Genomic DNA, 140,472 nt, shown 5'->3' with positions numbered 1-140,472 from the left:
TACATCATATCACTAGGAGTGACCCTTTTCATACAACTGCCAACCTTTATGATGTCATTTTGGTCTGTGAAGAATAGGCCCTTGCGGAGGCTTTTTTGTTTTTTTTTTTGGTGGTACAACAAGCACTGATTAAAAAAACACTGCACTGTCATACAAGCCACCATCACTTTGACAAGAAGGCTGAGGTGACGGTGGATACACAGACACAGGGGAGAGACCCATTATGGCAAGACTCTCATCATAAGAAGTCCTCATTGTACCACTGAAAACACTGATACGATAAGACTCAGCATGCACAAAGGCTCAATGAAAACATTTTCAAGCAACAAAAGCAGCCTGAACTCAACAAAAAATATGCCTCTAACTGTTTATATTTAGATATTAATATATTCAATCACTGATTGCTTGAAATTGAATTAAACCTCTACAGTTGTGGGGTGTATTTTAATATGGAATGATATGTTTGACTGAGGGCAGCACTGTGGCGCAGCAGGTGGTGTCACAGTCACACAGCTCCAGGGACCTGGAGGTTGTGGGTTTGATTCCTGCTCTCGGTGACTGTCTGTGAGGAGTGTGGTGTGTTCTCCTCGTGTCCGCGTGGGTTTCCTTCCACAGTCCAAAAACACACGTTGGTAGGTAGATTGGCGACTCAAAAGTGTCCGTAGGTGTGAATGTGTGACTGTGTGTGTGTTGCCCTGTGAAAGACTGGCGCCCCCTCCAGGGTGTATTCCCGCTTTGCGCCCAATGATTCCAGGTAGGCTCTGGACCCACCTCGACCTTGAACTGGATAAGCAGTTACAGATAATGAATGAATGTTTGCATGATTTATTATTTTTTTATTATGTGGCTGAATTTTAACTTGTAAATTTTTATTCACTGTTTGAATGACCACTGAATCTCGTTTGTAACTCGAGTTCTTAAGTTTTGTAGCACATTCAGTAATGCAGTCGTCTCCCGTGTTTGGAGACATTTCCACCTTAAGTGATCTGAAACAGCAAAGATAAGTCAATATTACTAACTTATGGAGCAGGAATCGAGCAATCCTCATTTCCATTCATGATTTTCAACATTTGGGGTTCTCTCTATTGTCTAAAAAAAAAGAGAGGGAGATAAAGTCTAGCATACTGGATGAGACCATTTGTGTGTTTTTTACTCATTTACAGACATGGGCTTCTTAAACATGCTAGAGCAGTTTCAAGTATGCAAACAGACTGGAGAGCTAGCAAATGGAAACATTTTCTGAATTTTATAAACCATTTTTAACTCCAATCGTTAACTTTGCCTTTAAGTAGTTGTCATTTTATAAGAAAATTATTTACCTTGAAAATCATTAAAACTTCTCTGAATCTCTTCTTCCTCTAAAACTGGAGAAGAATGTAGAGTGAAGCTCACCAAAAATTCCACCTGGGGTACCTGCTTGTGCTAAAGTTAGCGTGTACAAGACTTTCACAAATCTGTTGTTGAATATTATTGTTTAAACAACATCATCATGAGGAAGAATGACTGCCGATTCACTGTTTAACTACAGATAACCAAGCTGTGTAAGGTTCCATTTTGGAAAATCTACCTATTGTCTATGAAGGCAGTGGGGAGAAATACAGCTCATATACTGAGGCAATGGCAACATCTTCAATCATGTCTTAAGTTTCTGCCTTCTTTTTACATTCTGCTATATTTAAGTACACTTTTTTCACACTGAACCTTTAAAGCACTTTCTTGTTTTCACACATAATAAGCTGAACTTATTGTTGGACCAAGATTTAACAAATTTATCAAGTGTGCTCAGAGATGTTTTATGTTAGTTTAAACACAGTAAATGTGTTATCGACTTGAGTTACTGAACACACAAATGTGTTATTATTGCACAATACATGTTGATTGTGTGTAAACTAGGTACTGATTTAAAAAACACCCCCCCCCCCCCCCCCCCCCCCCCAAAAAAAAAAAAAATAATAAATAAATAAATAAACAAATAAAACAGGAAAAAATATATAAAATAAACAGCTATCTATTTATCAGAGAAACAATAGTTTTACAACATAAGACATGCAGTTCTACTCAAATGCACCTTTCATTTGTGAAAGTATAATGCCTATTAAAAGCAGCTATAATAATTAAATGGCATAAAAACATGTTGAACATTTAATTATTTAAAAACGTAACTTTATAGGGGAACAAAAATTATATTTCTTAACATTTAATTTCACTTAAAGGGGAACTCCACAAATTTATTTATTATTTTTTGTTTTAAAGTCTCCAAAGAATTGTTCTAATCACTATTTTACCATTATAACATAAAATCAAAAACTCCAAAGACATGTGGAGGTTCACCAGTGGTTTTGATTATTATCTGTGTTGTAGATATTGAGAACCCAGGGTCCATGCTGAATAAATATGTTCATATTTACAGGAGAGAATTATATTTAATTATATTTAAAAAATGGTAATGTTATTTAAGTTGCTGAAAAAAATTATCAAAAATAGCACATTCATAAAACCACAGTAGCACATAGATATAGAAAACCTTGTGGTTTTATTTCTTTTAACTTCTGAACCTATACAATCTTTTATCTTGTGGTGTTGGCATTACTAAACCTTGACAGTTTATCAAGGGATCAAACATCTACAGCATCATTTATATGGTTAATGTCATAGATGTTTGTTTACTTCACTTCATATACATAAACATGCTCAAAGTACTAGACTGAAATAATCTTTCAGATCAATTCAAATAATCAATTCAAATCACCAAATAACTTAGCAGTGAGTCACTGAATTTTGCAAACTATGTAGTTTTTTTTTCAAAATCTTTTTACCATGTCACATTTCTTGTTACCTCCATATGTGTGAGGCATATCCAAAATAGTGCAAATACCTTTGGAGGTTTCCAGTCCTGGTGAGGGAATGCTTGGCTATTGATCTGCACCGGGTGAATGTTTTCTGGACTGCAGACTTGATTTAGGATATGTTATCTCCAGGTGGTCTAAGTCTTTTCATCAAGTTCATCCACGCAGGTTTTCCCGTACCAATGTCCCATTACTGGTAGAATTTGGTCCATCACTGCTTTAATCACACATCCTGTAATGTCACTGACAATGCTCTAGATGCCAGCAGATGATGTCTCATTTCCACACAATATATAAATTTAAATTGAAAAATCAAATGTGAAATGCCCTAGTTGACTGAACACTTTTGACACAGAGAACAAATACTGTGTTAAATCTTTTATTACATTGTTTTCTTACAGCAGTGAAGTCTAAAATTTAACACAAGTTAAAAAGAAAATAAAAATAAATCTTAAATAGTGACCAAGAAAATATTACAGAATCTTAAATCTTTTTTATTAACGTTTTAACATTTTGTCTGTTTTTTTTTTTATTCTATGAAATTCTATTGCTAGAATTTTAATTAAAATAATAATAATTCAGATGTTCCAGGCTGTCCCTTATGTAAGCTTGTCTCTGCCACATAAAATAATTTTAAAAAAGGCACCCAATTCCACCGACGGGTGGAGTTGGAAACCACTGTTTTTACTGCCGGAGTACTTGCCTGAATGTGGTAGAGTGTTGCCTTTATCGATAATCACATTTATACAAAAATAGCTGAATCTTAAAATTAGGAACCGAATACATACCAAATACCCCAAAACTCCCACATCCGGCAGAGCTTCAACTGCATCCCGGGGGAGGCTGGTGACATTGAGTCCGAGTGGGCCATGTTCTGGACCTCCATTGTTGAGGCGGCTGAATGGAGCTGTGGCTGCAAGGTTGTCGGTGCCTGTCGGGGTGGCAATCCCCGCACTCTGTGGTGGACACCCCGGCTGAAGAAAGAGTCCTATCAAGCCTGGTGGGCTCAGATGACTCCGGAGGCAGCCGACAGGTACCGAGGAGTCAAGCGGCTCGTGGCTTCGGCTGTCGCTGAGGCAAAAACTCGGGTGTGGGAGGAGTTTGGTGAGAACATGGAAAATGACTTTCGGTCGGGTCCGAGAAGTTTCTGGCAAACCATCAGGCGACTCAGGAGGAGGAAGCAGTTTTCCACCAACACTGTATATGGTGGAGGTGGGGAACTGTTGACCTCGACTGGGGATGTCATCAGGCGGTGGAAGGCATACTTTGAGGATCTTCTCAATCCCACCAGCATGTCTTCGGCAGAGGAAGCAGAGCTTGGGGACCCCGGGGGGGGGGGGGGGGGGACTCCTTGGCAGTAGGGCCCCGGGGGTGGATGAGGTTCACCCCGGGTTCCTCAAGGCTCTGGATTTTGTGGGGCTGTCCTGGCTCACACGTCTTTGCAACATCGCCTGGACATCGGGGGCAGTGCCTCTGGACTGGCAGACTGGGGTGGTGGTTCCTCTTTTTAAAAAGGGGGATCGGAGGGTGTGTTCCAACTATAGGGGGATCACACTCCTCAGCCTCCCCGGTAAGGTCTATGCAGGGGTACTGGAGAAGAGAGTCCGACTGATACCTCGAATCCAGGAGGAACAATGCGGATTCCGCCCCGGGCGTGGAACACAGGACCAGCTCTTTACCCTCGCTAGGATCCTGGAGGGTGCATGGGAGTTTGCTCAACCAGTCTACATGTGTTTTGTGGATCTGGAGAAGGCATTCAACCGTGTCCCTCGGGGTATTCTGTGGGGGGTGCTCAGGGAGTATGGGGTACTGGGCTCTTGTACTGGGCTCTGGACCGTTGTGGTGAAGAGAGAGCTGAGCAGAAAAGCAAAGCTCTCAATTTTCCCTTCAATCTATGTCCCAACCCTCACATATGGTCACGAACTTTGGGTAGTGACCAAAAGAACGAGATCGCGGGTACAAGAGGCTGAAATGAGTTTTCTCTGCAGGGTGTCTGGACTCTCCCTTAGAGACTTAGGGGTTTAGGGGTCTCCCTTAGGTTTAGGTGCTCAGGCATCCGGGAGAGACCCTAATATACCCTAATATACCCAAATATTGGGAGCCAGTCCTATTGTTAAAAAATCAGTTCTCAGCGCCCTCTCTTTGGCCACACTCTGTATAATGTGACCTGTATCTGAACAGATCATGCTCCTGAACTGATCCGCATGCGCAAAGGACGAGGCTTGAGGTGCTGACCAGAAGAAAATGTTTCACACAAAGCACTTTCATTTTTTAAATGAAGGAATGGGACCGGACTGTGCAACGCTGTATCACAAAACCTCCCTTTTCTTTGTGAGCTCTATGTTAAAGACAGAGTATTAATTAAAGACTGTAAAGGATATTAAAATGTGCACGGATATAATATTTTAAAAACTTTGAGAGTGAATAATTTATATTTCAGGTTAACATTGCCCATTTTTATAAAACATAAGCAGGTTTTGTTAAATAAAATGTATAAAAATATCTAAATTTATTTTCTAAATGAGTGACACAAAAATATGTAGTGTAATCTAGTATTTATATGACACATTCAGGTGTTTGAAACAAATAATACTTCAATTACTATTAAATACTGTTTTGTGCTTGGAGCTTTAGAAGTTAAACACTCATTTTTGCACCCTAAATTATACATTAAAACATTGAAATCAGAAGGTCTAACTAAAAGCAGGGACACTTCTGCTTACAGTTATATACGGCATGTGCAGACATTTATGGAAAACAGTAGGGACCAGTAAGACATTTCCTGTCTTGTACTCTCTTGGGATGGCTTTAGAGTAGAATTCTCTCTCTCTCTCTCTCTCTCTCTCTCTCTCTCTCTCTCTCTCTTTCTCTCTCTCTCTCTCTCTCTCTCTCTCTCTCTCTCTCTCTCTCTCTTCAATTTTTCAATTCAAGGTGCTTTATTGACATGATACATTATTTACATTTGTATTGTCAAAGCCTGGGTTACAGCCTGTGTGTGTGTTTGTGTGTTTGACAGGGTCACTCACTGTCCCTTTTGCATTGGCAGGCGAGGACGTATCGGGCTGCGAGAGTGCAGCTCTCTCTCTGTTCTCCCAGCAGATACGGGAGTCTGTGGGGGTCAGGGCCGTGAAGGACGGGTGTGTTTTACTAAATTTAATGTAGAACTCAACAGTGGTCTGCACACTGGGCCTCTGTCTCCTCAGCAGGTGGAGATGAACCCGGCCCTTCCTATACAGGACATCTGTGTTGCTAGACAAGTCCAGTTGGTTACTGAGGTGAAGACCCAGATAGTTATATTCCCTCGCTATTTCAACAATCCCTGTATAATCACGCTGTTCTGAGGCATGATTTTTCAGAAAGGTCACCTTTCATACACAAAGGCAATTAAAAGGGTTTAACAGGGACAGTACAGGGAGATGCTCACGTACAGTTGGAGAAGATGTGAGGCACAGAGTCAAGGCCAGAAATCTGGCACAATTTGTCTGAATAATACATATCCTCTAAGGTGGATTACAGATGCCATCACAACACAAAACCAAGAAAGAGTCTTGAAGGCTCTGGAAGACGGACGAATAACACAAACTGCCCTGCAAAAATGGCTGTAACTCTGCAACGCCCGAAAGCACGTTATGGAAGACAGTGTCGGTGGGTAGCCCCATGTTAACCCAAAACTCATTCTAGTGTTGTAAATCATATACTTCTGGACATGTATTCTTTGTAAAAGTGATATATTTATATGTTTTTAAACCTTTCTCTATATAGAAGCACAGATCCTCACATGCCAATCTTGCCAACAATAGTGCACATTACCAATGAGCACAATCATAACATCCATGTAGGAGATGCCTTGAGGTACAAGGATGTTGGTGATGAAACTATACAAAAGCTGAGGAAGCTTTTTGAAGCTGGTCATTCACCTTCTACAGCTCTGGATGTTTTAAAATATGACCTCCAGATTGAACATGGAGATAAATTTCCAAATGCATCAGCTGATCGATCCATCTGTCCTTATCTTCAATTCTGCTACAGGTGAATATTGAACAGTTCTCATTTTATATTGACTGTAGTTTAGCTAATATAATATAAACTAATTACTTGCTTTGTAAGCAGTTAATTCCTCACACACTAGCCAGCATAAAAATACACCCCTTATGTTCTACATGGTTGCAGTTTAGTCTTGAACATGGTCTTTAGTCATTTAAAAGGGAATTTCAAGGAGTACTATCAAATAATGCCTCCTTTAGCAAGAGTGTAACAATACAAACATTTACAGGTTTAATTCAAAGTTCAGTTCTAACACCAACAGAGCAGATTTTATACGACAAACATACTTAAGATTGTTTACTATCTACTGTACAAGAAACTAGTGAAATGCTTTTCTAATGTATTAGCAGTTTTATATTCAACCCCAGTCCAGAAAATTTCATATAGTCCAAAATGTAAAGAAAATCAGAATGCAATGATGTGCGAATAGTTTACATCTCATAATTAAAGGGCTAATATGTCACTCTGTAAAATGAGTGCATTATGAGAGGAAGTTGTGGCCAAATTTGGTAAACATACATCATTTTATACAAGAACCCTGCTTATTGAGAAGATAATAACATACATTTAAGTGACTTGCACAGGATTATACATAGTACATTTTTCAAGGATGGCAGCAAATCAGTTTTATCAGTGTTTTGGACATTCTTTTGTCGTCATTTGTTTTATGCAAATCCCAAACATAGTTGCTTAAGGTATCCTAATAAGTTGGAATTGTGGAGTATCCGAAATATGCAGTGCAATATAAAATACATAACTTCCTCTTTTTTGGCAGGATGTACCTTCAAGTTTCTAAACAGGAGCTTTCAGTGTGTGAGGGGTCAGAGATGGCTGAAGCTTTAGAAAGGCAGATTGCCATGTTCAGCAATGTTCAACAGTGCATCGACCAATGCACCAAGCTGGCCACTGTGTCAGTCAGCCCGCCTTCCACACTTCCTCCTGACCCAGACCCTATAGACACCTCCATGCCAGAGGAAGACAATTCTACACAGACCTGTGTGATGGAGCAAGAAGTGACCAAGTCAGCAGAAGGTCAGCATTCTAGAAAAATTTTATGCTAAGGATAAAGTGTAAAGAAATATATGAAAAATATTTTTTCCTTGCATAAATTATACTTACAGAGGAAAGAAAAAAGTAATAGTGATGCAAGTAACCAGTTAATATTAAGAAATATCTTAGTAAATTGCAAACACAGTGGTCAGCACAGCAAACACAGTTCCTTATTCACATTAGAGAATAATACATTAATTTACCAGATAAAATGACTAAACCCTTGGTAAACAAATATCAGTGATGGACACATGCATTGCCCAGCTGTACATGAGAACAAAAGACACATTAAAAGAAAAATGTTATGTTTAAATATTAAATTGAAGGAAGCAAGTTCTGGGCCCTCACAAAAAAAAAAAAAAAAAATAGAAACCAAAATGTAAAAAACAAATTTTACAAAGTTCACTTTTTAATTTCAGGTGCAGAGGCTGCCAACCCTGTGGACAAGTTGAAGTCATGCTTATCTGGTTTGTGTGTCCTCATAGAGAAAGACTCAAGTTTATGGCCTGCAGCACATGACTTAATCAGAGGAATTGAAAAGGTCCAACACAGCCCATCGAAGCTAGCATGAGCAATGCACGCCTTTGGCTGCTATAGCTGTATGACACTAATGACAAAAAGAGTTAAACCCTTAAGGAAGCGTTCATAGACCTCTCAGTTGCTCAAAAGCCCAAAGTTGGGAGACGTTGACTGGCCACAGCAACACCAGACAAGACATCAGTGCCTGACCTTGAGAACAGTCAGCCAGAAGACAGACAGTGATGTTCAGTCCCCCTAGCTTTGCATAGTCACAATGTAAAACTAGTGCTAATTTTCAGTGTGTCTGTTGCAGCCCCTAAACCCTCTGCCCATGTGGATGTGTGGACACACATTCTCACACCAAGGCTTCAATGCCACTTTGTGTATATGTATATAGTTGTTTTTACAACTTTATCTCAAGTGACCAGGTGTTACAGTCTATAGTACTTTTTACGAACCTGTTCAAAACAACTCGATATTAGTATCAAGTTATTTTTCCATCCTCTGGCCCAAGCACATAATGCAGAAACCCTTATTTGTTGTAGGATTTTTATTATTTTTTCCTGATGCTGGGTTGCAGAAGCTATGTAAAACATTCAAGAGGGGAAGTTATCATAGTTTGTCTTGTAGTGTTAATACAATGGCACATTTTATTTCGGTCAATATCTCTTGAACTGTATAGTTCATTGCATACAATGAAATGGATAACAAAAATATTTATTGATTCACAAAGATGTCTATCATCCAAAAAAGATATCCTTTAGAAAGTATATTGACAGTAAATGCAAATTAATGACTGTTTTATTTTTCAAGTGAGAAGTAATGTGGGTAGTTTTTGGACTCATCTAATTCACTGTTGAAAGGCTGAGTACAGTGTGGGTTAAATACTTGTATCTGTTAATGCACTCAGAATAAGTGTTGCCAAATTCGTAAGCTTCATGGTTATATTTCCCATGATCAGGAAAAAAATATCAATTTTTAAAATCTGAAGATCATGTGAGAATTGCCTGTTTTTCAATTGGTCATATTTATTTCAGCTTGATTCTCTTTAAATAAGTTCACTGTGTTGGGGAACAGGACTTAGCTTGAAGATGATATAGATATCTTTGGAATAAATCAACGGTCTCATTGGGTCAGACACATGTAATGACCTATGTGACCCCTTGGAAGAAATATAGAAAAATAAATCTGTTCCACACCAGAGCAACACTAACTCAAACGGAACATGTCAGAGTGTTCTCAGGAACCTGTAGAGTTGGGTTTAATTGTGAAGTAGTGCTGCCCCCAATACTTTCTGATTATTAGTTTCAAACAATTCTACAATATTTGCATGGACTTCCTCAGTTGCTACTGGGAACAGATTCCTATATATCGTTACTTAATAGGAAGATTTACAGTTAGTCTTGGTTCATTTGAATTTTGCTTTAATGTTTTGTAAAATCAGGTGCACTTAGTCAAATAGTTTTTATGATGATCAACACTTACTCGACCAAATGAAGATGAATATTGTCGTTGTCCAAAGAAAAACGTATCTTCAAAATAGTACATTTACAGAAGGAAATAAAAACCTTCACTTTCAATGGATTTCAAGGTGAAATAAAGATTTTGGAGCATTTCTATTAGTCCATTCACCCATGAGGTTTTCACACAGTGTGAAGGACATCCATTGTGTTCAAATGGTGAAGTAAATATCAACAAAAAAGGAGATGCATGTTATTCTTTGGGCTACAATGATATATAAAGGCATTGTGTCTCACGTATAGCAGCATAATAAAGTAGAACTTTATTAGTTGTACTAATAGTTCTACTTTATAGTTTGCTGTGGTATATTTATGACCTCCAATGGTGTAGGATGTAACAGGAATATTTTAAATTGTACCATTTTAAATGTAGTTAAAAGTTATGTTTGTAGCAACCGTTCTTTTCTGCATGATGTCTTAACATCACTGGTAATAAACTCACTTCCCCCATACTTATCTGATTCTCTTGTAAACAGACCATATCATAGACAACAATTATTTTCTTTGCTCTAGTCCCAAGTGAAAGAGTTTGATGTAGTATGTAAACGATGTCCACATAAAATGCGGGGAATACACCCTGGAGGGGGCGCCAGTCCTTCACAGGGAAACACACATTCACACCTACGGACACTTTTGGAGTCACCAATCCACCTACCAATGTGTGTTTTTGGACTGTGGGAGGAAACCCATGCGGACACGAGGAGAACACACCAACTCCTCACAGACAGTCATCCGGAGTGGGAATCGAACCCACAACCTCCAGGTCCCTGGAGGTGTGTGACACTACCTGCTGCGCCACCGTGCCACCCCCCATCCAAATTACCAAAAAAAATCATTATTCAACACTTCTCTCTAAGGCATTAGCAACCATTCAATAAAAACAATTTTTTTATAAGTACCTTATGTAGAATTTCCAACCAGCAACACATTCATTTTCTGGAAGTTATACTGTGTCCTGAGCCTGCTTGCCAAGCAGTTTTTTGCTGTTGTGGGGAGACGGAGAACACGCCACACTCCTCACAGTGAGTTACCTTGCAGGCAGGGATTGAACCTACAATCCCAGAACTCTGGTGTGACCACCATTCATCCATTGTCTGTAACCACATACCCAGTTCAGGAGTCTGCACCAGACACTCATAATGGACATTCCCTGCAAAACACATGATATTCTAAAACACAACCAGTCTCTTTTGGAATCTTATCTTTATTCGTTCTGCTTTGTGTAAGTGGACTGTTTCTGCTCCAGCTGATTAAAGCCCTCCCATTCCTCATTCTGAAACAGTTCAAATGCCTGTCCAGGTGCCAGATCAGGATACGTCAAGAGCTGTTCACTGATCAGGGTAGAAGTCTCCAGCATCTCTCATTCCCTCACTAAGCTGAGCCTTTGGGGCAGTCATGGGCCTCACAGGGGCCTTTGCTTCCTCCTTCTGCCAAACAGGCACAGGTGAAGGTGCACATTTGTCTGCTGGACCTGCATGACCCTGTGCTACACTTCTCTGCCTAACTGCAGCCTTGTTCGTTGCACTGCTGACAGCTGCGGACTCCACACGAGCCTCCTCTGCCTTCCTCTGCCTAAAATGGCTTTTCAATGTGGGCACCTTGCTCCCTGTCCTTATTGAAACATCATTTGTTATTTTAGTCAGTTCACTTTCACTGTTGTTGTATATTAAAATCATGAACACAGATTTCTGATATTAGTTGCCATACCATTTGTTATTGAATATAATTTCATAGCCTTTAGGGATAAAGTTCTGCAGTACTGGAACATACCTGGTGTCACATAGGTCAAGTATTGTCTACCCAGCTTGGCAGACGCAGGTGGAGGGACAAATGCATGGGAAATGTATAGCTCCAGAGACTTGGCCAACTGCATCTCCTCCTGATTTAGTGGATACAGGAGAAACAGAGCAAGCCTTAATATGTAGCTCATTCACTGATATTTGTTTTAGAACATGAGTTCTACTTGCCCATGTATCAGGAAATGTTCTTATTTAGACCTCATTTACAGGGCTCTTGTCAATACAGAAGCTGTTGTACAGCGCATGTATGAAGTGTGTGTCTCACCTCCATGATGGTTCTCTGGCAGTCGTGATGTAGCTTGGCCAGCAGGAATTTTGCTTTACGCTCTGCCCCGTCATACACCAGTTTCAAGCGCTTTAACTTTCTCTTCCTGTTTAAAAAACAGACATTAAAAAGGGATGAATGTGTAGAAAGTGACCTAAATACTACATCATTGTCTCGTTACAAACTCTGTTCTTTCTGCTAGGATTTGTTTTAAGGCAAAAAAACTAAATACCTTTCCTCTTCCTGCTTCCTGATGAACTCAGACACTTTCTTCCTCTGTGTAGAGAAGCCTTCCCATTTTGGGATCTTGCTTCCTATAATTAGTTGTAAAATATACATGTCATTTTCTATTCTAAAGATTAGTTGTGATAGCATTAGCTGTTGGAAGATGTCTTTATATTCTGTAAGTTACATAAGTAATGGTTAAGTTCAGGTTTGTGTCTATTTTAACTTCTAATAGATTAGAAATCTATTAATTAGCAATGAGCAGTTTACTGGAATGCTACAAAACCACTGTTGACTTCATTTCTGCTCTGTAGTGATCTAGGACTCATTTTTCCAATGCTGATACTTACCTGGTTCATAGTAGACCTTTTTCTGTCGCATGTGGCAGACGAGGTTTACTGGTGTAGGCGGCCTGGGTGGGACATGCCTACTGAAGCTCATGGGCTTTACGTTCTGAGCTGCTATTTCAGCCTGCACATGCTGGCCCTGCCGCTCTGGGGAATGATACCTCAGTAAAGGTGCATCAACATCCAGATCAAAGAAATTAGACATGCTGCTGCATATCTTCCTCTGTGTGCTGAGGCGTATGGAGGGTATCTGCGACCCAAAGGGGGAGCTCTCCTGCACAACAGCCACATTTGAGATTCGAACCCTGCAATGAGACGTCAGCTTTTGTCGACGTGGTTCCAGTGGTGGGGAAGGCTTCAACATGAGTCGACGGCGAATGGGATCCACAACACCCATTTGATCCGTCTCGCTGAACCTTCCAAGGAGTCTCCTGTTGGACTGCTGATCCAGTGCTTGTGCTGAATTCTGGATTGAGCTCTGGATCCGTTTTAGGATGGACTCCTGGATCTGCTCCATTCTATCTAGGTTGTTAAAGATGGAGTCCTAGTGTTGAAACAGAGAAAAAAATATATTCCACACATCATTCTAAACACCAGGATCTACACAGGCTTTATTTAATTTGGCTTGTCAAAGCCAAATGACTGTTTTTTTTTTTCTTATTATTAAGTTGGCTAGGAAGTGCCAACTTGTTGTTGTTCATATCTTTTTATTATTACTCTTCTTACGGTTTTTGGATTGCTCCTCCTCCTAGACAGGAGTAGAGCCTAGAGAAGGCAGAGCCACAAATCTTCACAGGATCATAGACCTACAGTCAATTACATTGCTTATGCTTTGTTGGTTTCTGAATACGAGCTTCCAAATTGGGAATTTTTGCCATAGGAATACATTGAACAAAATTTCAAACTGCTGTACTGTGGTTTCTACCTATGAGATTTCATGAGACCTGGGCACACCAGAACCCATCACGTGAAGTCTGAAATCAATCACACTCATCCATTTCATTTCATCCCTCGTTCAATATCTATTTCTTCTAAAATCTTTATACTTTCACCTAGACACTTAATTTAAATTTTAAATGGCAGGAGTTTTAAAATAATGTAAAATAATGTACAATTATATGTACAACAAAATGTGTCTTCAGCATTTAAACCGTCTGTGGCAGCAAAGACACACACACACTAGTGAACTAGGGGCTGTGAACACACACCCAGAGCAGTGGGCAGCCATCCCCAGTGCCCAGGGAACAGTTGTGGGTTTGGTGCCTTGCTCAAGGGGAACTCAGTCATGGATTGAGGGACGAGGACAGTGCTGTTCCTTCACTCCCACAGCCCCCAATTTTACTGCCAGTCGTGGGAATTGAACCAATAATCTTGCAGCCCTAACTCCTCTTCTCTAACCATTAGGCCACGGCTGCCTATATTTTGAGGACTGAGTGATCAAGAAACACTAGTAACGTCACATAGGAAAAGTAAAGTAACATTTGCCACCCCATGAAAATTGTCTGGCTTCGCCACTAATTACACACAGACTCATACATATAGAGCCTAATACACAGCTATATCAGCATAAGGGACTGACTTAGGGGGACTTAGGGAACCCCCAGATAAATCTGGCAGGATTTTTAAGGTGTAATGTGAAGTTACAGCAGCAGTTTTTTGAACATGGCAGTCTTAATATAAAGGTGGTAATGTTTTTTAAAGTGTCCGTTTATTTGATGTGGTTGTTTACTTAAACTGGAAGTCTAAATAAAGTGACAGTTTTAAAATGTGGAATTGTTTTTAATGTAGAGGTCAAAATATCTTTGCAGTTTTTTTGAGTTTAAGGGTTATTTGAAATGGTAATTTTTTAAGGGCACGTTTAAAATGTATTGTCTTTTTAAGCTGTTGGTATTTAAATGGCAGTATTGGATTGTGGCTATCAAGCAGGATAAGCTAATGTTGCAACAGTGTTAGCAATATTTGACAAGCCAAATTCTAATTCTTCCACGAACCTTTCCCCTCTAATTTATTAGATACAAAGAACAAATTAGGAATTTCATTTTCTGTTGTCTTTATATATAAAATCTTTTTTGTTTCAGTGCATTGGATCCAGTGCTGAAAGATTAACAGCAAAATCTGCAGGTTTTAATACATCTGACCTCAACAAGTTTTAAATAAATTGTTATTACTTTTATGTTAATGTTTTTATTGATCTTTTCTTCAATTCCATTTAAAGTGTATTTTCAACTGTTAAATCAATTAATGTTAACACTTTCTTGGAAAAGAATGAAACATAATTAATAAAATAAAGTTCTTTTTCTTACCTGTTTTCTCCTGCTGTTCTCTTTTAGTGAACGCTCTCTACTCATCTCTGCAAGCAGTTGGTGATGATTCCTTCAAATAATGAAAATGCTGTAAGATGGGCCCTATATATACACCTGTGGGTGTGGCTTCATTATGACATCATATCACTAGGAGTGACCCTTTTCATACAACTGCCAACCTTTATGATGTCATTTTGGTCTGTGAAGAATAGGCCCTTGCGGAGGCTTTTTTGTTTTTTTTTGGTGGTACAACAAGCACTGATTAAAAAAACACTGCACTGTCATACAAGCCACCATCACTTTGACAAGAAGGCTGAGGTGACGGTGGATACACAGACACAGGGAGAGACCCATTATGGCAAGACTCTCATCATAAGAAGTCCTCATTGTACCACTGAAAACACTGATACGATAAGACTCAGCATGCACAAAGGCTCAATGAAAACATTTTCAAGCAACAAAAGCAGCCTGAACTCAACAAAAAATATGCCTCTAACTGTTTATATTTAGATATTAATATATTCAATCACTGATTGCTTGAAATTGAATTAAACCTCTACAGTTGTGGGGTGTATTTTAATATGGAATGATATGTTTGACTGAGGGCAGCACTGTGGCGCAGCAGGTGGTGTCACAGTCACACAGCTCCAGGGACCTGGAGGTTGTGGGTTTGATTCCTGCTCTCGGTGACTGTCTGTGAGGAGTGTGGTGTGTTCTCCTCGTGTCCGCGTGGGTTTCCTTCCACAGTCCAAAAACACACGTTGGTAGGTAGATTGGCGACTCAAAAGTGTCCGTAGGTGTGAGTTTGTGACTGTGTGTGTGTTGCCCTGTGAAAGACTGGCGCCCCCTCCAGGGTGTATTCCCGCTTTGCGCCCAATGATTCCAGGTAGGCTCTGGACCCACCTCGACCTTGAACTGGATAAGCAGTTACAGATAATGAATGAATGTTTGCATGATTTATTATTTTTTTATTATGTGGCTGAATTTTAACTTGTAAATTTTTATTCACTGTTTGAATGACCACTGAATCTCGTTTGTAACTCGAGTTCTTAAGTTTTGTAGCACATTCAGTAATGCAGTCGTCTCCCGTGTTTGGAGACATTTCCACCTTAAGTGATCTGAAACAGCAAAGATAAGTCAATATTACTAACTTATGGAGCAGGAATCGAGCAATCCTCATTTCCATTCATGATTTTCAACATTTGGGGTTCTCTCTATTGTCTAAAAAAAAAGAGAGGGAGATAAAGCCTAGCATACTGGATGAGACCATTTGTGTGTTTTTTACTCATTTACAGACATGGGCTTCATAAACATGCTAGAGCAGTTTCAAGTATGCAAACAGACTGGAGAGCTAGCAAATGGAAACATTTTCTGAATTTTATAAACCATTTTTAACTCCAATCGTTAACTTTGCCTTTAAGTAGTTGTCATTTTATAAGAAAATTATTTACCTTGAAAATCATTAAAACTTCTCTGAATCTCTTCTTCCTCTAAAACTGGAGAAGAATGTAGAGTGAAGCTCACCAAAAATTCCACCTGGGGTACCTGCTTGTGCTAAAGTTAGCGTGTACAAGACTTTCACAAATCTGTTGTTGAATATTATTGTTTAAACAACATCATCATGAGGAAGAATGACTGCCGATTCACTGTTTAACTACAGATAACCAAGCTGTGTAAGGTTCCATTTTGGAAAATCTACCTATTGTCTATGAAGGCAGTGGGGAGAAATACAGCTCATATACTGAGGCAATGGCAACATCTTCAATCATGTCTTAAGTTTCTGCCTTCTTTTTACATTCTGCTATATTTAAGTACACTTTTTTCACACTGAACCTTTAAAGCACTTTCTTGTTTTCACACATAATAAGCTGAACTTATTGTTGGACCAAGATTTAACAAATTTATCAAGTGTGCTCAGAGACGTTTTATGTTAGTTTAAACACAGTAAATGTGTTATCGACTTGAGTTACTGAACACACAAATGTGTTATTATTGCACAATACATGTTGATTGTGTGTAAACTAGGTACTGATTTAAAAACACCCCCCCCCCCCCAAAAAAAAATAATAATAAATAAATAAATAAACAAATAAAACAGGAAAAAATATATAAAATAAACAGCTATCTATTTATCAGAGAAACAATAGTTTTACAACATAAGACATGCAGTTCTACTCAAATGCACCTTTCATTTGTGAAAGTGTAATGCCTATTAAAAGCAGCTATAATAATTAAATGGCATAAAAACCTGTTGAACATTTAATTATTTAAAAACGTAACTTTATAGGGGAACAAAAATTATATTTCTTAACATTTAATTTCACTTAAAGGGGAACTCCACAAATTTATTTATTATTTTTTGTTTTAAAGTCTCCAAAGAATTGTTCTAATCACTATTTTACCATTATAACATAAAATCAAAAACTCCAAAGACATGTGGAGGTTCACCAGTGGTTTTGATTATTATCTGTGTTGTAGATATTGAGAACCCAGGGTCCATGCTGAATAAATATGTTCATATTTACAGGAGAGAATTATATTTAATTATATTTAAAAAATGGTAATGTCATTTAAGTTGCTGAAAAAAATTATCAAAAATAGCACATTCATAAAACCACAGTAGCACATAGATATAGAAAACCTTGTGGTTTTATTTCTTTTAACTTCTGAACCTATACAATCTTTTATCTTGTGGTGTTGGCATTACTAAACCTTGACAGTTTATCAAGGGATCAAACATCTACAGCATCATTTATATGGTTAATGTCATAGATGTTTGTTTACTTCACTTCATATACATAAACATGCTCAAAGTACTAGACTGAAATAATCTTTCAGATCAATTCAAATAATCAATTCAAATCACCAAATAACTTAGCAGTGAGTCACTGAATTTTGCAAACTATGTAGTTTTTTTTTCAAAATCTTTTTACCATGTCACATTTCTTGTTACCTCCATATGTGTGAGGCATATCCAAAATAGTGCAAATATCCTAGGAGGTTTCCAGTCCTGGTGAGGGAATGCTTGGCTATTGATCTGCACCGGGTGAATGTTTTCTGGACTGCAGACTTGATTTAGGATATGTTATCTCCAGGTGGTCTAAGTATTTTCATGAAGTTCATCCACGCAGGTTTTCCCGTACCAATGTCCCATTACTGGTAGAATTTGGTCCATCACTGCTTTAATCACACACCCTGTAATGTCACTGACAATGCTCTAGATGCCAGCAGATGATGTCTCATTTCCACACAATATATAAATTTAAATTGAAAAATCAAATGTGAAATGCCCTAGTTGAGTGAACACTTTTGACACAGAGAACAAATACTGTGTTAAATTTTTTATTACATTGTTTTCTTACATCAGTAAAGTCTAAAATTTAACAAAATTTAAAATTTAAGTTGAAAATAAAAATAAATCTTAAATAGTGACCAAGAAAATGTTACAGAATCTTAAATCTTTTTAATTAACATTTTAACATTTTGTCTGTTTTAGTTTTATTCTATGAAATTCTATTGCTAGAATTTTAATTAAAAATAATAATTCAAGGTGTTCTGGGCTGTCCCTTATGTAAGCTCGTCTCTGCCACATAAAATAATTTAAAACAAAGGCACCCATTTTTTTTCATTAATATGCAAGTTGCTATCTCAATATTTCGAGATACTATCTCATTATTTTGAGATACTAACTCAAGATTGAGTTTTAGGCTTCAATTGCAGAAAGACTTTTATTTTGATGAGCCTGAATACGGGTGGAGTCGGAAACCACTGTTTTTACTGCCGGAGTACTTGCCTGAATGTGGTAGAGTGTTGCCTTTATCGATAATCACATTTATACAAAAATAGCCGAATCTTAAAATTAGGAACCGAATACTCAAATATTGGGAGCCAGTCCTATTGTTAAAAAATCAGTTCTCAGCGCCCTCTCTTTGGCCACTCTCTGTATAATGTGACCTGTATCTGAACAGATCATGCTCCTGAACTGATCCGCATGCGCAAAGGACGAGGCTTGAGGTGCTGAGCAGAAGAAAATGTTTCACACAAAGCACTTTCGTTTTTTAAATGAAGGAATGGGACCGGACTGTGCAACGCTGTATCACAAAACCTCCCTTTTCTTTGTGAGCTCTATGTTAAAGACAGAGTATTAATTAAAGACTGTAAAGGATATTAAAATGTGAACGGATATAATATTTTAAAAACTTTGAGAGTGAATAATTTATATTTCAGGGTAACATTGCCCATTTTTATAAAACATAAGCAGGTTTTGTTAAATAAAATGTATAAAAATATCTACATTTATTTTCTAAAAGAGTGACACAAAAATATGTAGTGTAATCTAGTATTTATATGACACATTCAGGTGTTTGAAACAAATAATACTTGAATTACTATTAAATACTGTTTTGTGCTTGGAGCTTTAGAAATTAAACACTCATTTTTGCACCCTAAATTATACATTAAAACATTGAAATCAGAAGGTCTAACTAAAAGCAGGGACACTTCTGCTTACAGTTATACACGGCATGTGCAGACATTTATGGAAAACAGTAGGGACCAGTAAGACATTTCCTGTCTTGTACTCTATTGGGATGGCTTTAGAGTAGAATTCTCTCTCTCTCTCTCTCTCTCTCTCTCTCTCTCTCTCTCTCTCTCTAGTTCCAGGTGCTTTATTGACATGACAAATTATTTACATTTGTATTGTCAAAGCCTGGGTTACAATTTTTAAAAGTTAAAAAGAACATAAATAAATACAGGGTGTAACTTATTAGAAATGTGGAAACAGTAACATTTACCACTAACACTGGGCTGGAATCGGGGAAAAGGTAATATATGGGGTCAGTGTGTGTGTGTTTGTGTGTTTGACAGGGTCACTCACTGTCCCTTTTGCGATGGCAGGCAGGTATGTATGAGGCTGCGAGTGTGCAGCTCTCTCTCTTCTCCCAGCAGATACGGGAGTCTGTCTGTGAGGGTCAGGGCCGTGAAGGATGGGTGTTTTTTTACTAAATTTAATGTATAACTCGTTGCAGATCTCAGTGTACTTTGGGCATTCTGTGAGGAACTGAAGCTCTGTCTCAGGTCGACTGAAGCTGCACTGCTGGCAGAGTCTCTGTTCCTGAGGTAGTCAGGTCTGTGTCTGCCCGTCTCTATGGCCAGAATGTGCTGACTGAGACTGTAACTGGTCAAGGTGGTCCTCAGGTCTCGGTCAGTCACTGTGTTGAGGTACTGCTCTACAGTGTACTGCTACGTTAGGGCCAGATAAAATTGCATTTTACTCTGTAATTTAGTTTGAGTTTTTTTTAATTCGTGCAGTAATTTGGTCGGGTCTGATCACATCTGCTGTGTTCTGGTACTGAGCTGGCTGAGGGTTAGAGTGTGTTAGGTGGGCTGTGTTAGAGTGTGTTAGGGAGGGTGGTGAACCGTAGCTCAAGACCAACTGAGTGAGGGCATTGTGTTCTTTGCTCAACTCTTGGTGCTGCAGGGCTTTGTAATGGTAAGATTGGGGGTCGCTGTGTTTGAGGTGTGTCCAGAATTTGATCGCCCTTGTTTGTATCTTTAAAATTAATGGATATTGGCCTATCTCTCTCTCTCTCTCCCTCTCTTTCTCTATGGCGGGTGTGGACTCTAACCTATTTGTACTACCTAGGATACACATTCTCTGAGCACAAAGCACATTTGAGAGTCGCTTTAGATAAGATTGTCTGCTAAATGCTGTAAATGGAAATGGGTGTAGGTTAATTCCTCTTTAAAACCTCAATCTGTAGAAGCCAATGTAAAATTTAGGCTCAGATCTGGAATGACTGACAGTGAGCGGGGACGAATAAAAACTGAGCCCTTATATTTAAACCAATGACACAAAAGTAGCGCTGACGACGTAGCAGCCGCTGTGAGACAACGCGGAGGAATGTGGTCTCAGACTTTAAAAATGTCTGACATCTCAGGAATTTAGTCAAGTAAAACATTAAAAGTTCCTCACACTCTGTTAAATGTTTATTAAAAAGAAAGGAACAAACAAACAAACAAATACATATATGGCGAATTAACGCCGTGTATCTGTGATAGTGGGGAGTGAGAGAGATGTAGCCTATTTATGATCAGTAATCGAGCAGATTGTCCAAAAATGTAAACAATAGCGAGCATGCTAACAGAATGTGGCGGCTTTAACAGTAATAACGCTTAAAGCATGATATTGTGCTCCTCTTGCTTATGCGTGTCAACATGAAATAAAATAATCAACAAATCAATCCTCACGATTTCATATTTAGCTGTAGCTCCATGACATTCGTCGCTGAATCATAATACTAGGTTCAATTCCAAAATGAATCGATTCTCTTAAATGATTCCCTACTGTGAGACGTACCCCATGTGTGTCAGACCAAATCCACAAAGGGCCAGTGTGGGTGCAGGTTATTCATTTAACCAGGCCCCACACTACTGAAAGCCAAGATCTAATTATTAGATCCACTGATTAAAAACAGGTGGAATGAGGTGTCGCTTCTGCTTGGTTGGAAAGAAAACCTTCACACACACCAGCCCTCAGTGGATTTAGTTTGACACCTCTGTTCTACTCACTGTCAAATCTGGGAAATATTTTCTCTACTCACACTTTATTTTTTGTCATTTTTCAGCTCCACTCATAGTATAAGTGAAAACTTATGAAATTATAGACAGTATTCCATCTATTGCTCTTCATACTTTTGCCCTGTTTTTCAGGTCTGATAACCATCATAGGGCATGTATTGAGTGGTGGATCATTCTCTGTATTGCAGTGACACTGACTTGGTGCTGGTATGTTAGAATGTGAGCGGCACAGGAATGAATGGATTATACACAGCAGTGCTGCTCGAGTTTTTAATCCCCTCTGTGTAATGGAGGGGGAATAAGAATAAACAAAAAAAATCCACCTAAAATCCTCTGATCACTGATGAAGGTCTTGAGAATGATGAGGGCATGTATGATGAAGAAAACTAATAAAATGGAAATGTGTATAGATGTTACAGTGTGTTTTTGTCAGGAAATGTATACCTTGAACTAGCAAACAAACCATTTTGACAACTTTATATTTGCACTGTAAAAGTTGTCTTCAGTGAACAAAACAAAAGAAACTTTAATTAATTTTTTGTCTGTAACCGCTTATCCAGTTCAGGGCTGCGGTGGGTCCAGAGCCTACCCGAAATCGCTGGGAGCAAGGCAGGAACACACCCTGGAGGGGCCGCCCGTCTTTCACAGGGCAACACGCACACCTGTGAACACTTTTAATTCACCAATCCACATACCAACGTATGTTTTAGGACCGTGGGAGGAAACCGGAGCACCCGGAGGAAACCCACGCAGACACGAGGAGAACTCACCAAACTCCTCACAGGCAGTCACCCAGAGCAATACTTGAATCCACAACCTCCAGGTCCTTGCTGCACCACCATGTCGCCCAAAAGGAAAATGGTCATTCGCAATTACTTTCATGATACTTTTAATGAAATTTTAATTTTAAATTGCATTTCATTAGCATGTAACAAATAGCTTGCTATCTTTGCTGAGACACATATGTATATGGATGTATTTTTGGAGCAAAACACCTGAACACTTATTCAGGTTATTGAAAACAGTCATGTGTATCAGTGAATTCGTAGATAACCTCATTTTCAAAACACAGTGCATATGGTGCATAAACAAAGACATTTAGCATTAACAAAGGGTATGTTTTAGTACTTATAAAAAGTATCTTTGTAAAGAAATGTGGAAATGTAACAACATTTTATGATTCTTCACTGTCAACTTCTGTGTAGATGTATGGAGCTACTAAACACCTGGGACAGTGTAATTTGAAGTTGTAGAAAATAGTCACATGTGTATCACAAAATTTGTCCCAGAAAAACATTTTATATGTCTGTTACTGCCAATTTTTTTCATTAATATGTAAGCTGCTATCTTAGTATTTTAATATTAAGGTCTCGTTATTTCGAGGTACTAAATTAATATATTGAGGTAGCATTCACACACGTATCAAAAAATATGAAGTCATGGACAATATTTGCACATTTGCAAAACAGTATGTGAAGTGTGAGGTTGGACTCAAATCTTGGAATCAGAGTCGACTCCAAAATATCCTGAATCGAGCAGCTCCGTTGTATGAAAAATTTGAATCAGCGGCTTTATCTAGTGTGATTGAGTTATAGTTGATGATCGAAAGTGTTACAGCCTATCACAGAACAGTCTACTGTTTGCGAACCAATCAGATCTATTTGAAATGTGGCCCGGCTTCTTTTTATTAACCAATCACATCTCTTTATAGCGGTTTGCCCCACCTCTCAGCATTGTAGTGCGACGTGTAGGTATTTGGGTTCCTTCAGCTCAGATTTCTGGATTATTTCAGCAGCTGTTATTATTTTCTGAATTAATAGAAATTCGGTCGCTGCCTGTTTAGATAAATAAAGCCCATCTATTTATTGACGAAGAGCCTTTAAAAAGAATGAGTCAAATAATTATGTGATTCCAGCTTTTTGTGTCTGGCATTTTCAAGTAAGTGGCTACACCTCAACTCCCCGATTAACTGCTAAACTAGACTCGGGAAATTTGGCATGGAGTGAATTTGTTTCCTCTCATGAATATGACCTCTAATTAAGATTATTATTGCGGGTGTTGATGTACAAATTCAATGGCGTAGCACAGTTAATATATTCATTTAATATTTTAGCCGAGCTAACGTTGTTGTTAGCAGTCTCACTAGCTGAACCTAGAGAGAAGGCTAATGCCAGTGTTAGTCATTAGTTAAACTGTAACGTAACCCTGTTAACAACATTCGTACCTGCCGTTTTACACTTAATCAAGTGTCGATTTCCTGAGGTAAAACACGTTCACGTTTTATGCATCGAGAATGATATGCTTGCTCAGTTAATGATACAGGTACATTTTAATAATGGTAAATGGGGAAATAGGTGAACTTGGACTCTCCCACGCTTTCACTACGTTGGACAGCAGACTCATGTCCTGTGTGCCAATTTTGTCTTTATCTAGTTAGTGTTTTATTCCCAGGTGAAGTTTGTTCAGCCAATGTGATTGACTGAGAAATAAGCAGTGTTTTGTAGAAAAAGCTGAGACTGATCAGTAAAATAGGCAATCATTTGCCTTGTAAACATATTGGTTCTAATCTCCTGTTTAAATGTATGCTTTAAAATGTACTAGAGAAGCCTGCATTAGCAGACTGGGTTGTCCACAGCTGCTGTGCTGCATCAGGTTGCACATTGTGTTGCCTGGGTGTCTGGCCTCTCATCTGTGGTCTCTCACACTCTGGTATTTTCTCACTTACTCTCAGGGTATTCTGCAGATGCCATTGGGAGGCACAGGACGACACACCCTTCACAGGCTCAATGAGTAATGAACCCATTTTGGAGCATGTCGACAAACGCTGGCCGTAAGGTAAGATCGGGCATTATAATCTGATCCGTGGTCCAATTTGTAGCTGTACCAGGGACACTAGGGTTTTTTGAGATGAGCTCAACCTCATCTTTGTTGTCAGTGAGAATAGCCAGAAGCAATTTTTGAAGAGAAATGTCAAATCAGTTTTATAAGCAACACCCTGTAAGGTTCTGCAACTATTGCAGGGGCCAGTTATCAGATAATATAATGTGTTTTGAAGAGTATTAATGTAGCATAATTTTCATTCATTGATTTATTTATTCATTGTCTCGAACCACACGTCCAGTTCAGGGTCACAGTGGGTCCTACACAGAATCACTGGGCCCAAGGTGGGAACACACCCTGGACAGGGCACAAGTCCATCACATGACACCACACTCACACACACTCACATCAATGGATACTGTTGAGTAGCCAGTCCACCTACCAATGTGTGTTTTTGGACTCTGGGTCGAAGGACACTCACATGGACATGGGGTGAAGTCACCAGACTTCTCAAAAACAGTCACCCTGTAGCACTGCTGTGTCTGACCCGCTCTTACCAGAGCAGCACACACTAAAACACCACCACCATGTCAGTGTCACTGCATCACTGGGAATTATCTAATAGCCAAATCATACCTGCTCTGTGGTGGTCAGTGAGGGCCCTGACCATTGAAGAGCAGGGTTAAATGGGGATAAAAAGTTTGCAGCGTAACAGGTGAAGTTGATCAGAGGAGCTGATAAAGTGGACAATAAGTGTAGATGCAAGGTAGGTATTCCTAATCCAGTGATTGTTCAGTGTAAATTCAGCTGGCTTACCCAGTATAAAGAGAAGTGGCTCATATTCTGTGCAGTACTTGCATAAGTTAAACAACACGGGTACTTTAACACCTCAGCATTCAGGTGTAATTCTTAAAGGCCACAGGATATAAATCATGACAAAATGGTGTCTGTGTACAATCACAATTTCTGACAGCTTAAATCCTTGACATTGGACATTTTTAATAATTTGCTGCATGGTAAGTCACATGGCCTTAAGGGTGCAAAGGCTGTATGGTTCTATACTGCTGTGCACATATAACTTGGTTAACAAGTTACTTCACACTGAAGTTGTTGGTGAAGCAAGTTATTTTTCACAGGGTAACTTCTAATTTTGGTAGTTCTATGCTATATAGATTTAATTAAATAAAAAAATGCACACTAACACTGCTTAAGACACTGTGGGGATTGAGCTTGTTACAGAAGATTTGTCACTTGTGAAAGCTAAAAAAATATATATCGGTTTTCAAATTGGTCCTTGAATCAAATTCTAATGTTAAATGGCAGGACCTGACACTTGTAATGGGGTGCTAATATGTTGCAAATGTTTGGATGCTTCACTGCGTAAAGCCTCATGTGTTGTTAAATTTATAATCAGTAGTTTTTAAAATGAACTACAACAGTTTAGGGAATTAAAGCACTCTCCTTTTGATCTATTTAAAAATAATTTTCCTTAGATATTTCTGCCTTGTTTGTTTGTTCTTGTGCCATGGTTTTAAGTTGGCTTACTATAAGAAGGGAGGGTTCTGTCATCTTGTGATCATTATTTTAAAACTGTGATATGGTCTGGTTCACACAGCAGCAGTTTGTCTTGCAGTAATCTTTGAAGTTGCTCTGTAATGCTCAGAGACTTGCTGACTAATGGCTGCTGCTTCACACCTAGCCTCTGTTGCTGCTTAATGAAGATCACACTGACTGACTATTACCAAAGCTACTGAAAGGTGTACATGTTCCACATTTAATGTCTCTAGCATTGTCTGTCTGGTTCCATCAAATGCATGGTTACACCTTTCCTAGCTGTTACTATGGCTGAATGTGTATTAGTCCTGGGAGCTGGCCCCTGGTTTTCAATTACGCCTCAGGGCTCTTCATGTCCTAATTCTTTAAAGCTAGTCTGACTGTGGCACAGCTGTCGTCACTTTGTTTCGGCACAAAAGCGCCTTGTTGATGCCAGGTAATGAATTATAACTGACCCAAGAAACAAATGGTTTGTCATTTTATCGACTTTGTGTAAAGCTACAAGAAACATCTTAGCTTATCACAATTTGCAGTTTGACAATGCTTTAAAAATGCCACAATGATTTCTGACATTCATTGACTGAGATATTGAGCTGATCAGTTACTGTCAGTATACAGCTGTGAATATTTTTTAACCAGTTGCTCTAAAGTGACGTTGTTTCTCACATCAGTTCAGAAAGCTGTGTATGTAATGAAATGTATAACTTTAGGGGAAATGAACAGTGCTTATGTAGATTTTTAAGACTACTCTCTAAAAAAAAAATCCTTTTAAATGTGTTGTACTTGAGTTTGCTGCTGTAGAGCAAAAGGGGAAATCAAGGTTGGATCAGAGTGTCCTGCCTGATGGTCAATAACTTGCCCACTGAGCGGTTCTAATTTGGTGACAGTTATTATTTTGTTATTCCAGTTAAAATATCTTATTTTCTCCATGTATATCTATGGCAACCAGAGTTTCTTATAAAACACATTTTTAGCTTAATGTACAGCCTAGCAAATGCTACATGGTTGATTTTCGTTTGAAGGATTTTCACAAGTTTATCTGTTGGCCCATGTTTAAATACTCAAGCTTTAAATGAGACATATCATATGTCATTTCCTCAGGTTAACAGCATGTTTCCCCCATCAGTGGTACTTTTATTTATAAGCAGATCAACCATGCTGTGGGCACTGATGCACCCCATGCATCATACATGCAGCTTGTTGGTAACAATCTTGATAGATGTTTATCTTTGGCATGTAGTATCTTTTTAAAACTCCCCACTCCACTCAAAAACAAGCTAAAATGTGGACTCATTCTGCCCACACATCTCGCATGACTTCAGGCCCTTGCTGGCATTCCTGTGCCAAGTTAATATACAACAAGTTAATATACCTCTATACAGCTTCATGTTTAATTTCTTGATGCAGCAGTCCACTGTGTTAAGTGACAATTGATTATTGAGCAGATAAACTTGGCTTTTAGTTTGTAATCACCTGCCCAGGGACTGAAAATTAGCCAACTCTGGCACATTTACATGGATGTGGAAACTGAAATGTTGATTAACGTGTATTGTGCCTGGTAGGTAGATAAATTAATAAAACCAATAAAGATTTGGCAAAGTACTTCCAACCATGTGGCTTAGTCTAGGTTAGCTTAACGTTTCTCCAACAGTACCAGCTGAGGGCCGTGACGGTCACACATATTCAGTGGTTTTTGACCTTGCCCTTTCTTGCACCAATATTTTTCATGATATTAACTGAATATGGTGAGAGACCTAGGCTAAATTCTTTGCACTTTACCAATAAAAAGTTTATGACGGAATATGATGTTCATTTGCATCCCTAAAAGTTCTATGTGAGATTTATTTTATTTTTTGTTTGTCTGTTTAGCGATCTGACAGTGAGGAGCAAGGTAGTTCTGGTGAACAGAAAGCCAGCCCAGCTCGTCCTTCTTTTGGGAAGAAGCAGCTGCCTTCCATCCCTAAGAATGCAGTCCCTATCACTAAACCATCATCACCAGCTACTGTCACTCAGGCCACTAATGGCACACATGCCTCCTATGGACCATTTTACCTAGAATATTCCCTGCTGGCGGAGTTGTATGTATTTTTCAATGTTTGTAATACTGTAATTGTTACGATGAAAATGTTTTCACAGTTGATACTGACATGACTTTGGTCTGTTTTGTAGTACGTTGGTGATAAAGCAGAGACTACCAGGCATATATGTTCAGCCTTCTTACAGATCAGCCTTGAGTAAGAGTACACATAACACACACAGTTCTCTTACAGGCGTATTGGTTATTTTAGTGTATTCTGTTAATGAGTCCCCTAGCTTGGGAGTAACAGTTAATGCCATTCAAACTGCTTTGCTGACATTATATTTATACTAAGAAAAAAAAAAAAATTGCAATGTTTGTCCATTCTGAACTAATACTTCTATCAATATTTCTATCCATTTTTTGTGTTTCTTCAGTGTGGTTTGGTGTGATTTTCATTCGCCACGGATTGTATCAGGATGGTGTTTTTAAATTCACAGTGTACATTCCCGATAATTACCCTGATGGAGAATGTCCTGTGAGTACAATGTGTTTAAACTCTAGTTACATTGAGGTTACTACTTTTGCCTTAACAGCAGTGTCACTTCTTCTTTTGCATGGATTTAAACATTCAAAAAGATGAGAGTTTTAAAGTTTAGCCCATTTTTACATTATTATTTAGCATAACACACAGCATTGATTTAGACTTCATGCTTTTATGTCAAAAACTTGTCCCGCGTTTTTGAGAATTTGAGGCAACTCTTGAAGGAAATTTTAAATATGAATGAAACTATAGCTTTCTACCCAGGGTCTTACTTATAAAATTAGTGTTTGTGTCTTTATCTGTGCCTGGCAGAGAGTGGTCTTTGATATCCCAGTGTTTCATCCACTGGTGGACCCTGTTTCTGGAGAGCTGGATGTGAGAAGAGCATTCACAAAGTGGAGGTCAGTAAAATCTTTAATAACAGTTGTATTAAGTCTTCTGTAAATGAATAATTTTTGCTTAATGATAGAATCAATCATGCTTTAATCTAGCTTCAAATTTCTGACCCAAGTACCAAAAAAAATGTAATGCACTGAGAATTGCTAAAAATATTTCTGGCTTGGACTTTTGACTTGTCTGTCATTTGCAAACTTTGGCTAATTGGGTTTTGTAATTTTGCTGTAAATGTAAAGCTTGTGTCTGCTGTTCACTTTTGCATCTGTAGGAGGAACCATAACCATATCTGGCAAGTGTTAATGTATGCACGCACAGTCTTCTACAAGATCAACACCATGGAACCATTCAACCCAGAGGCTGCTGTGCTGTAAGTGTGTGTTGACACCAATCTTAGATATAACATTATAGATATATAGATATAACAGTAGACTAACACAGTGGTTCTCAAACTGTGGTACGTGAAGCAGCAAGCAGTGGTACACAAAATGACCTCTAAGTTTACTATTTAATTAAGGAATTTATTCATGACTGAAAAGCTAAAGCTTTTATATGTAAATTACATAATGTTTCACAGTTTTCATAATTATGTCCCAATGAAGATATTTTGTATTGTAGAAAAATACAGTAGTTGATTACGTCCACTTACTTTCCAACGATGGAACGCGATCCTCCAGTTTTTTTGGAGAAATCAGTGTAAAGAGCCCAGTTTCAGTTGCTTACTGGACGTAAGATAAAGCTAGAGTCAGACGTGAGCAATTTGGATTTTATTATAAAAAGGGCAAAGCTAAAACGAGAAAAACAAGCCAAGACCAAGCCCGAGAAATACTCTGGAGCCCAGAAGGACTAAATCCAGTGTCAAAAATAGGGAAAAACTAATTGAAACTTTTGTACATGTGAAGACAAAATAGAGGAAAACACTTGGCTGAAAACTTGGTTTGATAATGGGTGATACTTGGTCTAAAAGTTTTGAGAACCACTGCACTAACACATTAGATGAATATGAAAACTAAAAGGTGTGAATATGAAAAGGTGATTTGGGTGAATATGAAAAGCAAGAGTGGCCAAGACGTATGGCAAAAAACAAATATATATATTTATTTATTATATTATTTTTTTTAAATATACCAGTCGAATAATGCCAAGTTTAATATTTGTAGCTGAACCTTACAATGGAAAAATCGAAGGTATTTTGGCTATGCCAGACTCCAGACTGACACAAGCGGTAAGACTATTGCATAATTATTCTGCCTGAACAGTTGTATTCTGTTTTTACAGATATGACAAGGACATTCAGCTCTTCAAAAGTAAAGTGGTTGACAGTGTGAAACTATGCAACAGCCATCTTTTTGACCAACCCAAGATAGATGACCCTTATGCAATAAGGCAAGTAGGCCTAATGAAATTCTCATGTTTTTTTAAGTCCATAAGTATTTTGCTGAGTCATTCCAAAAAAAGCATGGCAAATATATAATTTTAAAACTTAATTACAAATAGACCTTAAGTGACTCCCTATGCAAGTATTTATTTGCTTCCATTCCCTACATATATTACAAACTAGAAACAGAAAAAAAGTGATGCACCTTGAAATAATATTTAACATTGTGTGGGGTCCACTAATTTTAGAAATACAAAGCATTGAATGTCGTGAGCACTTTTTTTACAGAAATACCAATATGTGTCTTTCTCTGTAAATATTCATGAGGAAATGAATGGCAATTTCATTGACAGTTTGCCTCATCCTAAAGTCCAGGAAGATTGTTAAAATTATTGCTTCTTTGTGACACTGGAATCAAACGCAATTGTATTTTATTTGTTATATTATTCATTTATTCATTCATCATCTGTAACTGCTTATCCAGTTCAGGGTCACGGTGGGTCCAGAGCCTACCTGGAATCATTGGGCGCAAGGCGGGAATAAACCCTGGAGGGGGTGCCAGTCCTTCACAGGGCAACACAGACACACACACATTCACTCACACGCTCACACCTACGGACAATTTTGAGTTGCCAATCCACCTACCAATGTGTGTTTTTGGACTGTGGGAGGAAACCGAAGCACCCGGAGGAAACCCACGCGGACACGGAGAGAACACATCAACTCCTCAGAGACAGACAGAGTGGGAATCAAACCCACAACCTCCAGGCCCCTGGAGCTGTGTGACTGCGACACTACCTGCTGCGCCACCGTGCCGCCCTTATTATATTATATTATATATAATATTAAAGATATTTGCTACAATTATGGGGGGAAAAATCATGAAGCATGTGGTCCTCACTACTGAAAATCATTATTTTGCATCAAGTAATAACAGGCATGTTAATGGTGTTAGTTTGATTGTTTTTTTGTTTTTTTTTTTGTTTTTTTTGTGAGAGAGAATGTGTGGTGGATCAGTTTGTACATGTTTCAAACGTAAAGATGGGGAGGTGTGCAAAAGTTCATCATTCTACATGAGCAAATAAATGAACAATCCAAGAATCGTGTTTCGAAAATGATTCTACAGTATATAATATCATAAAAAGATTAAGAGAATCCAGGGAAATCTCTATATGATGGGGACAAGGCTCAAAACCATTATTGGCTGGCTGTGGTCTTTAGACCCTCAGATGGCATTCTTTAAACAGACAAGATTATATAGTGGAAATCCCTGCAGGGGCTCAAAGTCTTCTGAAGCCCTATGCCTGTCAATACTGTTCATTGATGCCCCCAAAAATGACGCCATATATAAACAGGATCCAGAAAGGATGCTGCCTTTGGGCACAAAGTAGGTGAGCAACTGAAATCTTGTGTCAAGAAAGAATAGGAAACAATTTCACTTTCAAGACTATAGCTGTTGATCCCCTCAGTTCCCAAATGCTTACAGTGTGTTGTGAAAATAAGAGGTGATTTAACACAGTGGTAAATGCCTCGTCCCAACTTTTTTTTTTTTTTTTTTTTTTTTTTTTTTTTTTTTTTAAACGTTGCTGGCATTAAAATAAAAACTAATTAATAAATAAATAAACAGACACTTTCAGTTTCAAAATTTGGAATGTTTTCTTTATGTGGTAAATTAAATACATGGTTTAAATAATTTGAACATCATGGCTTTTTTTTTTTTTTTTTTTACATTTTGAACAGCTTCACAACTTTTCTAGAAATGGGGTTTGTAGGTCATGAAAGCTATTATTAGCCTTTTTCAATCCTTGAGCTGTTTATAATCATGTCCTGCACGTTTTGTGTGCTTTGCATTTAAAGTTTTCCCATTTAATACACTAATTTGAAATGATCATCTAAGTTGATTTGGATTTTTTAGAGTAGGGAAAATTTCTGAACTACTCGGGGCGGTCATACTGAAGGACCAAGACTGAGCACATATTTACCTGCTGATTTTACAGTTTGCTGTATTTTAGTGGCATTGTGTTGGAGGGTTGAGTACTGGTTTAAAATCAAAGACTAGTAAATATAGGTCAGGCTGAAGCAATATTATTACTTTTTTTTTTCTTATTTGTCCTTCCCAGCTTTTCTCCCTGGAACCCAGCTGTGCATGAGGAGGCAAAAGAGAAGATGTTCACACACAAAGTGAGTGCTTGACGCACCTGTGCACCTCCAAAGACCAAGTAAAAACTGGCTTTTTCCTGACATTAACTGATTCATGCATGTTTTGGGTTTTCTTTTCCTGTCCCTTTGTAAATGTTGTACATACCCCCACTTTTGATCTATAATTGCTTTAGGTGTAGCAGGACCATTCTGCTTCTTGCTACTAATAGGAAATTAAGGATGACAAGTTGGTACATGAGCCGTTCTTATCCTTGACCATGTTTCCATATTTTGTTGTCACAGAGACGGCCTGAGGATCACCCAAAGGGGCTGCAGGTGTCAGGACTTTCTTGGGTGAAACCTGGATCCACCCAGCCGTTCAGTAAAGAGGAATACCCTCTACAGACTTGAGCTGGCACTACCACTTACTGACCACTGTAGGGGCTGCTGAGCTGTGTTCATGCTACTCCTGTGGCTTACCCATTGTCTCTAAGACTATAATCTTGAAGCAGTTCTATGGACTTCTCATTTGCAAACTACACATCCACAGCTTTAAAAGAATATATTCTAGACCTCTGCTGCAACAGCTTTAGATCTTTGAAACAAGCTTTGTGCTTCTCTGGTATTAACCTGAGTGGATGCCATAGTCACTCTGCTAAGGCAGAAATGCAATCAAATTGCATAGAGCTTGTTTTCCTTAGACAGCAACATGACTTGCACATAAACTTATTTGCTTTTTCTTTTATATATTCTTAAATTGCAACAGACCACCTCACAATATTGTGAAAGGGTATTTTGTTTGTTTTAAAATAGTTCTTTGCAGTAAAATTCATAAAGAATGTTTAGGAGCGTCTAAGATGAACGTATTACTTCAATGAGAAGTTTTAACTGTTAGTGTTGAAGATCCAATCTTTGTCTTCTACCAGTTAGAGATTCTGATGTTAATTTAAATCAGAATTTGAATCCACTATCACTCAGACTCCATACTCGGGCTGAATCAAATATACAAACCAATATAGATAATGACATCATTAGGGCTTCTCTTCATGGTATCTGATCTGAAGGCAAAACCTTGATCAGTGAGGACATAGTGCTATAATTTGGGGAATAGAGAAATCTCCCCAGGACAGTTTTAGGGGTTGAATGTTTAATTTTCACTTTTTTTTAATATATATACACACACATTTGCATACGGTTAAGTGGTTATTTTCAGTTTGATGTAGAATTTTTGAACTGGGAAACTAACACTACAGTTTTTTTTTTTGTTTTTTTTTTTTGTGCTTTGGGAATTATCTTGCTTTTTTCTATTTGGGTGGATTGTTTTTATTTGTCCTACTTTATGTAATAAAATGTACTGTGTATTAAATAGTTTTAATATATATTGCAGATTAAGGGGAATACCATTTTTATTTGCGAAAATATACATAATTTGTCTTTCCATTATTTGTATTCAGTGTCTTAACGAATGGTTGAAGGTGTTTGATTTGTAAATAGTGATACTTTTTTTTGTGGAAAAGGAAGGCCTCTTGTGCAGAGGCTTACTGAAACCACTGGTTTATTTATATTCAAATACAAAATAGCAAAATCTTCAAATTAATTTTCTTCCCCCCACACTGTCACAAGTCGTGAGATTTAAATTTTTGTTTCTTCCCCTTTCTCAGTGATATTAAGGTTGAACTGTGTTAACAGTGAAACAATGAGGTTTTACAATGCTGTTATCTTAAAGCCAATAAATTTGAAATGACAATAGGTTTTGGAGTTTAAATCTGTATCATGCACACGTTACTGACAGTTTTAGTTCTAGTCGTCCCTCTACAACTTTGTCAGAAAAGTGCAGAACATTTAGAAATTTTACTGCTAGGGCACTACAATAAGATGGCAGTGTATTTAATAATTCATATATGAAATCATTTTAAAGTGAAATCCCACACCATTTCCAGTGAGGAGTTCTACACAAATAGTAAAGAAAGTAAAAAGGGTTTTCTTGTGTTCAAGAGAGACCTACACTTAAAATTGTTCACATTGTTGGTGATAGGACCCAGACAACTGAAAAATGCTCATTGCCGTTATTACATTAAATAGTTATAGAGTATCTTGTAAACATGTCTGTAGTGTTAATATTCTGGAAGACACAGTTTTCTTGAAATATGCAGGACATATTTGAAATATGCAGGGCATTCTGACTTTAAAACTTCACTGCTCCAAAGACTGTCTAACATTCAAAAATTCAAACAGGTTTTTTTGCATAATAAGCCTAGGAGATATATATATATATATATAGATCTCACTCAACATTTTTTTGTGGAGGATGTGTGCTTTTAGTTTAGAAAATTAACAAATGTTATGTTGAGGGTTTACACATATTACTTAGGTCGTTATTATTAATTACAACACTTGCAATGACTTTTTTTTTTCCTCATCATTTGCCCTCAGCATCGCGTGTATGATGATCAGAGGTTTTGTAGTAGTTCTATAAACACTCCCCAGTGAAACCTGAGGAAATAAATGTAAGTTGTTGTTGTATGTAAATGTTGAACGTCCAGTAGAGGTCCTCACTCCCCCGCGGCTGTGACGGACACTCATTACCATCTGAGCACTTCACACGCAAGCCGCTTCTCATTGGCCGTTTCTCGACGCGGCCATGTCGTTAGACCTTTCCACAACTCCGCGTTTGTATTCTAATCTCAATGAAATCCCGGCGAGGAATGTGTTCGGAGTGAGCCAGACAGAGAAGGAGCGTATGAGGGAGATTATGAAATTATGAAATCGCCTTTGGGAGATTCAAAGTGAAAGAACTCTGAGCCGACCAATCAGAGCGCTCGGCCCGCGCATGCAAATGAGATGTGCTATCATCATCACGTCAGCACTGGTGGAACCGCTGAGGTCGCCAACAGCGATATAAACTACAAAACAATTCGCTATTTCACTGCGCCGTGAAACTGCCGCCCTGCCGTTGGAGGTTTTCCCTCACTTTGGTGAGTGTTTCCTTTTCTTCTTGCGGGAGAAACAACGCCGTAGAAAGTGGCGAATGTGAAAACACTGCTGAAACTCAGGTGGCCGGCTGGCTGTCAGTCAGTGAGAGAGAGACGGAGAGAGAGAGAAAAGAGAGACAACGGATGTGTTCCGAATAGAGTTCTGTTCCCTAAGTAGTTCACGAGGTAGCTCATGAAATAACGGTTGCTACATCCAAATATTGCATTATCTCTGTACGGACACAGCATTTATATTTGTAAATAAATCGTACCACACGTCGTCTAGTATTTTAGTACACTTTCTGTGTGTAGAAACCGTAGTTTTACGACCTGTGTAGTGCACTACTTGGCGAGTGAGGAACCATTTGTGACTCACCCACCGTGACGTGCAGCTGGTCTGTAGGGAATCCCTGGTACAAAAGTGGAAAAATATCGAATATACACGATAGTGCTTATTTATTTGTCCCACTTTAAGCGTTATATTTCTTTCTGAGACGAGTATCCTGCGAGTTAAAACAGGATAAACTAACAGCGACTTTGTTGAGAGGGGTCGCTTAAACTCTCCGTGGCTGCGTGTAACGGTGAATGTGGTGAAAACGCTGGTCTGACTCGAGAATTTGGGGTCTTTTTCTTACAAATAAACACCCTTTTTATTAAGATATAAGCCCCTATTCCTTAACAAGAAATCGAACATATTCCTCTCCCTAGATTCATTCACGCTGGTAAAACACAAACTGGTTTATACTGGACCCTTGTCCTGTTTTATAATAAAAAAAATATAAATATAAAACAAAAACACTTTTATAAAGGGGTTAGGAACATATTTTACGAGTGATTAAAAAGTCGACCATAAATAGCTTAAAAATGAACAAGTTACACATGATAAACAGGCTAATATTAAAGGTGAACAGTGACCTGTATGAATGTGTGATATCTCAGTAAACCTGAAGCTGATGGCTTCTACACAGAACACATCTCTGCACATGTTGACCTCCAGTTATGAACAAAATAAGCAGTGAGTACCATGGCTGCATTTCTGATAAATTCAGTTTTCCAAGGACAATTTAAAAATGGGAAAGTTTGGACGGTTTTTGAGGTCACAAACCTAAGGAACCTATCATGTCAAGTCATGGGGTGAATGAAAGCCTCTTTTAAGGCATTAGGTTTTATTTTTCACGGAAGTAACTTTCAAATATGTTACAGCGATGACTGGAAAGATGTTTAAAATCAAAATTATTATTTTTAGTGGATTATTTTTATTTGCGACTTGTATTATTTATTTATTTATTTGCAATATGTTAAATTCAACCAATATGCAGTAATTGTATCCTAAAATAGACAGACAATTTCGTGTTTACTTTTGTCAATTGGAGAAATTGTGAACTTTCTTTCATTCAGAAAATCAACAGAACCTGTAGCATGACCATACATCTCTCAGCCTTTGCACACAGCAGCAATGCTGACTGATTGAGAAGACAATGTTAAGCTTCATCTGAGGATAAACTGTTAAGATGAATGTGGATCTTATGAAAAGCACTGGATCATCACTCCAAAGAACACTAAGTCAATGTTTTACTGCCCAATACAGGGAGCTCTATAGCTGTCCCACTGTCACTTGGCACTGGACATGTGCGGCTGCTTTTCTATGGAAATTATTAAAGATGTGCCTACACAACTGAACTCCTGTGACTACAGTGGCTGCACTTTAAAGTAGCTGTGTTCCTAACTATCAGGAGTGTCTACAACTGTTGGACATTCACTTTTCCACGATAAATAGCATCATACTGGTAGAAATAACCAATAATGAAGTATTTTGCCTGGCTTACAGAAGAGAATAGCTTCTTTACCTTGGGCTTGGCACAGCTCCAATATTGTAACATATGTTGTAGATGTTTAAACATCTATGAATTTACCATCTAGAACATTTTGATGGTTCTCCGCCCTGGTTCATCAACATGAATATGAAGCAGTTATTGTGTTAAAATAGGGACACAGTCCACGCACAATACCAAGAGAGTTGGCAGGCTCAAAGCATTAAGTTCTGTTTGAGCAGATATATGATTAGCTGTCTAAGGATGAGTGATAAGGACCCTATAGCCCTCTGACCAAACTTAGAGTGCTGGAGGGCTGTTAAACTTGAGCCTGTTCATGGTAAACTCCACCTATTGCTGGATGTGGGTTGTTATTATTCACTGGTCATTCTCTCGCTCCTATTTTCGCTTTAAAACCACAGGCTTTAATGTAAAGTGGTCTGTGAAAGGGAGATGCTAGGTGGCAAGGGTTAGAGAGATTATCATAGGCTTTATTATTTCCTGTAGTTCCTTGAGTCAAGGTGAAAATCACCATAATCCCACAAAACGTGGAGCGTGTCAGTGAGTTGCTGATCTGTAAATTGGCACAAAGCTCTGGTGGTAGTTCTGTTTGGAGACATAGGATCTGGATGCTAAACAACCCTCCAAATAAATCTAAAGAATGTTACAGTAATTACTTTGTTATATGCCTTTTACCTGTTGATGACAGCTGCTAATTCTTAGAGTCATTTAAATTAGGAAATTCATTATTTTAACAATTGCTTTCTGTTACTTTAAGGTACACATATTTTAAATGTTGAATGAGTGGATGTCTATGCAGTATGATGTATGTAATGTATGCGTCAGTGACTTCAGTGAGGTGTGAAAAAAGGTGACAGTCACTAATACTTGAAAAAGTTTATCACGATACACAAAAAGCAGAAATAATATCTGATGCTTGGAATTGTCCGCCATGAACACATTGTCAAACCAGGTCAATCTATGCTAACTCTAAAAGTAGTAGATTGGGCATGATTTTGAATTGAGAATTGTCATTAATGATGAGAATTGTCATTAATGATGTTCACTCTTTAATGAAACATGCAGCTATTATTTTTCTGCACAGAAAAGCATGTTGTGATGGAAAGGATGTCCTCATAACCTTACTCTCATGTAATCAAGTAATACAAATATTACAAAGAGACTCCAGCCTGCTACATTAACTGTTTCTACAGGAATCACATCTTCGAGTAGTAGTAAATGATGAAAAGAACCCCTTTTCCTGCAATGACTTGTCCTTTTGTCCCACTATACATTAGTGTCTTTGAAAATGCTGTTGCCAGCTTGCCACCTGTTCCTCTGGTTTAAGAATGCACGTACCATGGGAGAATGAGCGGTGGTTTCAGATCAGCTTTGCCTAAACCCCCATTGTACACTCGAATATGATTTAATGAAAATCTGGTCTCAGTTGTTACCAGTGACAAAGTGCCATCTCTTTAGGTTTCGGGATGAGTCAGAATTGTAAATGAATTAGTGGTTTTGCTTCAATAGGTTTTTACACCAGATATTTGTGAACTAGTGCTAAAACATTAATGCAAATAATGTTCTAAAATGGGCATTCATAGTAGTTGTAGAAACTAGATTTATGTAGGTCTTTGAACACTACACATTTATTGAAATTATTTGAGGAGTATTTGGATTTATGCAGACCCACTGGCAAAAGTAGTTTTGAGTTTGAATTGGTTGATATTGCCTAAAAATATAATCTAAAATTAAATATTTATATATTGAAAGTCTGGGCAAATGAGCTGAAGAGATACACAGAACACATTGGCAAAAACAAAAATATAAAATAAATATTTGTATTTAACCATGTATGCTTATGCTACATTACCACTTATGCACAGCAATGGATGTGTGGATGAACTTCCCCTCTTTAGCTGGTCAACTGTGGGCTGCTAAGTCCATTATGAATGATACGTTTCACACATTCATTGTGGACACATCTCTCAGACACCACTTGTCTTCTGATTGGATATACGCATCATGTTGGCCAGATTAATTTGCATAAATTTAGTTCCGACTCAATTTCTTGCTGCACCACATCCCTGGACTTGGCCCACTGGATCCATCATGAACTTCACAGCAATGTCTGATGGATCCAACACATCCCATTGAAATTGAATGGTCTACTTTGCTGTATGTTGATGAGACAAAGCAGTATATACGCAGTGTTACAATATTGTGCCTACAATATTGTTTGTAGGAAATACACTGTCTGATTTTGTCAGATTGTATGGTATTATAACGTAGAGGGACATTGTAAACTATTGTATTGTATCATTGTATTGTGGCTAACATGATTGTAATAGCTCGGGCCTCATGCAGCACTAATTGTATAAGGCATTACTCTACTGCACTCTTCTAAAGTTTCAAATGTTATGTAGTTGTAAAAATGTCAGTTGTCCAAAAAAAACAAAAAACAAAAAACAAAAGAGGTTTCAGGAAAACCCTGGTAACTGAATTGGTGTATATTACAACTATTTCCAAAAGCTACAATCTCAAATTGAGTTTTTTTTTTACGACGTTGATCCGTACCTACGTTGCGTCGTAAACCGATTTTCGGTGTAAGTCGGAACATACATACATACTGTACGTAAATAACATACTGTAAGCACTTATCCTATCCTAACACCTATCCTCCTCAGTCCCGAGCCACGTAACCGTGTATTCTTCCGACAGGCACACCAAACACGAAGTTCACTTTACGACATTTACAACGCAAAACCACTTAAGTCGAAGCAAGGCTTTATACAGTAAATGGGAAATGTGTCATAACCACGAAACATCGTAACTCGGGACTGATGTAACCTGAGGACCTCCTGTACTTGAAATATTGTGATGTATTACAAAAGAAGTATATCCCACCGAATCGGTGAATGTATCTTGCTTCTCTTAACTCCGTCAGAATACCACAGAACTGTTCTGTATCAGTAATGCAGTGAATTCCCTATAATGCAAAAACAGGCTGGCATGTGACTGAACATACAAAGTTGAATGTAGTTTAATGCTTTTTAATTCACGTAGTGTAACAATGATTATGTGAATATGAATGGTTGCAGGTCCCTCATCATTTTGCTTCTTGGATATGAGTCTACTGTGTTGCCAAGGAATTTCCCCTATGTGCTGGAGGCTTTGTCTTGACTAAAATCATTGTCATTTTTGATGAAGAGGAATATTTTCAGTCTAACACATAGTGAGGCATAAAAGCTTTCATTTTGTGATTACAGATCAGTGTAAATGTTATGTACTTATTTTGTTGCTGTCCAATGAGTCTCCGTTCTTGAGGGTTTTTAGTTTACTACATCATTTGAACACAGCAGCTATCTTTGACATTGTGGTAAAATGTCATGATGAATGAACCAATAGAAATGCTCCAAAATTACTTGGAATAAAATCTTTTTACAACAACTTCCTTTGAAAGTTAAGAAGCCCTTTTCCTTATCCTTTAAATAAATCCTTTCATATGGTGATATATACATTTCTTAATTTTGGTCGATACGATATAATAACTACCAGCAGGTAGTGTCGCAGTCACACAGCTCCAGGGACCTGGAGGTTGTGGGTTCGATTCCTGCTCCGGGTGACTGTGAGGAGTTTGGTGTCCTCCGGGTGCTCCGGTTTCCTCCCACAGTACAAAAAACACACATTGGTAGGTGGATTGGTGACTCAAAAGTGTTCATAGGTGTGAATGTGTGAGTGTGTGTGTGTTGCCCTGAGAAGGACTGGTGCCCCCTCCAGGGTGTATTCCCGCCTTGCGCCCAATGATTCCAGGTAGGCTCTGGACCCACCGCGACCCTGAACTGGATAAGCGCTTACAGATAATGAATGAATGAATATGAACAGTATAAACTTCCTAGAACAAACACAAACATGGCATCGCCATCAAACAAAAACATATTGTCTTTGTAAATATTAATATTTTTACACTAAATTTTAAATTGAGTGCGCTAAACTGATGACTGTGCCCTGTAATGAAGTCAGTGACAGGTGCTGTAGAAAATGTGTGCAAGGCAATGAATAAAGATAGAATCTGTTGTTTCTCTATACTTACATCAGTGCAGATTTGTTGGTATACATGGGGTGTTCCTAAGTTTTCAGTATCGAAATAATCTTCTAATTCTGCAGTAATATAAAGGTTGTAAATAGTGACATTTTCTGAGGGTATACAAAATAAAACACCAGCTTCTTTTGATAATTAGTGATGTTGCAATCACCACGAAAAACAAACCCTCATGAGTATCTCAAGTATGTTGATGAAGACTGATCATTGTGCTTTGCCTGACGGATAATTCCAAGACCGTAGTCCTGCACCCTACAGACCGGACTTAGTCCAGAGCAATTTGTACCTGTTCCCACAATTTGAAGAAAGATCTCTGTGTAAAGCGATTTTCAGATGACTTCACATGAAGATTAAAAGTATTTATTTTTTCATGGAATTGCAAATTGATTGCTAGATCTTACAAATGTATAGAAGTTATGGATTATTACACATAAAAAAGCATTAAAAATCGAATCAATTTAATGTGCTTTACCTCATAGCTGTAAGGGGAACTCATTGAAAGCCCCTTGTATATTAGTTTATATTGATTCAATGTTTGACAGTGTAGAAGTTCCCCATGCTTATATAATTTATTGACAGAACTTTGATGAGCGAAGACAATAAAACATTTTCAATTTGTAAAACTGAGTGATACAGTGCTGTGCTACAGGATAATGCAGTAACAATTGACATATTAAGCATATTTAAATAACGTTTTAACATTTCACCATCTTGGAATCATACAACTTGATTTTCAGTTCCAAGCACGTCCCATTACCCAGTCACATGGACAAAATTCTCAGTTAAAAAAAGCTACACTTAAAATGATACAAAGAATGTGTAGTTCTATGATGCTAAATTCTATTCGCAAGAATACAGTTTCAGTAATTGGTTCATTGTAAATACATAAATAAATTAAATGGTAAAGAAACCATTTTAGATACAGAATCACTGTTAAGTCAACGCCTCAGTTTAGAGGGGACCAGTCTAGTATTTTCAAGCTTAAATAGTTCTAAAGGAACTTGCTCATTTGACTCTGCATGTAAAAGCTTCACATAGGCTACGACTTTCCAATAGCTTCACTTATTCTAATGTTTAACCTGCTCTCAGATAATCTTTGGTGTTGACATGTTTCCTGGTTTAGACAGGTGCAGAGATCTTAGAAAACAAAAGTTACTGGCTTGTTTCCCATTCTGTTGACACACGGGCAAAAGGGGGCTTCTTGTGTGATTTCCAGAGGTCATGACGGGTTAAGCTTCCCACCTGCATTTAGAAGAAGAGTCCTTTAGCAGAATGGGCTGTTAACTGTTTGTCACTCTTGTGACTTTTGTTCTCAGAACTGACTGAGGATCACCACCCACAGAATTACTTCATGACCCTGTTTTTTAAATGCAGCAACATTTTGTTTGTGTGAGAGGCACAGGGAGAGGCACATAACTTAACATCATGAGACGGTCCAAACGTTCTTCTGAGTAAACCAGGAGTCTCCTGGTTTATTTCCAAATTTTCTTTTTTGTTTGTTTTTTCACAGTAACAAATTCTTAACAGTTGCATTTCACAACACATAGTATTCCGTTTTTTTTATATTTGAATGATGGTTGATGCCTCATCTTTTTGTTGATTATGTGGTAGTGATAGTATTAGTCATGAAAAAAGTCTTGCAAAGCTGTTAGCTGTCCCCTTTAAGTACATTTACACTGAACAATCCCTGGATTAGGAACACTTTTTATCTAAACTCACTGTCCATTTTATTAGCTCCCCTGACCACACAGAAGCACTTTGTAAACAATTTCAGAATGTAGTCCACCAGTTTCTCTGCATACCCTTTTATCCCCATTTTACCCTGCTCTTCAATAGTCAGGACCCCCATTGTACCCATACAGAGCAGATTTGATTTGGGTGGTAGATCGTCATCAAACAGAGTGGACAGTAAGTGATATTTAAAAACCCTAGAAGCACTGCTGTGTCTGATCAGCCTGTACCAGTGCAACACGTGGGGACACACCATCGCCATGTCAATGTCAGTGCAGTGCTGAGAATGATCTCCAAATGTTACCTGCTGTATGATGGTCCTTAGGGGGTCCTGACTGCTGAAAAGCAGGGTGAAATGGGGATAAGAAAATATGCAGAGACACAGGTGGACTACAGTTTGTTATTGTAGAAGTACAGAGAGCTTCTGTATGGTCAGTGGAGCTCACAAAATGAACAGTGAATATAGAAACAAGGTAAGTGTTCCTAATCCAGTAATTGTTCAGTGTCTAAATTCAATTCACATTGCTAGGTTTTTGGTCGTTTTAAAAATAATCTATACATTGCATGAATAACAATTTACTGTTAGCTAGTAGTAAATAGTAATAAGGCAGTAAATAAAGCAGTCTCTGTTTTCTCTAAGTGCTAACAGTGAACTTGATGTTGGACAGTGTATTTGTTCATGTGTGGTGAGTCAGCAGGTTGTGACTGACCTCCTTCTCAACCAGTGTTGGTCAGGACAGCCTGTCTGTCTATGTGGCTGCTTTTGTGTTATTTGTGTGTGTGTGTGTATGTGCGTGTGTTTGTTTGTGTGTCAGAGTGAGTGTGAGAAAGAAAGAAATGGCATCTGCTGGTGGCACTTCTCAAAAGAGCATCACAAATCCTAGTATTGCTTGTGTTAATGAAATAAAGGGCTTTCATGTATTAATTGGATATCTGTAATAGACCTTTACATAATCTGTTACGTGATGTATTGTATTAAACTTAAAAATATCCTTTTTACATTTAAGCCATGAAACTATATGGTCTTTATCCTATATACTGTTTAATAATTATATTTGAATTGTCCTTTTAGTTTTTAATTTGTATTATGATTAACATGTATCTCTAAAATTTACAGTATATATATCTGCAATTTTTAAGGATAGAAATATAACATAAGTAATTCTAACCTGGGGCGGCGCGGGTGTGCAGTAGGTAGCGTTGCAGTCACACAGCTTCAGGGACCTGGAGGTTGTGGGATCAAGTCCCACTCCGGGTGACTGTCTGTGAGGAGTTTGGTGTGTTCTCCCTGTTTCCGCATGGGTTTCCTCCGGGTGCGCCGGTTTCCTCCCACGGTCCAAAAACACATATTGGTAGGTGGATTGGCGACTCAAAAGTGTCCATAGTGTGTGTGTATGTGTGTGTGTTGCACTGGTGCCCCTCCAGGGTGTGTTCCTGCTTTGCGCCCAGTGATTCCGGGTCGACCCCACCGCAACCCTGAACTGTATAAGCAGTTTCAGACAATGAATGAATGAATAATTCTAACCTTTATGTTATATTTATAAAAAATGAATGGAAGAACCTACTGGTTAGGGATCATGTAGTTATTAACAGAATTGAAACGTGTTACAAGCTTTTGAAATCATGAATCAAGCTGTGAATCACTGCTTTGTCAAGATTAATACATTCTGAGCTACACACAGTTACTTAAATTGATTGATCTGGTTGGTCAATCTACTGTTAAGTCATAACAGGGGATTTAATGAACGTTTTAATGACTCAGGAATTGCTTTCCCAGCCACTCATGTATAAGTCAGTAATGACTCAATCATTACCTCACATATAACATCTCAGAAATAATTGAAACCATGTTGTTGGCTAGTTATATTATAGTTTATCAGCACCATGTTAATATACATATATCTTATATTTATTTGATTGATTTACCTATATACCAATTTTCACTGATGATATTACATATATTTGAACTCTATAACACTAACCCAGCCTAGCTTGGGCTGCTTAAAGTGGTCTTTGAAAAAATTCCCCATCTCCTCCTCCAATACTAATGTTTGTCCTTCTTATATTCTTACTTACGTACTTTCATTTTTAAATATATAAATTTTAGTAGCAAAATACAGTAATCCCTTGCTACTTCTTGGTTCATCTATCGCGGATTCGCTACTTTGCGGGTTTTTTCAAGGGGGCTTATGGCCGCTATATCACGGATATTGAGGGAAAATCTAGGAAAACAGTGAAAGATGAATTGCCAAAATATTTCATTAAATCCATTAAAATTTCATAAAGTTCTTGCTATTACTATTATTAGCCCATTGTCAGCAAAGAAGAGTGCACAAATCTTTATGATTTTGTTTTCAAGTCCTTTTCCTCTTCTTTTTAGTTCATTTATTATTCTATATGTTATTAATTTGAATAATGTAGTAGACCCTGTGCATCCTCTTGGTAGCAGACAACATGCATTATACTGCACAGTAACTTCTTGCTGTCATATCAATATATCATTTACAAGTATTTCTTATGTACAGTACATGTATTGTTCATGTCCACATCCAAGTGAAATTTACTGACGCTAAATCACAGCTTAGGAATCACTCTATTAAAGAAACTGGTAGGATATCACATGTAGTTCCAGCTGAAAAACATTATAGAATGACTGTTTAATGCAAAGGTGGGTTGTTAACAGTACAGGGAGGGTTTTAAAAGTCCAAATACTTGTTAAATACATAAAAAAATATCTTTCCTCTACTTCGTGGAAATTCGTTTTTTGCGGGTGGTCTTGGAACGCATCCCCCGCGAAAAACGAAGGATTACTGTATAGTTCAGTGATATAGAATATACTATTTTGGCCACCACAAGACAATTGGGCAATTTTATAGCCTCTTTCAAAATTGATTAATACTCTTTGTTTGTTTGTTTGTTTGTTTGTATGCAGAACCTCTGTAATGGACCCATGTTGGCTAACCAATCACTGAAAATCATTCCTCTGGGCTGTCCTTTCTCTACAGTCTACTAAAGAAGACAAGCCTCTATGCAGTGAACTTGTGACTGATCCTACAATGGACTTTTTTGGTGACTCAAATCTTTTTGATGGCTTGCCACAGGATTGCTTCAGCTCTGGGTCAGTATCTTTGGTGGATGAGTTGGATCTAGGCTCAGGATTTGAGCCTTCTCTTATAAATGCAGTGGGCACTGAGAAGCACCCAGGAATGATTGCAAATTCTTTGCCCTCTGGCACCCAACCTGGAGTACACTATAGTCAATCGATGAGGCAGTTTGATGAAATTAAGGTCCAGACCTCCATGGCACAGTCTTTTCCTGGATCTGGAGGAAATAACAATGTTGGAGGACCTTTCATTAGTCAACAGTCCCATTTTTCAGAGCCATCTATGACTCAAGGACCTCAGACCAATGGAATATATACCAATAATAGCCCTGTATGGGGGGAGCAGAGAGTACATCCATACCATCATCATCAGCAGCAGCAGCAACATCATCAACAGCTTCAACAGCGACACCTTAAACAGCAACTGCACCAGCAGCAGCAATTTCAACACAGGCTTCAGCATTGTCAAGGCCAACAGCAGCATCAACATCAGTACAATCAACAACATACACAGCTCCAGCAGGGTCAGCAAATCCTAAGTCAGCATCAGCTACCTGCCCAGCACCAGGTGCCTCATCAATCCATTAATAATCAGAATTTGCACCAGCATACCAAGACATATCAAGAACATCCTAACTTCTACTATCTCAACAATGTCACATCCCATCAAAGCCATCATAGCTCTGTAAACTCAGAGGGGAGTCCATTTCATCCAGGGACTGATCCTGCTACAATTTCTCGATCCAAGCCTTACCATGATGTACCAATCCTTCCTGCAACCTCTCAGCAGCAAAATAGATTCCAGCTGGCCCAAGAATTACAAGGATTCTCTGGGATCCCACAAGTGGATGACAGTAACCTAGGGTTCCAGATGCAGTCTTCCCCTGAAGGATATGTCCTTCCTTCCTGCTCAGCTAGCCTGTCTTCTTCATATTCCTCCTCTCTTTACTCTTTCCCTGGACAACCTCCTCCTGGAGTCAATGCATCTCAGTCACTCTCTGCTGTTCCGGGCACGCTGACAACCACGCGAGCAGCCATCCCGTCTGCTTCCAATATTGGTGGTCAGGAGTCCCGCTGCCCTTTTTTATCAGAGTCTTTAATGGAACAACAACAACAGAAATCTCAAATCCAGGTCACTGGGAGCCAGGCACAAGAGTGCCTTTTTAATTCCAAGGCAGCACAGGATGCCTATGGTTCTCAGATGTTCTCTGAAGGTCTAGACTCTTTCTCTACCACTAACGGCCACTTCTCACAACCTGAACATAACTGCACCACCAGCCAGAATGCAAGCAGTAGTGGATTTCAGGGCCTTGATGAGACCTTGTTGGATCATCAGCATGGAGGGATCGAGGAGATTGTTGAGGGGCACAATCTTTTGGGTGATGAATTGTTGCCCCATCTGGAAGCTTTTGTTCAGGAGGAGACTTTCAGCAGATCCTGGACCAACACAAGACACGATGAAAAATTACAAGTGGAAGCAGTGGAACATGAGGAAGGCATACCTTTGGAGCATTCCTTGCCACAGGTAAGATATGTAAAATGTGGATGTATGGTGTAGGGATTGGCATTTGACAGTTTTGTTTTCATCCACAAAATTTCATCCACAGAATGACAGATTACAGAAGAATATTTTAGTCTTCAAAACCAGATGAGGGGAAAAAAATTAGGTTTCACTTTGATTCTGTAGGACAATGGGAGCAATCCTGAGCTATCAAGGTTAATACTGCTAAGTAATTTTCTTCCTACAGGTGGTCTTTTGCCCTCAATGGCATTATACTAGTTTATAATAGAAGTGTATCTAATATTTTTTTGGCATAGGTAGTATTTAGCCCATTTAGCACCAAAGCTACAGTGTCTCTGCCTTAAGTTTAAAGTCCTTGGAAATGCACCCATGCTTAGGCTCATTTTTGTGGAAGCAAAGTATAAATATAATGTGTGAAATTTATCTTACTGAATGATTGACCTGTATATGTATATGAAATGTCATACACCATTGTTTAGTAATTTCAACATTTGAACAACAGCATAGGACCAAGCATTTGAACACTTGATTTTTGACCTCTGTGATATATAGGAAAACAATAGAATAGAATAGAAATGCTATCTGCCCAAAATTGTTCCCCATTCAGTATATAGTGCAATTTTGGGGTTCCACCATTTTGTAATGTCTGAAATCATAGTGGACATTATAGCATACAACACGGGTACGCTAGTTGACAACAGTAGATAGTGGATACGCATAATGCACTGTGCTGCCCAACCTGAATCCTAACCCTCCTGAATTTTAGTTCATTAAAATTGTGGACTATGTAGTGAGAAATATAGGGAATAGTAGGGATTCATTTCCGACACAAGGATGGTGTCAGGGCTGACATCTTGTCATAAATAAAGGCAGATAGGCCCCAAACTCTTGTGTAATATTTAACTTCCCTGAAGAGAGCAGCGAGTTAACTGAAATAGGGAGCTAGTTCATCTTAAATAGGGAGCTAGATGAAGCCAGCCATACAGGTCTACAGACAGATGGGTATGAATACAGACAGGAAAAGTCCAAGACAGAGGAAAAGGGGAAAGGGTTGGTTCAGTCATAATGATTGTCTTTCCTCATGAGTTGAAGGGCTGCAGGCAGGTAGTAACTGATTAGGAGTGGCAGCAGTGTGCTCAGGACTTACTGAGGCTAAGCATACTTAAGGCTATAACAAGATGTGGGTCAGGCCAGCCAAGGAATACCACAACATGTACTCTGACTGGCTGGAGTGTGGGGGTGGAAGCATGGTGTGTTTGTGCTTTTTAAGCTGAATGTTTGTTCGTGTTTGTGGGTGGGTGGGTGCTCGTGGGAGGGAGTGAAGAGAATGAAGAGTCAGTGGGGACAAGGGAGGGAGATGAATGAAGTGGAAATAGAAAGGGGGAAACACTGTTAGCCACCTCTGCTGGAGGCAATGATTGCTTCTGGTGAAAGAAGAAGTCTGTGCCTGTCTTTCTTTCTCTCTCTCTCTCTCTGTTGCTCTTTCTCTCTCTATCTCTCTTTCTGTCTCTCTGACGCAACAGCTCAGCCTTTCCACACAGCTCAGTGCTGCTGACACAGGAGGCCTAGGCTCAGAGTGCCTCACACACAGTGGCTGCCAGTTCTGACACAAACGCACACACACACACACACACACACACACAAGTACGCACACACTGTGCAGTCTGTCTGCCAGTAGACACACAAGCTGGCACGCTCTGTCACACACACACACACACACACACACACCTAATGCTAACCTGCCAGATGCACACACACCCACGAGTTGGTAGGCATACACCCGCCTACCTAGTGTTTGCTTTGTGTTTGACTTCCATTTTTTGTCAACAATGTTATATCCTTGCTGGTTTATTGAAAACTTTCAGTTGTATTTGGGCACCAGTTTTTCAAAAAGAGGTAAAACAATTATAAGGCTTCCATTGTGCTCATCTATAACAATTTTTTATATTTTCACATCCATATTTTAGAGTGCAAAGGTTAATTTAATTTTACAAATTATTTAATTTTAAGGTAAAAAGCAATCACAGATACTGCAAAACTGGAGTTAAACCTTAAATGATATATAAATCTGTGATCTTTTTTTTTATCTTTGAAATACAGGAGACTATCAAGCTTCACTCTTGATTTAGATATTAATTTGTACAGATGATACATTTTTCTGTCCACTGAGAAGCCTGCTCAAGAGTGAGTACACTGTATACTGAAAAAACAAAACAAAACAATAAAATAAATGTAACAAGCACAAAATTACAATTAAAATTAATTTGATTACCCAGGGTTAGTATAATACATACATTTGTTGATTTTGAAATAGAAAAAGCTATTTTGACTGTAAATAAAATCATTAAAATATGTTCTCTTTACACACAAACAATAATATTGCAGAGGTATGTGTGGTATTTGTAGTACTGTTTTACAGCAATCTGTAACACTTGCTTAATACCTTTTAGTACAATATATATCCTTTCCAAATTTACAATAAGATGCTTATAGGAACACATCTGAATGTTCACAAATCAGTAGATAGACAGCAGTCCAAAAGTCAGCCAGCAGGCTTCCTGAGCTGATTTGTCTATCCTCACAGATCCTTAATTAAAGCTTAGGCAGAATGTCATCGATGTACGGATTGTGTGACTTCCTGCAAACAGGGAGGGAGAGAGAGACAGTGAGTGTGTCTGAAGGTTAGACAGGACCATTCATGTGCAGTGGGCTGTAGAAAGCCAACAGATGCACAGTGTGAGGCAGTTGTACTCAGACTAGCAGAGAGAGAGAGAAAGGAAAGAGAGATGGGCCTACTCAACCTCTCTCCCTGGCGCATTAGTTACTAATGAACGCTCTGGGGGCCGTTCCTTGAGGCTGCACTTTACTGTGGTAGTTTTCAGCTCAAGCCATCAGATCAAAGCTGAATGGTTCTTGAGCTGACTACGTCCATATTTGTGATTTTTAAACTAAGTTAGAACACCATTTATTATTTTTTTTAATAAAAGAGCTGTACTATGTAGCTGATTTTCCCTCTAAATCATTCTGTAATGTTTAGATTTAATGTATTTCTTTAGTATTTTTTTCATTATAGTTTATTTTATATCCGTTGAGATTAATTTTGTATTTATTTATTGTTTAATAATGATAATTTTCTACATGGAAGTGTTCGTTTGATGAAGTATAAATATTATTAAAGTTTAAAACTTAATAGTAGTTACTTAGCTTATATGGTCCAAATATGAAAATGAATGGTTTTTGTTAAAATGCTAATTGCAATATCACAAAACAATTAAGCCCTGTGAACCACAGTGTACCTAGCGGATAAAGTGAGTTTGGAAAATGATGATGTTTTTAATACATAAGCCTACCAAAACCTCATTGGGCCAAAAATGAAATAAGTTAAAATATGTTGGATAAAGATCATTTTAAGCCTTTATAACAAAATATCAGCCACAAAAATTTACACTACCTAATGGTATATGGAGTTATATTAGGGTCAAAAGTTTTGTTCATTTGGAAAAAAAAAAATCTGAAACTGAAAGTTCAAATCTTAAGATTGAACTTTGAAAAATACAACAATGTATTCAAAATTAAAATAGTTTTCAGTTTAAATAGAAATTTGATTCAATTATTTATTTTTTAAAATTAATATTTTTTTTTCATTTTTCACTTTCTTATACATTTTGATATTTGAAGTCTTATATTTTTCAGTTGCAGATTTTAATTTTTCACATTTCATATCCTTTTTTCGGTTGCAGACCTTATTTTCACTTTCGGATCCTTTTTTTCACTTTTGGATCCTTGTTTTTCAGTTTCAGACTTCTGACCCTTTTCTTGCGTGGGAGGCGGGATATCAGCGGAGAGGGGCATGGTATAATGACTGACAGCATAGCAATGAAGGCAGAGGAGCTTCCTCACTGTTGACAATGAGAAATATCACTGAACACTCACATTATATGGAATATTTAGTGTAGAACATTTATTGACAAAGTTCTTTATAGTGAGCTCAGTTTGATAACATTCGGCACCAATCACAGTAAAAGAGCTATAAACTCTGTTAGACTGTGTGGTTCCACAGCCACATTTTAGTTTCCCAGCACTTTGTTGGTAATGGTGTCTGCTCCATCAGTCCAAGCTGCAGATAGCTGGTAACGAATCTGAATAAACTCCTTATTCCCCATGTTCTTAGTCTGATGTTCCGTTCCACCTTAAATTGTGCTTTAATTTAAGCTGGTTCTGTTGAGTGCCAGCAGCTTGTTCTGATGAAGCGAATGCCATCGCCAGAAAAGTGGTGGGAAGCTAAAGTGTGGCTGTGGAACTACACAGTCTGACAGAGTTTATCGCTCTTTTACTGTGATACACTTGGCTGGCAATGGCGTCCGCTCCATCAGGACAAGCTGTTGGCTCCAACGTGCAGATAACAATGGTGAAATTAACTTCTTTCACCCCCAGCTCCTTAATTACATTTCCCGTTCCACATTAAATGTTACTGCTGCTGATTTCTGTGTTTTAACACTGAGAAAAGTGCATCTAAATAAAACACTGTGTAGATGTGTAGAATGTATATAAAGGAAAATGCACAGCGACAGAACCAGTTTAATTTAAAGCACAACTTAAGGTGGAACTGAACATCAGACTAAGAACCTGGAGAATAAGGAGCTTATTCAGATTCGTTACCGGCTCGCTACAGCTTTTCCTGATGGAGCGGACAACATCTCCAGCAAAGTGCTGGGAAAGTAAAGTGTGGCTGTGAAACTACGCACTCTGGCAGAGTTTATAGCTTTTTTACTGTGATTGGTGCCGAATGTTGTCTAAAAAAGCTCACTATAAAGAACTTTGTCAATAAAATTACACTGAATATTGCGTATAACATCAGTGATATTTCTCATAGTCAACAGTGAGGAAGGTCCTTTGCTTTCATTGCTATGCTGTCAGTCATTATACCACGCCCCCCTTTGCTGATGTCCCACCTCCACACAAGAGAAGGGTCAGAAGTCTGAAACTGAAAAACAAGGATCCGAGGTGAAAAAAAAAAAGAAAATGAAAATAAGATCTGCAATCGAAAAAAGGATAAGAAATGTGAAAACTTAAAATCTGCAACTGAAAAATATAAGACTTCGAATATCAAAATATATAGGAAAGTGAAAAATTAAAATAAATTATTCATTTAAAAAATAAATAATTGAATGAAAATTCTATTTAAATTAAAAAAAAATCATCCTACACTTATTTTAATTTTGAATACATTGTTGTATTTTTCAAAGTTCAATCTCAAGATTTGAACTTTCAGTTTCAGATAATTTTTTTTTTTTTTTTCAAATGAACAAAACTTTTGACCCTAATATAGCTCCATAATGGTAGCAGATAAAATAAATGCAATTGAATATTTAGGAGTATATCTAAAGAGACAATATTGCTCAAGATTAAAAATGAACACAAAACCCATTAATATGTATATAAAGTTACATTGACAAGTTCCAGTTCTGCGTGTTAATAATAATTGCATTAACTAATGAACCGGTGCATGATTCTTTTATTTGTGTCATTTTGCCTTGAAAATCTATATTAAGAGATTAAGTTGGCTCATATTTATTGTATGAGTACCTAGCCATATCAGAATATTATAAGTACCTTTTTGTTTTTACATTCACTGTTCATTCTCTCTGCTTCCCTGACTGTATAGGAGAACTTTGTACGTCTACAATTACAAACTCTAGTCCACCTGTTTCTCTGCTTACTTTGTTTAACCCCTTTCACCCTGTTTCTCTATGGTCAGGACACCCACAAGGCCAACACAGAGCAGTTGATTTTTGTGGTGGATCATTCTCAGCACTACAGTGACACTGACATGTTGTTGTGTTAGTGTGTACACACTAATACATCATCACCACATCAGTGTCACTGTAGTATTGAGAATGATCCAGCACTTTATTTAATTAATTAACATTAAATAATGAAGCAATTCCATTCTGGCAGTCACATTACTACTGCATTATTACATGAGATAAAGATGGGTTTGAAAATATATTCACAAACAAATTTAACACATATAAATGCATAGGTGCTTCACTTCATTTGCTCTCCTCAAACTCTTTCCCTGCTCCATCTAAATATAAAAACACAAACATCACACACTTGCCCAGGAGATGAGTTTTATCATTTATGATCTGTGAGTAGGAGAGAGCCATAAGAGAGAGAGTAAGAGAAGTGAAACACTAAAGCAAATTTCATGCCAGCATCTTTACCACATTTAAATGATTTACAGCATCTTATGTCAAATAAGCCATGATTCGTCAAGGATAACAAAACGTATGGCTAAAACTGAATAGTGCTCCACTTACATTTTTCATAATAGGGCTTGGCCATATTGGTAGGCCAGTAACGCTCCACATCTTGCTTTTCTATATTATCAAATGTGAACTTTTGAAGATACTGGTGGTTTCCTATTTACTTGCTTACTTTTTAAGGGTTTAAGCTTAGAAAAAGCAGGTTAATTTGATCTCAAAACATGGGCTAAATTACAAAAGCCAGCAAAACCACTATACACATACACATGTATGTGTAATAAATACTCTGCTCTAGATAAAGAGTATTTAATGTTTAGTGAATTGTTTAAGGGTCTAATGCCTCTAAGATACTTCAGAAATAGTTACTATAAGACAAGAATGCCAGAGACGTTGTTTTATGATAGATTTGAACAAGCATATGGCCTATAAATTTTTTAAAAATATTGTCCCAAGGAATTTTTTCAGATGTATTAGAATTTTGCAATAATCAAAACCACAAATACAAATGCTGAACATGTAGGTTGTACTTAGAGTATGTTCTGTAGAGTATATTAAATGGTTGACTATTCATCCCATTTCTAATCAAGACAATTGTAAAGAAGTCCAAGTTTGTAGGTTTCTACACAATTAACCACTTTATAAAAACACACACTGAATTAAAATGTTTGCATTTAGAATTATAAATTATGCTGAATTTTTAACAAATCAGATCACAATTATGCAAGTTTAACAACTGCATTTTTGGGTTGTTAAATTGTGGCACGGTGGTGCAGCAGGTGGTGTCACAGTCACACAGCTCCAGGGACCTGGAGGTTGCGGGTTTGATTCCGGCTCCGGGTGACTGTCTGTGAGGAGTTTGGTGTGTTCCCCCTGTGTCCTCGTGGGTTTCCTCCGGGTGGTCCGGTTTCCACCCACAGTCCAAAAAACACACGTTGGTAGGTTGATATGTGACTTAAAAGTGACCGTAGGTGTGATTGTGTGTGAGTGTGTGTGTTGCCTTGTGAAGGACTAGCACCCCCTCCAGGGTGTATTCCCGCCTTGCGCCCAATGATTCTAGGTAGGCTCTGGACCCACCGTGACCCTAAATTGGATATGCGGTTACAGATGATGGATGGATGGGTTGTTAAATTATTCTTAATGTTATATTGATTTATACTAGCAAAGATAAATATTTTTATTAGATTATTAGATAATTTGAGCAGTTGTAAAAACTGTGGCTTCCGTGGAGTGATTGAGTCAAATCAAAGCTGATTTTGTGTCCGTGCTTGATTTCTTTGGACTAAAGAGCTGCAGTTGTTGATGTCCTGAATGTGGACATTTTCATATTTGACTGATGTAGTTTTCATGAAGAAACATCATGTATTGCAGCCCATCCATGATTGCGGCATTGAAGTTTGAAGCTGTTAAGAGTAAAACAATTTTGGTTTGGTTGTAAGACTACTAGAAGACTGCTCACGCATGAAATTGAGTGGTCCTGCGCCGACTGATCGAAGTCAAGACCAGTAGATCACGAGAAGGGGCATGGTGGTGTCATGAACTGAAGCTGTCACACTCACAGAGAGAAAGAGAGATAGAGAGAGGGGGATAACCAGCCTGACAGAGAGTCTTTTGTGTGTGCTAGAGCATTGTGTACTCTGAAAATTCAGCAACCTGAATGCTAACCCCAACACATGCAGTTATATAAAGGTGAAACATTCAAGTTAAAAAAAAAAGGAAAGGAAACAACATGATGATGATTTACATATTTGGATCTCGTAATTAAACATTTCTGCTGTTTCATTTTTGATATGTAAAGAACATGATTGAGTAAGCCTGAAAGATATTGTGAAACATACTATGGTTTTGAACATGAAACCATTCATTTTTTCAGTTTTGGGCCCTGTATCTTTATTCATGTTAGTTTATGTGGGTACATTGGTAATATCTCCACTATAATACCAGGTCTTTCTTTAGCATGCTGGCTGAACATCAGCCTCAAGAATGGCTTATGTAGAAGTGGAAATTATGATTGACAGACATTATTCTTAGTGCATCATATCCTTGACAGATTGAGGGTGCTTGTGTACCTTTATGATAGGGTGCAAGTGTGGAAAATAAAGTCACGCAGGTGCCACATTTATGCTTCGCTGGTTTTAGCTTGAGTTTTGCCTCCCCTTTATATTTGTATGATGCCAGAAAAAGACTACTGTGCATATCTGTGTTTGGTGTGAGCAGATCATTTGGGGTGTTTATGTGGTTGTTTGTGTGTAGTTCCGTGTGTGTGCAAGGCTGACGGCCTCTGTTGAATCGCTGGCTTTGTTGCTTCCTGACCCTGCCACAGTGAGGTTTATATAACTCACTCTGCCTGCCAGGCGAAGCCTCCAACCAGAGCTGTAACCTGATACCCTGTCACTCACACACACACCCTTGTGTGTGTCTGTGTGTATGTGTGAGAAAGAGAGAGAGTGAGAGAGAGAGAACAAGTGAGCGAAACACTCTGATCTGAGATCAGGTACCACCAGTGCTCTCTACCGGCCTGAGTTTAGCCCCCAGGAACAGGGGAGGGACCTAATAGGTTAAAGATCATAAGGAAGTAGAATATAGAGGTTTGTGCTGAGGAACGGAAGGGGAGGGAGGAAAAATAAAAGAAAGAAAAGGGAAGAGAGAGAGCAAGAAGAGGAGAGGGAGGGGCGAGTTGACTTGGCATTGGACTGCAGTGAGAGCACGTGGGAAGTCGTCCAGACCAAACCACACAGTAGGTCTAAATCAAACATCGTCTCTTTGTTATGTGCTTTTTCATTTAGCATGAATGTAGGTTTAAGTTCACTTTTCCACCAAGGGTTACTTATCTTTAGACTTTTTGTTTTGGAGTGTGTGTGTGTGTGTGTGTGTGTGTGTGTGTGTGTGTGTGTGTTAGCCAGTCGCTTTCACTGTATTTGGTGGGGGGATGGTTGTGTGGGTGGAATGTCAGGCGTTTTGGGCGATGACACAACTTGACCTCCTTCCGTTGCTGTCAGGTTAACCCCTCACATGCCATAGCAATGAGACAAGTAACATGTCAGCAAATCAATAGCTTCTCCTTGATTGGAAAAAAACCCCAAAGCATAAGTCAAAGGACTTTGACATTGCTGGGCTTGTGCTTGTATCTCTGTTTTCAAGAGGTCATAAAATTGTAATAACTGCCAGCAATATTCCTAATTATTATACATATACATATACATGTAGCTCTGTCAAGGATAGGTCTATTTGTGTGCATAATATCCATTTTCATAGTTTTTTTGCTGTGGAAATAACAAGTGTCAGAGCCACATTGGAGAGCAGGTCATTCTCTGGTCATTGAGAGTCAACAGGTTTCTCAGGTAGCCACCACACGTCATGGATCTTGTCTGTTCCCATAGTGGCGTGGTCATGGTTCTGGAACTTGTTTATTCAAAGACAAAAAGGACAAATTTCACAATCTCTCTCTCTCTAAAAAAAGCATGTTTTATAACCTCATCTATTTGTATAAGTAGGTAATGGGTTTAGTTATAATAGTGTGCTGTTAATTCAAGCTCCTTGTCTTACTTGTTCTTCCAGTATCTTCCATTAGAGCTTGTATTGTTAATACTTTACTCTTGTGACACACAAAATGGAGGTTGTTTTCCTTTTTAAACTGTAGTAAATCATTTTAGGAACAAAGCTGGATAATAAATGGCCTGAATGGTAAAATTATAACTTTTCCCTTAGGAAGTATGTGTATTTGTGTGGTGTACAGTGTATTTTGAGGAAACCAGCTCACAAATTAAATAAGATATATACTTTATTACTCTAGCTAAATATGTAGCCCCAACTGTACTTCCAGCTGCATATTCTTATTCAAAGTCCTTGTTTTAAGTTCCCTGAAAATTCAAATAGCCTTTTGTTAATGCATTTTACTTCTCTAGTGCATGCTACGGCTTTATTTTTCAAGTGTATTGAAGTGAAGTAGTAGCAAGGCGAATTACGTTTTTGAATTGAAATTAATTTAATTCAGGAAGAAAACCAGTGCCTGAAATATCTCCTACTATGTAACATTTACATCTAATTTTGTAATGATCTGCTAGACGTTTTCAGACATTCAACTCTGTACAGTACAGATGGGAAAAGTTCTTGAACGCAAGTTTAACAAAGGTAAAATGAATAGTCCCTTACTGGCAGCTAAGCTACAAGTATTGTTAATAGGTTTGTCAAAAATGACCACTTTACCCAAGCAACACTGAGCCAACCTCAACTCCACTCTATAAATATAAATTTAATCATGCATTTATGTGTCATTGTACAACATACAGAGGAATGCGTCTTCCATATTTAACCCATCTGTGTCTGTGAGCAAACACCTGGAGGAGCAGGCAGTCATCACCTCTGGTTCCCAGGGAGACAGTTGGGGGTTTGGTGCCCTGCTCAAGGGCACTTCACCCATGGATTGAGGGAGGAGGACAGCACCGTTCCTTCAATTTACACACACATTTACTTAAAATATAATAGTAAATGGAAGTGCATATTTTACATGGATAAATGGCCCTGCTGTTACACTATGGAGCTGGCACACCATTAAATGTACACTGACATTTTATGGTTGCAGAGTATTTAAAATAAAAATTGTCATTTAATTCAACCACAAAAATAAAAAACCTAATATTAAGTAGCTTAAAAATGTAAGTGAGAAGAATTTGTTTGTACATCATTATGAGTTCCATTAAGGAAAAAACACTTCAAAAGCCTGTGTATCAATTTGTTCTTTTGTTGGGTATAATAATGTATCCAAAATTATGTGTGAGTTTGATTTTTACTATTTTTAAGAATGTGATTTCATTGTTAACAATCGTGAATGTTGCATATTAATATTTTTAGACTTAGTTTTGTGAATAATATGACAACTGTCATTGTTAATGCTGTGCACCCATCACCATAAAATGACAAAAGAGTAGAGAATGTTTGAATTTTTATTTACAGTTTATGCTACACAAAAAAGGTTTAAAACATAATTGTACACCTAACACATGTCCAGTACCATTCAAATATACTGTATTGACTAAACAAAGCCTGTATAACTACACCTTTGTGATTATTTTTCCTTTCTACAATTATTAGCTCTTATAAAGATATTGATATGAAACACCAAAGCCTCTCAAGGACCTCTAATAAGAAGAGTAATGTATATTGGACCCTACCTTCCCATTGCTGAGATGCCAGAAACACCTGTATGATAAACGAATGGTGGTCCAGGGTAAAGGAGGCTCTTGGTACATTTTTTTTTATACATTTCATCTAAAGTTAGCTTCTCTCAGTTTAGTGAGACGGTGATAGGACAATGCGATAAGTAGAATAAAGAAGCATGTGCCTACAGGCTGTTCCCACAGGCACATGCTTGTTCTTGTCAGGAAGTCAATAGGCAAGCACTTTTGGCTGAGCTGTCACTTATGTAGAAGTGGCACCTATGCTTGTTTGTGTCCATGCCAAACTAATACAAATACTGCACTAGTTTAATTGAGATGAATTTTAGCCACTTACAATTGCTGTTGGCAACTGATAGCTTGATAGCCCTTTTTCACCAACGTAAAACTGGTTTGGTTCCAGTCGAAGCACATAATGTTAAAGAGTTCAGCGCAATTCCACCAACATAAATGGGTTTCAGAACCTGAAAGGTTCATTCTCAACTGAAACCAAACAACAGTCTGTACTTCAGCACAAACCATGATAACTTCCGTTGGTCTGTGAAGCTAAAAAGCTCAAGAAAGAGCACAGAGCTTAAAGATTTACAGCTCAGGAAATCTAAACAAGAAAATGCTCCATCTGCGTTTTTTCTGTAGTGGGGCTGTAGTCTGTGCGAGTCGAGGTGCAGGTTTTATTTATACATTTCTTCGCTGCTCTCATTCACAAGGGCAGCAGGGTGGCTCTGGAGCCATACTCTAAAATACTAAATTCAAACTAAAAGAGATTCAGACTATTAAGGATTTTAAGTAGATGAGACTGACTTTCATGCAGCATCAATGGAGAGAAGTGTTAGTTTTCTTATAGCATGAATAAAAAAATGTCCATATTTCTGTTAAATGACCTCATAATACAGAGGATCTAATGGCATTCAGAGGAAGAGTTTACATTGTACAAAATATGGATAATTTGGAAAAATATATAACATACCACAACAACTAAAACTGATTAGTATACTGTTTGCTTTTAATGCAGTGAAAAAAAAAATATTTCAAGGAAAAATTATTTTTTGAAAACAAAAATGAATTTTTATTTAATTGCATTTGCAACTGTATAAATCTTACTTCAGCCCTAAGACACATCTGTAACAATAACATAATTTTGCAAGGGCTCTAGTGTAAATTACTTATGTCTGGTCTCATGTCAGCTTGCTAGTCACATAAATCAAGGGGTAATTTGGGGCACTTGAGAACCAAAATATAAATGGGACATCCTAAGAACCTGAAGGTCAAAGAGAACTCAGACAGGGTCACAAAGAACATAACATTGGGAATTGGAACAAGGCCTCTGAAAACATTGCTGACCAGATTGTGTACTAACAGTAAAGGCAGTTTGTGGTTTGCTTGTTACACATGTGTCTTGTTGGGTCAGTACAGCATAATACCAAGAAATATTCCTTTAATAATATAACCCTGGCTCCAACAGCTAGGGTAGCTAGTTAGGTTCCAACATGATTTTCTAATTTTATGTTGAGGAGGCATTAACATAGTAACTTGTGTGACCTATCCGTGGAAGGAACTTTTTATAGGCTTATTACTATATATATCCCCCTGCTCAGGCACAGATATGAAGCCATTTTTGTAGTTTATTCAACACTCTCAAAATCAGAGCTACTGAAAAGGACACATCCAGGCTATTCAGGCTTTCTCTAATTTGCGTGGCTGACTTACTGTTAGTGAAGTTTGCATAAATATGTTACATGTATGTTTCCTGTCCAAGGATATTTTTTTTACCTCTCTGCATGCAGCTTGAAGTTTTGGAACACACAACATATTAATATATATAGACACAGTTAGACTTCTTTAATAGAATGGCAAAAAGCAAGTTATGGGTTAACTATTCACAACCTCTGGGTCATTTACTGTCACCAGAGTAAATTACAAATCTTCATGATCCAAACAGCTGGATTATATGTGAGCCATGTACACCAGAATATTAAGAGATTTTGACTTTAGCTTAAGTTTGCATGATATCACTGTGCGTGGGGTCAGTATTGCCCTCCATATGTCTGTAGGGCAAAGACACAGTCCTGTGTGGATGTACACATGTTGGAGAGGGCCTCACCAGGGGGCCATGCTAGCTGATGTTGTAGCCTCTAAGGGTCATTAATAGCTGCTGCCATGTTTAATGGGTTCAGGAAACACTGCTACGCATCATGTCCTCCTTCATTAATCAGATTGCCCTCGTGGTTTTTCCCCTGTTCTCCCTATCCTTATTGCACTTGGTCTTTCTCTCTAGTATAACTCCACATTAGCCTGCAGTTCCAGTCCTAATTATGGACCCAAATCTTTCTTCCGCAGGCCCTTGACAGTGTAATTTATATTCAGTTAACAGGCACACCAGCACAGTCTCCACTAATGGTTGGGTAAGGGTAGTGTAACTTTGTTGTATGAAGAGATGTTGCATCACATTTGAGGCTACCCAGTTATTAACAGAATTATTACTAACAGAATATAACTAATTTAGCTTGATTATTTGTATTTTTCCTTTTAAAACTTGGAAAAGTGTGTGTGTGTGTGTGTGTAGACATTTATGCTTCTTCTGTGTAAAACATCCAGTGAACTTGAATGTGTTTTCTTGATAATGGTACAATGGTGTCAATGGTAAAATTCCTTTTAAAAAATGGTTACATATTAGACAGAAGACAAGAAAATATATTTTTTAGGTAGTTTCTAGGTAGAAACTGTAAGTTTGTCAGTAGAAAGAATTTAAATCACTCTCAATTACTTTATTTACTTTCTTATAAAGCTGTTTTTTTAATTAATTAGAAATCCCCCTACAATATTATAATAGACCTGAAATTCCCACAGTATGGACGTGGTATTGTACAATTTGCTTAAGTGACCTTAGGGAACAGAAACTGAAAGCAAGAGGTACAAGAGGCCTAGCTTTGAAACTGCTCCCAAACAAACATAAGACTCTAAAAAGGTGACTAAATTTGCTCTCTCTCTGTCACTGGTGCTGCAGTGGTTAGATAATGATGTTGAATTTGAGGCTGGCACCTGTGCGCCCCCCCATTACTCGGAACTGAACTCCTCCCAACGGCAGAGTGCAGCTATTCCCTCTCATTTGCATATTAACTGTTTGGTTGCCATGGCGCCAGGGGCAATTGTACCATGTGACTGCGTCAGCATGTGCCTGTATCTCCCCCTCTCTCCCTCAGTGCACATTACAGCCACACATGCTGCTCTTTCACCCTCTGTGTTTGTGTGTGCAAACGTGCTTATGACACTGGATCTGTTTTTTTCTTCTTTCTGGTTAGCATGTTCTTCCTTTTGTTCCTTCTTTTTGCTTTCAGTTTTTTGTCTGGTTTTCTCTGTTACTAGTGAAGCAGTTTAATATATCGCTGAGATACAGCTCGTTAGGACATGTCATTTGCTCCTGTTTACTTACACACACACACACACACACACACAAAGTATAAAAGGTATGACAAGCTGCTGTTTATGTGAATTTTGATCAGCTGAATCAACGCGAATGACCTTTGAAAGAAAATACCAAATAGTGTACCACATTGTGTACCTTTTAAACAAGAACATGTTGTGATTTAAGGTGCTTTCACACATGCCTTGTTTGGTCTTAAAGTGCCTCGGACCACAATCTGGACCAAATGACCAAAATTTTCTCTGACCAAAGTAAGTGGTCTTGGGCTAGATCAAGCCAACCAATTTTCAACCAATTTTTTGGATGGTTTGTGTTTTCTGACCCACTACATGTAGTTGAAGGCATATAAATGAAAATAGATGGATATAATCAGGAGATGTGCTCATTGCTTTAATTCCAACAAGAGTAGAAAAGATTTATTTCAGTATGTTTATTTCAGTTTTGCATGTTTTAATGCTGAGTTGCACATGGACAAATATAACATATAACACCTCCCTTTAGTCTCGCACATGAATTGCCTTGGTTTTTATGTTGGGTGTTAATGTAGTAAACATAAACAAAAGCTAAGATTTAAACTACTGGGATACTTCTGATTTATTTCAAACAGCACACTAGCACTTCATATAGGGCATAAATTCATGCATTATCAAAGAGCACTTATTAGTATAGAAGGAAAAGTGCAGTCGTGTGTGGTTTGGGACACAGTTAAGCCATTTAAAGTGGAACTGAAAATGTGAATGACCTGGTATATAAGTAGGCTAAGCATGGCATATGTTAGAAATGGATGTATTTGTGTCTTACACAAGCTACAACCTTGATCTGAGCCACATACAAGTAGTTATAGTACATCATAAATAGTGCATTCACTAAATTTCATTGTGGAACATAACTTACTTGATCAAATGTATACAAAGCAACTGAACACAAACCTTGGTTCCGATACTGATCTGGACTTTCATGTGTATAAATGCACATAAATGGCACTAGGTATGGTTAAATATAGGTGTCTGTGTCTACAAGAGCAGAAATCTAATGTTCTACACATCATAGTTTCATTTCTGTTTTCATTGCTGTCACCTTCTCCCTGTGTAGTCTAAACTCCAAGGCCCCAACTTTTCTCTCATTCATTTATGTTTACAGTGAGACGGTCAACGATGTTAAACTAATGTTAAGTTCTTCTCTTTAAAGGCCACCACTTAATGGACCTCCATGAATATTTCACCTTATTTTAGTTACTGACATATATAAGTATGAATTAAAATGAAAATAGCAGCTTAATTTGCTTTAAAACTGACAATTTTATTAAATTCACGGAAAAACCCGAGCTCGCTACGGAAATTCTTGAACTCAACCGTGACGTCACTGGTGGACAACAGCTGAACAACGCCGCGGTAAAACACAGTTATGACTGACTGTTATGACAGTATCTAGCTAGCTAAATAACCAACATTATTCATGACAGTAGCCTAGCAATAAGCTAAACTCAAATTTAGAGGTACCATTATTCTTGTAAATGTGATCGAAGTCAAACTCGAATTCATCCGACACTATAAACCTCCATAATGCAACTACGTAGCCGAGTATAATCTGAGCCACCAAGTTTAGCAAGTCAAGCTAACGTTAACTAACACTAAAACTAAAACAGGCGAAGTAAGTGTACTTACCCTGTTTACCTCCATGTATACAGAGGCTCTCGAACACCTTTCGTTTGTTTCCTTACATGCCTTACATGTCTGAAAAGATCTGGCCATCATAACTTCCCCAATGTCTTCTACATAAGGTATAATTTTTTGAGGGAAAATCCACCATGTACATTCATTTATGCTATTTTAATTAAAGTATAAAGTAATGAAATAACCTTTAACATAGCATCTTTGTTTCCTCTGACTTGAAATGGTGAAATCAGCAACTACATGTTGAAGCCAGTATTGAATCATGTGTCCTAACAAAGGTTTTAGACTAATTACAGATAGCTTGTAAACAACAAACATTGTATACTGTAGTGCCTACATGAATTGCATAGTGACTCTATTTAGATAACTGAGTAATCCATTATGTTACATATGTTTTCCCCTCAATTTTTGAATCTTCTTTCTTCTTAATATACAATTCTAAATGTTGAATTTGAAATACCATTCTACTCGGTTTACCACTTGCTCTTTAAAAAAAAGCATGTATTTTATTGATTTCATCAAAATCAACATTCATTCATTATCTGTAACCGCTTATCCAGTTCAGGGTCGCGGTGGGTCCAGAGCCTACCTGGAATCATTGGGCGCAAGGCAGGAATACACCCTGGAGGGGGCGCCAGTCCTTCACAGGGCAACACAGACACACACACATTCACTTTTGAGTTGCCAATCCACCTACCAACATTTGTCTTTGGACTGCGGGAGGAAACCGGAGCACCCGGAGGAAACCCACGCGGACACGGGGAGAACACACCAACTCCTCACAGTCACCCGGAGCGGGAATCGAACCCACAACCTCCAGGCCCCTGGAGCTGTGTGACTGCGACACTACCTGCTGCGCCACCATGCCGCCCTCAAAATCAACATGTTAAATATATTTTATTTTCCAGGTACAAAATATTGTGGTATGGATCTGAGGTTATTTTATCCTCCTTCTGTGTCAACTGTATTTTGTGGTGTATGACACTGCATGCATTCAGACTTAGAGTGAGTCGGTGTTGAAAGAGTGCTTGAAGTGTGTGTGTGTGTGTCTTTGGGCTCTCAGGGATGATGTTCTCATTTCTCTGAGCCTTTTTACTCCCAGGTGAGAAAGATTGTGAGAGAGATTAAAATATAATTATCACCCCTTGGTATGTGCTGATTTGCACAGTATTAAGTTTCACATCTCTTATTTATCTCAGAATAGCTAGAAATATTTTGGTCAGTGTTTATGCAGATGTGCTGTATATTTAAGGCAGTTCTTCACCACCTAAGCCTTAAAATACCTATCTGTCTATGATTCTCATCCTGTACAGATACAGTAGATAACACTCTGTAAAGAGACAATATTACAGTTCTATTCCATGAGGTCCACGTATGACACTTGTGTGTTTATGTAGCAAACAGTCCTTATTCATATTTAGATTTTCTTATATTGGTGTTACTGTACCATAAGGACTGATATACCAATAACCTCTGTTCTGGTTGATTTCTATGTATTGGGTTTCATATGAAAAGCACCATGTCCTGAAATATCCCTTATAAATGAATGTAGGTAGCTAAGGTTTTCTACCCTCTTTCAAAAAATGTAGTGCAGTTTAATTGTTACTTTTATGGGTCTATATAATGGAGAAAACATTGATGAACATCGATGCCACTATTGATAAAATAATGTATGTTTATTAGCCTTAAAGGCAAAAAGTTTAATTCAACAGAAAACACAAATGGAATTGTTAAAAGAAATAATAGGATAATGTTTATGAAGTTTGAAAAAGTAGTAAAAGGATGAGGGTATACAAAATTGCACAAACAATTTGGGCACTCCTGGTAAAATAGGAGGTTTTCAGAGGCAGTGACAGTGAAATGATATCTTCTATGCAGAAAACATCTCTAGTTTATTCTGTGTATTGTGGAAATATAAAACGTGGCTTGTGTAACATCACATTTTTCTGACGTGTTAAACTTGTTAAAAATATACATTGGGTCAGTTTTTTTTCTCCTTACGTAGAGAATGTAGTAAGTAACCTTCACAAAACCTAGGTTAGATTAACAGAAGCCTTTACCACTGCGTGTCTTCGGAAAGTTCAGTAAACGGCTAAGGAGCCATGTGTGTGGGAGAGAGTCGATAATAATCCAGTGTTTTGGGGGTTAAAATTGTGAAAGTTAATGTAATAAGTGCTAGCCCCCTCTGGTGGCCTTCCCTTCATACAAAGAACTAAAGAGAGTGAGAGAGAGCGAGTGAGCGAGCAAGGGAGAGAGAGAAAAACGAGTCCGGATTTTAACGACATCTCTAATATTCATGCTGATGCATTTTGATGCTTTGTGCTTTCATTTCGCTCCGCCGCTCACAGCTCTTGGAGGAGAGGGAAGGAGGAGAGGGGAACGAGGCAAAACGAAGAGATAAAAGCGCGGAAGGAAAAAAGGACACCGGGCTACGAGCTAGCAAGAAAATATTTATTTTTCTGTACCAAAAAAAAAAAAAAGTAGCAGTAAAACCCCTACCTTCGTCTCGAGATGTGAAAGCAGAGAAGAGTTCTAACCGTTAAACAGAGAGAGAGGGGAGAGAGAGACTGACAGACAAACTACGGGATAGCTCGCCGGGCGGACGGAGGGAAACAGCGAAGAAAAGCGAGGGAGGAGGTGGAGGAGAGCGGCGGAAGAATGAGAGGAAGGAGGACAAGTGTGGCCCCTTTATTCGTCCCTTCGTTTTTTCTGTCCCGGTGAAAAAATAGACGTTTAGAAAGAGGGAACGATAAAGAGCTTGTGCGGAGAGAGATTAAAAAACGGATAAAGTGCAAGGCTATAGTTAGGCGGCCGGAGATAGGGAAGAGGGAAAAACGAAAAGAAAAAAAATGTCTACGGTGAAGAGGCCGAGAGGAAGGGTGAGTGTGTGTGTGTGTGTGTGTACGAGTTCGCGAGTGTGGCTCTGTCTCAAACGATCCCTGCTCCCTACCATCCCTGGAAAGACGTTTATTTTCCGCCATTAACTTCACGAACCTAAGTCTGCTGAGGATTACTTTAGAGTTCGACGGATTAATATAACGCAAAGCAAAAGCAAACAAACGAAATGAAGTGTACAATACGCTCTATAAGGATTTAAATTACACGCCAAGATTTCTTGCCCTATGTAGGGGACTGGGTAGGGAGTAGGGCGCCGTTTGGGACGCAACGTTTGTGTGTGTGTGTGTCGGTGCTGCAGATTGCTGCACATGGCCGCCATCTTGCGCTAACTGTACCCTGCTCGTTTTTTTTTTTTTTTTTTTTGTCGCGGCACTAATGCCGATAGCCGTTAGCTTTAGCTTTTACCTGTTATTCAGCTTCAGATATTTTCTTGTTTCTCTCCCCAGCTCTTGCTGTTTTCTGGCTACTGTTTCTCATTCTCCAACACATTCTTTACCTTACACGCTGTCTTTCCTTCTCACTCACACAAATGTTCATTCTCACTCACACGTTTCGTTCGTTCTCTCTCTTTCTCTCTGGTGTCCTACAGTATATCCATTAATTACTTCAGCTGTTACTCTAAGGATCCACAGATCAGAGTCGTGGTGGTATAACCGTTACGGCTGTTTTAGTTATGAGTTTATCTGTAAGGTTTGACGTTGTTCATGAGGGAACAGAGCCGAGGGGAAAGTGACTGAAATCACTGCAGTGCTGGCAGCCTGTAATTTTAGATATTTATAGATGTATTACACAGCTGCAGCTCTCACTTTGGTGCATTCTCTCTCCCTCTCTCAAAATCTCATTCTCTAGTCATTTTTCCTGTCCCACCCACATCTAGCCTCTCCTCCAACCTTGTTCTATAGCATTTCTTTTCCTTTCCTTTTTTTCCCAATTTCCCCTCCCCCTTTCATTCCTCCTGATTTTCCCTTATGCCTGAAATGGATTAGTAAGAATATTCCAGTCGAGGGCAGTCTCTCTCTCTCTCTCTCTCTCTCTCTCGCGCGCGCGCGCGCTCGCTCTCACGTGAACTGCGTTATGCAGCCCATGTTTATCCTCCAGATGAATTACTGTTTATTTCCCCCTCCCCCTTCTTTTGTTTCGTTGCTTCCAGATAATTCCCTTTATTTAGCAGGCAGCAGGAAAACACATAGCAGGTCTGGCAATGTGATGAGATTGGACCCTGTGTTTTTATAGGTACTGATTTGGTCTCTCTCTCTCTCGCTCTCGCTCTCACTCACTGAAATAAAGGCATTCATGTATAATTCACATTATGATCGTGTAGCAGACTGGGGCATGCTGCTGACTCTATTATTCATGGAGGTTTAGCCAGTGTGCCATTTTTCATTTGTTGCTTTCTTTTTTGTTCTCCTTTTCTCTTGAAGAATATTTTTTTTTCTAAAGAGAATCTCACACATGGAAACACAGGATCTTTAAACAGGTCAGAGGTGAAAGGTCTGACCAGTTGTTCTGCTTTAGTGCTGTTCAGAATAGTTCGGGTGAACTATTTGTGGATGGGCACATTTTGAAATATTGTATGCATACTGTTAAAAATTGATAAACAAATGTTTGTGTGATAACTGGTGCTAATTGATATTGTCTTTACTGATATGTTGTGACATTGATATATTGTTGTTGGGCATTAGCGGTTATATTTAGTGATGTGCAAATGTACATGAAATATTTCTCCAATGTCATGAAGGCAAAGGAAATTTAGCTGAAAAGTACCATGTAGGGTTACACCTCTGTCTGAAGGCTATACTTCATTGATCAGAGCAATCCCAGGATTCCGAACTTGATCTGCCCTGAGGCAGGTTAGGCATGCAGTTTGGGCTGTAAGATAATGTCTACCAATAAAAATGATCCATCCTTATAAGGCCAAAAGAAATGTATGTTAGCTTAAAATCTGTCAGTGCTATATTAGGTTTGAAACATACATTTGCTCAGGTAGAATGGTCTCATTTGGTATTAATGCTGAATCGAAAACTACTCTAAGCAGTTGTACGGTGATACCTTGAACCTAAACCATTATGCACTTATTCAGTGTGTGTATTCATTTTTTTTCCCCACCAGGGCAGTCTGAATAAGCCAAACATCTATTTTCCCCGTGCTCTTGTGTACAATGTTGCCCAAGTGTCTGAGAAACAGACTGTATTATGAAACCTAGAGCAGTGGCAAAAATCTGACGCATCAGCTCAAACATGGAGGGTTTCCCATGTATTTCTTTTTACACACAGCATGTGGGCGGTAACAACAAGCTGTACTTTTACACCTGCCCAATTGCACTAAATCTAGCAAATTTTCAAGGCCCCTCTGGCAAAAAAAAATCACGTTTCATACTTTTTAACATGTTCATGTAGTGGTTGTGATATGCTTAAACACATGTCATGAGTAAATTTAGAAGAAAAATCCATGGCTGAGTCTTCCTGCTTTGAAATTGCAGTGTTTCAATGAGTCTGAATCAGGCTAATTCAGACAGCCTGATGTCATAAACTTGAGGAACCAGTTCTGTCATCTGTCCTGTCAGTTTTTCATTAGTGGGGGCAGTTTCCATATATTTAATATAATTCTATGGCGAAAAAGCCAGAGGAATGTACCAATGTCAATTTCACAATTTATTAAAAATAATCACAGGGATGTATGCTGTTTACTTTTACTGAAGAAGTGGTAAACCTTCATGAGAGTTAAGGATGGATCATACCTACTGCGGACACAGCACGGAATGCATGCCATAGTCCCGGACCATCTGCGCTGATCAATGTTCATACCTCTAGCACCACTGTCTTTGGCGGCAGCTTACATTTTATGGACTCCTCCCCTGTTTCATTCTCATGCTATTTTCTCTTGTTTTTCTGTGAATGCTTCAGGATCGATTCTCTTGATTCTCTTTTTGTTATCAGCACCATTTGAGTTTCTTATTCTTTGTGTTTGTGTAGATTATTTTGTATATGCATGTCACTGTGCAACAGTTGGAGGCAACACAATTTATTTAAAAGTAAATAAACTATCAACATTTTAATTTTACGTGCGTTCAGCATGTGTCTTTATTACGCTCACAATTCTTGTTGTGCTAGATCTGACATGTTCTTAAAAAGCAGGTACAGACCTCTGCAACATATTTTGTCTGGCCAATGAGTGTGTTTGTGTCACATTGTGAAATGGCGCAGTGTTTAATTTTTTAAATGGTATGTGCTTTGCCTGTTTTACATTATTGAGGCAATGTGGACCTAATTGAGTTCCACTGGGTTGTAGAAGCTGTCTACACATCACATACTCAGCTGTGTAAGGCTTCGGTCTTCACATTTACCTTACATGGACTGACAGTTTCTCAGCAAGTGTCAGTGACCTTGGCAGAGATGGGCCATATACATATCTGTAAAACGCATGAGCGTTTTACAGGTGCGATGAGGCAAGATGTGTGCCCCTGCCATGGTTGATGGTAAGATACAGTAGTCTTTCGGCTCTGGCCAACTCGGGTGCCCAGTGCTAGGCTGGCCCAGATTTCATTTGGACTTTGAACGTTGTTGGAAAATTTTGAGTGCTTTGATTTTGGCACTAATTTGGAATTTGGGAAAACTGTATTTTAGGGTTGCAATGGTATAAGTCTCAGAATATATCGAGGTATCATGGTTATTCGCAGTATTATGGTATTTAACATGTATTATTATAAGTTATACTGACCATTAAAGAAATGACAACAAAAAGTATTTTTATCTAAACTATTTATTGTAGTTGAAACTTGCAACCATTTTTAATGACAAATAAAATGTAATTTTTATTGAAAAAGCTACATATTTAAATAAAAATGAATCTCTCTTTAGAGAGTTTTTTGTCTTTGTCTTACTATCTATCAAAGAAATTAATTTTATATGACAGTAAAATTACTAATACCACAATTTACGTGTACTCTTAGAAGATCCTGAATTTAAAATATTTGGTATAATTATGCATGCATGACCATAAATATCTGAGAAACTAATCCTGGTTCAGTGACTGATCAGCTACTGTTGGAAGCATCCTTTTTATTGCAAAGTTAGTGGAAAATAATCAGCTACTGCAGACAGAGGGGATTATTTCGGACATGATCCTTATAATAGAGACTTCTCTTTTAAACTGTAACACTGAGCCTGATTTCAACGGATGAAAAATAGTCAGGAAAAATTTTGAAAATAAATGCACATGAATTCACATTGAGTTCAGAAAAATTAAAGTTGGTGTAAAAGGGCCTTAACATGAACACATGCATCCAGCATACCATGCCCACAAGATGTACAGCACCTGTGTGCCTATACATTCAGATGACTCAGAACTTTTGCTGGTGCTTACCGTGTGGATTGACCATGAATGAACAGAGGGTTTTATAGTCGAGATTTCACACATTTGTTTAGGGAGACAGTTATTAGCAAGACACCTACTTTGATCTGCACAGACGGCTGGTGTTCTTGTAGATGTGAATAGACCAGAAGTAGCCCCACACTGCTGATTTTAATTTAGATTTTTTTAAAGGGTTGGAGACTGGTTAAATCTGATTCACTTCTCTCTGCCATTTTCACCCCTGTGCGCTTGAAAGTGGCGCCAGTGGCCGAGGTGGAGTGGAGTTGCGCATGCACGGGTGAGATTTCTTAGCTGGCTTGCTTTTTCCTTTAGTACCAGAATAAGCAAACCCTCATGGAAAAAAATCACAACATATGTTGGAGGTGATGCTTATGTTATACAGAGTGATTTTTTTGTCTTCTCCAAACATCCTTTAACTGATGAAGGCGTCCAAAAATGTTGAGACCTACAACTTGTTTTTAGCAATTGGCTCGACCTCTGTACAAAGTTGCTCCACAGTTACGGTTGTGTGGTTCTCTTTTGTTGTCCCGTGGATTAATGGCGCGACAAAAACATTCAGTGCCCTGACGGCCTTTGACATTAATGTTATGGTTGTTTAGTTTAAGGTAATGTTAAGTTTAAGTCCATCACCAGTGAACATCCCTCAGAAATGAGCACATACTTGATTCTCATAGACCACACAATCAAGTCAGCTTTCCATTCCACCATAAATGGCGGAGTAGGTACATGGCATCTGCTACACCATTCAATGTGTAATCAGACTGGCAAGCTGGGGCGGCACGGTGGCGCAGCAGGTAGTCACGCAGCTCCAGGGGCCTGGAGGTTGTGGGTTCGATTCCCGCTCCAGGTGACTGTCTGTGAGGAGTTGGTGTGTTCTCCCCATGTCCGTGTGGGTTTCCTCCCGGTGCTCCGGTTTCCTCCCACAGTCCAAAAACACACGTTGCAGGTGGATTGGCGACTCAAAAGTGTCCGTAGGTGTGTGTGTCTGTGTTGCTCTGTGAAGGACTGGCGCCCCCTCCAGAGTGTATTCCTGCCTTGCGCCCAATGATTCCAGGTAGGCTCTGGACCCACCGCGACCCTAAATTGGATAAGCAGTTACAGATAATGAATGAATGAATATTAAAAGCTGACTTCAGCCTCATGGGATTGTGAGAAGTGATTATTGTGTTTTACACAGATCTGTTGTTGCTTTGCGTTGGTGATTTTAAAACAACAACTACAAAAAACAGGCAGGGGCTCGGAAGCCATTTTTCGGTTGAATTCTTGCTTGTCTTCTGCATAAACAACAGCTTTTGGTACTTGATACATGTTACTTGTGATTTGTCAGTTGAAATGATTTGACTGTAAACACAGCAAACCACAAGCTTCATTAGAGCATCTCATAGAGAGATCCCTGTGTCTAAAATCACTTCCTGCCCTCCATCTGCAGTTCACACAGTGATGTGACATCATCAGCAAACAACATATTAAAACAGAAACAAGCAGAGATTTGTGTGTTTCATTAGAAGGGTTTAAGGTGAGCTTGTAAGCTTGAACTTCAGGCAAGAATTGGATGGGTGTATGGGTGCATGGCAGGGATTATTTGCATATTAATAGCTCTGCATGTACATAATGGAGGCAAAGGGAAGAGATTTGAAGCTGCTTTTAAGACATTAGCAGAGGTTTTTAAGTCAAAATGATAATGATTCACAGACTCTTACAGTTACATATTTCAGGCCTGAAAATCTATGTTCTGCATCTCATTCGTTCTGACATAGATGTATGTTTTAACATTTGAATTCAAGGCAGATTTTGTTTTCAGGCAAAAATGAATGTTAAAGCACAAGCATTTTGATTAAACTGAAGAAGCATGAACGGAGACTGTCCACAATCTAGCAGAAAAGCTAATCTTTCATTTTTAAAGCGCTCAGTTCATAGTGCTGTTATGGTGGTACTGTGATACAGCCTTTGTGAATTTGATTACAGTGAAAAGAACATTGTGTTCCTTGGGGCAGTACACCGTAGGAGGAAAAAGTAACAATATCTACACAAAGAGTTAAAAAAAAGTTTTTGATAATTGCGGTTAAAGTATATATTTAAACATAAGAAAAGAATAAAATAAAAAAAATTATTAATTGCTGTAAAAAAAAAAATTTCAACTATTAATGAATCTGTCTTTTCTTTCTTGATTTTTCAAGCCTCCTAAGAACACTAATGGTTCCAGCGGTCAAGGACGGCTGCTTAACCCACCAATGAAGAGCAGCTCCTCCTCGTCCTCATCTTCATCGTCATACTCCTCTCTGTCAGAGAAACGAGTGCAGAAACGGCAGCAGCAGCAGATGGAGACAACCGCTTTAGAGGACAAGCAGCAGAAGGCCAACCGAATAATTTCTGAGGCTATCGCCAAAGCCCGGGAGCGAGGAGAGAAGAACATCCCACGTGTTATGAGTCCTGAATGTTTCCCCAGTTCCTCCCAGCTTCACGGGCACAGGTCATCGGCCTCAAAATCCAAAAATAAAGACAAGAGTTCTAAGAAGGCGCATATTATAACATCCTCCAAGTCCAAACAGAAGACCAAGATTGGGTAAGGGCCTCTTTTTACAATTCTAGTTCTCTCCCATTTACCCATGGCTGCTGTTTTACTTTGTTGCCATTGGCCATTACTTTTTTTGGCTGTTTAGTTGAAGTTTTATTTTATAGTGAATTTTTCCCCTGCTTGTAGTTTCAGCTTAACACAGTTGAAATTATGGACTAAATTTGGTTGTGCTCTTGCCTCTCCTTGTCTGACCCAGCTGCTGACAAGACGTAACAGGGCTTTTTAAATGACATTCTTTTGGTGCCAAGGTGGCAGGAGCAAAGTTCAGTTCTCTTTTCTACCTGGTTGCTTTACAAGAGGGAGGTGGGGGAAAAACCCACAGAGAGACCATTTACATGATATAGAATTAGTTAATTCATTCATTCATTCATTATCTATAACTGCTTATCCAATTCAGGGTCGCGGTGAATTAGTTCATATATTTCTTTATTTACTTAAATTTTTCCTATTACCATATAAGTCTGTACTAAAAAGACATGCTGAATAGGCTTAGCATTAGTGGCACAGTGTAGTGTAGGGTAGGGTACTGGGGTTGTGGGTTTGAGCCCTGCTCTGGGTGACGGTCCATGTGTACCTGCGTGTGTTTCCTCCCATAATAATGTAAATATTTTATTTAGTAGGGATGAATCAGTATTGATTTTTCAATATTGATTGGCTATACAATAGCCAATAATTAGCACCTTGGTTCAGCAGATTATTAATTCATTTTGGATTAAAACAAAACAAATTTTTTCATTTTATTTTTTTAAGTTTATTAAGTGTATTTCATACTTTATCAAAGATTTACTGATGAGTTGGCATGAATGGTTTCTTAAGGAGCACTAATTAGTGCAGCAGCAGCTTTTTTTTGGAGAGCAAGGAGAGGGTGAGGGGTGTGTCCGTGTACTGAGCAATGCTGATACTTTAAATTAGATTTCACCATGGAGAAATATAATCCCAGAAACTGTTCTCTGCAGAAACTGTGAAAACCATCCACACAGCACACATTCGTTGCGTAGGCATCAGTGCATATCTAAAAGCACAAAAACCAAAAAAGCCTATTTATTGTTTGTAATATCAGCTAAAATACCAATATCGGACCAATAACAATACCGTATTTTCCGCACTATAAGGCGCACCGGATTATAAGGCGCACCTTCATTGAATGACCTATTTTAAAACTTTGTCCATATATAAGGCGCACCGGATTATAAGGCGCATACAATAGACGCTACAGTAGAGGCTGGGGGTTACGTTATGCATCAATTAGATGGAGCTGTGCTAAAGGGAATGTCAACAAAACAGTCAGATAGGTCAGTTCAACTTTATTAATAGATTACAACCCAGCGTAGTTTAAGGTAAAACATGTAGTGCAATGTTAATATACCCCACATAGTGGGGGGGGGGACTTTTCCTCGATTCAATAATAATAATAATCACAATATAGTAACACTCGAAATAGTGCAAAGCGATAACAATATATCAATAACTCAACGTTGCTCAAACGTTAAAATCACACAACACACAAAATAAACACGTAAAGCTCACTTTACTAAGTTATTCCTCATCCACGAATCCCGTTCGTTAGTGATTCGTTAATGTTAAATTCTCTTGCTGCTGCTCTATTCCCGTGTTCTTCTGCGTGACAGATCGCCTTGAGTTTAAACTCTGCGTCATATGCGTGTCTCTTAATAGGAGCCATTTTGGGGTCTTTACATAAACAAATGGAAATGAAATATATATACCGGTATATATCCAGCATGCACCGCGCGCGGAAGAAAATGAAGTAGGCGGCTGCTTACCGTAGTTGCGAGACCTGTTGTGGCTCAATATTGGTCCATATATAAGGCGCACCGGATTATAAGGCGCACTGTCGGCTTTTGAGATAATTTGAGTTTTTTAGGTGCGCCTTATAGTGCGGAAAATACGGTAACTAAAAAATCCACACATCTGCAAATAATATATTGGCTGCAGATATATCATGCAAATAGAACAAATACTTAAAAATGATTAAAAAAAAATTAGTTTTGCTTTAATCCAAACTGAAAATCTTTGGATCCCTAGTATATACAGTTATATTAGCTGTAAAATGTTTAACAATACTGTGGTATTGTCAGAGATATAATTTCATGTTTCAGTGTTCTCTTGAGCCGACAACACTAGACACAGCATGCTTTTGTCTGTTAAACAATGATAGAGCCTCAGTTTCAGCTGTGTCCTTTAAAAACATAAATAAATAATGTATAGCCCCCCCCCCACCCCCACTTTTAAACCAAATGTAATTGTAAATGTGTTTAGCATCTGTTTAATTCTGTGGTATAATTGAACATTTGTCCTGCAAGCTTTACTTTGGATGTACTCTAAATCTGAAACCTAGAAATGATTAGTTTCTGTATATGACTGCCTGCCGTCTCTGGTTCATATTACGCTTGCTAAGTTTGAACATGTACAGTGTTCCAGTTGATCTGGGGAGAGAGAAAAACTTTTTGTATTTTTTTAATGTGAACTTGAAAGTTAGGTAAATTAATTAGCTCTCTGACCGACTCAAGTACTTTGGCTGTATGTTAAAATAAAGGCAAACAGGATGCATGGTAACTGTAGCTTGAGATTTGAGTTTATCTGTGGATAGTTTGATTTACCTTCACTAAAAAACATACTGGCATGACATAAGTGGCATAGTGCAAAGAACAGTCAAAATGGGGCATGGTGGCGCAGCAGGTAGTGTTGCAGTCACTCAGCTCCAGAGACCTGGAGGTTGTGGGTTCAAGTCCCATTCTGTGAGGAGTTGTATGTGCTCCCTGTGTTTGCGTGGGTTTTTTCCAGGTGCACCGGTGTTTCTCACGGTCCAAAAACACACGTTGGTGGATTGGTGACTCAAAAAGTGTCCATAGGTGTGAATGTGTGCATGTGTGTCGTCCTGTGAAGACAGGCGCCCCCTCCAGGGTGTGTTCCTGCCTTGCACCCAGTGATCGCGGGTGGGCACTGGACCCACCGTGATCCTGAACTGGATAAGCGGTTACAGACAATGAATGAATGGTAACAATTATATTTAACTGGAGACTGTTATTTTTATTTTCTACACCACAACACATTTAATTCTTTAAAGTTTTTTTTTCATTCATTTAACTTAATGTGCAGTGACAGCATTGGGAACAGGATGTTGTCATGAGATTTTGCTCTGTTCATAGCAGAAGTGTGCTTTTCGCGGAATTTAATATTTTCTGTTTAAAGGCAGAAGACATGTTTCAACTCTTTAGTGTCAACACTGAGATGTATTTATTCATATTTTAAAACAGTGCAGAATATAATGTGTTGATCTGATGTACTGAATTTGTGATGGCATAGGTACTAAGCTTATTGGATATTGACCTGACATGACCTATTCATTTTGTGCACTGTTTCTTATACACAGTATTTAAAAAAAATAAAATTAAATAAAAAACACAGCCATTCAACACAGATGCTAACCAAGATCTGAATCACTGATATTGCAATTTAAAAAATTAGGGCCCAATTGATCTGTCGATTGATTGGCCAATTCTAAGGTTCTAAATTTTTTATTTGTATAGACAGGAATCCTGTCTATAAAGCACGTATTTCCTCATTAAATGCTCTACATACTTTGGGACACCAGTGGCTACACAAGTGATTCACAATTCTGGGTTTTCTCATGTCGACACCTACTCTCTCCATTTATTGGAGTCAATGTTGCACAACAGCACCAGCATCTTTCAGCTCAAAACAAAACAAATGCTCCATATTCAGCCACACCCTTCACTTCAGCCCCAAATCCATTCACAAACAATTTTATTTTATAACTTGCTTTACTATCTAAATTTATTTAATAGAAAAGACTGGCTATTGGCTCCTAGATAAAATGTCTTGCTCACTGAGCATGGGCTAAAGAGCCGAGACCCACTGACCTGCATTTCTGAACATTACACCACAGTGTAACTCTGCCAGCAGTACTGTCCTTGAGCCGTGAGACCGGAGAAACCAATAGGCTTAAAGTGATAAGACGAATACAAGGAAATATATGACAGCTTTGGTGACTGTATTAAAGGTACTAATGGTTGTTTAAATTTTTTTGCACTTTGTAATTCATGCTACTTTTCTGTTTTGCTGTTGGATGTACTGTGCTTTTATTTTTAGAGGAAATAATGTGATCGTACATGAGAGCATGCAGAGTATGTTTTAGTGTGTATTTGTGTGTATATGTATGCATTATTGGTATTTATAAAATACCATAAAACATAAATTATGTATATATAAAAACTAGTGTTGCACAGATACCAATACTGTATCGTATCGGGACAGATACTGGCACTTAAAACAGTATCGGTAGTGGCTACAGCGAGCGCTGACACCATCGGTTTGTTTTAGTGATCGACCGATGTGGGTTTTTTGATTGCCGAATTTTAGACAGCAGTTGTGGCCGATGGCCCATATGTAAAGCGGATATTCCCATTCCTCAGGCAATGAATAAACTAGAGGCACTATTATGAGTTCTTTTTACAGAAAACCCTTCAAATTTGTAAAAGAAACCATTTAGAGGTCCTGAAATATATATGAAGTGTTCAAAAGCTTATGAAAACCACAAAAAAATGTAGGCGCTTACTTTATTTAGTTTGTGTGTTTGGGTCTACTTTCATCAGGTAAAATTTGGAGTTGATACCTCCTATTGATTTGAAGTTATTCAAGCTGGAGCAGACAGTGGAGAGATGGCCTCTCCAAGTGTCTCTTTAGACCCCAAGATCTCCATAATGAAAATGATTACTTTTACTGCAAAAATACAGTGTATATATCTTGTCTAGACCTAATGTCAACATCTTAGTGTTTTTCTTTACTTTCTATGAGAAACTGGTCTCCTGTCCCTCACCAAGTGGTCATTTGCCCCTCACCAAACAAGAAAAACCCTTATTTATGGTGTGTTTTATTCTGATGTACTGAGTTTATTTCTGATGTTTACACTTGTTTCTCACTGAGTACAGTGTTCCTTTAAATGTCTGACATGTTAAAAGGTGAGAGCTGCACTCTGATTGGCTGTAGAGCAAGGCAACCTCCCCCACACCCCTGCTGCATTTAAAAGTCATCAGTGAGGGAAATGTAACTAGTAAAAGTCAATAAATATTTATTGACTTGAATATTGTTTGTGGAGCTTGTGGCTGCCAAACAGAACCGTTTGAGTGTCTCTCGCGGTGTCTTGGTCTGTTAGGCACTGAAAACGTATGCGCTCTGCTGCGTGTTTGTTCCTCCTCCTTGCATGCACATCACTATAACTCTGACCCTGATTGGTCTACAGACTTGATTGACATGTCGTTGAAAAGCTGAGAGCCTACGCTACGTGGCAGTAGGTGTGACATGGGTCCACGGGGATCATAATTTAAATATTTTTGGAAAATGTGTGCTATTTTTTCGGGATTATTTTTTGGCCAGTACTCTTGACACAAACATGAGGATTACTCACGAACGTTTTGACAGAGAAGTTTGAATTTTGAAGGGGACTATCTAAGGTAAGCTCTGCTGAGCTAACTTTTTGTGTGAGCCGCTTGTGGACTTTTCAGGCTTCGAGAAGCTGCGGTTTTGTCATTGATGTGGAAGAAACCTGAAGTTTGGATTATCTCATTTTTTTGGCTTTAATTATCTAGTCCTACATTTTGATGTATATCCTCGTGATCCTGAGAGTCTGACCATTCGATTGGTGTATGATATGTACACATTACTCAAATATGGCGCCTTGAAAAATCTGACAATCTCTACTGAAATATTTTTTCATAACAATTTCCAGTAACAGCAAAAATACTTATCAGTGAGATTATATATAAAATGATTAAATCAATGAAAATCAGTGACTTTAAGCTTTAATTAGGTACATTGACTGTCGACTTTGGACCTGTAGTACTTGAGATATACTGACGGATATAACAATGAGTGACTTTTCTTATAGATGCCGCCGACCAATGAGTGAAATAAGCTGGGTAAATAAAGCTGGGTTTCTAGGTTACAACTATCAACTCAGTCGTTTATGATGCAGATTATTGAGTGTATGTTACAAAAAGCAGCCAGTGACAAATAGTGAGAGTTGAAGAAGAGAAAATATGATTTGGCATGCTGATGTGACGGCATGCAGTACAGGCTTGTACTCCTGTACTTGTGCGTTTAATGATGTCTGCCTGTAAGATGTCAAAATGGGCGCTCTAAAAGCCAGAATGACGGAGCTGCCCACAGCATTGCCTGTGTGCATTGTGTAAATATCGGCCTCTTGCGCTAATATATTGGCCAATGCCAAAAATCGGCCGGTCGATCACTAGTTTGTTTGAAATGGCCCACTACTCACTATTCCCTACATGTAGTACACAGGGCACTTTTCAGGGCACACCCCATGAACAGATACTGGAGCGCATGCACGCCGCTAGATGCAGCTCCAATTTAAGTCTGATTGTTTTTGTCGATTTTAACACATTACACAACCCCCCAACTCCCCAACCAAACACACATCTCGAATTTCCAAGGAGACACAGATAAATACGTATGTACAAGTCTCTGCGGTTATTGTTTGCGCTGAGGTTTGTATAGATTAACAAAGAACAAAACCTGTAAAAATTGGTCGTGGATGTGAAAACTCGGTCAGCGTGGTCTCCACACACTGCAGCTGGAGCTGGAGATTAGGAGAATAGCACATTGTTGCGGCTACATTTCATCTTAAATGGTTCAGAAACAGCGCCATAGCGTGCACCAGTTTTGCGTCATTTAAGGTGGAGTCGAAAATTAGAATACAGTTGGAATAAAGACTGTAACAGTGTGTTTTGTGACTCACTATATTCTCCTACAGGTTTTTTGGGGATATGTGCATCCAGCACTATGTAATGTAGTTTTCTATAGTTTTACCGTTTAATCTTTCCTCTACTGTAGAGCTCCACTGCACAACCCTGTTTACTTTCTGTGCTCTGTTCTCATTGGCCGTTGAAGGGACTTGTTCAGCCTTAAGTTGGTGGAGAGTTTACACTATGCAACTACGTTGAAAAAAATCAAACGTTTCATATGCTGCGACTGAGGCAAAAAATATTTAGAATCGGGCTAAAAGTCGTGTAGTGTAACCCAATCTTAAGGCATGCCAAAGAGCTCTGACTTCATTCAAGCAACCAAAAAGAAGCATGCTAACACATGTCAGCAGCTGTCCTTAAAGTGCATTTCTATGGAGTGTCTTTTATGCGAGAGCGCACAAACCACACTAAATCGAGCAAGTCAAACTCAACAAACGCGCAGAATCATGAAAACCAAGTGCGTGCTCCCGTTTTTTCCTTGCTTCAAAAATTTGAGCTCGCTTTCGCTTTTCAAAAATCTGCTCACTTCAAAAATTGAGCTCGCTCTCGCTTCCCAATTTTAACAGGAAATACGTAACAGATTCAAAAGCTGGTAATCGATTCCTAGTGATGGCACTCTTGAATCTGAAGCTTGAAAAAAGCTTGAAGTTGGAAAGTAGGGATTGGGCTTTAGCCTTTTGCAACAAATACCATGATAGCAGTAAATATTACCTTGCTGTATTTTGTGAAGCTTGTGGATTCATTGTTTATATAGATACTCCAAGGTTAATGTTTAAGTAATATTTTGTAATATGATCTAGGGCTGTGCCATATCGTATTTTGCAAAATATTTTCAAACAATTAAAAAAAAGTCAACATCGTGATTATCGTGAAATTGACTTGTTTACGTAATGATGTCATGCAGTTACATGTAACATGGCATACATCCATTACGTCAATCATTTAAGCACAACAACGTGTACGGTGAAAATTTGCTCTGCGTTCAAGGAATTTGCTTCAAAAGACTAGTTACAAGTATATTGTTATCGCCAAAATACCCTAAAATATCATGATATTATTTTAGGGCAATATCGCCCACCCCTAATCTGATCAGCAGTACTAAGTGTTTTAAAAGAGATATGGCATGTTAAATATTTCAGTACAACTCTATTTACACTGGATATATACTGCTTTCTAGCAATGTCTGGTTCTTTTCAAGTTCAAGGTAAGTGCAGTGGCACAAAATGTAGTATTGTTGTCACACAGCTCAAAGGTCCTGGGTCTGTGGGTTCAAACCCTGCCTTGGGTCACTGTTGGAGAAGAGTTGCATTTTTCCCGTATCATTAATACTGTAACAGGATAAAGTGGTTACAGAAAATGAATGAAGTGATTAATAAATAAATCAAGTTCAAGTCCTCTGTCTAGTGTTAATTTTGGTTACACTGCATTAACAAAGCTGGTGATGGGATGTCTATTAAAGTTTCTACTTCTGAGGTTGTAAATATTTTCTGAAATTGGCCTCACTTGTGCTTTTCTGATGCTGGTCAATCATTATAATGAGTGTTAGCACATGGTAAACTTATTATCAGGAAACACTCATTATAATTGGGGGAAGAAAAAAAAATATATATATATATATATATATATATATATAATAGGAATTACGGGAATGGAATATATATATATATATGTTAATGGAATATAATATAAAATATATATTACAATATTCTTAGCACTACAGGCTAACTTTGTATTTTATGGCAGAACCGTTTGGCTTCACAAGCCAGATTTTGTTCGTTTTGTTTATTTAGCCAGCCCTTGAAAAACGCAATATATTCTAAATATCGTTGCAGTCCAATTAATACGCGTATCTCCAAAAAGCTAACTTTCCAGGAACAGGAGAAGAATACATTTCTCTGGCAGTAAACAATAAAAATAAAACACAGATAACGCAATTTATACCCATTACAGCTCAGAAATGTAAATATATCTTTGTTGGGACGCATGTCTAAAAGTTTCATATGTAAAATGGATATGTAAAGTAGATTCCAACGACCCTCGTCTACCTCCATATTCTCCCAAAACACTGCTGCTATGAATCCTTGTTTTAGCAAAAGCAGAGTCTGTCATTACTAGATCAAAATCAGCATATTTAATACTTATTGTGATTTATTATAGCCATACTGGTCTAATATTTCACATGATTCAATGGTCAAGGTGCAATCAGTTGTTAACTAGAGCACAAACACGCAAACAGAACCGGGAGGAGGGGGTGGGGGTGCATACACGGTTGATTGACAATGGAGATGCTTGTTTAAGAAACTGATTTTTCCTATTTTCTGTGGTCATTTTGATATTAAATTCTGATATTAAAAATACTAAATGCAATTATTTAGTATGCTATTTTAAAGGAGCATTTTTTCCATTTGTTTCTTACTAGTACACATTAATTGAAAAAATGAAGAACATGAAAGTAGTTTGTCACCCTAGTAGAAAGTCAGTTATTTCAGCAGACTCCCCACAACAATGATAAGCAAGGCAGCAAAGCAGAACTTTATATATTTTGTTTTGAGAATAAGTAATTTTGAATATTTTTTAAATTATTATTATTATTATTATTATTATTCACAATCTTCAGTGTGTATTACATAAACTAAAATTCAAGGAGAAAGGTAGTTCTCATTTATTATTGTTTTAAGTGTTCAGTATCACTTTGGGCTGACTTTTTTTTTTATGTTTAACAAAAGTGAAACTTTGTGTTTTGCCAAAACCAGGTTGCTTGTGGACATTTTACAAACCGGATTCCAAACAAGTTAGGACACTAAAGAAATTGTGAATAAAAACTGAATGAAATGATGTGGAGATGGCAAATGTCAATATTTGATTCATAGTAGAACATAGATGACAGATCAAAAGTTTAATCTGAGTAAATGTAACATTTTAAAGGAAAAATATGTTGATTCAAAATTTCACAGTGTCAACAACTCCAAAAAAAGTTGGGACAAGTAGCAATAAGTGGCTGGAAAAAGGAAATTGAGCATATAACGAACAGCTGGAAGACCAATTAACACTAATTAGGTCAATTGACAACATGATTAAGTATAAAAAAAGCTTCTCAGAGTGTCAGTGTCAGTCTGAAGCCAAGATGGTAAGAGGATCACCAATTCCACCATTTTTGCGCAGAAAGATAGTGCAGCAATACCAGAATGGGGTTACCCAGTGTAAAATAGCAAAGACCTTTAACTTATCCTCATCAACCGTGCATAACATCATCAAAAGATTCAGAGAATCTGGAACAATTGCTGTGCGTAAGGGTCAAGGCCGTAAAACTACTGGATGCTCGTGATCTCCGGGCCCTCCAACATCACTGCACCTCAAACAGGAATGCCACTGTCAAGGAAATAACAGAATGGGCTCAGAAATACTTCCAGAAAGCATTGTCAGTAAACACAATCCACGGTGCCGTCCGCCGTTGCCAGCTGAAACTCTACAGTGCAAAGAGGAAGCCATTTCTAAGCAAGCTCTACAAGCTCAGACGTTTGCACTGGGCCAGGGGTCTTTTAAAATGGAGTGTGGCAAAATTGAAGGGTGTTCTGTGGTCAGATGAGTCACGATTTTAAGTTCTTTATGGAACACTGGGACGCCATGTCATCCGGACCACAGAGCACAAGGATAACCCAAGTTGTTATCAAAGCTCCGTTCAGAAGCCTGCATCACTGATGGTATGGGGTTGCATGAGTGCTTGTGGCATGGGCAGCTTACATGTCTGGAAAGGCACCATTAATGCAGAGAACTATGTTCAGGTTCTAGAACAACATATGCTCCCATCTAGACGTTATCTCTTTCAGGGAAGACCCTGCATTTTTCAACAAGATAATGCCAGACCACATTCTGCAGCAATCACAACATCATGGCTACGTAGGAGAAGGATCCGGGTACTGAAATGGCAGCCTGCAGTCCAGATCTTTCACCTATAGAGAACATTTGGCACATCATAAAGAGGAAGATGTGACAAAGAAGGCCCAAAACAGTTAGAAGAACAGTTAGAGGCCTGTATTAGACATGAATGGGAGAGCATTCCTATTTCTAAATTTGAGAAACTGGTCTCCTCTGTCCCCAGATGTCTGTTGAGTGTTGTAAGAAGAAGGGGGGATGCCACACACTGGTAAAAAATGGCCTTGTCCCAACTTTTTGGGGATTTGTTGACGCCATGAAATTTTGAAACAACATATTTTTCCCTTAAAATGATACATTCTCTCAGTTTAAACTTTTGATCACAATTTGTTTAGTGTCCCAACTTTTTTGGAATCCAGTTTGTACTGCACTGCCATGACTGTGTTATTTTAAGAAAAGCTAAAAAGCTAAAAGCTAGATATTGGAATTTTAGCCAATATTACAACCAATAAATTGGTGCAGTTTTTGTGCTTGCAGATATCCATTGACACCTGAAAATGCACAACTAAAGTCTGCCGTGTGGACGGTTTTCACAGTTTCTGTAGCAAACAGTTTCTGATAGGGATGAAAAAAATTATTTAAAAAAATATTATTATTATTATTATTATTTTTGACACCTTGTTCAAGAACAGTCAAGACAGTGCCCTAAACTCTCCTTCCTTGCTCACGAGGGAAAGTCTCTGCGCTTGTGTTCTGACAGAGGGTCACCATACTGACAAAGTACACCCAAAAACACAGTGAACATGAGACTATAACACATATATATATATATACACACACAAGCACTTGAATTAAACATATCATTGTCTCGCTTACATTATCACGTCCATGCGGTCGTCTATATTCATTTACCATAGCATGAGTATACGTGCCTGATAGCATGGCTGTGTTTACTGGGAATAGAAGTGAAGGTTTATTGAACTTAGAGCTGGGTGATATGGACCAAAAATAATATCTCTATATTTTTTAGCTGAGTGGCAATATACAATATATACCTCTGTATTTTTCTTCTCATGAGAAAATAGCAAAAAAGCACTTCTGAGTCAAAGCTACATTTCCCATATATTAAATAATAATGCACCTTAAATAAAATAATGTTCTTTTCCTGCATAATAAAAGACTCTTAGCTGTGCTATTAAATTGTAAACAGAAAACATACAGAGCAAAATAGCAAAAAGTTGATTTGTTCTTTAAAAAGTTTCCAGTGAAGCAGACTTCATCAAAGTGCTTCCTCCTGTCTATACTCCTGTACATCTAGCACTTTGTGCAAATAACAAAACATGTAAACAGACTGAACGGAAAAAAAAATCCATCCTTCAGTCATCAGTAGAGCTGGGCGATATGGACAAAAAAAATCATATCTTGATATATTTTAGATGAATGGTGATATACGATACAATATATGTTGTGAAAAATGTGAAAAAAATGTTTTATGAACATTTTATAAACAGAACATTCAGTTGTATGTGCTATCTCAACCTCATCTCTCAATGTTCATATGAAAATCAAATGACCATGTATGTTTAAGACGAAGGTTTTCATTGGGAATCTTAACTTTTCCCCATAATTGTACATTTAAAAAAAATTCAGTTGTAAAGCAAAGCAAAAAAAATATGTCAGAACATCTTTATTTATCAAAATAAAGACTGAAGTACAGGTCAAATGACTTTATTAATTTACAGACCTACAGTGTCTGTAATAAAGTGCTTTTAAGAACAGTGTAAAGGCTTCAGCTATGTGCTCCCAGTGTGGACTTCTGGGAAATAGCTCGTCCCAATCTTCAATAAAGCAGATAGTCATGCTCAAATAAGGCTCACAGGTGCGACTTGACCATATATCTGTCGAGGCAAAAGGTTTTACTCTCGCGAGCCGGTTGGAAAGGGTCTGTCGAACTTAAATGTACGTTAGGCAGCGCTTCGCAAGCAAAGAAATTGCGATTGGACAGTTGGTATTGTGGGTCAGGAGTTTTAATCAGCCTTTTGGAGCCCTTTTTCTCTACTCTTGAGTCAGGGAGCATACCCTTTGCTATGTAGTAAACTACCGCATTAGTAATCCCACGCCACTTCGTACTTTTCATTTTGTAAGGCACAGCGTTAGCTAATGAAGCTTGCAATGCTGTCCGAACTGGTTTTGGGGAACTGGGCCGTGAATACTTCAGAACAGTAGCAGCAGCATCTCGGAGTTTAACAGCTTCGTACAGACGTTTGTGCTGCTGTTGTAAGTGGTGAACTAGACTGGGAGTACTCCTGTATTTTGATACTACCTTCTTTCGGCACTCCCTGCAGATAGCCGTTTCTGCTACTCCTCTGACTGGTAAAGTCCGAACCATTTACATATAACTCTGTGTGTGTGTGTGTGTGTGTGTGTGTGTGTGTGTGTGTGTGTGTGTGTGTGTAAGCAGAGCAAAGCAGACGAGCTGAGCAGAGCACAGAATGGCGCTGTACAACATTTAGACTTTTAAAAATGTAAAATATCGATATAAACGATATAGCCTCACTCCATATCCCGCTCTCTTCTATCTCAATATATTTTAATATGTTGATATATTGAACAGCTCTCATTGAACTTATGAAATAATTCCAGATCGCCTACGTTTTAAGTTCATTAGTGCTCATTAGTGCAGCAACGTGCACTAGGCACAAGGTATTGGATGTTGGTATTGGAGTCTCGTTTGCAATTACAAGTAAATGAACATGGTATCGGGCAAATACTTGATACCAGTATCTCTAGTTTCTGGGATTAAATTTCTCCGTGGAGAAATCTAATTTAAAGTATCAGCAACGCTCAGCACACCCACACACATAGTGGTGTAAACACACATATACACACACACACACACTCTCTTATGTTCCCATCCACACATTGCCACCATCGCGGTTTAAACTTCAAAGCAACGCAGTTGCAGACACATGAATGCAGAAGTAAAAATGGTGTGTATTTTGCTATTGTAATTTTAAAGAAAAATGAATCTGTGTCCTTGTTTATATCGTCATATATAGTCAGTGGTTACTAATCAAATTCTTGTTTACTTTGGAGTACTATAATTGTCGTTTACTGATCTTTCTTGGTATGGCTGTAGTATCTGTAATCTCAGTATGCTATACAAGCAATAGGTAGGCAGGTAAGTGACTAGTTAAAAGCATGGATGGATTACCAGGCCCAGGGTCCCAAGAGCCCTGGTGCTCTGCACAAAGATGTTAATGTAATATAGACTTATGCTGTGTTTGTTCATCTCATTTTTGAATGCTGTCTCTTTATTTCTTCAACATTCTCCAGAATCTATCATTTAAGGGGCTTTATTTTCCAAAAATATTCTTCCAGGGGAGTATACCCCTGGACTCTTGACAATAATGATGATAAGGGTTATACACAGGCTGTTTATATATCTGGGCCCAGGGGCCAACAAGTTATGTGTTATAAGTGTGTCACATACATAGCACCCCCACCCCTGTCCACCTCTCAGATATGGAAAAAACCTCAGGCTCAGGAATTTTTTCCACTATCAGCCCTGTATACAGAAAGGCAAACATTGTCACCCTTTATCACACGGTTTTTGAGACATGCTGCCTCATGTCCCAGCTACTCTGTGTGCGATGTTGACATCATTTGTTGTTCACAGGATGTGACATCACTGCTGCTTCCCACGCTGCCTGCTCTCTTTTGGTCACTAGGCAACCACAAGTCACATTGTTCTAGGGATTAGTGAAGTGTAATATCATCTAGGGAGGAGGGATGTGTGCACTCACAGCAGATGTCCGGTTGTGTGAGTCATGATCTAAACAAGACCTATTCAACTGCACCGGGTAGACATTCGAGTGTGTCTTTTTTCTTGTTTGAAAGAAGGATGATGGGGTGATTTTATTTATTTATTTATCTCTATATATATTTTTAATTCAAAGTGTTTTTTCCTCCATAATATATCCACTGTAAGGTTCTCTGTGTGATCCAACATTGCTAAATCTGAAAACTGAAATTAAAATTATATAAATAATATCTGAGCCTTTCTGATTTTTGCTGCGTCTTACACAGAGAATGGAGACTTTAGAATTGTCCTGCCCCCTAATCTGCATATCACCAATCACTGTATGTTACCAAGCACAGTTTATGTGAAAGTATAAATGAAGGAAATCAGATGCAACAGACATTTTGAGATTATGTAACAACTTGACAGGGTCTGAGACTTATGTATGATTTAAATATGCAGTTTGCAGAATGCTAATCTTAAATAAGGTATAATCTTCTTAGGCCTCTTTGTCAGCTGCATTAGCTTTGTAACTTCAATTGTGGATACCTACCATTTCATGGCTGACAAGTTTGTTAATGTCTGGATAGCCCATAACACTGATTATGTGAACTTAAATGTATTAGAATTAATGTGAGAGTGATTTTGTCATTTTATTCTTTGTACAGAAAAATTGTTATCAAGTTCGGGAAGAAGAAAAAGCGCAAGACTGAATCTTCCGATGAACTGTCCGATGACGAGCCGCCACCTCGACGATCATCCAGGGATGATGACTCGGTGAGCAGATTTGTTTTTCTCCCTCATGGCAGTAGTGATGAGTGAGAATTGTTATAAAGACATAGACACGCTGTGTTGCTTCAAGAAAAAAATCAGGGATGATGATGTCCCCTGCCCCTACTCCAAGCGTCACTCCCCATATGCTATTATCTTTGTTAAAAGCTCTGTGTTAAAGATGAGGCATATGATTTCAGTCCAGTATATTTTTTGTAAAATCCAACTAATGGTTTGATAGCTCTCTTGTCAATTAGGGTTGGGACTTCTGGTCTATTTGGGTGGTCGGACCTTTAGCACGAGCAGTGTCCTTGTGTGTATCAAGCTAAAGACGTTCCAGAAAGAGCACAGAGCCTCAAATAAAGCGTTATTACGCAGTGGTGCTGGATCTTGTCATTTGCAGTGTTATTTTGTCCTCTAAGGTATTCTGGGTTATCCAATTATCCAATGTCTGATTTGAAAAGAAAACCACAAGGATATTCAAAACAGGAAAATGTCTGTACATATTCTGGGGATGTGGTCAGTGCGATTTGAGACCCATTCTATTTGGGATACTTTTCTTCATTGTTCTCGCTATTCATGAGCGTAGCAGGATGGCTCAGGAACCATTATTAAAAATACTCTAACAGACTTCTCTGCATCATTGACATGTCTATCATGTATCACTGTGATCTAAACCCGCTGTAAACAGCGAATAAGCGATGACTCTTTCCTGGCTCTATTTGTTTAACTTGGGCTCTGTTGCTAAATATCAACAGTTGTTCTCCAGAATCATATACAGCACATTTATGGTATGGTGCTGATGACTCGGTCTGTCTAATGTCGTTTTTCCAACGTATGGGTTCTGCTCTACACGGCTTGACTCAAAGTGGTCGGCCTGCCTTTTCAACTGGCACAGCTCCCCCGCAAAATGGAGCCGGTGACGTTGAAAAACCCCATCTCTAACAGGAATCACTGGCTTTGAAAACCACAGCGACAACAGCCGTGGTAAAGTTAGGCGCTGTTTACTTGCCGTGTATTTGCATGTTGTTTTTGATTTTGGACTGAACACAAGTTCGCGCCCCAGTTCTTACATGTCAGTTTTACTTGTTGGACTGGAAATTCCGTCGGCCATCGGCCAAAGGAGCATATAAACCTCTTCAAAACACCTTGAAGTGTGCTGCCGGGTTGTGTCCGATTAAAAATAAATGTGAAAGCTGCTGTAACAATAGAGATTTTACAAGTGGCGGTTTGTGCTGGATTTGAATGAGCTCTGTATTTTGTGGTGTTGCATAGACTAGAGCACTTAATTTTCAGTGATTTCTTTTTTTCCTTTTCTTTTTTATCTTTTTCTGTTTTTATTATATAGAAAGAGCACCATGGCTATATCATATCATAGGGAAACTCTGCCAGAGGTTGATGCTCAGTAACATGCATGCTGCATACATTCTTAAGACTTTTTAGACTCTTTAGAAGCTTTTTAAATTGCAACTTTTATTAATTCCAACTATATTCTGTGATAAATTACAAGTTAAAATACTAGTAATTCATTGCATGGGGAGGAATAAAATAAATACATGTGTAAGTTAGTGTAGTATACATAATATATAATCCTGTATAGAGGAATCAATATTTTTTTTCTTTATTATAATTATCTCAGTGTAGTTTTGATGATTTCTGAAATAAAATCTCTTAATTTACTAAATAAATGTTGGGGACAAACTTGTTGATATGATTTAATCTGTGTTAAAAATGAACACATTAGCCTTGACAGCATTATTTTAATGTTTAATGTAACTATTTTAAAGCAAAATACACATAGTGGAAACGCAGGTTTTCATGTGGTACTAAACCAATTTTTTAAACCACACTGTTAGGGGTTCTTTAACTGGTCATTGTCAGATATATTCTTATCATCTTACTCTTTATTAGATCTAGCCCTCTGACATATAAGTCAAGACACATTTGGGTACAGGTGTATAGGCCCAAACACACTTAAAAGAACAAACCTTTTAACAAATTTACTTTTACCTACACTAAATGCATTTTGTTCTCCATGTTATGTCTGTATATAGAAGCGGCGGTCGAACAGGCAGATCAAGAGGAAGAGGTATGCAGAGGAGCAAGACTCTCGAGTGTCCGATGAGGAGGTGAAGCTTAATGTTAAAGCCAAGAAGTCGAACGAGCCGACTGTACAGTTGTTTGTGGTAAGAACATGTGAACAGATTTTCAGAATACTTTTTATTTATTAACTTTAAAAAGTTATATTTTAAGGCAAATATCTCTATATAGAATCATGAAAATATTTGAAAGCTTAAATGGTTTGTTTGTGGAAATTAATCTTTATGGAGTTAAAGTGTTTTTTCTTTTTTTCTTTCTTTTTTTTTTCTTTTTTTTTTTTAAATATGATGTTATCCCAGGAGAACCCCAGTGAAGAAGATGGTGCTGTAGTGGATAAAATAATGGCATCTCACATAGTGAAAAAAGAGGTACAAATTTATCTGAAGCATTTAATGTTATATAAAACAGACACTCCATTTCCAGAAATTTTTCAATATTTTGTAAAATGCAGTAAAATCAAGAATCAGTGATTTGTTAATTTTCTTGAAATGTTAACTGACAAATGCAAAAAAAGCATTGTTTTCAATGTTTTTGCTAAACAAATTGATTTTATATTGTAAATATAAACACATTTAGAATTTGACAACTGTTTATCTGCTGATATCAGTCTTGATGGACCTTTCGTCATTAGCACGGGAAACACACATATTGGAATTAATATTTGTGCCTTTGTCAGTTAAAAATATAAACGTGTGTGCATGTGTGTAAACACTCGCACGGTTATTCTTTGTGTGTGTGTGAATGTATGTATGAGTGTATTGAAATAAATTTGTTGTTTAACAGGTATCTCCAGGGGTCTTAGTCGAAGTGGAGGAGTTCTTTGTAAAATACAAAAATTAGTAAGTTTTTAATTCATTTCGGTTTTAATGCCCATTTAAATATGTCTTTTTGCCATTTCTGTTGCTAATGTGCAGCAACATCGATCAGCCTGATAATCTTACATACTTGGTTAATGATCCTGTGCCTAAAAAGTTATTTCTAATTAAATAATTTTCAGTCTATTAGTTAAAAATATTATTGTTGTTTGACCTGTATATTTTAGATATATAAAAGAAAAGCTCTCATACAGCTAATTAATAAGTCAAGATCAGAAAGCTGTTGACTCTGTGGGTGTGTTTACACTAGAGAATGCAAATAATTTAAAAACAAATTTGCCGGACCGCCTACCCGGCCAGCCTAGAAGAGGCATTTTCTCTTATTGACTGACTGACTCCTAATGTTAAACGTTAGGTTAGGAACAATAGTTCACCTTCTGCGATTAGTTCAGCCATATTTCACAGAGAGAACTTTAGTTGGCACTACTACATTGTTTGTTGTTAGTTCAGCCAAATTTCACATCACAGCACTTTTCCACCATGGAGGAACCGGACCAGTTACAGTTCGTGAACTAAATTTGGAGTCATTCGGCGCATTTCCATCGACATATTAAATATTATGTTCCCCAGTCTTTTAATAGAATGTCATAAATTAGTCTGACACCGAACACAGCTGAAGTGCAATGAATTATGTTATATCAACTATTACATACACCCATGGTCGCTGTTGCCTGAATATCAAACTCAATTTATTTTTCTGTGTTGAACATATGCCATAGGCAGCGCTGCCTGATGTGCACCTCTTCAGAAATGTACATTACCCTTCTAGGTTACTCCTCTACACTACACTCCCTAAATAGTGGAGTGTAAAACGACGTAAAACTAATACCATTTATATTACAAATATACCATTACATTGTGTACCACATAGGGTTGAAGAAGATGTTTGAAATTCAGCTCTAGTGGTTTGGCGGTGTAATTGCAGAGTGACGCAGACACTAAATTACAAGTATAAACTTTCACAATGGCATAGGACACTTGTGCATTACATAGTTTTTTTTTTTTTTTTTTACTCATTTAGGAACACTAGGCAAGATTTGGGGTTTTTTTTTCAGCTCCTGGGGCCCCCCCCTAGTGCAATGAACTATTTCAGCACTGTACTGAAATTGGTAGAGGTAAGATATTTGACTTTGAAATGTAGTGGAGTAAAAGTAAAAAGTCACCCAAAAAGGAAATGCTTGAATAAGGTACTGATACACAAAAAAAGTACTAAAGTACAGTAGCAAATTACATTTATTTCAAAACTGACTGGAATCAAAGAACAGTAGATTCTTCAGCGCGAACTGTGGCTTTCCCTAGTCCTACATTTTTGCGAATATCTTCACGTTCCTGAGAGTCTGCTCGTTCGTTTGGTGTATGATATGTACACATTGACTCAAATATGGTGCTGTGAAAAATCTGAAAATCTGTACCGTCACTATTATTTTTTCATAACAATTTCCTGGCAAGGTATATTTCGACCAAAAATACTTATTTATCGAATGAGATTATATATAAAATGGTTCAATAAATGAAAAGCAGTGACTTAAAGCTTTAATTTGGTACATTGACTGTCGACCTTGGACCTGTAGTACTTAAGATATACTGACGTATATAGATAACAATGAGTGATTTTTAGGCGCCGGCTACCAATGAGCGAAATAAGAGGCTAAATAACGCTGGGTATCTAGGTTACAACTATCAACTCAGTCGTTTATAATGTAGATTATTGAGTGTATGTTACAAAGAGCAGCCAGTAACAAATAGTGAGAGTTGAAGAAGAGAAAATAATTCATACCGTTTTCTTTGATGAGACAGCATGCAGCTACAGGTTGGAGGCTTATACTCCTGTACTTGTGTGTTTAATGATGTCTGCCTGTAAGATGGCAAAGTGGACGCAAGGGGTGCTCTAACAGCCAGAATGACGGAGCTTCCCACAGTTTTGCCTGTGTGCAATGTGTGAAAATCCGCCTCATGCTCTCCGATGATGATTATATAAAAAAAAATGCCAAAAATCGTCCGATATATTGGTTGAACACTAGTGTCGACGTTCAGTAACTCAAGAAAGAGCTCAGAGCCTCAAATACAGTGGAGCTGGACGAGATAGTTTTTCATAAAAAAAAATAGATAAAGAGAGAAAGTTTCATATAAATAAATAATCGGAAATAAGACAGGAACACGCCCTGTTTGTGTGAGTTTGGCTCTGCGTTGGTTACGTTTCTCCGCTGTTCACAAATTCAGCAGGACGGCTCAGAACTCGCCAACATTTACATGTATATTATACCTCATAGAGAGAGGAGGACAGCTGAATTTGTCTTTATTCATGTGTGTGTGTGTCTTTGCCTGAAATATTGTAAAGGGAAGTGGTGGGGAGGCATTTTGTGGCATTAGCGTGTTTATAAACAACATATAGCTGCACACAGCCTCCTTAAACTTCATGTGCTTTACTCTAACCTGTTACATTGAATAAATAAGTAATTGTAATTCTTAAAATCAACAAAATGTTCTTGGTGTTTTTTGTTCTTTGGTAGTAGATCATCATCTAGTATTTATTTTTAAATAAAATGAACAAGAAAAACACTGATGCCAGTGTTGTATATTATGAACAAAATGTTGTGCTCCTTTTTAAATTTCTGCATTTATTAGTCCTGCACTCCATATTTTCTGTACAACATAATCACATAATAATAACCACATGTAAACAAAGACATTGATATGAAGCACCAAATCTTCTCCAGACCTTACAATGACAAGGGTATGTATTTTGGCCTTTCCTCTTTTTGAAATGCCAGAACCACCTCTGTGAATTATGTCTAATGGCGGTCCGGCAAAACTAGGCTTGCCTTGTTTTTTTTTTTTTTGTGTGTGTTTTTTTTATTGTTTGTCCATAACTGTGTTTTTATATTTGTTTGTGTTTTAGCTCTTATCTGCATTGTGAGTGGGCTACAGAGCAACAGTTGGAGAAGGACAAGAGGATCCAACAAAAAATCAAACGTTTCAAGATCAAGCAGGCTCAGAGAGCACATTTCTTTGCTGATGTAAGAAGTGTGTGTGTGTGTGTGTGTGTGTGTGTGTTTGAGTGAGATTGGGGATAATTCGCAGATCTTTGTGTAATCAAGTCAAATTTATTTGTATAGCATACTGTGTGTTTATTTCCTATTCTTTAATTTCATTTTTTTTATGGGCAGAAATTGCAAAAGTATCATTTACATTTAACAAAAATGGCTGACTGTGACATGTGTCCATGAGTCTGTTTTAATTGTGGAAAACCATCAACACAATCAATTGGAAACACAATTCACCATTCATGAGACACACAAATCCACAAATGGTTCTTTTTTAATCCAAAAAGTTTGTAGTTGTTAGGCCATAGCTGATACCTCATCATGGCAATTCAACAGAAGATTGTACGAATCAAACAAATAGTGAATAAAAACAACTCAAATTTTCCTCATTATTCTGCAGAATATCGTCAGTTAAACACATGCAGAAATCAGTATATTTTTCAGAAATAAATCTCACATTGTAGAAATAATAAAAGGAATATTTATTTAATGCAAATGAGTCAAGGTTTGATTTCATTTCAGATGGAAGAAGATCCTTTTAATCCTGATTATGTGGAAGTGGACAGAGTCCTGGAGGTTTCCTACTGTGAGGATAAGGACACTGGGGAGGTGGGTCTGAGTGTGCGTGTGTGTGTGTGTTTCTGTGTACTAAAGGATAGTTCGCAATGGCTGAGCCATGTTTTAAAAAAAAGAAAGAAATAAATCTGAAAATTACAATTTTACGCTAAAAATTATTCTGCAAAACTAATGTAGAACAAAAGAGTGTCTCTGAATGTATTGGTGACCATTAGTTTTCTGTCATATATCTTTTTAAGGAATTAGACATTTAAGATATTAAAACATTTGTTTTCTGACACCCCTGCTGTTAAAGTTTGTCAAACATGGCAAATTTTACATTTAGCTGCTCTGAATGGCTGTTCATTCTTAATGATTGAATCATGCAAAATTTAAATAAATAAATATAAATAAATATTTTTAAGTTTTAAGTCACAGCATTTTTTAATTAAAACAATCCATGTCCTTGGAAATGTAGTAGTTTGTGAGCTTATAAGGCCTGATTTTGAGCCTTTTGTCTGGAGCAATCTCTTTGTTTTATCCAAGACATTTAGACCTGGTACCCAAATATTAATCTTAGAAGTCCAGTTACTAAAGGTCAGAGAAAGTCAAAGTCAATTGAACGAATGAATATTGTTCAGTCTATTCATCTTTAAACAATTTTGACCATTTTTGGCTGTGATATTACTCTACCTTTTACCAATTTGCTAAATGCTTTTGACTAGTACAATCCACAAAATGCCTACTACCTACCTGAATAATGACTTTTATTACAAGCTCTGTGACTGGACCACAAGATATAAAATGAAAAACTTTTTAATGTTTTGCTAATAGCCTGTAATAAATAGCCTTTAGGTCTAGAATGGGACCTGTTGAATACTGCTGATGTAGACTTTTTTTTTTCCTCCGTCTCAAAACAGCCTAAATTTATTTCTTCAGGGCTATGGCATTATAGGTGAAGTAAACAATAATAGCATTTAAAGGGGGGAAAACGCTTTTTATAAAATTCTTAATCTAAATCTAAAATTTTCTGAACACTTGCTAGCTCTAAAGTCTAAGTCAACAGTGTGCTGGAAACCAGTCTAATGTGTTTATGAACCCCTAGCATCAAGTAAAAACGAAAAAGTAAAAAAAGACATGCTAGGCTGCTTCTGTCTCTGCTCATGGCAGAGTGCATGAAAGTAAACAGACTGAAAACGCTACAAAGCTATACAACTTGAGTTACAAACGAGTTTCTGTGGTAATTCAGACAGTGAATATAACTTACAGACAAGTTCAGTTTCAGCCACTTACAAACAACAGTTGTTTTTCTTCTCAAACGTCTTAAAATACGATGAGATTTCGAGCATAAACCAGAGACCTGCAGTTCCTTTAATATTAGATGTTTACTGTAAGTGAGCTACTCTGTGAAAACTTTTTTTTTTTTGTGCTGGAAACATAAATCAGCAGGAATATATTTTTGTGTGTGCCAGCACATGCGTTCACTTGAGCACTCATTCAAAAACACTTTGATTTATTAAGCTGTGTTTCTTGAAGCATTTTTTTAATGAGGGTACAGGGAATTTCTTTGAGTTTTTGTGTTTTGTAACATCCTTTTTGTTAAGAAATGTTTATGTGTAAGAAATGTGTGTTTTTGTGTGTTGTATAGCCGGTAGTGTATTACCTTGTGAAATGGTGTTCGTTGCCATATGAGGACAGTACATGGGAACTTAAGGAAGATGTGGATCAGAGTAAGATTGAGGAGTTTGAGCAGCTGCAGGCAGCAAGACCAGACTCCAGGAGAATGGTGAGTGCATCTTTATTCTGTGTACATTGTTGTTTCTTATCTTTCCCTGATTTGTTGTAGTGTTGAACAGTTACTTTATTGGTGCTGCTGGATTATGGGAGTCTTCTAAAATTCTGGCAAAATTTAGTAATTACACTCTTTTGATTTCGCTCTGTATCTTTTCAGGAGCGTCCCCCAGCAAGCCACTGGAAAAAGCTTGAGCAGTCAAGAGAATATCGTAATGGTAACAGTCTCAGGGATTACCAGCTGGAGGGGCTCAACTGGTTGCTCTTCAACTGGTACAACAGGTTGGTATTGAATCTTGTAGAGAGTTTTGTATTTTATTGCTTTCTATTGTCGCTGTCCAATTAAAAACATGTATCTCCAATTTTGTCGATTTATAGTTTTCTACATCATTTGAAGACAGCAGCTGTCCTTCACATTGGGTGAAAATTTCATGATGAAAGATCTTAACCAATCTTAATACTCCAAAATTACTTTAACTTGATAATATATTTTTACATTCAATTTCACTGAAATTTAAGGTTAAGTTACTATTTTGAGAGATACTTGTTTTTAATTGGACAGAGATTATACCTAAAATTAGATATATGCAAAAATGTGTGTATGTGAGAGTAACATCTGGGTCTTAAAATGGTCAGATATCAGAAAAATTATACAGAGAAGGGTTTGCGGTGAGCTACAGTATAAAACAGACAGAAAGCCTTGATTAAAATGGATGCAAACTGTTCATTCAAAACATTGTTGCCACCTACTGGATAGTTTTAGTACTGCATTATGAATATGTTTAAATGTAATATTCATTACGAACATTTGTTTTTAAGATTAATATTTGCCACTTGTTTGGAAAGTTCAACATATTCCAGACTGCATGTATAGAAAATTAGAACATACTGAATACATACGGAATCTTTTTTCCATCCTTTTTAAATATACTGCTCATCATTTCTTTGTTTGTTGATTATACTTGTTGAAATCTCCGGTACCAACACATGATCATTAACTTGGAGAGAAAGTCTTTGTACTGCATCAGCTATAGTTAGCGAAAAGACAAAAAAAAAACATTTTATAACAATGATCCTCTTCAACTCCTTCATTTCCCAGTCATAATTAACATTTATTTACAGTTTATATGGGTAATACAGAGTAATGAGTATTGTAAATTTACCCTTTAATACAGGATGTAAGGCTATGGTCCCATTGTTATGTGTTAAAAGGACAATTTCCAAATTTTCCTAGGGGCCTAACCTATTTTTTTGTGGGATTTTTTCCAATTCCCTTTTGGTGTTTGTTTGGGTTTTTTATGGGATGGCCCTGAGATTAACTGAATAATGGTAGGCTCTGACTTCCTTTTGGTAAATACTGTTAGTTCAGTGAAGATTTGTTTTGCCCTGCTTTTCTGCTCTAGGGGAAATTAGTTTTTTGGGTTTTTTTCTTTTTACATGTCTCAAACTTTTAGTCAGGTAGTCAAATGGAAGGCCACAATAATGTGTATTTTTTGTATGATGTGTGTGAAATAAAAAATAAAGTATGTTTAAATATTTGGCAGGAAAATAGAATGTGTGTGTACATCAGGACGGGCTGAGGGAGAGGTTTTTCACACAAGGGGGATAGATGTGGATCTGGGCGCCAGATTAAGTAGTGCGGAAGAGGAGTCAGTGGGGCATGCAGCTGACGGCATGTCTGAGCCCACATGCCAGCCACACACACATTCAGAGCTTGACTCATTTCACACACACACACACACACACACACACTCACCACTATCATATTTCATATAAGCACAGGCATATTGCAGAAGCTAAGATGCACACCAGTGCTACATGATAAGTTATCGCAGCATAATTAAAAAATGATAATAATTAATAGGTGCTTTTTTTTGGTAATTATATTGATGAGCATTAAACTTTGCATAAAGACAAGTCACTGCATAGAACTTAAACCCTGCTCTCCCAAGCAAGTAACTTCATCCATTTGTGGACTTTAAATGCCGTTATAGTTTCTGTAGTATTTGTAAAATGTGCTTGGAGTTGTTATAAGTATTTCTTTGTTTTTATTTTTAATTGTGGCATTGTACATTGTAAAAACAAATTGTCCAACACTTTTTTAGGATTTGCCTATCATTGAGGGCTTACTGTTCTGGCTGCAAGCCTTGGATCATGGCTAATATAGATAACGGTTGTCAGAGTAGTATAATTCTCCAGTCTTTCTGCAAAAAGGTCTAATGATGATGTTTCTCTTTTTCTCTGCAGGCGTAACTGTATATTGGCTGATGAGATGGGTTTGGGTAAAACCATCCAGTCCATTACATTTCTGAAAGAGATCCACCGCACAGGGATAAAGGGGCCTTTCCTCATTATTGCCCCACTCTCCACTATTGCAAACTGGGAGCGTGAGTTCCATACTTGGACACACCTCAACATCATTGTCTACCACGGCAGTGTTCTCAGTCGGCAGATGCTGCAGCAGTACGAGATGTATTTCAGGGATGCTCAGGTTAGAAACCATATTAACTCAATCTGCAGCATGTAATGGGCAATGTTATTGATAACTTACTTTTTTATATACGCTATTGACACATCTAATTTTAAACACTGTATTAAAATGAAGTGGGCTGTTGCAATGCACAGGCCCATGCTGAAATTTCTGTGGTTGTTTTTTGGTGCCATACATTTTAAGGCTTATAAAATTAGACAAGATTATGTTCAGGGGCTTGTACAGCAAGCAGTTTTGATGTATTTGGGCCAAGTAAATATGTGTAGTTCATTATTAAATCTCTGTAAAAATCAATATCTGTTTAATGGTTATATGTTATCAATAGTCCACACAGCTATTTAACCAAAGGCCAGGATGCCCAGTATGTCTGAAGTGTGGGAGTTTTATACCCACAAAGTACAAACCTATTTCCAAAACCACTGGGGTTATAAATGAATAATAAAACAAAAACAATCTTATCAAAAACATTGAAACCCTATATTTAATTGAAAACAATATAAAGACATTTTAAATATTGACGTTAAGAGTTCCAATTGACGCTAAAAAAATTTTCCAATTTTTTCCAATCAGTGTGTCTCTTGGCGCTTTTCCATAATAAACTATTTGTTTTAAATGAATGACAGGTTGGGACAGTTTATTACCTGGAGTATTTTACTGAAATAATCAAGCCCTTCCCAAAAGATAGCATTTAAATTGCAATATTTTTTTCTAAACCCTGTATAAATTATTAAATTATTAACCTGTAATAATTGTTAATGTGCCTTCATAGGTGTACAGTTCACCAATGCCATGTGCACTCTCATAACGTCACAAATTCTGGCTTTTGAATTGTGCATTAATAACACACAAGATCCTTTGCTGGAAGACACAGCATCCTTGATTTTCTAAAAGAACTGAATTGTACAGTACTGTGAAAGAATTACTGGCAATATGAAATATGAGAATTGGAGAAGTAAAGATGGGTTTTGTTTTTTTCAGTGTTTAACTACCAAGTTAATCTCATGACTGAAAAATGGATAGTTGATCAGATCCATCTCATAAACTTTAAAGTTTGAGCTACCCTGACCACAGCCTAATTTAGTTTTCCTTTTTTTCCTCTTCAGATATTAGGCAGAAAAAAAAATCATGTGACTGAAACTGTAGTATTGTAACTTCACTCTTTCTTTTTATGCCATTCACTCAGGGTCGTGTGGTGAAAGGCGCTTACCGGTTTCAGGCTGTCATCACCACGTTTGAGATGATTCTGGGAGGCTGTCCGGAGCTCAATGCCATTGATTGGCGATGTGTGATCATAGATGAAGCTCACCGCCTGAAAAACAAAAACTGCAAGCTGCTGGAGGGCTTTAAGTTAATGAACTTGGTATGGACGAGAGCAAACAAACACTTGATTTCAGTAACATTATCTAGCGCTGCTGCTTTGTTTTTGTCTGTCTCCTACTTCCAGTAATGCTGACCTGTTTAACCTTTAGGAGCACAAGGTGCTGTTGACTGGCACTCCACTGCAGAACACAGTGGAGGAGTTGTTTAGTCTCCTTCATTTCCTGGAGCCATCACGTTTTCCATCTGAAACCACCTTCATGCAGGAATTTGGAGACTTAAAGACCGAAGAGCAGGTGTGTATGGTGGCCAAAATCTGAAATGATGTTGAAATATGAAATGTCTCTTGGCTGTAGATAACAGATAAGCCACTAATGTTTGTCTGTATGTTTACAGTTACACAAAATAGTAATTACCAAATAAAATCTTAAGTAGGAAATTTAGGATTGGGGGGGGGGGGAGATAATTATGTTTATAATTATAAACATAATTATATATAATATAATGATATATAAAATAAGGTTTATAATTAAATGTCTTGTGTGTAATGATAGGTCCAAAAGCTACAGGCAATATTGAAACCAATGATGCTCCGTCGGCTGAAGGAGGATGTTGAGAAGAAACTGGCTCCTAAAGAAGAGACCATCATTGAGGTGGAGCTCACCAACATCCAGAAGAAATACTATCGGGCCATCTTGGAGAAGAACTTCTCTTTCTTGGCCAAAGGAGCTGGCCAAGCCAATGTCCCCAACTTGGTCAACACCATGATGGAGTTAAGGAAATGTTGCAATCACCCCTACCTCATCAAAGGTAGCAGTTTTTTTTTTGTTTGTTTGTTTTTTTGTTTGTTTTTCTTAATTAATAAAGGCAGTTAGAAAAAGAAAAGAGAGATAATGTAAGATTCAAACCCCTGGAAGAACAGGAAGAACCATCCTGAAGGTTAATATTTGGCCAGTTGATATGGTTGTCCAATCTAAGCAAGATGACTTGAGCAGTTAACAAGTATTGAGGCAAGTGTGTGATGTTTTTGACATGCATTAATGGTTTGCAGAGTGCTGACTGGTGGAAACTTTAATTATTTATCGGGTGTACGGTACGAGCTTAGTACTGCCAGTTGAAAGTGCCAATGTAGTCTAGTTATGTATGGAAATATGTTAAAAGTTTGTAAACTATGACACTAAGACAGACCCTCATGCAACAGCACAAACAAAACAGCCAGTAGCAATGAGGCTTCTTTTATTTCTGTGTCTACTTTAGGGGCAGAAGAGAAAATCCTAGAGGACTTTCGGGAGGTGTGCAACCCCTCTGCCCCAGACTTCCACCTGCAGGCCATGGTGCAGTCTGCTGGCAAACTTGTTCTCATAGACAAGCTGCTGCCCAAAATGAAGGCTGGTGGACACAAAGTTCTCATTTTCTCCCAGATGGTGCGCTGTCTCGACATCTTGGAAGACTACCTCATCCAGAGACGGTGAGTGAATGTCTCAGGCAGCTGGAGTTGCTGACCTCAATATTAATAAAGTGCCTCCTGCTGGATTAATTTAGAAGTGCAGTCTTTAGAACATCGGATTTTGAAATGGAATGAGAAAAGCATTTGATAATGTGCATGCCTTTCTGCTGCTTGTGAGTCTGCATGCAGGAATGTGTGCTTTTTTTTGTACATTTTCTGGGCACTAATGCCCCATGTAGTATATTACTTTAGTAGTCTTAGTTTTATAATATACAAAGTGCTGTGTAGGGAGATTGGCACTGTTTGTGAATCAGCTCAATACTCTACTGAATGAAACAGTTGGACATAGCAGGGCTCTGTTTACAAACCTCACATGAAATAATGAGGATCCCTGCCCCGTATATCCATGTCAGGTTTGTAAACAGAGCCTTGTTCTGTCCAAATTTTTCATTTAGTAGAAGATTGAGCTGATTAAGGTTGAAGAAAATTTTAACCATTTTTAATGAGAGGAGCAACACAGAAGAAGCAACTCACTCTCTGACCTACAGAAATACCTTCAGAACAGCTAGTTATACAACTTTAGATCTTGAATGAGCTGCTGGGGCTCCCCATGTTTCTGTAGAATGGAGTTAACTCGTCGTGTGTAGTTTAGTTGCAGGGAGTAAACATAAAATAACAAATTCATCGTCACTGCTGCTGTTGCTAATTCATAAGGAATCTATTTCTTCTCCTGTTACCAGATTCTTTACAATGATTAGAAAAACGTGTCAGATTTGGTGTTAAGGTTCCAATATACCTAAACCGCGTCTTCAGAATTCCATACAAGTAAACTGATATTCAGCCTCTTGTTGATGTATCAAAGATAAAAGTTTAAGTAGTGTTTTTATGATGGTGATTACATTGGATGTAGGTTATGCACAGTGAGCCCCCTTTTAATAAATATATATGTATTAGAATAATATAAATTTATATATTGGCTTTGAGCGGTGCTCATGCCTTCAGTGTGCATTTTTAAGCCGTTTTTAAGCAGGCTTGTTGCTAACAGGCTAAGTTCATGTATGCAGTGGGCCCGTAAATGTGAAATTGTTATCCAAGTGCGAACCTGGAAATTCGCCATCCTGTCATGATATATAGATGCAACAATCACACAGCTCCAGGGTCCAGGAGCTTTGTTTTAGCCCCGCTCCGAGTGACTTTCTGTAAGGAGTGTGTTCTCCTTGTGTCTGTATGGGTTTCCTCTGGGTGCTCCGGTTTATCCCCACCAAAAACACGTTGATACGTGGCTTGGCTGCTCAGAAGTGTCCCTAGGTGTGAGTATTTGAGTGGATTTGTGTATGTGTGTGTGTGTGTGTGTCACCCTGTGAAGGATTGGCGCCCCCTCCAGGGTGTGTTCTTGCCTTGCGCCCAGTGATTCCGGGTAGGCTCCAGACCCACTGCAACCATTATGGATGAATGGATGAATTAATAAATATATATTTGTGTGTTTGTGTACACATAACATTTTGATCAAATTTTTGTTTTTACACTCACTGTCCATTCTCTGAGATCAGCTCACCATACAGGAGCAATTTTGTACCATTTATTGCTCTGTATACTTTATTTTCTTCCTACATGGTCTATTGTTCTACAAAGTGGATCAGTGAGGTAGGTCTGTCAAACAGAGTGGACACAGTGTTTAAAAACTCAAGCAGCACTGTTACCCACTCATACCACTCTCTGTGTTGCTTTAGTGCTGGTAATGATCCACCGCTCAAGTAATACCGGCTCTGTGGTGGTCCTATGGGTGTTCCATAACCATTGAAGAACAAGGTTTAAACAGGCCAATAAAGTATGAAAAGCAATAGATGGACTACAGTCCGTAATTGTAGAAAAATAAAGTAATGGAGAAATATAAATGTAAATGGAGCTGATTGGGTGTCATTTTAATATTTTGGGTTGATTAGTGTGATACATCTGGAGAAACTGAATACTTTTTTTGTAATGATATTGCATTAAAGTAAGAATGTTGTATGTATGTGTGTCAGGGCTTTTGGTAGGTTTATCCATGGTTCAGTACAAGGGCACAGACCCCCTGGAGAGCTCACATCAGACAGTCAAAGAGCCTAAAGCACTGAACAGCCTGAAGTAGGTCAGCGAGAAACACGAGGGGGAAGGGAAAGACATGACAGGGAAAAGAGGTATGATGTGCAGTGAGAGACTGAGAGGATAAGAAAACTACAGAGAAAAAATACTTACAGATGCAGAGACAAGGTGTCACTCTTTTACACAAGGCTTTTTACAGGTCAGCCAGTTGGGAGCAATTTCTCTTAACACAGATGAATCACTCTGTTTAAATTAGTTTTGGTCTAAATATGCACTTCACTAGTTTGTGTTTGTGTGTGTGTTTAAGATACCTCTACGAACGAATAGATGGGCGAGTGCGTGGAAACCTTCGGCAGGCAGCTATAGATCGCTTCAGTAAGCCAGATTCTGACCGATTTGTCTTCCTGCTGTGCACAAGAGCTGGTGGGCTGGGTATCAACCTCACTGCTGCTGATACATGCATCATCTTTGACTCTGACTGGAACCCTCAGAACGACCTGCAGGTAGACACACATTCAAAGAAATAAATTGGAAACATTTTAAAGAAAAGTATGAAGTGACACGTGCCACCACACAGAATAATTTCTTAAAAATTGATTAGATTGAAAATTTTTTTTTTTTAATTTGATTTCACTTTTGAGCATTCTTCATGCCTAAAGTACGCAAGGATTTTCAAAGATTTCTTATTTTTGATGTCTACATTGGACCACTCACAGAAAAAAATGTGTAGCCTTTTGTTCATGTTTTTCTTTCTTCTAGGCCCAGGCTCGCTGCCACAGGATTGGTCAGAATAAGGCAGTGAAAGTATATCGGCTGATCACACGTAACTCTTATGAACGAGAAATGTTTGACAGGGCCAGTCTCAAGCTGGGACTGGATAAGGCTGTGCTGCAGAGCATGAGTGGAAGGGACAACAGCCTAGGAGGAGGAGGAGGAGTAAGTTGCTTGTTAAGCAGAAAAAAAACAAGAAGGCATTTTGATTAAATTAAATGTCCGTGTGACTTTTTATATGGAAAGTGGTCCCCATGGTCAAAGTGATCCTTTACTTGAAGTGTTTATTCTTCTTACTTGAACTTTTAAATATTAGTTCTATTATAGTATCTATCTAGTAATAAGTAGTTCTATTTTGCATCCTTCCTCTTTTTTTTGTCATGTTTAAAACAAGTAAAATAACTCTTTTGAATAAATTTAGTCCAGAAAAGGCCAGTTCATGTATGAACTGTTGCTCCTAAGCAGTTGTCTATGCGGTTGTTTGGAAGTGGCAGGTAGTGGCCCAATCTCAAACTTATAATTATACACAGAATGTGAAATCCTACCCCATTCCATTAGGGCTTCACATAGCTCCTGGCCTACTCTCTTTCTACCTGCAATGTTCCTATAATCTTTTGGTCATTTAAATCCTAACCCAAACCAATAGAATTTGCTGTGGCCATTTATGATGCTATCAGCAACCAGCTACATCTAACACTGAAGGTTACTCACTGGGCTTAACTCAGCCACTGCATCAATACAACATATATCTTAAAAAAAATAAATATACAGTTTATAACTGTGTATATATAAATAGGTGAACTGTACAATTGTAATATATTTTATAATTAATATCAGACTATTAATAAATGCAAACCTTTCATTGAACCATTATTCAAATTAATGGAAATTCCTTGTTTTCAACACAGTTTTGTTTCTGATTTTTTAAAAATTGTGCATATCAAAAATTATTCAAATTTTAATAAATTTATTCTATACATTACTAGGTAACTTTGGAAACCTGTGTAGCCTTCCATTAACTTTGTGACCTTTTTTTATAGCAGATCCAACAGCAGCTCTCTAAGAAAGAGATTGAGGACCTTTTGAGACGTGGAGCATATGGTGCCCTCATGGACGAGGAAGATGAGGGGGCAAAATTCTGTGAGGAAGATATTGACCAGATCTTACAGCGCAGAACCAAAACCATCACCATTGAATCAGAGGGAAGAGGGTCCACCTTTGCCAAGGTTGGTCTACTATTTAACATATAAACTATATATGTCTTTAACACATCATATACCAGATCGGTCTTAAATTATTTAAATTGTTAGTGGGTAAGGTAAACGGAGATGCAAGGCCACAAACTACTGTGGTTATCTAGTACATTGCCAAGTCTGCCTGGTAATAATGGTAATATTCTGGCACCATAACAGGTTACAATAAAGAAAAAAAAAAAAAAAATAATAATAATAACTTTGAGCCCAAAAGACTGAGGTTGCACATACACAAGGAGGAATCCTGGCCAATGTGCTCATAACTAGTTGCTATAGACAATTGATTCCAGAGACAAGAGGTAACCTTGGCTAAATTGGTGTAGTTTGTTTGTGTCCTTGCTTGAAATAATAATTGAAATCAAGTCTGTTGCTTATTGGTATTCTTTTTTCAACTTGTCCTTAAAGCATGTCCAAACACGGTTTGATTTTTAATGTGTATAGCGGACTGCATACAGAAGCAAATAGGTTTTACTCCAGTGATAGATTAATTTTAATCTGCATTAAAATATTAAATGAAATGTCAATTTACCTTCACACCAACTGTAGTAGATTAGTGAATTATTTTTTGGAGTTTAAGTTATTTTGTTTTTAATTTTAGCTTTTGACCATAGTTTTCATTTTTCCTTTTATTTACTCTACCCTACTCTATGCTGGTCCACAATTTCACGTGATGAACACCATCCAGAAAATTACTTATTTTAGACAAAGCATAATAGGACTGATAGGAAAACCCAGCAATTTTTTAAAATTCTACCCAATTAGGTGTAATTAGCTGTAAACTGAAAACAACTGAAAACGACGTTAACTTTGCCGCTCACATAAATGAACAAGTACTTCAAATGCCAAGGTCTATAAAGTTTGTTCTTATTGCTCTCATACTCTGTACAAAACTGGCATTTCTCCTTCAGCATTTCCAAAAACAGCAAAAATGATTAGTGTAGTTATTTGAAAGGTTGTGAACCTGTGTAAATTCACAGACACCACGTGTACTTGGGCCATTATATATGTCATATTTTTGGTATAACTTGTAATCTCTCTCTCTCTCTCTCTCTCTCTCTCTCTCTCTCTCTCTCTCTCTCACTCACTCACTCACTCACTCACTCACTCACTCACACACACACACAAAAAACCAAGTTAAATAAGGAACATCAATATAAAACTTTCTACTCTTATCTTACAGGCCAGTTTTGTAGCTTCAGGGAACCGAACAGACATCTCTCTTGATGACCCCAACTTCTGGGACAAATGGGCAAAGAAGGCTGAGATCGACATTGACACAGTCAATGGCAGAGTGAGTTGAATTTGGGAAGATGTTCTAATTGCTGCTTAAAGTTTTATGAGGTTATGGGAGATGATGAAAAATTTCATGTTTTTCAAATTCAAATTATTAAACATCCCAGCAAATGTGTTTCTTTTAATATTTTGCATAATTAAATCAAAATAAAAAAAAATAATAATACAAACAAAATATACAATAAACAACCAGATTCAGACAAAAATGAAACCTGACATCTCTCTCTCTTCTTTTGAGCAACAGAACAGTCTGGTTATTGACACACCAAGGGTGCGGAAGCAGACTCGGCCTTTCAGTGCCACTAAAGATGAGCTTGCAGAGCTGTCAGAAGGTGAGAGCAGTGGAGATGAGAAACCTAAACTACGGCGCACATACGACCGCCTCAACAGCTATGGACGTACAGAGTGCTTTCGTGTGGAAAAGAACCTCCTGGTGTATGGGTAAGAAATGTTGGCAAGAAAAATAAAATATAGACATAACTGAACAATTAGAAACATCTACATGTGTGTCTCAATAAAGTAGAATATCATCAAAAGTTCATTTATTTCAGTAATCCAATTCAGAAAGTGCAACTCAGATTCATTACAAACAGAGTGATCTATTTCAAGCGTTTATTTCTTTTAATGTTGATGATTATGGCTACAAAATCATGAGGGAGACTGCTGACTTGATAGATGTCCAGAAGGAAGTCATTGACACCCTCCTGCTGTATCCAAGCATATTAATGAAAAGTTGAGCGGCCATTCAGATATTTGGGGGAGATCCACGTGGAGCGGACCACACACAGACGTATCCAGGACATGGCCTACAACTGTTGCATTCCTTGTGTGAAGCCACTCATGACTCGGAGACAACAGCAGAAGGATCTTACCTGTGCCAAGTAGAAAAACGACTGGACTGTTGCTTAGTGGTCCAAAGTCTTGCTTTCAGATGAAATGAAAATTCAAAATTTTATTTGGAAATCAAGGTCTCAGAGTCTGGAGGAAAGCACACAATCCATGCTGCTTGTGGTCTAGTGTATAGTTTCTACAATTAGTGATGGTTTGGGGAGACATGTCATCTGCTGGTGTTGATCCACCGTGTTATATCAAGTCTAAAATCAGTGCAGCTGTCTACTAGGAAACTGTAGAGCACTTCATGCTTCCCTCTGCTTACAAGATTTATGGAGATGCTAATTACATTTTCCAGCTGGACTTGGCACCTTTTCACACTACCAGAAGTACCAATACCTGGTTAAATAACCACAGTATCACTGTGCTTGATTGGCCAGCACACTTGCCTAACCTATTGTCAAGAGGAAGATGAGAGACACCAGACCCCAACAATGCAAGGCCACTATCAAACAGCATAGCCTTCCATAACACCTCAGCAGTCCCACAGGCTGATAGCCTCCATGCCACGCTGCATTGATGCAATAATTCATGCAAAGGCAGTCTCGAAATATTGACTGCATATACTGTACATACTTTTCAGTAGGCCAACATTTCTGTATTTAAATTTTTAATTAAATTTTAATTTAATTTAATTTAATGATTTTAATGATTTATAATTTGGCCTTAAATACTATTCTAATTCTGAGATAATGATTTTGGGTTTTCAATTGGTTGTAAGCCATAATCATCAACATTAAAAGAAATAAACGCATAAAATTGATCTCTCTGTAATGAATCTATATGAGTTTCATTTTTTGAATTGAATTACTGAAATAAATGAACTGTTTGATGATATTCTAATTCATTGAGATGCACCTGTACCTTGTATCTGCACTCACTGTCCATTTATTTTGGCTCCACTGACCATACAGGAGCACTTTGTAGTTCTATAATTATAGATGGTAATCTGTCTGTTTCTATGCATACTTACCTGGCCTGTGGGGGTCCTGACCACTTAAAGAGAATGGTGAATTGGGGAATAAGAATATTTGCAGAGAAACAGGTGGAATACAGTTTGTAATTGTAGAACTACAAAGTGCTCATATATGTTGAGTGGAGCTTATTAAAGGAGCAATGAGTGTAAATACAAGGTAGGTGTTTCTAATTTCTTTTTATTCATTCAGTGTTTATAAAATTTACCAGAACTGGTGAAGTGAAGAAGTCAGGTTTTTCTTTTTTTTTTCTTTTTTTTTATTTATTTATTTTTTTTTTATATTCACCTTACATTTCCTTGCAGCTGTACAGGTAATTAATTTGCCCATCTTGAGATATGAGTCATTGTCTGCTTGAGTGGAATGTTTTCCTAAAATGGTAACATCTATAATGTGTGTTTTCAGGTGGGGCCGTTGGAGGGACATCCTGCAGCATGGTCGTTTTAAGAGACAGCTAAGCGAGAGAGATGTGGAATGGATATGTAGAGCACTGCTAGCGTATTGCCTTGTACATTATAGAGGAGATGACAAGATCAAAAGTTTTATGTGGGACCTGATTGCCCCAACAGAGGATGGCAGGACCAAGGAGCTCCAGAATCATCTGGGTAGGATGTCAGGAACTTTTTATTATTATTATTAATTGTGTAATCTACTGATCCTCCTTCATTTAATTTTCTTGGCTTAAAAGTTCTGTTTTACAAGTTATTCACTGATTAATGGTGCAATAATACAAACTCCATTTATTTAGAGATTATAGCATTATATTATGACAACCCCAATTCCAATGAAGTTGGGACATTGTGTAAAACCTAAATAAAACCAGAATACAATGATTTGCAAATCCTTTTCAACTTATATTCAGTTGAATACATTACAAATACAAGATGTTTAATGTTCAGACGAATAAAGGTGTTTTTTTTTTTTTTTTTTGTTTTTTTTTTTTTTTCTTTCTTTTTCTTTTTGCAAATATTCACTCATTTTGAATTTGAGGCCCGCAACACGTGTATTCAATTGAATGTAGATTGAAAAGGATTTGCAAATCATAGTATTCTGTTTTTATTTACGTTTTTCACAAAGTCCCAACTTCATTGGAATTGAGGTGCATATGTATAAGGTGAAGACATACATTTATCTAAAATGACCATACCCTGGCTGGGGCGTTTGGCAGGATGCACAAAGACTGTGTGTAATACAGCAAATCAAAATACTTCAATAGTCTTGGTGGATATTAAATCAAATATGTAAATTTAAACAAATTTAATCAAATGTAAAAAATGTATTTATTTGTTTAAAAGTGAGAAGTCTATGTAAATATAAGGATGTTATTTTCAAATGATCACTGCAACTATAATAGATATAATGAGGGGGGACTTGTTTTCACCAGTTGTAGATTTGGAACTGAAGACTGCATGTTTGTTTCCTCCAGGACTGTCCACACCTGTTCCTCGGGGAAGGAAGGGGAAGAAAATGAAAACTCAGTCGAGCACATTTGACATCCAGAAGGCTGAGTGGATCAGGAAACACAACCCAGAGCATATGCTGTCAGATGATGGATACAAGAAACACCTTAAGCACCACTGTAACAAGTATGTCTAAGGAATATTAAGAGTAGGCAGCACAGTTGTTTCACAACTATTCTCTCTGCTATACAGTTACAGGGTCCTGAGGTTGTGGGTTCAGTCTCTCTGTCTGTGAGGGTTTGTTTTGCTTGGTTTGGTTTCATCTCACATTCTTAAAACAGATGGATACTCAATTGCAATTAGCTTCGAGTGCAGTCAGTCAATTAGAAATGTGTCTGGTGAACATAAATATAATGCAAAATTATAATCCGAAGTAGAAAAAAGGTATAATGGAGCTTACATTATAGCTTTCTAAAACGCGCTTTGTGTTAAATATTTAAACACATCAGAAATTTGGCACACCCACGAAAACATAGGAAATACAATTTTACTGAGAGTAGTTTGGAAAGTGCCATGTTAGGGGACATTCGTTTTTCTCTTGAATTCTTGCAGTGGGTATCACAAGTTAGATTGAAAGCAAAGATGCACATTTTTGACTCATTTCAGCTTGGACTTTTGGAGTGAGTATATATGTGAGTGTTCGTGTATATGCAAGAGTTAGAGGGAGAGCACATGGCTCTTTGCCACCACAGAATGTTCCCTATTGTTCAATGAGTGCTCCACTGCACTATTCTCTCTCTCTCTCTCTCTCTCACACACACACACACAAACACACGCATAAATCCACAAGCCTGTATTGTTTACTTTCTCTCCTACACACTATATGAGCAAAGACATACTCTTCAGCTTTGCTTATGTCTGAGTTTTTGTACACACTATTTGTGTGTGTCCGTTTTTGATTCTCTGATTTTGTTTTTTTCTTTTGTGTGTGTGTGTATGTTAGTGTTATGGCTAGGTCCCATATTATTATAAATAATAATTTATAAGAACGTACATATAAATATTTGTGCTATCAATGATTAATTCAATTAACTGACACCATTTTAAGAGTAAACAAACTCCTAGTTTGAAAACAACCAATTTAAAGCTATTTATTACAAACTGAAAATTGTGAGCTGTCAAATTTACTGCAGCTGTAGAAAGTGTTTTTATGGAAAATCAATAGACAGATAATTATTTACAGCTAATGCCCGAGTCATATAATATCTAAAGACTAAACAGCTATGTATAAACTAATTAGGGTTTTTCTCTAGAATTGTTATTTTTAGTAAGGAAAATAAACTGTGGTGTGTTAAATCTCTTGAACCTTCATTTACCTAACAATAACACAAAGAAAAGACTTCCAGTGATTTCACTAATGAATTTGATTTTATATCATTTAGAATGTTTCCAGCAACTGTATAAAAGCAAAACAAGGCTGTATGATTACCTTAAAAATTACAGTTTCAATATCATTGTGATGATTCACTGACCTGTAATTGGTAGAATAGCAACACTATCTTTACTACTGTGGGCTCAAAACTGCATAAACTGCACTATGTAAATTTCTGAAGCAGGTGGATTTCAGGGGCAATGCTGTAAATGTGAATTATACTCTGCAGGTGTTAAAGCCAAGGACCAAAAATACCAAATCCTACCTAGTGTCGCTTCAAATCATATTTTTAATATGCATGGACTGATTTTCTGAATCGTTGACAATATTACATGCATTGTACATTGTAAAACAAAACATACGTTCTTGGCCACCTTCCATTTAATAATATTGTTTGACGGTTTTGGTGCAAAGTGGTGAGCCTAAAACAGCTGGATGTTGGAACTGTTTTCTTTGTATGTCAGTTAAGTAATAGTTCAAGGAAATGAAGAAATCATATTCTTATTGTTTATTATATTTAAAAAAGTTGTTATTAAAAAATACAGGGCTTCAGACACAGGGCTTGTGTGCACATATATTTAATATTATAACAATATTTTCATTTTAAGACCATTTTATACCACTAATATAATGATTATATAATAAAGAAATGTAATTACTCACCTTTAAAGCAATTAACTTTAGCAAAAACTTTTACAAAGTTATTAAGTATATTCTGAAAATTGAATGGGAATAAAATAAATAAAATGAGACAGAGATTATATTTTATTTATTTCATTTTTTAAAGCTATGTTTTGAGAGCATACTTGAGTTCTCAACTCACACCCCTCCCTTTTCTTCTCTGCAAAGGGTGCTGTTGAGAGTGAGAATGCTATACTACCTGAAACAGGAGATCATTGGTGCACAAGGTCAGACGCTGCTGGATGGAGCTGAAGCTGGGTGAGCATACCCTTGACTTTTCACCACCTCTGTCTGCCATCATGTAGCATCTAGAGAGTTTTTTTTTTTTTTACTGTGTGTATGTCACTGTTTACAGTACTGTTAGTTTTAAGCATACCTCCATTTAGCCTTTTAAACATTTAAATGTAAGAGTTCCTTGTAGAGTTGAGTGTTCATTAAATGCATTTTAAATTTTAAATTGAATAAATTCTGTCAAATTGTGCATCAGATTTAATTTTGCATGAAATTTAAGCTCCATGTTTAAACTTGAACCTAAACCCAGCCCTGTCATAGTATACATCAGCTTGTATAATTAATGTATAGGGGGCTATCATAATAAAGTATATAGTGTTTTACGTTTAATCCTTCCACACCTAACACTGTTTTGTCTCTTTTAGGGAGTTGGAGATTTCTGTTCCTGATCCAGACCATTCTGAACTGCCAGCTTTATGGTGGGACTCTGTTGCAGACAAGTGTTTGCTAATCGGCGTCTTTAAGCATGGTGAGAAGGACACTCAGACACGCCATTTCCTTGCTAATACTGATTGGCATGTCAAGTCGGTGCTGTTAGTCTTGTTGTCTTTTAATATTTTCACTGTCATAAGAGATCATATCAGTCTTTTTTCCCCTTTTTTATTTTAAACTTTTAGCATGAATAGAAAAATATGTTTTTGTTTTAAACCACATTAACAGACATTTAAGATAAGTTCAGGCAATTTTTCTATGTCCTTCCCTGTTACTCGCTTGGAGATGCAACAATGTGTGTGTATGTTGCAGGTTATGAGAAGTACAACACTATTCGTGCAGATCCTGCTTTGTGCTTCTTGGACAGGGTCGGCAAACCAGACGAGAAGGCCATCGCTGCTGAACAGAGAGGAAATGACTTTATGGATGGGTAAGATGCAAGCACAATTTTACAAGTTTTGCAATTTTGTGCAACAAACATTAACACGTACACACACACACACGCCATTAAAGAGAAAAAATGGAAACAAAAAGGAATGAATTTTTATTACTGTCTGAACTAGCAGTGTGCGCTGAGCTTTAAACATTCAGTGTTTGTGTGTATCTCTGCAGGGACGTTGATGACCCTGAATATAAGCCTGCTCCTGCATTGATAAAAGATGATATAGAGGTAAGACAGTTACATTTATTGCTTCCACTCAATAGGCTGTTGAATACATCAATATACAATAATATAATCCACAAAAAAACATAACATTAACAATATTATTCATATTTTTTTAGGATGATGCTTCTTCTCCTGGTGATTTGGTCATTACAGATACAGGAGGTGGTATGTATTTTTATTTATTTATTTTTTCCCTTCCCTTTTATCTTCTCCACCCTTTAGGAAGACACACACATACACAGAACCCCCAATTAACAAGGGCTATATTTTGTACGATTCAAAACGAAACTAGATAAAAAATCTCCCCTATTTTGTATCTGCATGGCATCTTCAAGTAAAGAGTGTTGTACATGACCAGCAAAGCCGAATGTTTGGGTAGCTTTTTTACTCATAAAATTTTACTGAAAAATATTTTTCTACACGTGCTGACGGGTGCAAGGAAAACTGTCACCAGATTATGTCAAGGCTTTAAATCCTAGGGTATTGCCAGCATACTTTATTCAGTAATGTTTTGGCTTTGTTGAATAATGTGAATAGGATGTATACAATTACTTTGCCATTTTAAATTTGAGCATCTGCAGATTTTGGTATCAGTAGGGTGTTCTGGAATCTATTCCCTGCTTGTACACTGTAACAACATATCTAAAAACTCAGCTGTCAAACTAAATCTTCACAAAAATGATTGATGTAATCTAAATGATGCTGCATTTAATCTGAAGTAATCTGTCAGGTTCTGTAGACAAGTGAGCCAAGATGGTAATTTCTAAAGTATTGGACTAAACATTTAATTTCTTGAGTAAAAAAAAGCTTTATTATTTGTGTTTGTGTATGCCATAGGTTGCTCTGTGTTAGACGGTGGAGGTGGTTCTCTTGGAGTTGGAACAGGAGCATACTGGCCATCTCCGTCAGCCTTAACGGCTCGACTGCGGCGTTTGATAACAGCTTCACAGCGCTACACTAAGACTAGACAGATCCTGCAGATTCACCAGACCCAGCAGACCATGGGTCCTTCACTCTGCCCTCTACCTCCTACTCTCACTGACACACTCAATCCCAAAATTGCTGCCAAGATTGAGAGACAACAAAGGTCAGAGAGGGAATATTTTACATCTACACTTTAAATGATACAGTTTAGATTTATTATACAAGTGAAATGAGCTTGAAGATCAGTGGTTTATATATTTATACTGAAACATGAATTCATTGCTTCTCAGAAGAAGTAACATGCAGGTTTTTGGGTTAGTCTGTTACTTCTGTTGCTTAATTTTTTGTCTTCTCTCCCTATGTTAAGGTGGACCAGGAGAGAAGAGGCAGATTTCTATCGAGTGGTTTCTACATTTGGGGTTGTGTTTGACCCAGACTTGGGCCGCTTTGACTGGACAAAGTTCAGAGCAATGGCTCGTCTGCACAAGAAAACTGATGAGAGTCTCCAGAAATACCTCTGTGTTTTCACTGCCATGTGCAGGAGGGTTTGCCGCCTTCCTGCAAGGGAGAGCGGTGAGTAACCTTTCTTTTTTCCTTTAACAGTTTGCTGTGGCCTCTGGCCAGATGTATGACACAATATGATACGCATTTTTGATACATATTAAAGAGCAGTCTTAAAACATATGCATTTGTTGACTGTTTTTAATGGTTTACAAGCTCCTGATTGAATTAATCTGATTTAGTTCATCAAGGTGTCGAGCATGAATTTGAGAAACAGATAGACTTTAATTAGATGTTTGAAAATAATGTAGCCTTGGACAACAATTATAGAATAGGTTGTACAATATTGCTTCAAACATTGTTGTCTACCTATTAAAACATTATATAGTATTTTTAACAAAATGATTACTGTTTTTAGATTCTTGTATAAAAGAAGTATAATACCTTAAATTTTCCCCTCTCTTGTGTTTCTTTTCAGATATTGTGGATCCTTCTCTCTCCATCCAGCCCATCACAGAGGAGCGTGCGTCCCGTACTTTGTACCGTGTGGAATTGCTCCGAAAGGTGAGGGAACAGGTACTGCGGCACCCGCAGCTTTTTGAGCGTCTCAGATTGTGCCAGCCAGGACCCGACCTGCCCGTGTGGTGGGAGACAGGACTCCATGACCGGGATCTACTAATTGGAGCAGCCAAACACGGAGTTAGCCGGACAGACTACCATATACTTCGTGACCCAGAGCTAAGCTTCATGACTGCTCAGAGGAACTACAGCCAGAACAAAGGGGTTTCAGCTCAAACCCAAAACCAGGCATTGCTGCTTGGGCAGTCCCAGACTCCAACACCCTTACTGCAGAACCAGGTTCCTGGTGCTCCGGCATCACCGCTTTTGGCTAACTCTGCCCAAAGGGAGGAGGAACTCCTGCCCAAGGAAGAACAATTTTCAGAGGGAGAGGAGGGGAGCAGACAGAAGGAGCTAGAACTGGAGAAGTGGAGTCCAGCCATTAGGCCTCCTACACCCACTGGAGAGATAAGGGTGAAAGAAGAAGTTGAAGAGAAAGGAGAGGAAAATGAGAGACGAATGGTGGCTGCCAGAACAAAACCACTCACACCAAATTCTGCAGCCCGGAAACAGAAAAAGTTGAGCAAGAGGAGTCGCAAGGAGGCCAGAAGAAGGTCGGGCTCAGACACCGACTCGGATGGCTCTTCCTCGAGTTCTTCATCAAGTTCTTCATCAAGATCCTCATCTTCATCATCATCCTCTTCACGATCAGGGTCTAGTTCCTCATCTTCGTCTTCATCCTGCTCATCGGGTTCTTCATCTTCCTCATCATCGTCATCATCTTCTGAGGAGAGTGACAGTGAGGAAGCTCCAAAGAGCAGTGAGTTTTTTGTTTTTTTTTCCTCTTTTTATGTTAAGATGCTACAAGCAGCTGGTGCACAGTGTTGAGAATTAGCCCCCCCCCCCCCCTTCCATCAGCTATAATAGATGTCTGAAATAATTGTTTGTTTCTCAATACACAGCCACAGGCTGATATTTTCAAATTTAAATTTTAAATTTAGCATCATTTAGCCACATTTGACAGGGACATCAAGGTCACTGAGCTATTAATTTGAAAGAAAACTGCTCTCTTATAGTGCACTTTATTTATAACATTAAATAAACCTGATACAACATGAAAAATGTTTGGAATTTGTGTGTTTGTGTAGCATCAGCCATGTCTGGGGTAAAAGGCTTTGATGAGGACAGTGTAGCATCTCACAGCACTACTCACGATGACATGCAGGACAGTCATGTGACCAACGGCATCACAAACACTTCCCACCCCTTCCAGGGAGGATACATGCTTGCTGCTTCCTATTGGCCAAAGGTAAACAGTTGTTGCCAATAGCAATGGTCCTGTGTTTTTTTTTTTTTTGCACTGTCTTTTATGGGATGTATTATTCAGTAATATAGTGATAATGCTGTTGTCTTCCATTTGTAGGATCGTGTCATGATAAATCGATTGGACAGTATTTGTCAGGCTGTGCTGAAAGGCAAGTGGCCTGGGATTCGGCGTGTATACGATGCAAACGCAATGGCCTCTTTTTACACAACTAAACTCCTGGACAACGCTGCTAACCTCACAGATGACCCTGCAGCCTCCACTCAGGTGTCAAAGGTGAAGAAGCATGATGCAGACAGAGATAAGGAGTTTTCAGTCAAAATCAATGATGTATGTTATTTTAAGTTCTCCCCCACCCATGCTGACCTGCAGTGGTTATTGCAGTGTTAGACATGATCTCTTATGCCTATGTTTGTTCTGCATTTATTTGCTTTTCCGCAAGCATTTTCTTTGTTTGCCCCTTTCAGTTTTTCTAGTCTTTCTTTTTTATCATTTTTAAATTGTGAGCATTTATAATTTTATACTCTTATTTTGCTTTATTAAACTGATTTTTAGCTTGCGCTTCTGTCACTGAACATAGCATAACGTTACAATTGCTAATTATGGTTTTTGACTTTTGACCTCTTTAGCTGGAAGGCAGTCTGAAGCTAACATTCCAGAAGCAAGGGCTGTCTTTAAAGCGCCCTCTGGAAGGAGAGGAGGGACCTCTTGCTCAACAGCAGTATCTGGCTAGGCTACAGGAGCTACAGAGTGCCTCTGATAGCAGTCTGACTGACTACACCAAATCAATTAACAATTATTCACAAGGTAATAGACCAGGACACTTATACACATTACAGTTGTGCTGGAGGCGAGTGGGGGTTGGGGGTTTAGCATGATGTGCAATATTGTGCTATTGTTTTGCATTCAATAAATTGTAATTGATCACATGCACACTTTCCCTTTTTTACTTTAATTTTTTTCATTTTAAAGGTGTAGGTGGAGTAGCTGCCATGACAGGAGTGCCTGGTATGGCTGGTCATGGGCATCTGAATGGAGTAGTTGATCAACCAGTGGTCAAAAAAAGGAGAGGAAGAAAGAAGAACGTAGAAGGGATAGATCTTCTCTTCATGAACAAGAGCAAGTCCCTAATTCCTGACCAGGTATGGAGAAATATAGACAAAAATTATGAGACATGATCTGTTCTTACATTTATTTTGTGTACAGTTTTCAGGTGTATGTGAAATGGGTCCCCAGTGTATGTTAAATGATGGTCCAATACAGTATTTCAAATCTTATTTTATCATCTTATGGTATCTCCTCTTTCTGTAGGGTTCATCAAGTTGGAGTGGGACTATCCCTGAGGGTACGGCCCCAGGACCAAGCTTCCCTCCTGGCATTGGGCCTACAGACACAGAGAGTAGAGTCCCTGTTATTAACCTCAAAGATGGGACACGGCTGGCGGGAGATGATGCACCAAAACGGAAGGATCTAGACCAGTGGTTGAAAGAACACCCAGGCTTTGTGGCAGATGTCGGAGCGTTCATTCCTGTAAGATAACAAGGATGGAATCTTGAAGCTTTTAAACTAAAAATACTAAAATGTTCTGAAAATAGCCATTTTTAATGGGATTGCTAGATATGTTATATGCTTTAACATCTGTTTCACAACCACTTATTTAAAAGGGCCTGAATAAGATGCAGTTCCAAGATGGACGGCCAAAGCAGAAAAGGCATCGCTGCAGAAACCCAAACAAGATTGATGTTAACAGCCTCACAGGAGAGGAAAGGGTACAGATCATCAACAGGAGAAATGCACGCAAGGTAAGTGGGATAATTCTTTATAAAATTGTTTTGTTTGTCTTTTAAGTAGGATTTCTTTCTTTACTTAATGTTTCAGGAAGTGTAGATTCCTATTCCTCTGTGTGTCTGTTACATCACCCTGTTTGTCTCTGCTGCTGACCTCCTCAGATTGGTGGTGCGTTTGCTCCTCCTCTGAAGGATTTGTGCCGGTTCCTTCAGGAGAACCCAGAGTACGGTGTCCCACCAGAGTGGGCTGATGTGGTCAAACAGTCGGTAAGGATTACATAAGTATAGCATTCCTCCTCAGATTTTTTAACAGTACACAGTAACGTTGTTTTTTCTGAAATATGGTAACAGACAGGGTACACAATAATGGAGGAGCTGGTGTTATAAATCTCCCTAAAGTAAATAGTTTCAAATGTTAATAATTTAATTAAATATATATTTTTTAATTCAAAATATTACAAATCCCAATTTTAATTTAAATTGTAATGGCTCTGTCTCTGCAAGGCCAAAGTTCTGTAAGAGTATATTGTCCAACACTGTCAAGTAAACTGCACTGATTAATACAAATTGTTACATATTATTAGCAACAAACAAAAAATCACCTACAAAAATATAAATGGCTTAAGAGTCTTGCAGATTAGGTGAGGAGACTGCAAATGAGTATGTGTTGTGAGACCAAGAAGGAGGAAGAATGTGTTATGCGCAAGCATCTGTGAGCAGACACATGCTCGGGGCACAAAAGGGTTTTGTATGAAACAAACAATGAGAAAGAAAAACAGTACATCTTGTGCAGGATGATTTACCACACCATGTGACCAGACTAGAGAGAAGAAAAACCTGAAACACATCTGGTGACTTACAGTGTTATGTATTTGAATTTCAACTGAATAAATGACAAAATGTCAGTTTTACAAGGCGTTGTACTCTGCCAAATATTTTTTAAAAGTGTATTCTATCAGGAAAAATGGAGATCAGCTGGCGAGTGATGGGGTGGGTTGTTTAGATTGAGTGGATTTCGTCTTATTGCTCAGGGTACCCGTGCAGAAATGTGACTTTTGACAGTCCACTAATATAGGTTTCAGACTTAGCTCAATGAGGCTGTAGCAAGGGGTGGTTATGGCAGATGAAGATGAGCAAAATTTTAAAACAGTTGTTTCCAGGCCAGTCCACATTTTTGCACCACTACTAACAGTGCATAAGGAAACAGAGAAAAAATGTACAATATATATGTATGATGCTACAATTTAACATTTATGTAGCCAAGTTAAATTCTCAGCATCACAACTGTCATATTTTTTTGTTTTCAGGGCTACCTCCCAGAGAGCATGTTTGACCGTATCTTGACTGGCCCAATCGTCCCAGAGGAAGTCAGCAGACGAGGGCGTCGGCCCAAGAACGCTATGGCCAGAGTCGCAGCCACGGCTAACCCTGGAACTAACACAGCAGCTCTGGGACTCAATCCTCTTCTGGCCAATGGCCTCCTCACTGGTCTGGACTTAACTAGCCTGCAGGCTCTCCAGAGCATTCAGTCCCTCCAGCTCACAGCTGGACTCATTGGCCTGCAGCCTGATACTGCCAACATGGCTGCCATGTTACCCATGATGCTATCTGGAATGGCCGGGTTACCCAACCTTCTTGGGATGAGTGGTATAATGGGAAAACAGGATGCAGCTGCAATGGCGACATGTAGAGAAAATCCAGGAAAGAAAAATGAAGAATCAACAGCTCAAACCTCAAGTGTGGACAGCAAGGTGGAGAGGACAGAGAGCTCCACAGCTTGCAGCTCAACAGCCACCGACTCTACCCAGCTAAGTGCTTCTGCCTCAGGCCACACGTTGGCCCTCAACCCCCTATTGCTCTCCAGTATGCTTTACCCAGGGATGCTTCTCAACCCAGGCCTTAATTTGCCTGTGGCCAATCAGCCGCAAGCTTCAAACCCTCAGTCCACCCCTCCAGATCAGCCCACCCCCTCTGAGGTAACGCAGCAACATACTGGCCTATCAAAAGAGAAGGATAAAGGGGATGGGGATAAAGGGGAGGAGCTTGATGAACAGAAGGACAACAGTGGTCCAGAGGGCTCCGGGAAGGCGGAGTCATCTTCCTCAGAGTCTGAAAGCTCCTCATCTTCATCTGAGGATTCAGATTCCAGTGATGAAGATTAAGTCTTTATACATATATAAATACATATTATATATTTATATACATCTCTTAGAAGTGTATACATACAAACGCATATAAGAGCACTTAGATTTCCTTTTTTCATGTAAATAAAAGACCTAAAGTGTTGTGTAATAAAGATTGAAAAAAATTGAAAAAGAAACAAGATTTTACAAATACTGGAATAAGATTTCAGTATTTGTATAGGTACAATGTTGTTTTGAAAAGACATTTTGCATGTCAAGAAAAAAAAAGAGTAGATTTATGGACTTTGTGAACCTGTATTGCACAATGATGTATACAATTGCAGCAGAGGAGAAATTGGAAAAATTGGCATTACTGTATTGATTATGTTGGAATTTAATTTTATTAAAAATGAGAATATTATTGCTCAAGCGGAGCTGTATAATATATTTTGCGTGGGGAAAAACAGAACTTGACTATTTTGGTTTTGTTTTGTAAATAATTTTTGCAGGATCATAGACATCCGGATTTCACAGACAGTACCGTAAACTTAGAGATACTTCAGCAATAACACAGGCAGCTAACGAATGTCACTGAAGCTGTAGATACCGCTGTCACCACAGTTCACTCTACATTATTCCTCACCCATTCTTTGTTGTTGTTTTTTTTTTTTTTTTTGACAAGGCACTTATTTTCTCATCAAACTTTCCTTACTTATAATTTTTTGTTTTCATATTACCTATATTTTCTTTTTCTTTATTTCTAGTCATCCTTTGAGTACATCCTCTTTATCCTTGTATACCAGCACATACTTCAGGCCCTTTTGCCACCTGTATCAGATAACCAGTGTACTAGAAATGTCTTCTGATAACTCTTCCAACATAGTGAAACAACTAAATATGTATTTGGTAATGCTTGGTCAGTCACATCAGTAATTGACCCTGATGCAGCAATTACATAGTGTAATAACATTCAAATGTGTAACAGATGTAGACACTTACAATGGTAGTGGGAAAGGACAGCATGTCAGATGCTGAATTTTGGATGGATCTTAAGAAGTTTAATGATGTGTGTTCACATGCCAAATTTTCATCCCAAATAAACTGGACTATAAACGGAAAGGACAGTCATGTCTTATAAAGTGGCAATTCTTGAAGGAAAATATTATAAACGTGCTGATTCATGTCTTTGCTGTGCTTTTAGGGCTAAGGCTAAAAATGCTAAAAGGCATAGTATTTGTGTTTGAGAGCAACAAATTTAGTCTTACCTCCTAGTTGGAATCCAACAGCTTCCTCTAATGCTTGTGTATGGTGTGCATGAGCATGTTTATATAAGGCATCCATTAAGCTGAAAAGTCGTCTTCAGTGTGACCTGTGTGTTGCGTTTTCAGTTGTTTGGGATGTTCTGTTATTATTGTCGAGTTTGTCCAATATTTGAAGTGAGTATTACAATATTGGTCTGTTTCCCAAAAAAAAACAGTATTTGAAAATATATTTGAACTAAATTTCTGATTAACAGAATGTTTACTCTGTATCACGGTTCTCAAACTCTAGGCTTATTGGGCCTCGTTTTCAACAAATTAAACCGAATCAGGTGCGCAAGTGCAGGAAAAACTCAACTTTGTGATGAGGCTGCCCTCCTGGATACAAGTTTGAGAATTCTGCCCTACAAATGTAATGTGGCCCATGAATGCACTCAGAAGGAAAGAATGTGACATTTTGTAGAGGCGTGTGTTTTACTATGAGACAAAACCTTAAATCATTTTAGGGCTGTCACTATAGATCTCATTAGTAACGGAGTAATCTGTTGATCATTTTGATGTTCAAAATTAATTATACATGCAATTTATAATATCTAGCAGGTTATTTCTCGTCATATACATGAAATCTGTGTCTACAGACATGTTCTTGTCGGTGTGGCTTGTCCCTTTCAGTGATGTACAAAAAAGCAGTGTGAATGTTATCCAAACCTCTTTGTGGAAAATGTTCAGATGGCTGAACAGGTTTATAATGAACTAATTTATCATTTAAATTTGTAACTTTGTAATCGGGACAGCCATAGATCTGTTGTTTCTTCATCAAAATAAGAACTACGTGTAAGCTGGATGACTAGGCCAGTTATGTCATTGTCAGCCAGGGATGACTTTGAGCTTTAGTTGTCTAACAAAGACACACTGTTTTTTTTTTAAATATCTTGAAGGAAAAATTTCCACTCTAGCCTGTTCATTTCCCATACGCTAACACATCCGAATGGTGTTGTGGAGCAGGGAAACGATTTCTCTGCACAGGTTTACTCCGGGACTGAAATCAGGGCATCACATTTTATAAGCATGATTTTCATTGGCGGATCAACCTTGGAGTCGCAAAAGTGCCAATGACATTTCAGTATAGTATTATCCATTCACAAGTAATGTCCTATAGTTAATATTTCTCGCTGATCTTTGTTTTGGCTGAGGTGTAAATCATCCAGGAAAGACATCAGCTAACAGTTTATGCAAGATGTTTTAACTGTTTTAAAGTTTTCTTATGACCATGATCAATACATTTGGGATGCTGAACGCTCCAGATGAACATTACTGTAATTTGAGTCTCACCTGTGTCTCCACAAGTGCTGATAGTTTTTTAAAAGCTGTTTTAGAAGTGCTCTTACGTCATACCTCTGAACCGGCTCTTCGGGTTATTGAAGAGAAAATCATTGTCCCATTTAAGTCAATCTGTTTGATTTAGTTTTACATAAATGTATACCTTTCGGAATCACATTCACTCTTTTATTCATTCTACTCTCTACAAAAGTGACCAGGGCACTTTTTCTGTACTGTGTGTTTGATAATGGTGTTTCTTAGGTTTTCTTTCCTCTATCATTCATATCTTAGACTGTTGGCATACTAATATGGCATTTTGGCTTGACATGTTTAATTGGCATTTAGGTTAATTATTATATACAGGGCTTTTGCTGTGTCATATTTTGTAGCTTGCTTTTTTCCACATTGCAGCATTTCATTAATGTAATAAGCACATCATTCATCCATTTCAGTTTTATTGTTTGATGTACATGATAGGGCCTCCTAATAATTGCAATTGCCTTCTTTTTTAATTAAAACCGCAAACTGATGTTACTGGAAGTCATCTAAAGACTTTTGACACAGGCTAAGCTACTTCTCTTCATCCAATAACACTTAACACATCCCTACTCTGAGAAGAAATGTATATATTTCTCAACATACAATGCATCCTGTTTTTTTTTTTCTTCCCCAATATTGTGTGGCTAAAGATTTGACTTTTTTTCTTCTTTTTTTCTTTCTTTCTTTCTTTTTTCTTAATGTAAGTCATTGATATTTAATTAAATAGTTCAGGTAGTATTTCATGTATACTGCGTTGATTTACATTGCACACTGAACTACTGACTATAACCACATCTTGGGACATTACACCTGACATGCAAGCAGAATAAAACCTATATACACTACTGTAAAACAATAAAAAGTAATTTTTTCTCTAGCTATGTGAAGTAGACATGGAAAGGGTGCAAAAAAAAGAAAAAAAAAGTTTTGTTTATTTTTATGATTCTTTCTTAATACTTTTGGCAGGTGATACCAGATTATCTTGGGGGTCTTTTGTTTTATTGATATTTTTTTCTTTTCTTTTTTTCAAATTGCAATATTTGCAAGTTGTGGTCTGTGTAGTCAAAATACTTCAATACTTCATGTAGTGAAGAATACCTGTCTTAAGTCATTTCTAATTTATTGAATTACTTTCTATGAAGTTCTATAGAGGAAATTGAGGTTTAATTATTTTTATTAAACGTATTCTGACTATCCATCATGTCTCAATCACTTTGTCAGTATTACCTGAAGTTGATGAATTGACATTCATTTCAAATGATAACTTTTTTTAACATTTTTGACCAAATGCGATGCAAAATGAATTATCTGTGTCTGCTGGATAGTGGTAAAACGTTTTTCTTTTGGGCCTAAGACTGACTAGTAGTTAAAGGCTTCGTGAAACTGACCCACTTGTCCTACCCACCAGTTATCACAAAAAGGTAAACAAAATCAAAACGATCTTGTATTTTGGATTCTTAATTCTAGTAGCAGTAGATTCAATCAACACTTGCTGATTTGGCATTGTGGCAATTGTACAGAATATGTACGTAATTTAAAATGTTATGAAATAATTGTACATACAAAATAGCTTCATTATGAGATGAGAGATAAAACATTCAAGCTTAACCTTTCAACTTTTTAGCACTTCTTCAATGATGAGTGTCATTTGTGTGCAATGTACATATACACTGGTCAACAACATAAAAATAAAGCTCTCAACACTCTAGATTTGGGCCAGTCCAAGTCCAAGCTGATTATATGTCGAGTATGAATGCCTGTCTGAAACATTATAAACAGCTTTGGTGCGTAATCTGTACTTTGTTCATTTCGTAGTGTACTACATAAGGACTGTTGATCGCGATTTGAGACTAATCAAGAGTCAGGACCACTACAGAGCAGGTATGGTTTGGGTGGTGGGTCATGTGGTGGTGGTAGTGTCTGATATGAGCGGATCAAACTGTGCTGCTTGAGAATTGTCCAACAAATTAAAATATCCATTACCCAAATAATAGCAGCACTATATTGGCCTTGACCGCAGAAGAGCAGGCAATGAAGCAACAGATGGACTAATGGTAATTGTAGAACAACAAAGTGCACGTAACAGACAGTGGACTGGAAGGGCAGAAACAAGGCCGTGGTGATAATGTTATGGCTGATTGGTGTATATACATATTTATTAAATATGTGAATGAATGAATTATATGGTAATATAATAAGCTGATGTCATTTGATAATGTAGGATAGGCAGCTTGAAAAATATAAAATTATCAATTAACTTTTCCATAAGTAATCATGTTTTCTCTTTGATACAAAGGCCAACATTGGACCAATCCTTTGGTAGTTCATCTCAGCCCTAGTTCAGCTGTGGGAGAAGCTTGAACTACTTTTATTGTTGTAAAGTAGGTAGATATAATGGAGTAGAACACAAACAACCCCAGTTGTAGACAACTCTGTTTTTGAGAACTAAATAGTTCAAGTTACAGATTAAATTGCACAGTAGCCATTACTTATGACACATTTCCACTGCATGGTGCCTACACTTCTTAACTCTACTGGACCCTACTCACGTTTTGGTCCCTGTTCCTTTTCCACTACCACAGCTCCCCCCTTAAAATGTTGCTGGTGACATCACGAAACACTGTCTAGTGAAAACAGCGGGCTGCGGAAATGTAAATGTAAACGCATAAAAATGAAACTTGCATTTATTTTTCATTTATACAACAAAATGTTTCGTCTGAATTTAGTCCCTTTATTGCTGCCAACACATACAAACACACAGTAACTAGTGCAGTCGGAGCAGTGAGCACACATACAGAGTGGGTGGTTTTTTTTTCCCTTGTAGCAAGGCCATTGATCCAAAACCAGACAAAAAAATGACAAACCAGAATACACAGACACACTACCAGGCTGCCACATGACGAAGTGAACTTTTATATCTTGTTAATCTGGCTTAATCCAAAACTGGGATAGAGTACACTGCCCTGCTTGACTTTTCCTCCATTTTGGATTTTCATCCGTCGTCTGTCTGTGCTTCCCATCCTCATTTCTGTTGGTTGATGTTGTTTATTTATTTAAGCATTTATTTATTTATGTGGCCAGGTTCTGATGGATGAATCTGGGCAGAATGACTTGGCCCAGCTCTGGGCTGTCGTTCACTTTGGAACTGGCAAAATTCCATTTGCCAGAGTTGGGCTGGATATCTTATATCCAGCTGGCCAGAGGTTTGTGTTGGCAGTTTCTATTTGTCTCTGCTTACTGTCAGTTATTCCAGATCAGAGCTTAAAATTTACATTGGCTTCTGCGGTTTGAGGTTTTAAAGAGTATTTAGTCTACACCCGCCACCACCACCATCATCATAACATAACACATATACTGAGAGAGAGAGAGAGAGAGAGAGAGAATAAAAACAGAAACAGTAAAACGTCCTTCATACTCCAGCCTGAAGAGCAGTGGAATTGCAGTGAATATCTATTGGGGTGCTTTTAAGCCTTTGGTGATCAAAAACTAACCTTCCAAAAATATTCCACACATGTATCTAACCTCACTAATGCTCTCTGGGCAAAACACAATCACATACTCATAGAAATATTCTAAATTCTATTCTAAAGCCATCCCAATAGAGCAGAAGACTCCCTTATTGATACTTAATTTTAGAATAAATTTAAATGACCAGATATTCATAAATGTTCAAAAAAGCAGAAGTGTCCCTAATTTTAGTGTAGAGCTTCTGATTTTAATGTTGTAATGTATATCAACAGTCCTGCAAAAAAAACATAGACTTAAATTAGGGTGCCATAAAATGGGTGTTTATTCATTTCTAATGCTCCATGCAGAAAACAAGCTAAAGATACAAAAGAGTATTTAATAGTAATTGAAGTATTATTTGTTTCAAATACACACTAAGCTCAGCATTATATGATGGAAAACAAAGTACTTGACAAGTTTTGTGTGAGAAAAACAGTGTACTTAAATATAACACAGTGAACAGAAGGCTGAAATTGGAGACATGATTGAAGATGATGGCGTTGCCTCAGTATTTGAGCTGCATTTCTCTTCATTATCTTCGTAGACACAGTGCCTTGCGAAAGTATTCGGCCCCCTTTTGCCACATTTCAGAGATATAAAATTTTAATTTATTTGTGAAAAATCAACAAGTGGGACACAATCGTGAAGTGGAATTAAATTTATTGGATGTGTCAAACTGTTTTAACAAATAAAAAACTGAAAAGTGGGGTGTACAATATTATTTGACCCCTTTACTTTCAGTGCAGCAAACTCACTCCAGAAGTTCAGTGAGGATCTCTGAATGATCCAATGTTGTCCCAAATGACTGATGATGATAAAAAGAATCCACCTGTGTGTAATCAAGTCTCTGTATAACTGCACCTGCTCTGTGATAATCTCAGGGTTCTGTTCAAATCTCAGAGAGCATCATGACAACTAAGGAACACACCAGGCAGGGCTGAGATACTGTTGTGTAGAAGTTTAAAGCTGGATTTGGATACAAAAAGATTTCCCAAGCTTTAAACATCCCAAGGAGCACTGTGCAAGCAATCATATTGGAATGGAAGGAGTATCAGACCACTGTAAATCTACCAAGACCCGGCCGTCCCTCTAAACTTTCATCTCGAACAAGGAGAAGACTGATCAGAGATGCAGCCAAGAGGCCCATGATCACTCTGGATGAACTGCAGAGATCTACAGCTGAGGTGGGAGAGTCTGTCCATAGGACAACAATCAGTCGTACACTGCACAAATCTGGCCTTTATGGAAGAGTGGCAAGAAGAATGCCATTTCTCAAAGATATCCATAAAAACTCTTGTTTAAAGTTTGCCACAAGCCACCTGGGAGACACACCAAACATGTGGAAGAAGGTGCTCTGGTCAGATGAAACCAAAATCGAACTGTTTGGCCACAATGCAAAACGATATGTTTGCCATAAAAGCAACACTGCTCATCACCCTGAACACACTATCCCCACTGTCAAACATGGTGGTGGCAGCATGGTTTGAGCCTGCTTTTCGTCAGCGGGGACAGGGAAGATGGTCAAAATTGATGGGAAGATGGATGGGGCCAAATACAGGACCATTCTGAAAGAAAACCTGTTGGAGTCTGCAAGAGACCTGAGACTGGGACAGAGATTTATCTTCCAACAAGACAATGATCCAAAACATAAAGCCAAATCTACAATGGAATGGTTCACAAATAAACGTATCCATGTGTTGGAATGGCCAAGTCAAAGTCCAGACCTGAATCCAATCGAGAATCTGTGGAAATAGCTGACTTGAAATAATGGGTCACCATCACCTTAGTCTTCTTGTCAAAGTGATGGTGGCTTGCATGTGCAATCACACATCCTCCTCATTAAACACATTTCTGTGATGAGTTAATGTTACTTTCCATATAATCTGATGCTAACACATTCAGTGACGGCTTAGTCATTGCAAAGGCAATGTGAAGGCCACATTTTTCACAGACCATAATAACATCATCATGGTTGGTAGTTGTGTTTTTTGTTTAAAAAAAAAAAAAATTGAATCAGAATGTACAAAACAAACAGGTTGTACATTAAAGAGCAGCACATCAAGAACAAAAACAATATGTAATTTCTATGAGTATGAGTATGGCAGAGTAAGATGAAGCATGAAGACATACATATTTAAGGAGAGGCAATACAATAAGACAAATCCTTATTCAGTCAGAGGAATTGGGAAAATATTCCTGGTAATTAGAAAGAAATATATTGCTTTTTATTATTAATCAATCTGAGGGATTCAATCATGTACTTAAGTTCTGCGAGAAAATGAGTTTTGTTAGGTATCGAATTTGAGAACTTTTGCTTGTGAATAAAAAAGTTTGCATTTATAATAATGAAATTAAGCATATGTTCGAAATTACGATTTTCAGAGTTGGTGTAAGAGCAGATAATATCCTTGAGACTGAGTGTACACAGAATTTTTGTCAAGAAAAAAAGGTGAGATTCAAGGTCACAACAAAATTTCTTGGGTATGTCACAGCTAAAAAATAAATGTGACGTTGTTTCTGAATGTTTTTACAAAAAGTACAGGAGTCATTAACATCAGTAAACTTAGCAATAACACTGTTCACAGGATATATGTTATGCAATATTTTAAAGTGTACTTCTTTGGCTTTGTTGGGAATACAGTATTTATGAGGTAAGAGCCAGGCCTTTCTCCAGTTTATGTCCTCAATTTGAGCTCTCCAATAGAACTTACCCCTAGGAACAACACTGTTCTTTCTGTGAAAGCACCAGCGTATGTGTTTGTTGTTGCACTTTCTAACTGTTAGTTTAATTCCTTCAAAAGTAAGCGTAGGTAGTGTTTCTGTAAATTCATTTTAACTCAAGTGATTTTTAACAAGTTGAATTATCTCTTTGGGAATAGCACTTGTTAACTTGTTAAATTCACTGTATGGAACAGGAAAACTGTGGACAGACATAAAGTGCTCATAGGTGAACATATTGCCAGTGCTATCAAAAAGATTAAGGATGTGGTTAATGCCTCTTTCAAACCAATTAAGCAATAAAATAATTTATTTCTAGTCAAGATATTGCAGTTATTCTAGAGGAGAGCCTTGTGAGGTGAAAAATTGTGGACAAAAGCCAGTCTCCATGCTCGTAGGGCTTGCAGATGAAATTTAGATAATTTAATGGGTAATTTATTAGGCAGAATATTACACTTTAAGAGGAAAGACAGGCCTCCTAATTCATGAAAGATGTGATTTGGGATGAAAAATCAGATTGAGTCATGGCATAGAAGACATTTTTTAACCAGTTAACCTTGAAGGTGTTGATGGTGTCATAATAGTCAAGGGTTTCAAGACCCCCATCTGCTTTACAGTTTGAAAGTACACATTTCTTAAGTTTGTGTGATTTATTTTCCCATATGAAACTTTTGCTAACTTCTGAAGCTGTTAAATCATTAATGTAAAGAGATAAGAATGGATAGACAAAGCGAGATAGAACTCTGCTGAGAACAGACAAGTTCCTTTGAAGCCAGGAGTTGAAAATGGATTTGGTTTTCGATATTCTGTTTGCAAAATGTAAATGTTGTATGGCAATAAGATTTTTAGTTATGCTTATACCCAGATACTTAACTGTCTCCTTAACAGGAATATTGTGAATCATTTCCTCATTACAGTTATGTAGAAACATAATTTCACATTTGGATAAATTAAGTGTTTAACCTGAGGCATTTGAAAATTGATTAACTAGGATAATGGAGTTAGGCAACTGAAGTTTATCTTTTAAGAAAAAAGTTGTCATCTGCAAGTTGGGAAATTTTTAATTCTCTACCATAAACTGAGATTCCTTCCAATTTTTAATCATGAACAATGTGAACTGACAATAAGTCAGTGACAAGGATAAATAAAAAGGGTGACATAGGACAGCCTTGACAAACACCTGTATTAATTTGGAATCTTTTAGATGTATTCATATTGATTATCACAGAGCTGTTAATATCTCTATAAAACATGTTGACAATATCAACAAACCTTTGACCAAAACCAAATGCTTTAAGGGACTGTAAAAGAAATTTATGCTCAGTTGTGTCGAAGGCTTTATAAAAGTCTAAAAATAAGATAAGTGCAATGGAGTTTACATCATTGGCATAATCAATTAAATCCAATCTAATCTCATGTTATTGCTAATATGACAATTTTTCATAAAGCATAATGTCTGGGTTTCAGCAATTATGGTGTCTAGGCCTGTCTTTAGTCTGTTAAAGCTAAAATTTTATAATCAATTGTTAAAAGATTTATAGAACCCCAATTCTCAATTATCAATGGGTCCTTATCAGGTTTGGGAATAAGAGAAATGATGCCTTGCTTCATTGTAGAAGACATCTCGCCATTATTAATGCATTCTTTATACATACAGAATAATGGGTTTTGGATAAATTCCCAAAAATGAAGGTAGAGTTCTACTGATAAGCCATCAATACCTGGAGATTGTCCTTTCTTCATTGAAAATAAAGCTTTTTGAATTTCAGTAATAGAGAGGTCAGAATGACAATAAGGTTTAAAGTTATTGTCAATAGAGGGTACATTAGGGCGAATATTTTGTAAAAAAAATCAATGCAATGTTTTGCACTGAAGTTGGATTCATAGAGTTTTTAATAAAATTCAGAAATGGATTTATTGATTAAAGCTGGATCTGTTGACAGTGTTCCATGAATGTTAAGGGCAGTTAAGGATTTCCTTTTAGCATTTCTTTTTTCAAGAGCAAAAAAGTAATTAGTGTTTCTTTCCCCTTCCTCTAACCATTTGGCTCTTGATCTAATAAATGAACGTTTTGCCATGTCTAAATATAATTGATCCAAATTCAATTGAACATCTTTAAATTTAAGCTCTTCCTCTGATGTTAGTTGTATTTTTGTTAATAAGAAATTAAGTCTATGCATTAAGTCAATTTCTAGTCTGTGCTTTTCTTTCTTTAGTTCTTTACTTCTTTTAATAGCTGCAGACCTGACTTTATATTTAAATAGTTCCCACTTGTTCCTGTATTGTTCAGGTTTGCCATCATTGAAAGTGTCTTTAATAAGGATTTTAACTGTGTTGTTGAAAGATGGGTCTTTTAAAAGAGAATTGTTAAATTTCCAGTATTCTCTTAAACTAGAGGTTTTTTGGATTGCAGCTAATTTCAAAATTATTAGTTTATGATCAGATAAAGGGGCATTTAGGTGACTTATATCCTTTACATATTGTAGGGAAGAGGATGAGATTAGAAATAAGTAAATTCTGGAGTTAAGGGTTTGACTATTATTACACCATGTAAACCCCTCACTGGAGGAATTGAAAAAGCACCATGCATCAGTCAAGGAAAGGTTAGAGCATAGTAAAGAGATAAGGTTATTACATACATTAAGGTATTGTTTGGAAAGGTATCTATCAGTTGTCTCTTCCAGACAAACGTTAAAGTCTCCACCTATGATTATATTATTCATTCATTCATTATCTGTATCCACTTATCCAGTTCAGGGTCGCGGTGGGTCCAGAGCCTACTTGGATTCATTGGGCGCAAGGCGGGGGATATACCCTGGAGGGGGCGCCAGTCCTTAACAGGGCAACACAGACACACACACACTCACACTTTTAAGTTGCCAATCCACCTACCAACGTGTGTTTTTGGACTGTGGGAGGAAACCGGAGCACCAGGAGGAAACCCACGCAGACACAGGGAGAACACACCAACTCCTCACAGACAGTCACCCGGAGCGGAAATCGAACCCACAACCTCCAGGTTCCTGGAGCTGTATGACTGCGACATTACCTGCTGTACCCCCGTGCCACCCATGATTATATTAGAGCCCTGATATTTCTTTTGTAAATCTTGCAGTTTTAATGTTATTTTATTAAATTGTATATTGGAAGCGAGTTAAAGCCATATCAATTGCAAACAATAGAGGTGGCATTGTCCTGTTTAAATGGTAATGCAATCCATCTACCATCATCTGAAGTGACTGTTTCCAGAATATCGCCTTTAAATTTGTGCAATAGAATTAATACTCCTGCAGAATGATTAGATCCATAACTAAAATAAACTGTATTTCCCCACTGTGATTTCCAAAATGTAGTGCCTGATTCACAGGAATGAGTTTCTTGCAGCAAAATGAAGTCTGACTCCATTCTTCTGCAAAACAAAAAGACTGCTTTTCTTTTAGTTGAGTCCCTAAAACCTCTGACATTCAAAGATATGAGACTGAAAGAGTTGAACATGAACTAAAACCCCAACAAAAAAGAGAAAATATTAAAAATAAATAAATAAAAATTAAAATAAACAAGATGAACCTTTAAATATTCTAATACTAGGGAAACAAACTAGAATTATATTTTAAGATGTGCTGGGGAAAAAAAATCCACCAAGAATGAGGTGGTGATTAATAACCGTTTAAAGTTGGTTGACACCTTTTTTTCCTTTTACATTTTCTGCTACGTTTAACTTTGGGCAGGAACAACAATGAATCGGACCATAGAGGATTTTGTAGGTCTGGAAGGTTGACAATATGAAGAGGAACAATTTAAGAAATCAGATTTCTGTAAGTAACCGAGATGACAGGCAGCAACCTTGAAACCTTACTAACAAAAAATCTGAAAGAACCTTATATGTAATAAAGGGTTATTGTATCTTAAAAAAGCAGTTTGAGAACATAATGCAAATATAATTTTTCTGGGTTTTGAAATTGGCCTACAACAAAACCTAGGAGTGTATTCACGTCACCTGTGGACAGTCAATTTTTTTCTGTTTATAAATACAAACGGACCGTGGAATGAAGCTTTCTTCCCCTCTTCTCTAGCCTTCTTCAAAAGTCTATTGTCAAGAAGAAACTTTGAGCCTTTTGCTTCTCTCCAAACAGCATCCTGAATTCGTCTCAGGGTGAAGAGAATGATTGTTGATCTGTTTGAACCATCCTGACACCCTTTCCCCACGCGGTGTACAAGGTTGATGCCACTGTCCAGGACGGTGCGGAGTTTCTGAGCTGTATTTTCAAGGATGTCGATAACTTTGGATCTTATGTCTTTTCCCTCATCCTCTTTCACTCCATGCATTTTGAGTGACCATCTTCGACTGTAACGCTGGCAGTCAGCTGTGTCAGGCTTCTGTGCCTTATTTTCTGCCTTTAATTTTTGAATTACGTCTTTCATTTTGTCCAAAGATTCTTTTTGTTGGGTAACGTCTAGAGTAAGTTGCTGAACTGTTAAGGTAAGTTTCTCCATTTGCATTGAGGTTGCCTCTGTTGTTTTTTTAATGGTGGAGACAGTGCGGAAAGTTTCATCTTGTTTCTTCGAAAGCATATGGATTGCTTCTAATATTTCTGCATTTTCACCTCCCCCAACCTTTACCTTCTTTGTTGGCAGTTTAAATGGGGCGTCAGGAAGAGGCGTTGCCAGGCACACTTGTAACGGATTTTGGTTAACTTCAAACCAGCTGGGATCATCTGCCGGATCCTTTCCTGCAGTCTGAGAGTCCATTTGGGGGGTTAATGTATTGCTGTTAGCATCCTCCTTCGTTGTAACCAAAGTTATTCTGCCTCTTCGTTTACCCATTCAGATTAGTATTTTCCAGATCATAGGGGAATTAAGTGTGTACAACCTGATGCCGGTATTAACTATAACATCCATCCATCCATCCATCCATTATCTGTAACCGCTTATCCAATTTAGGGTCGCGGGGGGTCCAGAGCCTACCTGGAATCATCGGGCGCAAGGCGGGAATACACCCTGGAGTGGACGCCAGTCCTTCACAGGGCTAACTATAACATTGGTTGTTAAATCAAGAACCACATGAATTACCCAACCGCGTGGAAACACACGCCTGATTAGGTAGATGCCATCTTGGCCCCCCATGGTTGGTAGTTGTGTGAAAGGGCCACTCCTAGTGATATGATATCATAATGAAGCCACACCCACAGCTGGGGTGAACCAAACATACACAGAGGGCCCATCTTACAGCATTTGCATCATTTGAAATGCTCTCACTGTGAAGAAAACATTAACAACTGATCGCAGAGATGAGTAGAAAGCATTCACAAAAAGAGAACAGCAGGGGAAAATGGGTAAGAAAAATAATTTTTGTTTATTATCAGTGTTTAATTATTTTCCAAGAAAAAGGTTAACATTCATTTATTAACAAATACAAATACAAATACAAACATTAACAAAATGGAATAGAAGGAAAAAAGTAATAAAAAATGTAACAAAATTTTTCTCTTAAAAACAAATTTCTTGTTCGAGTATAATTGTAAATAGTTTAACATTAAATAGCTTTCGTCTGACTATCTTTAAATAAATACTGCATATCTACAACAGCTTTGACTAATACAAATTACATTTTGACTAGTCAGAATCACAATTTAAGATATCTGCATTTACAATCTGACTAATAAGAGCAGTAAATTAATATATCTAGATATTTTGACTAGTCAAATTGTCTTTTAAGATATCTCTAATGACGTCAGCGAATTCGTCATCTGATGAGTCATAAATCCTGAATTAATATAAAAGATATCTCATCTGAAATTCGACTACTCAAAATTACATTTTCAGATATCTGAACTGTAATCATTGCATGTATTAGTCGCCCCATGTGTCACCAGGGTTGCCAGTAGTGCCTATTTTGGGCTTATTTTTCTATAAAGTCGCTTACATTGTAATAACACTAGCAGATGCTCCATCAAAGAGAATTTTATTTACATGTCAGGGACTGGGGGGAATTACAGAAAAAATCTACTACACTGAAGTTGGGATCTTATTTGGCATGGTGGCACAGCAGGTAGTGTCACAGTCACACAGCTCCAGGGACTAGGAGGTTGTGGGTTCAAGTCCTGCCCCAGGTGACTGACTGTGAGGTTTTTTCCGGTTTCCTCCCATGGTCCAAAAACACAGGTTGGTAGGTAGATTGGCTACTCAAAAGTGTCCATAGGTGTGAATGTGTGTCACTCTGTGAAAGTCTGGAACCCCCTCCAGGTTGTGTTCCAGCCTTTCCAGTGATTCCGGGTAGGCTCCGGCCCCACCGCGACCCTGAATTGGATAAGCGGTTAGACAATGAATGGACGTTCCACCTTAAATGTAATTGCATTCAGTTACCAGTAGATGGCAACAAATAAACATAATAAGTATTCATACCGCTGCAATATTACACATTTGTCTTATATTCTTAGACATAATCTCTTTAGATGAAGCAAACCCAAAAAGGCATCTACACTTTACAAATAAACTCAAAAAGCAACCCACGACTACCAATATTTGTAAGTAACTTTACTGAAAATTAAAACCAAAGTCCCCTATAATATGCAGAGGCATACTGGCAACTTTTACATAGCAATAATATGTGCTATACAAGTCAGCTATGTTTTGACTAATCAGAATAATAATTTAAGATATATACAATCACGTGACTAGTCAGAATTATAATTTAAGATATCAGAAATACAAAAAGGCAAGTAAGTTGAAGATATCTGTAATTTATTTGAAGATATCTTAAAAGGAATTCTGACTAATCAAAACTACAATTTTGGATATTTCTAACTTAGTTTTGACTAGTCTTTATTTCAAGATATCTAGAATTTAATTTCAGATCTACAATTTAGTTTTAGGTATCTTAACCCTCTATGGTACCGTGTTGCCTCCAGGTAACAGCCTATTTTAGCTTTTTTTTTTTTTTTTTTTTTTTTTTTTTAAATGAGAGACACATTTAATTGGTCAATGCTGGCACGGGGGCAGGAAACTCAAATACAAACCAACCAATGAAAATGTAAAACAGTAGTCACATGATTCACAGGGGTCCATTTCCTCCCTCTTTCAGCACGTGACCATCTCACACAGCCCCACATTTTATCCTGAAGAAAAGTGCATTTTTCACTTATTTTCACCCAGATAATCACATACAAAAAATCTGAACCGTCTTCAGTGGTAAGTAAAGAAGTATTTTAAAAATCTTTACATGACATGTCATCAGATATGTCATAGGAAATTACAAAAAACTGAATGTTGCCCTGAGGCAACATCGTCCCATAATGGAATATCATAAGCAATACCAGGCATACAAGGTTGGAATACAAGCATGCAATCTACAAGGTTTTTTATTTGTAAGGAAAATCAATAGAATTGATTATATAAGTTCCATGGACAAGATTTTGTAATGCATTAATAAGAATATGTATTTAACATGCTATATGTGCACATGTTATGATTTAATGCAGGAGATGAATCCACACATTTTCTATGGCACTTCCAAAAGGTATAAAGAACAGGTGGTACTTAGTTGATGAGAGTGAGGATGAGGTATCATATAGTGATGAGGAAAGTTAGGACGATGAGGTTATAGTGACCGTCCGGCAGGGAGAGAGTGAGAATGAGGATGAAGTACCACATTGGTAGAAAATCAACATGAAGCAGATCGGAGTGAGAATGAGGAACTTGGTGATGATGAAAATGAATGTAAAGTAGCAGGCTTGATAGAGTATGATGATTAGTAAATTCATTACAGTACATGCCTTTGATAAGCGACCAAAAACCCCTGCAGAAACATCAACCATCAAAGCTGGTTTGCTTTATTCAAATTGGCCAGTTTGAGTTGAAAGAAAGGAGTGATGCAAATACCCAAGCTGTTCAGTCATTGTAAAAATGCAGTGCCCAAAATGTGCTAACTTCCTGTGTTTTTCTGATGAAAGGAATTGCTTCCTTTCATAAGCAGTAAGGTTTTTGTGTATGTACTTGTGTACATGCAGGTCCTTGTGTGTGTATGTACATGTTTGTCACGATAAGGTGCGTAATAGGATAAAGTTATGGTTAATGTTTTGCCTTGAAACAACACTGATTGTAATGTTTTGATACAATAATTTAATGTGAAATTAAATTATTCCATGATGTTCCATGATGGTATATTGTTGCCTGAGAGCAACAGATGGATATGGAAATGTGACTTCTTTCTATATCTGAAAACTGCAGTGCATGAAAAACTAGATACATCTGTTTATTCAAGAGTTTGGTTATAGAAACTGATGTTTTCAGTAAATATATATTCTTGTTTCTGCAAGACAATATCAAATGTTTTTTATATATCCGTGATGGTACAAAGTTGCCTTGAGGCAAACTTTTAATTAATAAATAAAATTAAAAAATAATTAAAATATTTGTTGATATTGTTATAGTGTCTAATTTTAAGCAGGAAAAACATCGCAAATATTTTTTCCTATTTGATATCATAATGTGTACCATAGAGGGTTAAATATATTATATTTTGGTCTCTTGGTTCTGTGACTGAGCACCTCCTACGAAAAGCCTTCTCCAGAAAACAAACGTGGAGAACCGAGGGTCCGTGTAGAAAATGGAATGGAAAACGGGAACTTACTCTTTATCAGATTTCTGGTGGGAAACTTAAAGTGGCACAGAGATAAAAACCGGGAAAGTTCTCTGTATGTTTCTGGGGCTGTGCTCTGGGCGACTCAAACCGCGTCTAGTGTGCTGTTCATGTCTGTTTTAAACAGAACATAGCCAGGGATAAACTGATAGTCAGAACAGAGTCATGAATAATTCACTGTTTACAGCGGTTCAGTGTGGTGTAGGATACATATTTGGAAAGAGTGTTGACTTGGGTCTGTTTTTATTTTCTAATTACTCGCAAAACGAGACTGAGTCGACTCAGCGTGTTTCGATTCTCTGAATCATTGGCCAAGAGTTGATCCCATTTACTGTCTTTGGTTGATCCGATTCATCTCGACTGCCTGATGCTCAGAATAGATTCATTGAGAGTAGACTGCTCATCAGTAAATACGTTTAGACGTTATTTGGCGAGGCGGCTTTGGACTCATACTCTGAATATTTGATATTTCACATATCTGACACATCACAGGAATGTGAAGAAGAGTTCTTATTAAGATAAAAAAGCATTTCATACCAAAATTTGCTCAAACTCCTAAAGAACACTTTTTCTCCATAATCATTCTACATCGTAACAGATACTCCCGGTTTTATCTCTATGCCACTTTCTCCATCAGAAATCTGATAAAGAGTAATTTCCTGTTTTCCGTTCTATTTTCTACACGGACCCTCTGTCCTCCATGTTTGTTTTCTGGAGAAGGCTTTTCATAGGAGCAGTCTCTCTGTTCTCTGATTGGTCAGAAGCGTTCTCCAATCT

The 140,472-nt window shown here is 37.8% G+C and overlaps 3 protein-coding genes across 10 annotated transcripts; 2 read left to right on the top strand and 1 right to left on the bottom strand.

Moving 5' to 3' along the window:
- Positions 1 to 11,259: 11,259 nt before the first annotated feature.
- LOC136677684 (uncharacterized) lies at positions 11,260 to 14,980 on the bottom strand. 2 transcript variants are annotated; one of them, XM_066655276.1, is made up of 6 exons: positions 14,919 to 14,980; positions 12,619 to 13,159; positions 12,276 to 12,357; positions 12,044 to 12,149; positions 11,750 to 11,858; positions 11,260 to 11,585 (listed from the first exon to the last, which is right to left on the bottom strand). In XM_066655276.1, the coding sequence occupies exons 1-6, from the start codon at positions 14,961 to 14,963 to the stop codon at positions 11,308 to 11,310; spliced, it is 1,161 nt and encodes a 386-aa protein (XP_066511373.1). In that variant the 5' UTR covers positions 14,964 to 14,980; the 3' UTR covers positions 11,260 to 11,307. The 2 variants fall into 2 exon arrangements, with proteins under 2 accessions (XP_066511373.1, XP_066511374.1); XM_066655277.1 differs by having other exon boundaries at positions 11,443 to 11,590.
- Positions 14,981 to 23,225: 8,245 nt separating this feature from the next.
- Positions 23,226 to 34,091, top strand: LOC136678852 (AKT-interacting protein). 3 transcript variants are annotated; one of them, XM_066657015.1, is made up of 10 exons: positions 23,226 to 23,244; positions 24,229 to 24,332; positions 27,741 to 27,949; positions 28,041 to 28,105; positions 28,326 to 28,426; positions 28,745 to 28,833; positions 29,097 to 29,195; positions 30,104 to 30,211; positions 32,324 to 32,384; positions 32,646 to 34,091. In XM_066657015.1, the coding sequence occupies exons 2-10, from the start codon at positions 24,291 to 24,293 to the stop codon at positions 32,751 to 32,753; spliced, it is 882 nt and encodes a 293-aa protein (XP_066513112.1). In that variant the 5' UTR covers positions 23,226 to 23,244; positions 24,229 to 24,290; the 3' UTR covers positions 32,754 to 34,091. The 3 variants fall into 3 exon arrangements, with proteins under 3 accessions (XP_066513112.1, XP_066513111.1, XP_066513113.1); XM_066657014.1 differs by lacking the exon at positions 23,226 to 23,244 and adding an exon at positions 23,251 to 23,435; XM_066657016.1 differs by lacking the exon at positions 23,226 to 23,244 and adding an exon at positions 23,251 to 23,435 and having other exon boundaries at positions 32,324 to 32,422.
- Positions 34,092 to 35,217: 1,126 nt separating this feature from the next.
- Positions 35,218 to 126,351, top strand: LOC136677661 (chromodomain-helicase-DNA-binding protein 9-like). Of its 5 annotated transcripts, XM_066655248.1 has the most exons (39): positions 35,218 to 35,317; positions 45,891 to 47,586; positions 73,564 to 73,949; positions 89,108 to 89,216; positions 91,265 to 91,396; positions 91,610 to 91,678; positions 92,094 to 92,149; positions 95,085 to 95,202; positions 95,752 to 95,838; positions 97,433 to 97,570; positions 97,736 to 97,857; positions 99,823 to 100,066; positions 101,250 to 101,426; positions 101,536 to 101,679; positions 101,938 to 102,193; positions 102,641 to 102,851; positions 105,220 to 105,415; positions 105,672 to 105,848; positions 106,727 to 106,909; positions 108,117 to 108,227; positions 108,474 to 108,670; positions 110,500 to 110,699; positions 111,521 to 111,680; positions 113,776 to 113,865; positions 114,264 to 114,367; positions 114,643 to 114,760; positions 114,943 to 115,000; positions 115,114 to 115,162; positions 115,835 to 116,084; positions 116,289 to 116,494; positions 116,901 to 117,800; positions 118,129 to 118,289; positions 118,404 to 118,634; positions 118,934 to 119,111; positions 119,277 to 119,446; positions 119,616 to 119,834; positions 119,969 to 120,106; positions 120,254 to 120,358; positions 121,399 to 126,351. In XM_066655248.1, the coding sequence occupies exons 2-39, from the start codon at positions 46,015 to 46,017 to the stop codon at positions 122,251 to 122,253; spliced, it is 8,877 nt and encodes a 2,958-aa protein (XP_066511345.1). In that variant the 5' UTR covers positions 35,218 to 35,317; positions 45,891 to 46,014; the 3' UTR covers positions 122,254 to 126,351. The 5 variants fall into 5 exon arrangements, with proteins under 5 accessions (XP_066511345.1, XP_066511347.1, XP_066511348.1 ...); XM_066655250.1 differs by lacking the exon at positions 35,218 to 35,317 and having other exon boundaries at positions 46,815 to 47,586; positions 91,613 to 91,678; positions 106,724 to 106,909; positions 121,399 to 126,349; XM_066655251.1 differs by lacking the exon at positions 35,218 to 35,317 and having other exon boundaries at positions 46,815 to 47,586; positions 106,724 to 106,909; positions 118,404 to 118,580; positions 121,399 to 126,349.
- Positions 126,352 to 140,472: the final 14,121 nt, after the last annotated feature.

The sequence above is a fragment of the Hoplias malabaricus genome, chromosome Y (genome assembly GCF_029633855.1).
Source record: "Hoplias malabaricus isolate fHopMal1 chromosome Y, fHopMal1.hap1, whole genome shotgun sequence".
Taxonomy (NCBI): Eukaryota; Metazoa; Chordata; class Actinopteri; order Characiformes; family Erythrinidae; genus Hoplias; species Hoplias malabaricus.
This window is presented reverse-complemented; position numbering and strand designations above follow the sequence as displayed.

Coding starts and splice junctions, on each gene's coding strand:
- LOC136677684 (XM_066655276.1), bottom strand. CDS start 14,963: ATGAGTAGAGAGCGTTCACTAAAAGAGAACAGCAGGAGAAAACAG. Junction 12,358..12,618: donor AAAGGTCTACTATGAACCAG/GTAAGTATCAGC, acceptor AACTAATTATAG/GAAGCAAGATCCCAAAATGG. Junction 11,859..12,043: donor GCCAGAGAACCATCATGGAG/GTGAGACACACA, acceptor CCACTAAATCAG/GAGGAGATGCAGTTGGCCAA.
- LOC136678852 (XM_066657015.1), top strand. CDS start 24,291: ATGAACCCATTTTGGAGCATGTCGACAAACGCTGGCCGTAAG. Junction 28,106..28,325: donor TTCTTACAGATCAGCCTTGA/GTAAGAGTACAC, acceptor GTGTTTCTTCAG/TGTGGTTTGGTGTGATTTTC. Junction 28,427..28,744: donor ACCCTGATGGAGAATGTCCT/GTGAGTACAATG, acceptor TGTGCCTGGCAG/AGAGTGGTCTTTGATATCCC.
- LOC136677661 (XM_066655248.1), top strand. CDS start 46,015: ATGGACTTTTTTGGTGACTCAAATCTTTTTGATGGCTTGCCACAGGAT. Junction 117,801..118,128: donor TGAGGAAGCTCCAAAGAGCA/GTGAGTTTTTTG, acceptor GTGTTTGTGTAG/CATCAGCCATGTCTGGGGTA. Junction 119,835..119,968: donor ATGTCGGAGCGTTCATTCCT/GTAAGATAACAA, acceptor CTTATTTAAAAG/GGCCTGAATAAGATGCAGTT.